The 144,179-nt window shown below is 36.3% G+C and overlaps 13 protein-coding genes across 13 annotated transcripts in view; 5 read left to right on the forward strand and 8 right to left on the reverse strand.

Annotated features, from left to right (window-relative positions):
• Positions 1-999: 999 nt before the first annotated feature.
• LOC128120067 (olfactory receptor 6C1) lies at positions 1,000-1,938 on the reverse strand. The gene has a single exon (XM_052753819.1). The coding sequence runs from the start codon at positions 1,936-1,938 to the stop codon at positions 1,000-1,002; it is 939 nt and encodes a 312-aa protein (XP_052609779.1).
• A 10,686-nt stretch (positions 1,939-12,624) lies between these two features.
• Positions 12,625-13,581, reverse strand: LOC128120068 (olfactory receptor 6C3-like). Its single transcript, XM_052753820.1, has one exon. It carries the CDS (start codon positions 13,561-13,563, stop codon positions 12,625-12,627), a length of 939 nt encoding a protein of 312 aa, XP_052609780.1. The 5' UTR covers positions 13,564-13,581.
• An 8,991-nt stretch (positions 13,582-22,572) lies between these two features.
• Positions 22,573-29,819, forward strand: LOC128119972 (olfactory receptor 6C6). The gene is made up of 2 exons (XM_052753743.1): positions 22,573-23,475; positions 29,784-29,819. The coding sequence occupies exons 1-2, from the start codon at positions 22,573-22,575 to the stop codon at positions 29,817-29,819; spliced, it is 939 nt and encodes a 312-aa protein (XP_052609703.1).
• Positions 29,820-37,454: 7,635 nt separating this feature from the next.
• Positions 37,455-38,420, reverse strand: LOC128120069 (olfactory receptor 6C6-like). Its single transcript, XM_052753821.1, has one exon. The coding sequence runs from the start codon at positions 38,412-38,414 to the stop codon at positions 37,455-37,457; it is 960 nt and encodes a 319-aa protein (XP_052609781.1). The 5' UTR covers positions 38,415-38,420.
• Positions 38,421-56,053: 17,633 nt separating this feature from the next.
• Positions 56,054-57,016, reverse strand: LOC128120070 (olfactory receptor 6C6-like). Its single transcript, XM_052753823.1, has one exon. The coding sequence runs from the start codon at positions 57,011-57,013 to the stop codon at positions 56,054-56,056; it is 960 nt and encodes a 319-aa protein (XP_052609783.1). The 5' UTR covers positions 57,014-57,016.
• Positions 57,017-68,869: 11,853 nt separating this feature from the next.
• On the reverse strand, positions 68,870-69,832 carry LOC128120071 (olfactory receptor 6C6-like). The gene has a single exon (XM_052753824.1). It carries the CDS (start codon positions 69,827-69,829, stop codon positions 68,870-68,872), a length of 960 nt encoding a protein of 319 aa, XP_052609784.1. The 5' UTR covers positions 69,830-69,832.
• Positions 69,833-84,870: 15,038 nt separating this feature from the next.
• Positions 84,871-85,809, reverse strand: LOC128119973 (olfactory receptor 6C74-like). The gene has a single exon (XM_052753744.1). It carries the CDS (start codon positions 85,807-85,809, stop codon positions 84,871-84,873), a length of 939 nt encoding a protein of 312 aa, XP_052609704.1.
• Positions 85,810-87,270: 1,461 nt separating this feature from the next.
• Positions 87,271-89,862, reverse strand: LOC128120072 (serine/threonine-protein kinase PLK2-like). The gene is given in 1 exon segment (XM_052753825.1): positions 87,271-89,862. A coding segment is annotated over 1 exon segment (2,049 nt). The 5' UTR covers positions 89,824-89,862; the 3' UTR covers positions 87,271-87,774.
• Positions 89,863-96,002: 6,140 nt separating this feature from the next.
• On the reverse strand, positions 96,003-96,941 carry LOC128119975 (olfactory receptor 6C74-like). The gene has a single exon (XM_052753745.1). It carries the CDS (start codon positions 96,939-96,941, stop codon positions 96,003-96,005), a length of 939 nt encoding a protein of 312 aa, XP_052609705.1.
• A 9,770-nt stretch (positions 96,942-106,711) lies between these two features.
• On the forward strand, positions 106,712-107,650 carry LOC128119976 (olfactory receptor 6C65). Its single transcript, XM_052753746.1, has one exon. It carries the CDS (start codon positions 106,712-106,714, stop codon positions 107,648-107,650), a length of 939 nt encoding a protein of 312 aa, XP_052609706.1.
• A 9,311-nt stretch (positions 107,651-116,961) lies between these two features.
• Positions 116,962-117,927, forward strand: LOC128120073 (olfactory receptor 6C76). The gene has a single exon (XM_052753826.1). The coding sequence runs from the start codon at positions 116,986-116,988 to the stop codon at positions 117,925-117,927; it is 942 nt and encodes a 313-aa protein (XP_052609786.1). The 5' UTR covers positions 116,962-116,985.
• Positions 117,928-132,299: 14,372 nt separating this feature from the next.
• On the forward strand, positions 132,300-133,235 carry LOC128120074 (olfactory receptor 6C3-like). Its single transcript, XM_052753827.1, has one exon. The coding sequence runs from the start codon at positions 132,300-132,302 to the stop codon at positions 133,233-133,235; it is 936 nt and encodes a 311-aa protein (XP_052609787.1).
• An 8,691-nt stretch (positions 133,236-141,926) lies between these two features.
• The window catches only part of LOC128119977 (olfactory receptor 6C76-like), a 6,798-nt gene continuing 4,545 nt past the window's right edge, over positions 141,927-144,179 (forward strand). The window contains 2 exon segments of the mRNA XM_052753747.1: positions 141,927-141,932; positions 142,764-142,812. Coding sequence (XP_052609707.1) covers positions 141,927-141,932; positions 142,764-142,812 — 55 coding nt within the window.

Below are 144,179 nucleotides of genomic sequence, written 5' to 3' on the forward strand. Positions count from 1 at the left end.
TTTAAAATGTATTTTTTTCATATTTATAAAACTACTATTGAAATCCTCTAATACATATCATGGACTTCCACACAGTTTTTAGCAACAGCATAGACCAGACATCTACATGGCCTCTCGCATCAGCATGTGCTGTGGACCTCAGCATGGTCTTGGTGGTAGTACAGACCATAGACATCATCATGGCCCTTGGTGGCAGCACAGGTCTGGGACATCAACATAGCCTCCAGGCAAGGAAGCTACTTTTGCAGTTCATTGGTGACTGCAGACTCACAGTTTAGAAAGAAAGTCATAGAAGGCTTCTGTGACAAGGTCCCCCCCCCATCCCCCAAAAGAGAGGACATAAATTCAAAAGAGAGCAAAGACTGGTATATGGTGGTGTTTGGCGGGAGGAAATGAAAGGAAGAAATTATGTAATTACCTTAAAATCTCAAAATAAAATGTTTTAGGAACCACAAAGTGTCATTTTTAATGTTCAGTAAATAATGTATATTAACGTTTATAAATATCTCTCTCATTTCTAGAACAATATTTTTATGAAAATAACTGATACCACATTAATACCTGTAAAATTAATAAAACTAATAAAACTAGAAAAATAAATGTAATCCAGTATTAGAAAAGAAAAATGTTAGAAATTCTTAGGAAAGCAATTTTATTTTATTTTATTTTTTTATTTTTTGGTTTTTTCGAGACAGGGTTTCTCTGTATAGCTTTGCGCCTTTCCTGGAACTTGATTGGTAGCCCAGGCTGGCCTCGAACTCACAGAGATCCGCCTGGCTCTGCCTCCCGAGTGCTGGGATTAAAGGCGTGCGCCACCACCGCCCGGCAGGAAAGCAATTTTAATTGGTTGAGTAAAAATTACATAAATAGCTTATTAAACTCTTAGAGAAAAATGAACAAGGACTGGGGGCCATGTTGATATAAGCAGGCCATTAACATCTTTTGTTTCATTATTTGAATTGGCCTTTACTGTGCCTCTCACTCACAGGTCACATCATTTCATGTACTTGTGAAAAATACCATTTTCCTTGCCATGTTCATAAAGGCTTGCTTGACTTGCTGATTCCTCAGGCTATAAATGAAGGGGTTTAGCATGGGAGCTACTGAAGTATTTAGTATGGCAACCCCCTTGGTCAAAGATGCTCTTTCTGATGCTGAGGGCTTAATGTACATAAAAATGCAGCTTCCATAAGAGATGGAGATGACAATCATGTGGGAAGAACATGTGGAAAAGGCCTTTGTCCTCTGACTAGCAGAAGGAATCTTGACAATTGTTCTGATGATATATGCGTAGGATAGAAATATTAATGCCAAAGTGAACATTAGGGTAAAGACAGCACAGGAAAACCCCATCTTCTCCAGGAATTTTGTATCTGAACAGGAAAGTTGCAGCAGGGGGAAATAATCACAGGTATAGTGATCAATGATGTTGGACCCACAGTAATCAAGATCTAAGAGCATCATGAGAGCAGGGAAGATGATTAGGAAAGAGACCAGCCAGCAGGCAAAGACAAGCATTGTGCAGACTTTCTGACTCATGATGGTCAGGTAATGAAGGGGCTTGCAGATGGCAACATAACGATCATAGGACATGGCAGCCAGAAGGTAAAATTCAGTGACTCCCAAAAGAATGAAAAAAAATAACTGAGCTATGCAGTTGTTGAAGGAGATGGTTTTATCCCCTGAGATAATGGTGCCCAAGAACTTGGGTATAGTGACAGTTGTGAAGGACACTTCTAATACAGAGAAATTCCTGAGGAAGAAATACATGGGGGTCTGGAGCTGGGAATCCAGCAGGGTGAGAGTGATGATGGTCAAATTCCCTGTGATGCTGAGAGTGTAGGTGATGAAGAGAAAGATGAAGATCACCACCTGGAGCTTAGGGTCATCCGATAACCCCAGAAGAATAAAATCTGTGGTTTCTGTATGGTTTCCCATTCTGCAGTTACTTTTTTTTCTTCTGCCAAATCTAAAGGCAAAACCAGAAAGAATCAAGTAGATTGAGGATTAGTAAAAATCAAAACAAGGAGCTGTCATATTGTTGAAGTAGTATGCTGTTTCCACCTTTAAGGGACATTTAAAGCCATTCAATACTAATGATTCTTTAATTACCTTTCTTTAAATAGAGAACAACTCCACTTCAAGGCAGTTTGAAAAACAGTTAAGTATAAAACTATGATGCAATAACTAGTCATCTCAGTGAGAATGGAAATTATGAAAAATATTCTGGTGAAGACATGAAGAGAAAAGTACTCTAAAATATTTCAGTAGTGATGTTGGCTTAATACAACTAGTATGATAACAGAATGGAGGTTCCCCCAAATAAGAACTATGGATTTAGTATATAATCCAGTGACCTTGTTCCAAGGTCTGTATCCAATTGATGATATCAGAAAGAAGTGGGATGATCCTGCAGTTGATATATATCCAGGAAAGGTTAAGGATACCTAGTATTGATTTAGTCTGAACCACTTACTAGCCTGAAAATCAGTTAACCCTCTTTGCTACATTTCCTCTTCTTGTGAATATACAGTTTCTTCTTCAGACAAGTCCATATCAAAGGACAATTTTAAGTTATAAGTGTTAATATATGTGAAACTTTATAAAATTATAAATACATGTGCATGATTGTGATTATGTGTAACCTGGTGCAATGTCAACCAAATTATTTTTCTCACTCCTTTATTTCTGTGGCTTTAGAAGTGATACTTGCTATTCACATACATAAGATTTTATACTCATTGATGCCAATCTACTGTACTTAGACAATGCTGTCACTTCCCATCAACTCTCATATTACTTGGCACATTTACAAAAGGACAGATTTTATTATCAAAGCTATTTTAATATGTCTTATGCTTAGTTTAATTTTAGCTTAAAGGGAGGATTTACCCAGTTAATATTGACTTGTTTAATCACTTGCTGGTATCATTCTCTTCTTTATGCTGCCACATGTGAGTCTATTAGAGTTGTTATGATACTGGAAGAGTCAACTTTTGCATAATGATTTTTATTGTTTGGTTTCCTGTATTCTGGAGTTCTTTGTGAGTCCTATTAAATAGTGTATTATATTCTTTAAACATAAATTTTAATTATTCAAATCACAGAGTGTGAAAAGTATTTGAAGTATGTTTAAAATAATCATAATACTGAAACTTCTGATTTATTTACTGATTTATTGCTCCTAAAACTGTAAGAGTCATATGCTGACATTTGAAAACACTGAGACACTTTTTCCGCACTGTATGTAATAATCGTAAAAAGTATCATTGCTGATGAATAAATGTACTTTTAGAATTAAAAATAAGTAAATGCACATCATTAGATTTGTACTATTTTGGAAGTGAAAATCCATCAATGCATTGTATTTTATCCTCTTTTAATGTTGTATCTACTTTTATTATTCTATGTACTTTGATTTTAACATTTTACAGGTAACAATGTAATTATTCACTTTCCTCTTATGGGCTAGAGCTATGAAGGAATGCAGGAAGAGTTGTAAAAAATGTCCTAGTAGCTGTTGGTAAATATCCCTTCCTTCCAGTAACATTTTTGTACCAGTCCTCAAAGACCAGAAAAACAGGCTTAAGGAAACCTCAACATGGCTTGTTTTAAGTAGGTGATCAAATATCCAGCTCTAGGGCTGTTTTGATACATTTTTACGTATAAACATTTGTGAAAACTCAATGGGTGTTAGTCATTTGTCAACTAAATGGGTTTGGTACAAATTTTAAAAATTCTTAGATTTCTAGAACATTAAAATGTTCCAAGGATGTATTTTATCGGAGAATAAAGATTATGTCCAAACATTTAATTCATCTCTTTAAGTTCAAAATGTTAAATGGGTTATGTTACTTTTTATTTTTTTTTAAAGATGAATATATGTATCTATGTAAACAGTGTTCTGTCTGCATGTAAACCTACCTGATGCCAGAGAGGGCATCGGATCTCATTATAGATCATTGTGAGTTGCCATGTGACTGCTGGGAATTGAACTTAGGAGCTCTGGAAGAACAGCCAGCTCTCTTAATTGCTGAGTCATCTCTCCAGCCCAGGGTTAGGTTATTAACATCTCATTTCCTTCCACTCATTTCATTAAATTTACTTCATACTTGCCTTTTAAAGAATCTGAGATGAACTCCTTGAACAATTCAAAATAACAATTAACAATGATAATATTTGTTTAGCATCATGATTACAATTAATCTTCAGGGTTTCATTATGAAAATATACTCAAATTGTGCCCTTCCCAAGTCTCTACAATGAAATAAATAACAACAATGACCCTTGAAATAAACTAGGTAAAGTATGGGCAATTCATATAATATTCATAGGGAGAAAACTGTATTAAAGGGTATATTAGAGTTGAAAGGTTAAAGGATGCTCTTTTGAGAGACACATTAGGGAGTTTGACTAGTTGCATTTCAGTTTTGATATGTGTGTTTGAATATTGTTAGTAATATTTCATGATGCCCTGGATGATCATTTTCCTCCATGAAACATTGACTTTGAAAGGCCAGTTTTTTTTCAAGTTTTCCTACATTTATCCATTTTTTTCTTCAGTCAAACCTCATTAAATGTAAGTCATTAGAAAAATTACACAGAGGTCATCTCCAAACATATCTTGTTGATCACATTGTCTTCATTCTTTATGCATTCAAATTTTAAGGAATTGTTCATAATGTTGGTGAATGATGGATAGGAAAGAATAACTATTTAACTCAAGGCATGGGTAATATCTAGCTCAGCTTCAAATCTCAAATTGTATAAAAGTAGTCTGTATAATGAAGTTGAATGGATAGGGAGGTAGAGAGGATCTAGGATGAGTTGGTAGAGGAGAAAGAATATGATCATAATATATATTATGTGCAAAAGATTTAAATACCCAAGTAAGTAAACAATAAACAATAAAAATATTCTTATGTCAGTATTCACACAGCAGGGTCTAGGTCATGCCATAAGAATTATTTAGAGAATTTTTGTTCATTTGGATTTAGCAGATTCCTCAGGAGAATTCACTGAGTGACTATACTTATTTTTATTAAATTCTCTTTTTACTATTTTCATAGTTACTTATGCAAATCTTTCCAGGAAAATATGAACAGAGTACATTAATAACTTTCAATAATGATGTACAGGATCAATTTTCAATATTAATATTCATGTATATAGAAGAAAACTAAGAGAAAGAGAGTTTATCAGGCCACATTAAATAGCTTCATAAATACTAGCACTAATGTCTATAAACATTTTTGAAAATGAAAAAAGAAACTCTGATCCATTAATAATAATGGTAGTAGAGAAGCAAAAAGCAAACTGAAAGGTTGAATTTCACAGAACTGCTAGAGAAGTAAAAATAATACTTCATGAAGGTTTAGTTAGTTATACACCAATAGATTATGTATTTCCTTATGTATACTTCATTTAAAAATTTTTCCAAATAGAGAATTTGGAATAAGTATCTAACCTCACACTTTTAGTTCATTACCTAGTCATCTACAAAGAAAACACAGAAGAAAAATGAAATAATAATATTATCATCTTAAAACATTATTGATTTCTGATTTAAGATATTAGAAAATCAGTTAATATCATAGGAAGCATGTGGCTTTGTCTTTTTGTTTGTTTGTTTGTTTGTTTTTATTTTTGCTTTTTTTTTCAAGACAGGGTTTCTCTGTGTAGTTTTGGTGCCTGTCCAGGATCTCGCTCTTTAGACCAGGTTGGCCTCGAACTCACAGAGATCTGCCTGGCTCTGCCTCCTGAGTGCTGGGATTAAAGGCATGCACCACCACCGCCCGGAGTGGCTTTGTTTTGAAAGAGGTTATTATAATTTTTAACTCAAGTGGACCACCTAATGCATTATAACTTTTAATGAGGTAATTTCTTTTTTTTTTTTTTTGGTTTTTCGAGACAGGGTTTCTCTGTGTAGCTTTGCGCCTTTCCTGGAACTCACTTGGTAGTCCAGGCTGGCCTCGAACTCACAGAGATCCGCCTGCCTCTGCCTCCCGAGTGCTGGGATTAAAGGCGTGCGCCACCACCGCCCGGCTGTAATTTCTTTAAAAACAAAATTTCTCTGTTCAAAATAGAGTTGAAATTTCAAGAATGTTTTCAAAAATTGAGATTTTATAAATAATTGTGTTCCAAAAATTCTGTAGCAACTAGGCTCTCTGGGAATGGCTGTGCTATTATTTTCCTTTCAGTTGAAATGATTTCTCAATTTTGACAGTATATTCATAGTAGTAACGATTCATTAAAGGCATTATTTCAGTGAACAGAAACTTGTGTAGTTTATCTGATTTAATTATTCTCACATATTTCTAAAACTTTTATTCTTATTCTCAAATGAAGCATTGGGGTTCAGATTTGATAATTGTCATTAATTTATACAACTAGCAAATGTCAAATATCAATAGATTCCCTACAATTAAAGGATATTTCTTCAAAATAACACTAGTCTATAAAATATGGAATGAGAACTGTGGACATAAAGAAATTTTACTTTTAATCAACAGAAAATACATAAATTGACATAAGTAATCATGCCACATTTCAAAATATAATTACAGTAAATCTTAAGTTTGATAAAGTTCAGCTCTGAAATGATGTTTGATTTTGAGAGGCTTGCACTGCCCTTTTTATGTCCAACTTACCTGTGATTTTCATACAGCTTCTCAGAACTTCTGGAATAGTGGAAGTGTCGTCCATTGCTATTTCATTAAATAGTCCCTACTCCAGGTAACTAGTTGGGGTTTCATTGTAAAGGGTTTCATCTATGTTTTCTTATTTTATCCAAAATGGATTTGTTCTTTTGATTGCTGAGAGATGAGAAGGAGTGAAGGTGGAAATTGAAACAGTTTCAGGAGATGTTTTAAGTAAAATAACCACAGCTTGCTAACATACTTTATGTCACATGGAGTACTAAGTTTTATCCATTCACTCTGCAATTGGCTCAAGGGACCAATTCAGTGAATCAAAATTGCCAGCAGAGGAATGTACACAAAGCACAAGGGACTATCAAGCATAATAGCATTAGTATCAAAATTGGAAAAAGAAGCTTGGGGTACAGTGTCCAGTGAGAGTAAGGTTACTAATAAAGAAGGAAGTCATGCTGATTTTCACGTAGTTTGAAATCTGCCTACCTTTAAGAATTTTGACTACATTAAAACATCTTATACTTTGTGCCTTTTTTTTCTGCTCATTCAATCAATAATAATGAATTAGTGTTATAATTTACAATTTACGTGTCAAACATAATATTAGGACCATTTTCCTTGAGGAGGCTATAAATATACTGTTTTACCAATGTTAGATTATTTTTAAGGTCCAATATTACTGTGTAAGAATTTAGCATATGCTATCTAAAGCATTAAAATAGAACATGAATAGAGGTTTTTGATTGTTTTGCTTGCTTTTTATTTTTAAAAATTATTTATTTTTATTTTTGAGATTATAATGTAATTATATCATTTCCCCCCTTCCCTTTCCTCCCTCCAAACCCAGCCATATATCCCTGCTTGCTCTCTTCCAAATTTGTGGCCTCTTTCTTCATTAATTATTGTTACAAACATGTAAGTATGGGGATATACATTTATATATTACTAAATATATAAATACAACCTCTTCAGTCTGTAAGCCTGTTACTTGTCTGTATATTTTTAGAGATGACCATTTGGGATTGAATAAATGATTGATGTGCTCTTCCTTGGGTAAGATTATTTCTCACACTCTTTTATTTGTTTTATTTTTTCATTTTTTTAATTGAAAATATATTTTTATACAATATAATCTGTCCATGATTTCCACTCCCTGGACTCTTCTCAGATCCGCATACCCCCAACTCCAAGCAATCTTTTTCTCTCTTGCTTTCTTGCTTTTAAAATTATGTTATCACATCATCTACCCCTGGTCAATGACTATAATCAAGTTTCTCAACTTTACCAAACATTGGTTACTCATAAAGCATAGATAGTAATGCTGATTTTTAATGTAGTTATGAACATAAATATTCCAAAATAGTATTTTATAAGTGCTTTATAGAATAGTTAGGATTATTTAGTATATTTTATTTATGTTAAATTTTTTAAAGATTATTTTATATGTGTGAATGTTCTACCTGCATGTATATATGGGTACCACCACATGCCCATGGAAGTCAGAAGAAGATGTTGGCTCCCCTGGAACTGGAGTTACAGATGGTTGTGAGCCACCATGTGGGTGTTGGAAATTGAACTCAGGTCCTCTGCAAGAGCAACAGTGCTCTTAACCACTAAGCCATCTTGGCACATGCACTTCAACAGTGTCGCATACTTCATAATTTTAATTGATTTCTAAAATATTTAGTATATTTTAAGCAGATTTCCAGGCTAAATAATAGTAATAATGGGTACCTAAATACTGATCTTTGAGGATAATGGGAATCGAAAAGGTTTAACAGAAAAGGGAGTGAAGCAATGGGAGAGGGGAGCGACATCAATGGAGTTAATCAAAATGAAGAGAGTACAAAAAAGACATACGGAAATCTGCTACCTTATAACCATTTAAAAAGTACAACTTGCCGGGCGGTGGTGGCGCACGCCTTTAATCCCAGCACTCGGGAGGCAGAGCCAGGTGGATCTCTGTGAGTTCGAGGCCAGCCTGGGCTACCAAGTGAGTCCCAGGAAAGGCACAAAGCTACACAGAGAAACCCTGTCTCGAAAAACCAAAAAAAAAAAAAAAAAAAAAAAAAGTACAACTTATATAAAAACAAAAATTGAAGGGAGATACTCCATATGGCTGAAAAAAAAACAAAACCTGACCCCAGAAGCTATATGAATACACCAGTGCCAGGGTGAGCCATGGGGCAGCCAGTACTGAGGCAGGGAGTGTCCAAGCAACCTGGAGCTCCCAATAGGACCTGTCCTAGACCAGCCAGTAGGCGCCCAGCATGGAGCCACTGCTGCTGCACCCATGCTGCTTGCCCTGCTGGGAGGGAAGAGTATGGAGCAGCAGTACTGCCCACAGGCTACAAGCACAAAGGTTGAGCCCCGCAAGGTTCAGGGTGCAGACATCGAGGGCTGGGTTGTGTGTGAGTGGCAGCCAGGAGCTTTCACAGAACCTGCCCCCAGACGCCCTGCCTAGCTACATCACCCTGATTCTGGGCAACAGCAGGATATATGAGTCTCATCACTGGTGCAGTGTTTATGGTGCTTCAGAAACCAGAGGCCCTAAACTACCCTAATTGTCATCATAGCACCTACATTCAGTAACTGATGGAAGCAGATGCAGTGATCCACAACCAAACACTGGGCTGAGCTCCTAGACTACAGCTGAAGAGAGGGAGGAGGGATCACAGGAGCAAGTGAGGTCAAGATCATGACAGGGAAAACCACGGAGACAGTTGACCTAAGCTGGTGGGAGCTCATGGACTCTGGCCTGTCAGCTGGGGAACATGCATGGGACCGAATTAGATTCTTTGAAAGTGGGTGACAGTTATATGGTTAGATCTGTTTGGGGAGCCCCTGGCAGTGGGACCAGGACTTATCTCGGGTACATGAATTGGCTTTATGGATCACACTCTCTAGGGTGGGATACCTTGTCAACCTTGACACAGTAGGGAGGGGCTTGGTCCTGCCTCAACTTAGTATGCCAGACTTTGTTGACTCCCCAAGAGTGGCCTTACCCTCTCTGAGGAGTGGATGGGGGGTGGGATGGGGGAAGGTGGGGGACAGGAGAAGGGGAGGGAGGGGAAACCGGATTGGTATGTAAAATGAAAAAAAAAACCTTTTTTTTTTAAATTACAAAAAAAATAAAAGAAACCAGAGGCCTTGAACCAGACCAACAACTCATTGCAATGAATATTTGCATGTAAAGTCATTTGAGCTATATCTCTATCTATCTATCTATCTATCTATCTATCTATCTATCTATCTATCTATCTATATGACACACTGCCATTTCCAATGCCACTATGACAAATTCAATGGAGAGGTGAGAAAGATGGAGGAATGGAGCAGTGAGTACGCAGTGGAGAGAGGCAGAACTAGAGACACAACAGTAATGACAGGTGTGAGAGAAGGCTCCAGTGGGTGGGCCAGCATGTCCTTGCTGAGCTGGGCTAATTGGGTGGTGTGCAACAGTCTGGGGCTTGTGCAGACTCAGCCCCAAACATGCTGATCGCCCTGGTTCTGAACAATGACAGAATGTCCAAGATGAAGAATTGTTCATTTTCTGAATTGGAGTTCCTCCAAGGTCCTCTATGGTCTATGTGGCCCCTGGAGGCTTCTTTGGCATCCATGGTCCACTGTTTCAAGCAGTGTTGAAGGGCAAGGTTCATGTGGATGTCTGTGGTACTACAGAAGTCAGAAGCTGTGTTGATGTTAGTGGCTCGTGTTACCTCCAAAGGCCGTGCTGTCCTGGGTCTGTCATGCTGTCTGAAGCCACGCTGATATCCATGGGCCCTGCTGCCACTGAGGGTCATGTCTGGATCTGTGGTCCTGTTGCAGCTGGGCCTTTGTTGATGTCTCTGGCCTGTGTTACCACCAAAGGCCATGTGGATATCTGTGGTCTGTGCTGACGCCTAAAGCCGTATTGCTGTGAGTGGTCTTCACTGCCATCTGAGGCCAAGTTGATGTCCTTGGCCTATGCTGCCACTGTGGGCTGTGATGGTATCCGTGTCCCTTACTGTGGCAGAGGGCCATGTTAAGTCCATGGTCTGTACTGCCACTATGACCATACTGAGGACTGTTGTGCATGCTGATGCCAGAGACCATGTGGAAGTCCATAATCTGTGCTCCTGCTGACTGCAAAAGGCAAGGAAGCTACTTTTGTCATGGTATTGTTGACTATAGACTCACAATTGAGAAAGAGGGCCACAGAAGGCTTCTGTGACAACCCATACCCCTCCCCAACTTCCTCCACAACAGCCTAGACAGAAAGCCATCAAAGAGAACTCTTAAAAATTGTGATAAGGATGCTGAAGTGTAGCTGTCTACAACATCTACAAAGATGACGTCTTTTGGGGTTTTGAGTGGGAAGGACTCAGTTTTCTGTAAGGGGCTGGCCACCAGGAGTTTGACCATGTGAGTATATGTTCAACACAAGTTAAACTTTGGTTTTCTTTTTTTTTTTTAATTCTTTTTCTTTTTCTTTTTTTTGTGGGGTGAGGTCACATCACAAGGGTGGGGGGAAGACTTGGGAGGATTGGGAAATGATGTGAAATTCCTGAATAATAAATAAAAATTATGTAAAAATTAAAAGAAAATACCAGTGCCAGAAATGTGATGAGCTTTTTGGTAATGATTGCCCCAGAGACCCCCATATAAACAGACTTTTGCCATTCCTTTTGGTTGTACACTAGAATTAGATGATACCATATCAGTTAGCTTTCAGGGTCTTGCATGATGCTTTGTAAGCCACAAGGAGAGAAAAGGTATTAACAGTCTTTCCCAGATGTGAATCTAATGACCTATACGACCAATTTTTCAGGCAAGATATGACTACTTCGCTACTTTTAGGGATAACCAACTGTTTTCATGCTGTAAACCTTGTCAAAATCCTATGGCAGGAAAATCCTGGACTCTTGTGGGGGAACTGAATGTTGTTGCTTAGCTAAATTGACACAGGGTTAAGTTGGTTTTTATCTATTTGCCTTAACACCCATAGAAAATGCTTCTAGCAGCCTTAATCAGAAAAATGTTCTCTTTCCAGTGTACCAAGGTGAATGCAGAGAATCATGGCTCTATAAAGTGCTGAGAATAAGTGATGAATGAGTGCTGAGCCCCTAAAAGAGATTTATACCATGCCCACTAAGGCTAAGGACTCCATGTTGCGTACCACGGCATACACTGGACAATAACAACAACAACACATGCACACACACATAAAATGGGAGATACATAAAACTAGATCTAACACATTTGATATATCTAATTATTTGATATATTTTATGTAGCTACTGTTTCATTAGTGATATGGAAGAGAAAATTTAAGCATATGCTTATTAAAACAGTGATACCTCTAAAAAACAAAATATGAAATATTTTTTATTAAGACTATCCAGCAAGGTAATTTATATTCTATAGTAACTAGTTTTTTATTCATAATTTTATTCATACTTTAAATTTTTTAACTTTTAAAAAAATTGTAAGATTATAATATAATCACAACATTTCTCTCTTTCCTTTCCTCCCTCCAAAACCTCCCATACACCCTCTCCACTCTCCTTTAAATTCATGGCCCCTTTTTTTTACTGTTAGTCCATGCATGCTCATGTGTGTGTGTGTGTGTGTGTGTGTGTGTGTGTGTGTGTGTGTGTGTGTGTGTATTCATAAATATAACCTGTTAAGTCCATATGATGTTTACTTGTATGTGTATTTTCAGGGCCAACCCTTTGGCACAGAATTTTAACCAGACTTATAGGTGTGGTCAAGCCTGTGATCCCAGCTACTTTAGAGAATAAGGTACAAGAAATGATGAGAGGCTCAGGCAAGCCTGGGCTACAGAGGGCAAGCACAAGAGCAAGAGAGTGAGAGAGAACGCATTATTGAGACAGACATTGTGAAATCAGCAGAGAATAACAGATTTAAACTTTTCTTAATTTTTATAAAAATATTTGCAACAACAACACTTCACATTAGCACATTGTTTTCATTTGTTTCTGTCAAAAGCTACTTTATGAACTAAGTCTTTGAAGGCTTGTTTTACTTGCTGGTTCCTCAAGGAATAAATAAAAGGGTTCAACATGGGAGCAATTGAAGTGCTGAGAACAGCTACTGTTTTGGTCAGTGATGCCCTTTCTTTTGCAGATGGTTTCACATAGATAAATATGCAGCTTCCGTAAGACATGGAGATGACAATCATGTGAGAGGAACAGGTGGAGAAAGCCTTTTTCTTCTGACTGATAGATGGAAATCTTAAAATAGTCCTGATAATATACATGTAAGATAAAATCACCAACGCCAACGTGAACAGCAAAGTAAACAGAGCAAAGTAGAAACCAATCACTTCTAGGAGCCAAGTATCTGAGCAAGACAGTTGTAAGAGGGGAAAATAGTCACAGCAGAAGTGATCGATGACATTAGAAGCACAAAAATCTAACTTGAGGACCAGCATGAGTGGTGGGAAGATGGTTAGAAATCCTGCCAGCCATGAGGCAAGGACAAGAAGGGTGCAAACTTTCTGGTTCATGATGGTGGTGTAATGCAGTGGTTTGCAGATGGCAACATAGCGATCATAAGACATAGCAGTTAGAAGAAAAAATTCTGTCACACCAATGAAGATGAAGAAAAATAACTGAGCCAAACAATTGTTATAGGAAATGGTCTTGACTTTAGTAATTATTGATGCCAAAAATCTGGGGATGGAAACACTGGTGAATGTAATTTCTAAGAAGGAGAAATTCCGGAGGAAGAAATACATAGGAGTCTTTAAGTGAGAGTTTAGCAAGGTGAGGATGATGATGATTAAGTTTCCAGTGATACTTAATATGTAAGTTATTAATAAAAAGATGAAAATTATTACCTGAAGCTCTCTGTTTTCTGATATTCCCAAGAGCACAAACTCTGTAACTACAGTGTAGTTTTTCATACTGATTTTCTCTTGTAATAAAATGTATCGATGAAAAAGACATCAAAGAGTTTATTTTATGAAGTGGAATTGAAATGTTTGTATATTGACATTATCATCTCCAACAAAATGATGCATTGACTCTCTTTTTCTGTAAGAATTACTACACGGGCATTTTCTGTCCTTCATTTAACATTTTGATAATCAGTATTGTCTTCCTTTATAAAGACATATATAGATGTCATTAATTTATCATCATAGCATGCAGGTCAAAGCCAATACTTGTTCATTACCATCGAAAATAGAGACTGTATACACATACTATATTGAATAGGGAAATATACTTATGGATCCATGTTTAAAATTTCCTTGTTAATATTTTTGTATGAAAACTTTGCTCATACTCAAAATTTCTGTATGTGTAATACAGCTTTAAGAGACAGACTACCTCCATAGTAATTATTAACTTCACCTGTAATTTGAATGCTGTTCTGAAATATCTGCTTGGAAAGCACATATATTGCTTTCCATTTTTAAGATTGCATGCTTTTAGAACTGAAATATCTAATGTTTAAAGTCAATTTTGATGCCATTTGAAACTTACAGAATTTAATTAATATAATTCAAAGAACAAATTTACAATTATAATGCATAGCATTGTAAAAATTTTCACTCTTAGAAAAATCTTTTTTTATATATAATCACAAATACCTGTGCTTGCAACCACAGTCATGTAGGACTATCGTTACATTGGTTATAAGAAGAGGAAAATTAGGGGTTGGGGATTTAGCTCAGTGGTAGAGATCTTGCCTAGCAAGCGCAAGGTCCTGGATTCGATCCTCAGCTCTGAAAAAAAAAAAAGAAAAAAAAAGAAGAGGAAAATTAATCACAGAGCTAGAAAAGAGAAACATAATACTATAATAAATTATGCATTTATATGATTATCATAAGTAATAGTTTAATGAACTTTTTAATATTTACTTTGTGTCTTTATCCTTACTTTTTGAGAATAAAAGGAAATTTATAAGGAAGTTTTTTCTTTTTTGCAAAAATATTGCTTCTCTCTTTGAAGACTGACTATCCAGAATAAATAAAAAATCATTAGCTTTGCTTTATTGAAATTATAAGATGTAAGATACATCACTTCTATCTGTCCTGTTCAATACTAATACATAACAAACAATATGCTGTTTGTGGCATAAGTTCTCAATTATGTGATATTGCTGTCTTTGTATAGCAGGAACTGGACTTTTGGCAAGAGGTGATTATTAAAAATGGTAATGGGCATTTCCCCTTTTCCATATAGTATTTTTGATAGTCCAGTATTGTCTTCGTTTATAATATACATAGTTGTCACTAGTTATCATCAAACATGCATGTCAAAAGCCAAGTTGTTATTAACATTTGAGAAATGGTTGAACTATATTAAATGTGCAACTAAGAATAAATGCTAAAATGATTGAGTTCTCCAATTCTTTTGAGTTAATAAAGTTTTAAATAACATACAAAACAAATTTATTTAAAACACAGAACATTCTTTTCTTATGTTGTATAACTAACACCCATTAGAAAGGTGATCTTAAATTTTCCTTTATTTTCTTAAAGTATAAAATATATTTTATAATTTTTGGCATTCAGCTAAAAGTTGCTTCTATTATTATATAAACCCTCTATCATAGATTAAGCACATGCTTAACCGAAAGAAAGATTTCTAGTAGTCTCACTTTGAAGTAAAATAAATTGCTCTCTCTCTCTCTCTCTCTCTCTCTCTCTGCATTGTGTGTGTGTGTGTGTGTGTGTGTGTGTGTGTGTGTGTGTGTGTGTGTGTGTGTGTGTGTGTAGGGAGGGTCTTACTATATAGCTCTGGCTGGCCTGGAACTCACTGTGTAGACCAGACTGGCTTTGAACTCATGGAGGTCTGACAGCCTCTATATATAATGTTCTTAATTCTTCCATATGAACAGAAATATGCTGGAACTCGACTATAAATATGTTTTAAATCATTGCAATTCATTAATCCAGGGAATAGTGGGTGGCACATTTTAAAGTTCTCTGCAGAAGGTAAAGAATGAATATTACATAAGAATTAGACAATTTTACCTTCTGTGGTCACTATAAATCCCTGAGAGACTAGCTTGGAGGAAGAAAGGAAGCAAGCAGAGGTTAATTCAGGAGATGTAATGTGGTCATGAACTACCTGTCTGGAAATCACAGCAATACAGGGAGATGAAAGTATTGTAGACCAGTGAGATGAGGCAATCAACCTGCTTTCCCTTCAGCCAAACTTAATTTTCCTAATAAACACATGGACTCTTCACTCGGGAGATAATTTATTCTCAATTATCTTGGGGTTGGTTAAATCTGAGTGAACTAATCTACAATGGGCCATTTGTTGAGGGTAGTGTCTTTATTTTATTCATCTGTGTATCTCAGGGGCCCAGAGAATGTGAGCAATTAATGAAAACGTTTAATATCCTTACATATAAGCAAACTTTGTTTGCTGCTGGTGATAATACAACATGTTGTATCCACTATGGAAATCAATATGGAATTTTCTCACGAAACTTGTACATTACCCAACCATATAATTCCTTGGCATATATCCAAATAATTCTAAATCCTACCACAAAGATACTTGAACTTTCTTGTTATTTTTTTCTCAATTCGTAATACCAAGGAAATGGAACCAACTTAGTTGTTCATCAACAGATAAATGTATGGTACACTCACACAATGGAATTTTATTTAACCATAAATAAATATTAAATAGTGAAGTTTGTAGAAAAAATTGATCTGAAAATTATTATATTGAGTAAAGTAACTCAGGCTCAGGGGAAAAACCAAAATTGAATGCTCTCAGGCATATCCTATTTTAATTTTTATATATGTGAATACATATAATGCATTCATTCATTCATATATGGCTGTGGTTGTGTGTCTAGGCTATGTAACTAGAAAGGGTACCACAAGAGGTGAGAAAGGAGGTTTTAAGACACAGAAGATGGAAATAGAATATATGTGACATAAAGGGAAAGAGGCCTAGCAGGGAAAGAAGGGTACCAAGTTGGGGGTTGGCTGGGAAAGAAGCAGGGAGGAAGATAAAAAAGGAAAATTATGTGTGAAAATACCATAATGAAACCAATTACTGATGTTCAAATTTAAAAAATAAAACTTTAAAAAACAATATTTTAATTAAAAAAATAAAATTCAAACTAACACATAAATATGAGATGCAAGTGTATATACAATAGTGAACAGTAGTATAAAGGGACATACAGAGTGGTCATTGTATTTTCCACCTGACTCCTGTTTTCTTTACATTTTAAATTACCCAGTTTAATGCTCTATAATATAGCCTATGTGACACTTTGTATCTTTACTCATAAATTCTCTCTCTCTATATATATATGTATATATGTATATATGTATATATGTAGTATATAATTTTGATAGGGGAGATAGAGGACCAAGTATATAAATACATATAGTATATAATGTTCATAAGGTAGTTAGGACCATGTAAGAGTTTAGTGTATTACATGTTTTAAAATTTTTATATTTTCCAAAATAGATATTGAGTATATTTTATTATTTTTTGTTAATCAATTGCTTTTGTCTTGTTTAACCATAAGATATATTTCTGTGCATTAATATCTAACTTTTAAAATTAATTTTGTATGCTATCACACAAATAGTGCTTCATCGTGGAGGTTTCATATGTTTGTCGTTATTCTTGGTCCTCCTTCATTCCTCTCCCATTCTTGTTCCATTCCCCTATTATCCCCAAGTCCCATTCTGCCCTACCTTTTCCCCAGAGAGTCTTCCTTCAGCTTGCATGTCACGTGTTCCATGATCCTCCCATTTCTGTTCTAGCTTACTGTTCTTCTAAGTCATTAACAACCTAAGGAAAAGTAGAGATGTGGGTGGCTTTTAAGGCAAGAAACCCTCTCAATTTCAGTTACAGCAGAGGAACTGCAGACTACCCACAGCTGGTGAATCACTCTTTTTTAAATCAATCCAGATCTGAAAAACTGCATTTTAACCAGAATATTCCAGCAGGCGTAGAAACAGGTATTTTTACATGAGTAAAAGGCCATCAGCATTTACAATATGTGTAGTCCTAGCCTGGAAATTCTGTGTGTTACATCTGTAGGATGTTTTGTGTAATTATATCCACTTGTGCAAAACCATAAGTGTACACAAAACATTGACTTTTTCCAACAAAGATGGGACACCATTTAAATATCCATCACCAGAATACTGGATGCATGTACTATGTTTAGTATAATCCTAAATGCAATTGCATATACATGTTTTTGAATTATGACATATAGAACTACTGATGAGGGGTGGAGTCCCCAGGGTCCATCATCTATTCTAACTTGGAGTCTTTTATGTTTCAAAATGGAGTTTGGGATTTTTTTCTAGTTCTGTGAAGAATGTCATTTGGATTTTAAGGGGGATTGTGTTGCTCAGTAGATTGCTTTTGGCAATGTAGCTATTTCCACAACATCAGTTCTGCTCATCTATGATCATGGGAAGTCCTTCCATCTTTTTCAAGTTATCTTCTTCAATTTATTTCTTTTGCAACTTGAGCCCATTTACATGATATATCTTATATCTTTGTCTTCCTCTTCACTGTATTTTTACTAACAATCTCTAACAGCTAATTCTCTCACCCCTATAAACTGTTGATCTTTTACCTCTCTCCCATGAAAGGGACCTCAAAAGGCCAGAAGGGACTTATCTCTAAAATCCTGACAAGATGAGACAGCAGGCAGGCTAGTCCTGGGTGCACCTCTAAAATAAAGCTTGTTTTAATTGGAAAAAAATATTTTTTCAATGTCTTTAGAGATATATAATATTACTTATAAGTATTTTTCAAGGCTGATCATTTAGTATTGGCAGTAGATTCAGATGGGAAGGGAGATGGGGAGGATTTAGGAGGAGTTGGAGAAGGGGAAAGCATAATCAGAACATATTGTATGAAAAAACTATTTTCAATAAAAGAAAAATAGAAAATAAATTGATTTTTATTATTTCACATACAGATACTGTGTTTATATAATTTTCACCTTTACAACTGTCTTGGGGAAATCAATTTTGCAACTGCTTTTAGTACCAGAGACTTTAGATGGACATTGTAGTCAAAGCCAGGTCCTTTTGCTCCATTGTCATATCCTGATTTGAAACTGGCCTGTGTTGCTTTATATCCTTTATATAGTTCCTTCTAGCACCAGATGGAGGAAGTTCTTTCATCAGACCGGAAGAATGGAAAGAAGAAAAGACAGATAAAAGTATTAAGCATAGCTGCAAGGAGAACAACCCAAGACTGAGAAGCACATTCAAGCTTCTTTCAATATTCAACCACTGAAATCGCAGTTGGCATGCAGCTCCTGCACTGCTAGTGTGGGGTGATTCACTATTTGGAAAGTGATGAGGGTTTCCACCAGAAACAGTACCTCTAAGTCAAGCTTGTACTTTCACTCTTCCTCCTATTCTGCACTTCTCAACCACTATGTTTCAAATGTGCAGGTACCATGTCATCAAACAATCTTAGGTGCTATGGAAACACCTGGCCGCTATAGAGTAATATAATTGATTTTCTTAGTTGAATTTTTCTCATTCTTATTAGTTCTTTGGGGATTTCATGCAATGTACTTTCATTATATTCATCCCCTTTCCTGACTCATCTCAGATCCATTACACACACACACACACACACACACACACACACACACACACACACACACACACACAATTTTGTGTCCTCTTTTTTAATTTTTGAACACATCAAATACAGTTTGTATTGTACTTGGTTGTATGGCCTTCACTCTAGAGTGACCAGTATACCAGGAGTCATACCCTTAAAGAAAAGTAATGCTCACAAGAGATAACAATTACAAATAGCTCCTTAGCTAGGGGTTGGACTTCATGGCCACCTTACCTCTCTATGCTGGAGTTTTTGTCTGTCCTGAGCCTGCACAGGTCTCGAGTATACTATCTTACCTGCGGTGAACTCACGTGTGTATCTTCATGTGGTGTACAGAAATAGTTTCCCTCTAGTCATCCAATGCTTCTGGCTCTTACACTCTTTCCTCCCTGTCTTCCATAATGATCTCTGAGCCTTAGAACGATGGAATGTGATACAGATTTTCTGTTCAATGATAAACACTCAACAGTCTACTATTATTTGCACCTCGACAAGTTATAGGTCTTTGTGTTTATCACTATCTGTTGCAGAAAGAAGTTTCTCTGTTGAGAATTGATCAGTTCACTAATCTATGGTTATTATGATGTAACTGGCAGTAAATTTAATACTATGTTCATTGAACAGAACCATAGTAGTAGGTTCTTCCTCTATAAGTAGTCCCAGTAAACTCAGTTCCCTAAGTCAGACCCTGGTTTGTCATTGGTGCTCTGTAAGGAGGGGTTATATATTTGTTACCTCTAAATAGAGAAAGAGTTCTTTTAACACCAAGTTATAAAAAGTAACTGTAAATTTATTCTGCTGCACTAGGATAAAATTAGGTATGCAAACCAACATAATGGAGCATGGAGCCTAGAATTACACAGATATTGTCAACAAATATTCAACATGCATGCCAAGAATATATAATGCGCAAAAGATAGATTTTTCAACAAATGGTGTTGGAAAAGGTGAATATCCACAAAGAAATACATTAATATATACTTGGTTTATACCACTAACAAAAAACAACTCTAAGTGGATTATATAAATATAATACCTAGCATTTTAAAAGTCTTATAAGAAAACATGGAGGTCAACTTCACATTGATCTTCTATATTTAATTTTTTTCTTTGATTTTTACTTCCTATGTCAGCATGTGTGTCTGTATACTATGTGTGCAGTGCCCATGGAGACAAGAAGGCGTTGGACCACTTGGGACTGGAGTTGCATACTGTTGTGAGGTCATATGGGTGCTAGGATTCAAATCCAAGTCCTTTAGAAGAACAACCAGTATTCTTAACCGAGGGCCATCTTTCTAGCCCCAATGACACTGTTTTTAATGATGATTTGAAAGACATGACACCAAAATGCAAGAACAAAAACCAAAATAGATAAGTAAGATTAACCCAAAGTAAAAATAAAGAAAGAAAGAAAACACCAACAGGATTAAAAGACAGTCTATAGAAGTATAGAATGTTTATAAATCATAGCCCCAACAGGGGCTAATTTTGAAAATCCATAGCAACTACAGTGAACTGTTGCTGCTCCTGATAAATTTTCTTGATTTTTCTAAGTCATTTATGACTCCTATGGGATGCTTTTTCTAATCCTTGACTAAGACTAGACTACTGTGGTATCTTTTATTATCAATAATGAGTATTTTGTAACAGTAATCCCTAGAGAGGATTTGTAATTTCAGTAGATTCCCTTGAGGTGGTAAGAAGTGGGAAACGGTAGAACCAGAGCATTATAAGTGCACAGTTGGCTATGAGGCATCTTTGTTGTAAGAGTTGTGTATATTTCAGCAATGATTTCATATTCTTCTTATGACTCCCGATTTTTACTTCATCTTGAAGAATGACATCTAATTGGAGGATTGGGATGATAGTGATCTCAACACTAAGAATGAGATTTCACAAAATTCAGCCTATCAGATGGCACATGTTAAAATTACCATCATAATCTCAAATTTCCACAGTAAATGTGAAATTGAAGGAATGTGAAAATTCTTTATGGAAGTATAACATGTATTGTGCCTTTTCTGACAAAAATAGTAAGAGTATTTCTACTGGATAGTAAAATAACAATCACATAAACAATTGAAATTATCTTTAACTGACAAAGCAGGACGATTGATAGACATGAAAAGGTGAGTCCATGCTGATTTTAAATTAACTTTGTAATACGAAACGAAGGCTAATGCACAGTAAGTCCAATTAAGGGAATTGCATTTGGAGTACTGAATTCTTATATTTTATGGAATGTTTTAAGGGGTAGATATTTTGAGGTTATGTGTTAACAGATTAATGTATTTTATTTTTAACTTACTTCTATATTTGTTTTTCTTTGACTGTTTTATAAAGTGGTGTGAAGATTCTGTAATAAGTCATTCTTATTATCATAATCATAAATCTAAGTTTGCTAAACTTACATCATTCAAAAATGATTAATATCTAGCATCTGTTCACATATGAATGTTAAGGATAACAGGAAAATAAAAAGTAAACATTTGCTTGATGAAAACTAAAGCCTGAGCATCTTCAGAAGCCAATTTTAAAATTATTCACTAATACTGATTTTTGGAAAATTCATTGCTTGTTAAAGCATTGTTTTTCTCAAAAATTGGTTCATAAAAGTAGTATAGGCAAAGGAAAACAATATTAATAAGACAAATGAAAAAGGAATAAAAATAGCAAAGAAGAAGCTTTAGTGAACTCATTCAAAGGTAAGAGAGCACCAACTGCTTACTCAACACCGAACTGTCCACCCTGAAATCAGATGCACAAGTAACATTATACAGACTGAGCAAGTTGTACTTATGTATTTAGGAATATACATGTATTTTAAAAAAAAGTCTACGAATTTGAAAGAGAGCAAGGGGGTGGGATACATGGGAAGGTTTAGAGAGAGGAAAGGGAAAGGGAAAATATTGTAATTATACTATAATTTCAAAAATATGTTTAAAAAAGTCCACAAATAAGCTAGAGCCAGTGGCACGGCCCGTAATCCAGACTCAGAGGACCAGAAGCTTATGGCCTGCTTGATAACAGAGGACATTTGGAAGTGAATGTGTTAATTTACACTTATGCAAACTAATGAGAAAAATACTATTACATTTTAGGGGTGGAGGTGTTTTATGTGAAGAATGTTGAACACAAAAAGACTAGGACAAGTCTGTAATTAACCTATGGCATATAATTATGTGTAACCTGAAATTTCAGGCTAGAAAACATTTGCAAATGATGTATCTCCTCTTCTGCTTTAGTGTAGGCATATAAATTCTAATGCACATAAAATATTTTATTTGTTTTTAGTTCTCTAAGGCTTACAAAAGGGGATGAAGAATCAATCAGTGGAACTTGACTTCATTCTTTTAGGACTGACAGATGACCCACAATTGCAGATTGTAGTTTTTCTGTTTCTCTTTCTCAATTATATGATGAGTCTGATGGGGAACTTAATCATTGTGCTCCTCACCCTGCTGGACCCTCGCCTCAAGACTCCAATGTACTTCTTTCTCCGTAATTTCTCCTTTTTGGAAATCATGTTCACAACAGTGTGTATTCCCAGATTCTTGACAACCATTGTGACTGGAGACAAAACTATTTCTTATAATAATTGTGCAGCTCAGTTGTTTTTTATTCTTTTGTTGGGAGTCACAGAGTTTTACCTCCTGGCTGCCATGTCCTATGACCGCTATGTTGCCATCTGCAGACCACTGCACTACCCCATCATCATGAACAGCCGAGTGTGCCACCAACTTGTCATCAGCTCCTGGGTGACTGGGTTCTTAATCATCTTTCCCCCATTGGCCATGGGTCTGAAGCTGGATTTCTGTGATTCCAGAATAATTGATCATTTTATGTGTGAAACTTCTCCTATCCTACAGATCTCTTGCACAGACACTCATGTCCTAGAAATGATGTCCTTTGTCTTGGCCGTGGTGACACTTGTAGTCACACTGGTACTAGTGAGTCTCTCTTACACTTTCATCATTAAGACTATTATGAATTTCCCTTCCGCACAGCAAAGAACCAAAGCCTTTTCCACCTGCACTTCTCACATGATTGTTGTCTCCATAACGTATGGCAGTTGCATCTTTATGTATATTAAGCCATCTGCAAGGGAGAGAGTAACCGTGTCCAAAGGTGTAGCTTTGCTGTATACTTCAATCGCTCCTCTTCTGAATCCCTTCATTTATACACTAAGAAACCAGCAGGTGAAAGAAGTATTCTGGGATGTATTACAAAGACTGCATTTTTCAAAACACAGTTTAAAATTGTGATATACACAGCAACCACACATTTAAAATGGAAATTCTATTTCATATATTTTTTATGATTTTTGTGTTTTCCTATGACAGCAGTTACTTCATATGTGGGATTTTTCCCCCTGAAGAACTCTGTCACTCAGTTCTACTTTTCTACTTTTCCTTGAAAGATTGTACTCCACAATAACTAACTTCCTCCAATTCCTTTCTGAAAGTATTTTTATGAGTATGTATTATTATTACATACCTATTTCCAGAAACCATTGTATTAAATAAAATAAACTTTGTATAGTAGCAATTTTCTATGTGTGATTTATTATTTGATTGAACATCAATGCAATGTATATCTATAATATCTAATCATTGGGAGACACTCATTACTTTCCTGTAAGTGGTCTTCAATATCTGTATAGGCCACAAACACTTAAACCAAATATTATTATGTGGTGCTAAATTATCATTATATGAAATGTCTCAAAAATATTGTGGGACAGATGGTGTGACTTTTGTGGAATTTCAAGGAAAAATCTTTCAAGAGAATATAATCATGCCAAGGTGAAAAAATTGCATATATAACAACAATTAATGTAAAAACTAGGATGTGAATTTGAAAGAGAGCAAGGAGGATTGGAAAGAGGGAAGTGAGGAGAGAAATGTAATCTCAAAATATAAGGAAATCATTTTTAAGATTGAAAAATAAAGGAAAGAATAGTAAGGTACAAGAACATGCAAATTCTACAAGGGTACTAAACAAATCTATGCATTGCAAAGTGAGCATAACTAATGGTTAAAGGGCCTCTAAGAACTTATCTGGAGAGGAGTCAAGACGATTTGGTGGTTAAAAACCCTTCCCATGCCAGTGTGAGCACTTGAGTTTGATTCCCAGAATCCATGGTGAGAATTTATCCCTAAGAATTTTCCTCTAGCATCCATACATGAGCACTCATGTACTTCACACCTCCACATCACAGACACAACCCCCTTACCGGACAGTCTCACCTTACCAGACACTTTCTCTGTACAGATTAGGCAAGATTTTCTGTCCTAATTTCTCCAAGTATTACATAGGACATATGCAACCTACACAGTTGTTCAGTGAATCCACTCTATTGATACTATGTACCACTCAGTAAAAGATAACACCTGAACTTCTAAAGACACAAAGATGCCTGTCTCACAATTCCCTTAATGTAATCATGAAGGTGAAAGCAGCAATAAGGTGGCAGAGGTGAATGGATCAAAACATGACAGGATCTGTTATTTAGTAAAGTGTGTGGATTTAAATCTATCATGTCAATAATTTCCAAATATTTAAAATATTTTTGTTTTGCTTGAATTATATTGCATATGATTTGTGGTACAAATATTATATTAAATATATAACCATGTTGCCAAATAATTAGATCATATATTTATGACCTCACACATTTTGCATTTCTTTGTGATATTCCAAGTTATTATTTCAAGTGTTTCTTAGCTGAGATATCTGGCATATATCATTATATATTTAATATGCACCTTCTATCTTGAAGCATAGTCTGTACATAGGTCTTACAATTACAGAAGTCATTGAAAGTGTGTGCAAGATGGACACTTGAGTGTTTAACTTTTAATTTTAGAGAGATTATCCTTGTAAATAATATCAGACATAGTCTGTATTAGAGACAGAGGGCTGATGAGGGTCATTGGTTTAAAATATTGTAAATTTTGAGGCAATATGTAAACATGACAGTGGGTCTAGCATACAGATAGTCAGATCAATTGAAGAGAGGAATAGAAGCTTAATTAAAATTTAAGATTGTGAAGCTAAATCAAATGATTGTCACTGAATTAATTATTTAAAAGTTGTTTGTAACCATCTTATAGACCATTTAAGGCACACTCAGAAATAACCTAAATGTGTAATTGTTTCCCAAATGGGATTAAATTGTTCAAGCAGGGACTCCATGGGAACCAAGATGTAGTAAATACTGATATTTTGCAATGTTTTTAGAGTGATATAATTATTTTTGTTTCTATTCTGGCTTGATAAATACTGAGACATACCCTATCTTCCACCTATCATTTCTTTTGTTTTTTAAGCCTTTAAGTCATCCACTTAGCCCATAGGTGAATGAAACATGGCATTTCCCCCTCCCATTTCCAACCTCCTATCTTCCAGACTGAGTCCATTGATCTCAGAGTCATGGTTTCCAGGTTACTGTAGTGACTGTTCCTATGAGTGTAAGGCTTTAGGGTTATTTCACTGATACTTATCTGTATACTTCCTTTTATAAAGCAGAACAAAGAAAAACTCTGTTTTACTTTGTTGGAGTGATTTTCTTAACTATGAACTACTTAGTTTATTGATTTGGAATATTTTATTAACTAATGTGATAATATAATCAGAAGTTTCTGCCTTGTCTCACAATTCCTAAATAACTGGAACTTTACACCATAAGACAGAACCTGCAGCCGGGCGGTGGTGGCGCACGCCTTTAATCCCAGCACTCGGGAGGCAGAGCCAGGCGGATCTCTGTGAGTTCGAGGCCAGCCTGGGCTACCAAGTGAGTCCCAGGAAAGGCGCAAAGCTACACAGAGAAACCCTGTCTCGAAAAACCAAAAAAAAAAAAAAAAAAAAGACAGAACCTGCACTCTCTTTATAGTATGACATAAATGGCTATTCTCATGTCCCAGGCTTTAGAATTGAGCTGCTCACTCCCCCAGCAACTCTAAAGGGATTATTACTCAATAAAACAGAAAAGTTATCCATTTGCGTTCTCAGAGAACTTATTGCCTATTGTACTTTTTCAACTGAACTCCCCCAAAGCACATCCACAGTCTTAAAAGAATGCATGAAAATTACATCAATAATTATTTTTGCCTTAGTAATTTTATTCTGTCTCATAGAGCAACAGCTGCTGTATTGCTTTGAATTAACACAATTTGCTGTGGGATGTCTTTCTGTATGTATGTGTTGCTTTGATTGGCTGATAAATAAAGCTGTTTGGCCTATGGCAGGGCAGGATGGAGCCAGGCAGGAAAATCCAAGGGAGAGAGTGAAAGGAGAAAGGAGAGGAAGGAGACACTGGCTGCCACCAGGAAAAGCAAGATGTAAAAATACTGGTAAGCCATGGCCACATGGCAACTTATAGATTAATAAAAATGGGTTAAGTTATAAGAGCTAGCTAGCAAGAAGCCTGCCTTAGGCCATGCAAATGGTAATTAATATTAAGCTTCTGAATGATTATTTTATAAGTGGCCACAGGACCATGGGGGTGGGTGGGATCAGAGGAATATGGACCGTGGGGCCTGGGCAGGACCAGAGAAACCTTCTGACTACATTTGGTTGCCCAACATGTTGGCTCAAGTTTCCACCTAAAACCCAAGAAAGCTTTAAAAACAGATTCTAAACAGAGCTAAAGACAGCTTCCTACTTGTGTCTCAGGCAAGCCATGAGCTACAGTATGGTGGGTTTGTGGTGTGTGAGCTTGAACACAGCATGGCAGATTCTTGCTGCAGTACACAGTAGTGTGTCTAAGTCACACAGCATGCTGTGTGGCAGATTTACTAGCTTTTGATTGTTTAAAAAAATGTTTCTGGGCTATACTCTGCTAGGTGGAGGCATAGATCCACTGCTTCCCAGATGGGTGGTGAGCTGGCAGTAAAGTACCACTGCCACGGTGGGAGCTGAGATGGGTGGAGTCAGCAGCCAAAGCTGCTGTTTCAGTCCTAGCCACGCTACAGTTTAAAGCAACATATACACAAAAAACAGGTTCAGATGGAATAAAACTCTAAATGGTTTACAGTGTGTGTAAAAATGTACATAGGCTTGGAAGAGAGAGGAAAAGTAACATATGCAGTTATATAAAGAAATAGATAATTTTTAAAAATAAAGTCTTTAAAGAGACAGTAAAAGTAATATAAAAATAAGCCATGTAAAGATGGAAATCACACAGAGAGTCTGGATTATATTGTCTTTCAGATTTTTAACTGCAGAAAAATATTTGATTATAAAGGCTGCAAAGTCAAACCAATATATGTATTTTAAAGTTATCTTGACTTCAAAATTTGGATCTAAGGATATGTTGCTTTGGAAAGGAGGCTCTGCTTTTGTTTCCACAGGAAGCTGGAGGCTATGGATTTGTTCCAGGTTAAGATGAATCAGATTTGATCAAGCCAGACCTCCTGAACCATAACAGATGGTACCTATCAAACAAAGGTTATAGCCAGTCCTCCCAAGACTTGACAATTATCTCAAATTTTCTCAGGATCCTCATAAGACTACCAGTGCCCACAATCAGCAGGAAGTAGCCTAGAAAACGACACCCACATTCCCAATAACTGGATTATAGATATTGTCTTTGTTTAGAGATTTGCTACAAATTGTTATTGGTCATAGTCAATATCTTTCTAAAGAAACAAGGGGGATAGCTATGATAGGATGAAAGGGTAGATTATTGAATCTACTTTTAAAGAGCAACAATGTGTGTAACATGTTTTAAATTGCTATAGATTTTAGTTTATTACAAATTTAAAGTTAATTTTGTTATATTGTATGTATATTTCTACTCTTGTTTAAGGTATTATGTTTGTACAGCTCATTTGATATTGTAATGTATAATTAAGAAATACAGATTAGTAGTCATCTATGATAAGCACACTTACAGTCATGTTAGTTAAGTTTTCTAGATAGACATAGATATATTTCAATTAGATAGGTGATCTTCAAACACTTCAAAGACCTCCAGAATATGGCATTTAAAATGTTTTAAAAACTTAGACTTTTCTGGAGAGTGAGACATGTCTGTTCCTGGCAACACCCATTTACTTCAAAGAGAAAGATGGACATCAAAGACACTCTATATACTCTATGTGGAATTTATCTCTTCTTGGCAAAAATAATCATTTGGGCAAGAAACTGCTGTTGCCTGGACTGTTGATAATATGTTATATAAACTGGACAAGCAGGACCCATAGGAAGGTGACCACTGAAATTTGCAAGACAAAATGGTTCTTCAGGTTCCTGCTTTGCAGAGGAGACTGCCAAATATCCTACAGGACACACAGGGAGAAGCGACTAAAAAACTCTAGACCTATTGGCTGAAGATGGATGCCCCAACATTACAGAGGAACTTTGGATGACTGTTCAGGCAGGCAGGTGTCTCTGTCATTTCCAGAATTTTGGAAGTTGCTTACAATGCATTTCTTGTTTACTTAGGTAATATTATATCCTTCTGCGGTCTTTGATGTAGTTGAAGACTAGATAGTTATAATTATAGTTTTTCTTAGTCATGATAGATAAATTAGATATAAAACTTTAGACTCACAAATATAGGACAGATAGAATATTTTCTTTAATTTTGCCAAATACAAATAGACTAAATATTATAACAGTAACTCCTGCTTGATAACTGTTCTATTATATGTAATTTTACCATGTTAAAGTTAAAACCCTCCTTTTTTATTAGACATAAAATGGGAAGTGCTGTGGAATGTCTTCTGTTCACTGTGAATATGTGTTGCTCTGATTGGTTGATAAATAAAACCGTTTGGCCTATGCCAGGGGAGGATAGAGTGAGGTGGGAAAATCTAAGGGAGAGAGTGAAGAGAGGAAGGAGACACCAGCTGTCGCCAGGAGAAGCAAGATGTGAAAGTACTGGTAAGCCATGACCATGTGGCAACTTATAGATTAATAAAAATAGGTTAAGTTATAAGAGCTAGCTAGCAAGAAGCCTGCCTTAGGCCATGAAATTGGTAATTAATATTAAGCTTCTGAATGATTATTTTATAAGTGGCTGCAAGACCTCAGGGGCCAGGTGGGACCGGAGGAATGTGGGATTATGGGGTCTGGGCAGGACTGGAGAAACCTTCCGACTACAACAATTCTTTCATGTCTTGTACAGAAATAATTGACTACAATTTTCATTTTCATATAATTTAATACCTATCTGGATAAAATAATTATGGAAAGAAACAGGAGAGAAAGAAAAAAATGAACCGAACATGAGATTTTCTTTAGTATCTAACTAAAAATGTCTGGTTAAATTCTTGCATTAATTCTTCATTCTTTGAATTCATCTTTCCTCTGCAGTAACTCATGAACTGTAGTACCAATAACATTTCTGAGGCATTTAAGTGTAAAACTAAATGGACTATCAGGACGATTAACATATATTCACTTTTCTCATTATTTTCATTTTCCTAAACAGTGTCATCATATTTTGAAAGCATCTGAATGTGTCAATAAAGATGACTCAAATATTTATTGAAATAGAGATGTTATCATCTTTCACTAGCTTATCAAAAGGAAAACAAATGATAAATTGAAATAAATAAAATTAAGAACCTCTGCTTTTCAAAAGACATTTTATGATTGAGAAGGAATACATAAGTTCAGAAAAACATAGTTGGAAATTATATATCTGCAAAAGGACTTGTTCCTAGAATTTATAAAAATGCCAAATGTAATAATAAACAGAAGGGCCTAAGGAAATAGCTCACTGGGCAAAATGCTTGCTATGCAAGCGTGATGACCTCCTTTTGGAATCCAGCACCCCCATGTAATCATAGAAGAGGTCAAATGTTTCCCCAGTTCTTGGGTGGGGCACAGTTAGTGACACCCTGGAGCTAGCTGGCCAAAGGCCTAGCCAAAGAGTGTGCCCCAGATTCAGTGACAGACTCTGGTTCAAGCAAATAATTCCAGGAGTGATAGAGACACCTAACGTCCTCCTCTGGCATCTGTATGTTTGTATGTATGTCAGTCCTGTTGTGTCTAGAAGGCCTGTTTCCTTGGTGTCTTCCATCCTCATTGGCTCTTAAAATCTTCCTGCCTCTTCCTTCACAGTTCCCTGATCTCCGAGGGGAGGGAGTTGATAGATACATCTTTTTTTTTTTTTTTTTTTTTTTTGGACTGAGTGTTGCAAGCTCTCCTACTCTCTGTACTTTGTTCAGTTGTGACTGTCTATATTTGTTCTCATATACTGCAGGATGAAACTTCTCTGATGGTGGTGGCTGAACAAGATATTTATCTGTGAGCATAGCAGAATGTTGTTAGGAGTCATTTAATTGCTGCATTCCTTTAGCAAAACAATAGTATTTGGTTTTCTCTAGGTCCACAGCCTATCTAGTTTTAGGTTGTTAGCCACTTAGGCAACGTTGAGCATGGGTTTCATCTCATGATATGAGCCTTAGTACTAGGACGTATCTTAAAAGCTGATACTACACTACTAGAATTTTTTTAAACAGATTAATTTTTAAAAAGCATTTGGCCTACCAAAATTAAACAGAAGAAAATAAACATTTTACACATACCTATAGCTATCAATAGGATTAAAACACTGACAAAAGACTTTCTTAACTAATAAAGGAAATGATTCCAAACTTTTAAAATAAAGCCACTACTATTACATTGATACCAAAATTGTAGTAAGACATAGCTTTAAAAAAAGAGAGAAAGAAAAAAATTATAAACCTATTTTCATGACTCATTCAGATGTAAAACACTCAACAAAATACTTGCAAACAGAATTCAAGATCACATCAAAAAGATCAGCCATCATGATTAAGTTGGCTTCATTCAAACCATGCAAAGATGGTATTGTAAAAAAATACAGGCAAAAATCCTTGGCTGATGAGGTTTTACAATTAGTGGGGCATACTTGCTGTGGAAATCGCTCTGTATGCTGTGAATGTGTTGCTCTGATTGGTTAGTAAATAAAGTATTGATTGGCCAGTAGCCAGGCAGGAAGTATAGGTGGGACAAAGAGAGAGGAGAATTCTGGGAAGAGGAAGGTTGAGTCAGGAGACGCCAGCAAGACACAGAGGAAGCAAGATGTGAAGGCAGAACTGGGAAAAGGTACCAAGTCACGTGGCTAAACATAAATAAGAATTATGGGTTAGTTTAAATGTCAGAGCTAGTCAGTGGTAGGCCAGAGCTAGTGGCCAAGCAATTTTAATTAATATAAGCTTCTGAGTGATTATTTTATAAGTGGGCTGCAGGACTGTGGGGGCTTGGCAGGACCCAGAGAGAAGATTTACAGCTACACATACTTTATACCATTGTTCAGCTAAATTGTCATATCACCACACTGCCTTCTAAATGTTACATTTATATAAATAGACAGATGCTACTCTTAGCATTACACATAGAAGCTCCTCTTTGTAGTAAATGATTGTGAATGCAGGGTCACCTGTCTGCTTAAGGTACCGATAATGACTGAGTGATCAGTCCTAAGCTGGACATTTACCTCACCTACTGAAGGCACAGGGGTATTACAGAGAGGGGTTGGAAAAATCTCAGGGTCCAAAGATGGGAAGAAAGGTTGGTAAATGCTGTCTTTTGGGCATAACACAGCCAGTGATGTCATGACCTTATAGAAATTAGGGCTGTCTGAAAGGGGCATAGAAAATATTGGGCCTCTGTACTGTAATCAGGGACTGGGCAGAGGCTCAGAGAGCACTATCCTTCCCAATTGAACTACCAGATACTAATGAATTCTGGAGAAGGGATTGCCATTGTTTTTAGTTGTGTATTCACTGAGGAGACCCACAGACCATAATGTGTAGCTGAATTTTTCTCTGGTCCTGCCCAGCCCCACAGACCCTGCAGCTGCTTATAAAATAATCACTCAGAAGTTTATATTAATTAAAATTGCTTGGCCATTAGCTCAGGCTTATTACTGACTAGCTCTTACACTTCAATTAACCAATAATTCTTATTTATGTTTAGCCACGTGGCTTGATACCTTCTCTCAATTCTGCCTTCACATCTTGCTTCTTCTGTGTCTGGTTGGCGACTCCCAACTCAGCTTTCCTCTTCCCAGAATTCATTTTGTTTATCCCGCCTATACTTCCTGCCTGGCTACTGGCCAATCAGCATTTTACTTATCAACCAATGGGAACAACACATTCACAGCATGCAGAGCACCATCACCCATCAACAATGGATAGTTAGGAAACAGATGCCACACAGAAACCATTTTTTTTTAAAAAAACAAGAATGTGGGAATGGGATATTTAGGGAGGTAGAGTGGGTATTAGGAGTGGGAAGGAACTTAGAGATGAAGGGATTGTACTAATTAGAATGTACTTTATACATGTATAATTCTGTAAAAGTTAATAAAATAAATAAAAATATTGCTGGAGAAAAAGGAGAGAAAAATCCCTGGTCCTTTAAATATGCAAAATCTTATAATATACATTTTGTGTGTTGTGTGTGTTGTGTGTGTGTGTGTGTGTGTGTGTGTGTGTGTGTGTGTGTGTGTGTGTATTTGTGTGTAAGTCTGTGTGCCTCATGTGTTTGTGTTTACTTTTGTGTATGGTTGTACTTACTTGTGTGTGTACACAGAGAGGCCAGAGGTCAGGTGTCTTCTACTCCTCTCTACCTTATTTTTATAAATTGTCTCTTCACTGAATATGCAGCTCATAATATGTGGCAGGATGATGGGCTAGTAAGCTACTGGGATTCGCTTGTCCCCAGCTCACCGGTACCAACACAGCATTTGTGTGGGTATTTGTAATTTAAACTCAGTTCCTTGTGCTTGCATATAGCAAGTCTTGTGTCCACTAAGCCACCCCTCTAGGCCATAATTGTGCATTTAGTATTCAAATGTATGCCTGCAAGTACTATATAATAGAACACATTTTGTAATCGATGAAATTATAAACATCTACATTCTCAGAGCATGTTTCATGTTAGCATCTGTTAATATTGTTAATATTACCTTTTTTATTAACCCCATATTTATATCTATAACAATAAATTTCTTCACAGGGTATGAAAATTACTGACTGGAAAGAATCTGTTGCAGAACTTGGGAATGCCTCTTTTTCTCCTTGGGAATACATAGGGTTTAGAATATAGATGAAGTTTATCTCCAGAAAAGTAAAAGATCCATGATATAATGTAATATATTTTACAAAGTTTGTTACCCTTTCTTAATTATTCTTTCCATTGAACTATAGATTGTGCCCCACAGAACCTGGCATTTCAGCTAGGGCTTCGGAGGGGTTTGGGGTGTTATGACTGTATTTTATGGATCTGCATATTCATAGTGGTCTGAATTTCAAATGTTCCTACATAATAGAAGCAAACTGTGGACAAATTAAAATTAAGTCAACTTCTTTTGACCCGTTCCCAATACACTCTCTAGAGTATAATCAATGATAGAAGTACGAGTAGTAACTTCTGACAGTATGATTTTAGGTATTTTCACAAAATCTGCATTTAACTGTATGCCAACATATCAGCATCACTCACAACCTTCTTAAAAGATGAGAAGAAGCTGGGAAGCTGTTTTTTTTTAGCATCTATTGCTCTTAGTGTTTCTACTGTAGAATTTTCAGAAGGGTGATTTTTGTGTGTGATTTAGTATTGGGATGCAGAAAGGAGACTTGTTCTTTATATCTAGCGTGATGAGCTAATTATGACATCCATAGTGGGTTTTCATGGTTTGAAAACCATCTACATTTGTGCTAAGACATTACTGAAAATCATTGTCATTTTCCACTAATATCACTTGCATTTCCAAGCAGAGTTCTAACACAAATGCTAAACATTATCAGCAATTTTCATACTTCAGCCCCATCAGCTCTTTCCAAGGAGGCTGAGCATTGTCTGCTGAAGTAATAAACAAGTAAACACTTTTCAGTATCAGCTGGAATGGGTTCTTAAAGACAGCAAGAGAATTGAAATGAGCCCTTCCATGATGGGAGCACAGCATGAAGGAAAGTTAAGCAATGCAGGATTGTCTTTCCAATGGGAAAAATGTAAAACCTGTCTGTCCACCCAGAAATCTGGGAGTTGGAAGTGATTAATAGACAGTTGCTCTGTGTTATCTGTTGGGCTAGGTCGTATCAAGGTCCCTCAGCTAGTACCAGAGATGCCTAATTGTCCAAATGACCCTTATATTATCTACATAGCCGGAGGCTCCCCCAAATTGCACAACCAGGACTAGAGGTACCTAATAGCCCAAATGACCTCTATGCTATCTGTAGGAATGAGACCAGGCCTGACCCTTCCTTAGGCCTTAAAATTAGTATGGGTACCCTATTTCTAGATCCCAATCTTCTTGGAAGAAATGACATGTACCCCGAGTTGAGTTTTGATGTAATTACCCTTCCTTGTGCATTGAGGATTGTGTCACACCAGGAAACTCCTCCTCCACCCCAAATTATACTGTGTTTAAATTTCTGGTTTCAGACTCCCTGAAGTCTTGATGCAGGTTGACGAAGTAAATCTGAATTCAGTTTTCATTCTCACCTCTTCACAGTTGGTTTCTCTGCCTGCTGTGACCATCCACAAGGTCCCCCTTACTTCCATGAGTTCTGTTACCTTCTAAGGATTTTTCTTAAACCCCCACACCTGGAGGAGAATTGGGTGGAACTCTGTTTGGCAGACAGTCAAGCCATGCTCCTACAAAGGTGTATTCTGGAAAGATAAAAACTTCAGAAGTTGACACTACCTTATATCTATTTTCCACACTAATTGAAGTAATAACTCATTATTGTGATTTTCTGAAAGAAGAAAAAATACCAACACAGTGTCAAAAGGGAAGGAAATTTGTCAAAGAAGAAAGTGCTACAGAGAGGCTGCCACATCAAATCAGCACCGGGAATCAAGTACAGCCTGGGAGACCTCAAATTTTTATGTTAAGTCAGAAACTCCAGATGTAATGGACAAATTGAGGATTTTCTTTGATTTAAGTTTTCAAAAGGGACAAGACTATACAGAGTGACTGAAATACCAGCTGTGGATACTTTGATTTAATTACAAAAGGACATGGGAGGTATCAGGAGAGTGACTGGAGAGAGGAGGTGGAGACCTTAAGGCAGGTGGGAAGAAACGATAATGGAGTACATGAAGATGAAGAGGGCTACGGGAAGGCATGGGTGAGCAGTGGGGAGATTAATTAGGAAAAACTGTAATTACACATATGTATAAAAATTCTGTAATGAAAACCATTACTTTTGTGTATTTAATTTAATTATAATGAGAAAGAAAAAAAAGGAAAAAGTCACTCTTGTGTTTTTTGTAATTCCATTTGCATGAATAGTTGTCCAGTGTATTTAGATTAAAATAATTGTATGCCCTTTTACATGAGAGATACATCATTAATTTGGTGAAAACTGACTGAAGCCAAATTCCTTAGAAAATTTCAATTTACAAATAGAAAATTTCTTCAATCCAAGGTATAAAAGCATGATGTGTTTACTTTTTTCATAAATTAGTATAATTTCAGGGACTCATAACTATGAAGAAACATTCTTATTTCTTAATTAGCATCAAAGCCTGAAGCCAAATTATTTTTACTGTCAATGAGAATTCCTGGAAAGAAGCTGTGTGCCTAAAGGATGATAGACTGATTAGCGATTCAGTGACGTGGGAGGTGGGAATACTACAGATACAGATGCTGACAACCTCACCTATCTAGGTTAGCCTATGAACAGCAATTCCTTGCCAACTTCTTTGTCAGAAATAAATCCTGTGACTAACAGACAAAAAACTTTTGACACTGTGTGTGTGTGTGTGTGTGTGTGTGTGTGTGTGTGTGTGTGTGTGTCTGTGTCTGTGTGTGTGTGTGTGTGTGTATGTGTGTGTATGGGTTTCAGTTTAATATGACTTTCAGTTTAGTGTTTTTCTGGGATTCCTGAGAGTTTGAACAACTGGGTCTCTGCCATCTATATCTGTTTCTTGTATCTTAGGCTATTTTTCTTCTGTTTGGTTGTTTTGTAGGACAACCAAAATGTGTTGGTTTTTATTTTATCTTATTATATTTTATTATTATCCCTTAAAAGCCTGTTTGTTTCCTAATGAGAGCCAGAAAGGGGGGGTGGATCAGAATGGGAGGGGAGATGGGTTGGAACTGGGGCGGTAGAGGGAGGGGAAATTGTAATCAGGATGTATTATGTGAGAAAAAATATCTATTTTAAATAAACGGATAAAAATAGTTACAAATTCAAAAACAGCAGAAAAAAACCTTTTTTGTAACCTATTAACTTAATAGATCAGTAGTTTCTACAACCGAAAAGCTAAGGATGCCATCAGTAAACATCTGAAGCCTACAGGAAAGATTCCCCCACCTTTCAGTAATCCACCACCTTCCTGATGTTTCCACCAATGTAGTTAAGAAATATCTTGATTTTTGGCTTTCTTTGTTCTGTTATCCAAAGTAAAAAACAAACAACAACAACAATAGCAAAACAAAAACAACAAACAAAAACCTTCATAAGACTGTTTCCAATAGGAATGTGAAACTAATGGTAACACAAATCTGTTTCTAGGCCATGTCACTCAAATTTGGCTCTGAACAAACGTCTTTAATTCCTTTTGATGACAAAGCTGTGCTCTTTTGCTTTGATACTATTCACAAAATGATCTAATTATTCTGACAACTGATTCTTAGTGATTGTAAATCTAGATGAGAAACATCTCATTCCTTTAGATGCTTCATACTTTTCAACACAATGCCCTTCACCCTTCATTTTCTTTCCTCTTACAAGGTACATCATTTGGATGCTTCCTTCTACAAGACTAATCTTTAGATCAACTCAGATTTTCTAGTTATTTTCCACAGCAACCTCCATTGCATTACAGAATAATTTCCTGCTCTGAATTTGCCTTTATTTTTAGCAACATGAAATACTAAACTGCAAATAAAATGCTTAGCAATTAATACACACATAGAAGTAATTCAGTATGTCTAGCAACATTTACTTGGACAATACATTTAGTAAATAAACCTTTCATTTGTGAGAAGAGGGATTTTTTTAGTTAAGATACAATTACATGTTGTGGACAGAAGAAGCAGTTTCTTCCCAGTGTTTCAGAAGAGCTATTCTGAAAGATGAGCATAGAGCAATAAGAATACTTAATATGATTTAAGTAGTAAAGGAGAGAAATGGCATAGGCCACAGTGGATATATTTGACAATCATTTTCATTTTTTTCAGTCATATTGCAACAACATGCTATTTATGCCTAAATCTTAATTCACTGTTTTGAGCAGAACAAAATCTGTGAAGTACCTGTTTGAAAGCTTCCTTCACCTGCTGGTTCCTGAGGGTGTAAATGAATGGGTTTAGCAAAGGGGCCACAGAAGTGTTGAGCACAGCTACACCTTTATTTAAAGTGACCCTTTCCTTGGCTGATGTTTTCATGTACATGAAGATACAACTCCCATAAGTAATGGAGACAACAACCATGTGTGAGGAGCAGGTGGAAAAGGCCTTTCTCCGTTGTTGAGCTGAAGGGAACTTGAGGATGGTTTTGATGATGAGTGTGTAGGAGAGGATCACTAAGATCAAGGTGATGACGAGTGTCATCACAGCTATGACAAAAGCCATCCATTCTATGAATCGTGTGTCTGTGCAAGACAGCTGGAGGACAGGAGAAGTGTCACATAGGAAGTGGTCTATCAGTTTGGAAGCACAAAAATCCAGTTTGAGTCCCAACATCAAAGGAGGGAAGATGGATAAGAACCCAGTCACCCAGGAGCTGATGACCAGCAGGTGGCACACTTTGCTGTTCATGATGATGGGATAGTGCAGTGGTTTGCAGATAGCTACATAGCGATCATAGGACATGGCAGCCAGGAGGTAGAATTCTGTGATTAGTAGTAGAAAGAAGAAGAATAATTGAGTTAGACAAGCTCCATAGGAAATTGTTTTGTCTCCAGTGATAATGCTCATCAAGAACCGTGGAATGCAGGAAGATGTGAATGCAATTTCTAGGAAGGAGAAATTTCGGAGGAAGAAATACATTGGAGTCTTGAGGCGGGGATCCAGCAGGGTGAGGAGGATGATCACTAAGTTCCCCATCAGGCTCAAGATGTAATTGAAAAACAGAAACAGGAAAATCAGAATTTGTAGATGAGGGTCATTGGTCAGCCCCAGCAAAAGGAACACAATCTCTACTGATTGGTTCTTCATTCCTCTTTTATTCCAATCTGTCTACAAAAGAACTTTAGAAAAAGTACAAACTTAAAATTGTTTCAACATAGAAAATTTCTTACTCAGAAGTTTAACCAATGTCCACATATTTTTAAAAATTATCTTAGAGTTTATCTATGAACCTGTCCTCCACTTTATTAGTATGTTTAAAACAACGATTATTTACCTTCTTGTAAAGGGTTGAGTATGCTATGATTGTGCATTTACAGAAGGAATGTTGGCCACTGGAAATATAGGTCTTCGTTTCATTAATATTCTTTGCTCATCTTTCCTGTATGTATTTCATTAGACATTTTAGCTGTATAATATTTAAAATTTTATGGTTATATTAGATACCTATGTATATTTCCAGTAGTCATAAAAGTTCTAATTTAGGAATACACATATCCAAAATTTCTAAGAAAGAAAAACAATGAAGAATTTAAATAAATGGCAACATTACATGAGATTCTTGCAGGGTCAGGATGGTGATGATCTGAGTTAAGTGCTTAGAAAATAACTGGGAAGCATGAAGAACATACAAGTTCAAAACTGAATCAACAGTTCAACGTGCTACCATAAGCTTTGTTTTTTTTTTAAAGTATGATTGCCCACTCATGTTTTCTGACTTATGACAAGTGAGAGAAGGGGAAAGATCTGTATGATAAAAATAATAACTGGTGTTTCACATATAAGTGTAAATCCAAAGTTTCAAATAGATATTCAAGGCTCATTCATTTTTTTAGAAAAACTGTTGTAACAAAATACTTTACATTTCTAGAGTATCTTAATTCAGTATTAAGCCTTCATTTATTCTACCAATTTAATAGTTTTATAAATGTCACAATTTTCAAGTGAATAATTATAATAATATTACTTAAAGCTTAGAAGAAAAGTCACATTTTGTCCAATGCATTGGAACTAAGATAGCTTGTAATTTCCTCCTAGTTAATTTGTGAAGTAGAATCAAAATGACAAATAATAACAAGTATTTGGCAGTTAGTATAAACAGCCATAGAAACAGTCTTTGTCCACGTCAGTAACTAGAATTTGTTTGTTGAGTCTATTTTAATCAACCCAACAAAGCTTAAACTAATTGATTCTTAATGACTTTTAAGCGACTAATTATACTGTTTTCCCAATATTTTCTTGTAAGAAATGTGGGTGAATTCAATTGTCTTTCTTATAAGAATTCCAAATGGTGCATCTTTGGTGACATTCCAGAGAATACTTCCTTCCCAATACAATTTCATTAGAACAGTTGGGTGCTGCTTCTATTGACAGTTACATAACAGTTTTTGTATTTCCATAGTTTCAAAAATAGATAGAATGTACTAATATTAGATGCACAGTAAATTATTGCAGAAATGGAGAAATATATGTGTTTTTTTTACAACATATAAAATACACAAAGTGAAGAGAAACATAAGTGATCATGGAGGCATAAAATGCTTATTTTTCCTTTTCATGTGAAGGAATTAAAGAACAAAGGTTAAATATATGAAAGATAATTTATGGAACATAAGTATATGATATAGGCAGCACTTTAAAAACAGATCTATGGCCAGGTGGTGGTGGTGCACGCCTTTAGTCCCAGTACTCAGGAGGCAGAGCCAGGCAGATCTCTGTGAGTTCCAGGTTAGCCTGGGCTACAGAGTGAGTTCCATGAAAGGCACAAAACTACACAGAGAAACCCTGTGTCAAAACAACAACAACAACAACAACAACAACAACAACAACAACAACAACCCAGCAGCAGCAACAACAACAAACAGACCTCTGATTATTTCCTAGTGTACGTACAGAGGTGTGGATGTGTTTCAAGTGAGTGTGATCAGAGGGGAAAAGGCCACAAAGAATCTAGCAAATTTAAGTGAAAACAAATTTTGGATAGTGTACATGGTGCTATTGGAATGCTCACATAGCAATCATCTTTTGTTTATTAAGAAAAACATTCAGCATTTCACACTTTATTTATTTATTTATTCATATTTTATTATGTTACAAAGTAAGAGCAAGTAAAAAGCATTCTGGTTTGCATTTGTAGCAGTGGGCTCACTAGAAAATTCTGCTTTGAGAAGTCTTAGTTTTAAAATTATTCTTTTTTTTAAATTATTGTGTTAAAATACTCTATTTTTTGAAAACTTTTATGTAAGATTTTTATCCAAATTCTAATTAGAATTCACTTATGAAACATTTATAAGGTTTTAGTGATATCTCTAGGGAAAAATTACTTTTTTATTATCATAATGAAAGAATGTAAGCCATTTAAAGTATAAAATGCATAAGGTCATATGTTCTGAACTGATGATAAACTAAAATTACTTGCAACCTGTGAAGTATAAGTTATTCTTTAGAAAACAGTACAAATACAAAAATAAAATATAAAAAAATAATAATTATCTGGAAAAATGTCCTCCCTTTGTCTTTTATAGTAATTTATATTTGAACATTTGGACCTGTAATGGTTTCTACAGTAACTGATGACTTGAGACAGGGCACTCCAGGCAGATAAAGCAGCCTGAGATATAGATACCTAATATACCAAACTAATTTTGGTTTGAAAGATATTCAGCATCCTAGTTTTTATTCAACTCTGACGTAACCTTAGAACATTTGTAAATGACAGTGTCATAGACTCAAAGGTTCTTCAGGACATACAGATAAAAATAAAGTAGCTTATCATATAATAGTCTCATTTATGAAATTTGTGCCCCTTGCAACATTGATATCAATGTCTAATTATATAATACTTACTCTAGAATTTTCTCATTTGAACCTACTACTTTGTTTTGCTTCAACAATTACATATGCCACACATTCTCACAGTATAATGTAAGGGAAAACAACACAAATCACATTATGAGATTATGTAACTCACAGGCCAAGACATACAATTGTATTTAGTTTTCTTGGATATTAAGAATATCACATAAGAATTAAAATATTTTCTGTTAAAGTATTTTTGCATCTTATAGTCACTTGACATTATATGTCTATAGGTAAATATAACAATGTACTAAAACACTTACCATTTATTAGTTTAAAAGCTTTCCTTGGTTGTTTATCTTGATTCTGGTGAACATGCACTTCCATATTTCAGCCATTATCCTGGTAGACAAAGAGTATGGATGGACCATCTCTACTTACCTCTTTCTAATCTGAAATATATGATCGACTTTCATGTTGTCTTAGAGATATTATATTTACTAATTTATTGTTTGGTACAAAGGTGTATGGAATTACCATTTTTATTTCTTACTACAATTCACCTATCTGAAGTATTATAAACCTTGCAAAGGGTAGCATGCAGCACAATATGAAAATTCACTGTCTCTGACGTAATGGAAGAGCTGTACCTCTGTGTCCTATTGGAAAGTGTTGAAGAAAGTGAATTCTCAGGGTAACTGCAAACCAAGACCATCATTTATTTCCTAAGGGATTGCCAAAAATAGATACAAAAGTACATTCTATAGAAATAAAAAATAATTTATGCATAACCTTTTCTTTTGAAACCACACTTGCAGAGAATCTGTTATTGATTGATTTTTTTTTTTGTTTTTTGTTTTTTTGTTTTTTCAAGACAGGGTTTCTCTGTGTAGCCCTGGCTGTCTTGGAACTTACTCTGTAGACCAGGCTGGCCTTGAACTCAGAGAACTCTGCCTCCAGAGTGCTGGGATTAAAGGTGTGTGTCACCTTTAATTGATGTTTGATTATCTGTCACACATCCATCTTTTGAAATTATGGTTATACAGTTCCAGGTTTAGAGCAGAGAAAATGAAGAATTTTCCCAGTGACTATGAAAAGTGATACTATGAGATGGAAAAAGATAACCTGATCAAATTTAAGCTAAATCCTATCAAAACCCTGTTTCCTCTAAGCTTGTGGACTCACTTCTTTTTATTTTCATACAATCTTTTCCCCCTTTTCCACTTGTGACAAAAAAATATTTGACATGTGTCTTTAGAGTCTGACTTAATATGTTTTATATGCTCAACTCTCATTTTTTCTATTTTCCTGAACCAAAATGAGTTTGTTTTCTTTGTTTTTTTTAATTTAAAGTATTTCTTTATATATAACATAAACATACACATTCATAAATAATGTTTCTCAATATACTGTTGACGGTCACTTAGATGGTGTCCATGATATAGATATTGTGAATAGTATTCAAATGTTCTGTCATCTCTTGTATAGTTCCTTTGGATGCCCTTGGATATATACTTTGGAGTGGTTTACCTAGTAAACATGATTATTTTATTTCCAGTTATTTTGAGATGCTTCTATACTGATTTCTGATTTCTGTCATGAATGTACTAATTTACATTCACACCAGCAATGTATCAGGGCTCCTTCCCCCTACATCCTTACTGGCATACGTTATTTTTATATGTAAGATTTTATTTTACACTGCTAAAGATATTTCCTGATAGACCAAGGATAAAAAAAAGGATAAAAAGTCACCTCAGTGAATAAATGGTATAACATCTGAGCCTCTAAAACAACAAGAGAAAAAAAATTATAAAAAAAAATTTTAAGACACAGGCACAGGTTAGGAATTTCTGAATAGGACCCTGGTTACTTAAGAAATAAGACCCCAAATTGACAGATGGAACATTATGAAATTAAAAAGCTTGTATACAGTAAAGTAAACCGCTAAGTGATTAAGAGACATTCTACAGAATGAGATATAGTCTTTGCCAGTGACATATTGACTGAGTTCTAATATCTAAAATATATAAAAGAGCTAAAAATGTAAATGTTAATAAAGTAACAACACAATAAAAATGACCCATGCATCTAGAGAGAATTCAGAAAAGCAGAGACATAAATCTATTAACATTTTAAAAGATAATAATAAATCTATTAACATTCTTGGTCAACAGAGAAATGCAAAATGAGAACACTTCGCTATTCTAACTTACCTCAGTAAGAGTGGCTATTATCAAGACAACAAATGACAATGGATGATGCCAAGGCTATGGGGAGCGCTGGTGAGTGTGTAACTGCAGAACCATTGATAAATTATATTAAATATAAAACCCCACAACATCTCAGTGTGTAACTGCAGAACCATTGATAAATTATATTAAATATAAAACCCCACAACATCTCAGTGTGTGACTGCAGAACCATTAATAAATCATATCAAATAAAAAACCCACAACAACTCAGTATTGTGTTTCTCAAACAGCTAAATATAGAACTATGGCATGAACTATATATAGCATTTCTTGTTGTATTCCATAGATGACAATGTGAATTATACACAAAATGGAATTTTATCTATGCACAAAGAAAATCAAAATTATAAAATTTGCATGAAAATAGATGAAACTGGAATATTTTATGAAGGTGAGGTAACACAGACTCAGAATGCCTATGAACTACAGTAATCCCTGGCAGTAGAAATCTAGCCAGCTATCCGTGGCTAGTAAGATCATGATTCTTGGAGTAGAACCTACAAGTGCTACTTTACTAAACCAGCATAATCCCTAACTACATTCTAAATATTTCTCCCATCCCCACAGATAAGGAAGTTACAGCTGTTTTTGTGGTTTCTCAGGGTGAGTTGCTTGTATTACCTGAGTTTCTGTAGGTGAAGTGAAATGGTCAGCCAGGGGCTGATTCTTTGTGGCTTTGGCTTATTTCCCAGGGCAACCTGATGCAATTCCTAATGCCCTGAGGCTATGACTGAACACATGCAAGTGATTTTATACACTGATATATCTAATTATATATGTAGTATATTCTAATATATTATACATATTATATATAATCATACATATGCATATGTATCTACTATATATGTGTAAGAACTATAGGGATTGCTTATTTTCAAATGGCCCTTACTTTTAACCGTCTCTCTGAATATTCCCTCTCTCATCCCCCCTTTCTCCCTCTTCCTTCTTGATCCTCCTATTCCATGCCTCTGGCCCCTGTTCTTCCGTAACTGCCTATTCTATTTCCTAACCTCTGTGATTCTATGGACTGTAGATTGGTTATCATAGACTTAACAGCTAATATCCACATATAAGCTAATTCATGTCATATTTATCTTTCTGGATCTAGTATACCTTACTCAGGATTATTTTTTTTCTAGTTCTATCCATTCACCCAGAGATTTCATTTTTTTTTTAAAAAACAGCTGAGTAATGCTTCATTGTATAAATGTACCACGTTTTTATTTATCCATTTTTCTTTTGAGGGACATGTAGGCTGGTTTCAGTTTCTGGCTATTATGAATAGAGCAGCCATGAACATGACTAAGTGTCTTTGTGGTAGGATGAAGTGTCCTCTGGGTATATACTCAAGAGTGGTATAGTTGGTCTTGAGGTAGATCTATTCTCAGCTTCCTGAGGCATCACCGCACTGATTTCCATAGAGGTTATATAAGTTTGCACTTCCACGAGCAATGAGTGAGTGTTCCCCTTACTCTACATCCTTGCCAGGATAGTTGTCATTTGTTTTATTGATTTTGTCCATTCTGATGGGTGTAAGATGAAATCTCAAAGTAGTTGTGATTTGCATTTCCCTGATAACTAAGAATTTTGACCATGTCTTTAAGTGTTTCTCAGCCATTTGAGTTTCCTCTTTTGAGAATTATCTATTTAGATCTGTATAATGATTGTTTTGCTTTGCTTATTTATTTATTGACAATAGATTCTTCTCTCATACAATACATTCTGAACACAGTTTCTCCTCTCTCCACTCCTCCCGACTGCCCTCCACCTCTCCTTTCCCCCAGATCCATTCTTTCTCCATTTCCCTTCAGAAAAGAGCAGGTTTCTAAGAGACAACAACCAAACACAACAAAACAAGAGACAATAAGACAAGGCAAAAGCCCTCATATTGAGGCTGAACAGGCAACCCAAAAGGAGGAAAAGTGTCCCAAGAGCAAGCAAAAGAATCAGAAACACAGCCACTCCCACTGTTAGGAGTCCCACAAAAACACCAAGCTAACATCTATTACACATATGCAGAAGACCTGGTGCAGACCCATGCAGGTCTCTTGGAGACTAGATAGCCCAGAAACCTAGGATAGAACCTAACACACTGGCAAAAAAAGCAATTAAATGATTCCTAATCATTTTCTGCTGTACTATTAGATCAGAGCCTAGTCCAGTTGTTATCAGAGAGGCTTCCTCCAGCAGATTGAGAGAGGATGCAAAGACCCACAGCCAGACATTATGTGGAGAGATAATCTAAATTGGAGAATTCCATTGGGTTGGGTCCCTGTCCTCGTAGCTCAGGTGGAAGAGAGGAAGGCAAATTTGTAGGAGTCAGGTGGATGGAGGACATCAGGAGAACATGGCCGACTGAATCAACTAAACAGGGCTCATATGGGCTCACAGAGTCTGCACCACCATTTTTTAAATTGGGTTATTTGTTTTCTTGATAGATAATTTTTGAGTTCTTTATATATTTTTTAATATTAGCCTTCTACTGGGTGTGTAGTTTTAAAAATATTTTCCATTTTGTTAGGTTACTGCTTCCTCCTGCAGTAAATGGGAACAAATACAGAGATTCACAGCCAGAAATTATGCAGAGTGAGAGATCTCAGAATACTCAGCCCCCCAAAAGTTGTCTCTATCAAATCAGTTTCCTCATGGCTCAGTGAACCTCCTGGAAGAAGAGGCATAAAGAGTGTAAGAGCTATAGGGATGGAGGACACCAAGGAAACAAGGCCTTGTAAACACAGCAGGGGCAGCACACACACCTCAGAGTGAGGCAGCATGCACAGGGCCTGTAGGGGTCTACACCAGATGGGGCTCTAAAGCTGAAAGAAGTGTGTACATGCGCCTATCCTAAGCCAGAAGCTGCCTCCAGGTGATATTCATTTGCAAATAAAATTTAGTTTTCCCCAAGAAAGCCTCACTGGGGAAACTAACTACTCTTAAGGGTTTGGGCCCCATGCCAAGAAGTAGATGACCAAAAGAAAATGAACTCAAAGACATTTTTGGAGGTTCTTTGTCTCATGTTGTGTTAGAGCTTTTTATTTGTTTGTTTTTCTTTTCCCCCTTTTTAAAAAATTTAATGCATACATAATTTTTTTTTACCCTACAGCTCATATATATATATATATTTGGGCATTACAACATATATCTATGATAATTATTGTTATAGCTTCCAGTTTGGTGTTTTTATGGGATTCCTGAATGTGTGAATGACTGGATCTCTGCATCTATATCTGTTTCATGTGCCTTTTATTCAGCTTTTTTTCCTTCTGTTTGTTTGTTTTATCTCATTTCCATATGTTTGTTTTTTACTATTTCATTTTATTTTTATCATTTAGATGTCTGTTTATTTTCTAAGGAAAGACAGAAAGGGGTTGGGTCCAGGTGGGAGGGGAGGTTGGGAGGAGCTAGGAGGGGTCGAGAGAAGGGAAATCATAAACAGAATCTATATTGTATGTAAAACATCTATTTTCAGAATAGCCATCATTAATAAAGCAAATGGCAGAAAGTGCTGTCACGGATGTGGGGAGGAGAAACCCTTATACACTGCTGGGAGGAATGGGAACTGGTACAGTCACTTGGAAAATTGAATTCGTTGTCAAAAAAATGGAAATAGAATTACCTTATCACCCAACTATGCCAATGTTGGACATGTACCCGAGGAACACTAAAGTCTTTCCCCAGAAGTACCTCCACATCTATGTTCATTGCTGCCCTATTCACTATAGCAGGGAAATGAACCAGCCTAGATATCCATAACAGACCAACGGATAATTAAGATGTGGTACACATACTCATGGGACAACCAGCCTTCACTACTGAAATCATGCAATTTATAGAAAAATGGATCACACTAAAAATCATATTATGTGAAATATGCCAGTCTCATAAAGCCCAATACTGTGTTTTATTTCCTGTGTGGAACACACACACACACACACACACACACACACACACACACGCACACGCACATGCGTGGAAACACACACATATGTATGAAGGTGTGAAGGTGTGAGTGTTGATCTTAAAACTAGGAGGAGGAGCCGGATGGTGATGGCGTAGGCCTTTAATCCCAGCCCTAGGGAGGCAGAGACAGGCAGATCTCCATGAGTTCACCAGCCTGGGCTATTGAGTGAGTTCCAGGAAAGGCTCCAAAGCGATACAGAGAAACCCTGTCTCAAAAAAAACCAAAAACCAAACCAAACCAAACCAACCAAACAACCAAACAAAAACCTAGGAGGAGGGCTATGAAAGGAGAAGCAAATCCATTATTACCAGGGTGTCCCCCAACAAGACTGCCATGCCTGTGGGTCTCCGTAAAGAGTGTGGAGACGAACCACTCCAGAGATGGTTTCAGGGAACAGCGTCTCCTTTATTGCATGTGAACAACACTTATATACGGAAGCCTATTGACTGTGATTGGCTAGCACCTCACCGCAGACTGGACAGTGAGCGCTCATACCACCAGTGTCTCTGTTCTGAAGAAGCACATTAACAGGAAACTTGGAGGTGCAGACTCATCAGCAGGCCAGTCACTGACTCACCTACTTCAGAATTCAGTCTTGTGACTTCTGAGAACACTAGGAGCTCGGTGTGCCATGCTTCTCATTTAGAAGTGCAGAGTGCCGGGTAGGCTGACCTTCGGTCATGCCTGCGTTTTCTCCTCCTTTATTGCTATATTGAAGAGAAATCCATCAGCAAGATCTCAAAGTGACAGGGAAGCCAGTGGGGAGGCAAGACATGTAAGAGCAAAGTATGTGTAAATGTCTCATAATGGAGCCCACTGCTTTGAATGCTAGCTTGAAAATCTAAACAAAAATCAGCATGGTAAAGACATTATGTATATATGTGTGAAATTAAACTTTAAATTTGCTATTAACAAGACCCAGTGCTATGCCATATACACATCATGTTGGTTGAAATCAATATATTATATGGTATTTCTCAAGCACAACATTTTTTATTTCCATTTTCTTTTGTACCTGCTTAGCTTATCTTGACTAACACTTCTCTTGGAGTGGAAAAATGAAGATTCTTTTCTGGAAGCACGGTTATCAGTTTGGGCATTCCAAAATTCGAACAGCTTCCAGCCAGGGGAATCTCTTTTTGTGTGTGGGTGTTTCTTCCACTAATTTGGATTCAGGAATGGGATAGAATAGAATTTTTCTGTGACCCTCCTCAATGTTTCCTCTCCTTGGTTGATTTTCTTAGACTCTCATTGTGTTATAACTGTATTTTGGACCTTGATAGCAATTAATAAGCAGCTTGAAATTATCATTTTTAATACAAAATTATAATGTATTTTATATTTACTACTAAAAGAATTATTATCATTGAATTATTCTACATGTCTTCACAGACTTAAAAAATAAACCTACTGATTAATATGCCTATATCACACCAGAGTGTATACTTGTAGGTCTCTGAATCTAAATACCACAAAGACCACGTCATGCCTAGGTTTATTCCAGTGCTATTCACACTAAATCATGGGGTCAGCAAAGGTTTCTGTCAACACACTCATACACCCACACCCTGCCCACACTCCACCCCCCCCACATACATCTGCAGTGAAGTACAGAATGATGTCATTTTCAAGAAAATGGATATAACTGGAGACCATATTATTAAGTAAAATGATTCAGATTCAGAAAAACAAATATGGAATGTTGTTGGTGGCCATGTCAGAGGAGCTGCAGTCAGCAATGGAGCTTATGGAGTTCAATTCACCAAATAGCAAAGCTAAGCCCTGGAGAGGCAAAGCCCTGGGTGTTGGGTATTGTCTCCAGAATGCCCCTTGCTCCTGCCGTGCTTCCTCCTTGCTTGCTGCTGCCATAGTTGGTTCTGTCGTATTTGGCATGATGTGATTACTATAGAAAGGATCCCACTGTATCCAGTATAGTGTGATTGTTTCTTTTCTTGGGAAAATCCCACTGCTCACTGGGAAGTTTACTTGCAGATAATAATGAAGAATTCAAATAATTCTTATAGGAGCAATGATGACTAGTTAGATCTATGATTTAATTGGACTTTCTGATTTAGCCTAAAAGATACAGGGGTAGGGGAGTTAAGGCAGTTAGTAAAGATGACTAGTGAAATGGTTTAGGTTATTCTGCTAATTGCTCCATTAAGAGATACAAAAAAAGCAAAAATAGACTAGAAGTCACCTTCCATTTTGTAAGTTATGAGATTTATAGAGAATAAAAAATAAGAACCAGGATGTTTCAAGCATTACAGACCCATGAATTCTGCCTGGGGTAAAACAGGTCAATGATTAAAGAAAGCAATTATATCTCTACATCCATGGTTAGGCCTGAATTCCTTGGTCATGTAGCATACAGAATTAATCATAGGCCCCAGAACGTGCCTTTAAAACAGCAAAGTTGTGAAAGTAAATTAAATGACCCTGTTGTGTATAAAGAAAAATAGATGGTCAGCTGGCCACGTGAATGGAGTTTTATAGGAATCTGCTACACTGAATCTGCAAACAGCTACCTGCTTACAAAAGTAACTGGCTGAAATATACTTTTGACTTGCTTAAAACTTTGTTATCAATTATAAAAGAATCATTGCTTTGGGATGAAGGTGGAAAAATTAATACAAAAAATGTTTAACTATTTGTGAGCTTCTAAGGAAATTGTGTAACTTGTGATCTTCATGTAATTTCTTACGTAAAGATTTTAATTTGTTTTTGGAAGATATGTCACTTGTGGTTGAGAGGTAATCTTTTCTTGCATAGAAATCTTTGTATTGGGGGTATAAACAGGATAAGAGAAAAATAGATAATGCAGAAAGGAAGATGTGGAAGGAAAAACATCAGAGAAAAGGTAGAAGGGAAAGAAGTGAAAACAGGAAAGATAAGAAGGGGAACAACTGGGAAGAAAACGTAAAAGAAAAACAACAGCATCAAAGGTCAGCACCGAGATCAGAGTAAGAGCATGCAGCAGAGAGAAAAAGAAAATGAGGAGTTAATCTTTGGCCCTTGGACAAAGTTCCCAAGTGTGTCTGTGGGTCTGTCCAGTAGTTTGCCTACTCTCCATCTCCTCTCCAGTTTCTCTGATCTGCTGGGGGCTGGGCCCCTCTGCAGCAGGATGTTTGGTCTCAGATGTGGATCTTAGATTGCAGATAGAGATATACATTACATCACGTACACTTATAGAGCATGAGAGTTGGGGTATGAATGGGAATAATGGGACAGGGATGGAGAAGAAAGAGAAAGGAGGCGTGAATATGGTCAAAATACATGTTATAATTGTATTAAAAGTCTTTATGAAATTTGTTACCATGTATAATGAATATTTGCAAACAAAAATTTACATGTGATATTTTGTTTGCATGTGTGGTGTGCTTATGTGCACTTGTATGATTGGCCATGCTTATCTATGCATGTGCATGCAAGCCAGATGTCTCTTAATCTTTACCTTACTTTTTGAAACAGTTTCTTCACTGAACCTACGGCTCACTATTTGTGCCAGACTGACTGGCTATCAAGCTTTCAGAATCCACTTGTCTCCATCTCACCAGCGCTGGGACTGCAGGCACTGTCGCTACAACTCTTTTTAAAAAATGGATTTTGGCAATTTGAACTGTTCCTTGTGCTCGCATAGCAAGTCTTTTTATCCACTGAACCATCTTTATGGACCACTATTACGCATTTTAATACCAAAAATACATTTGTAAGTTGCTGCACCCAGCATGGCTTGGTCCTGGAAATCTGACTGGAGTGATATGGAAATGAAAATGACACTTTAAATATGACAGACACACATACAGAAAATCTGGGATCAGTATCTAGTGCTTGCCTGGAGGGAGCTTACCTATTATGTGATATAGAAACTCAGCACATTTGTTATGCACACTGCGAAGTCAAGGGGTTAGTTAGCCTTGCTAAGAGGTCTCTGTAGGGGATCAGTTTTGCTGTAGACATCAGTTGAAGAAGCTGCAGTTAATTTCTGTACACTGTGTTAACATTTGCACACTCACCAGATGAGGGCTTTGCCATTCCTCTTAGCCTGACCAGGGGAAGACTGCCATTCTTATGGGCCTGAAGCATCAGGGTCCTTGAGATGGCTGCACCCATGTCAAACAATACACATTTATCAGGGCAGTGGTGGCGCACACCTTTAATCCCAGCACTTGGGAGGCAGAGACAGGTGGATCTTGGTGAGTTAGAGGCCAGCCTGGTCTACAGAGCGAGATCCAGGAAAGGCAAAAAGCTACACAGAGAAACCCTGTCTCGAAAAACCAAAAAAAAAACCATACACATTTATTCAAAATTTTATCTGCTTCCTACAGTAAACAATTTTGTAAAGAACACATTTCATAATAAATGAAACTATCAACATTTACTTTCTCAGAGCACATCTTTTGTGGCAACTTCTGTAACTATTACTAATCCTTAGAGCTTCTTGATTAAACTCACTTGTAAACCCATAACAATAAATTTCTTCGCAGGACATAAAAATTACTGACTGGAAAGAATCTGTTGTAGAACTTGGAAATGTATCTTTTCTCTTTGGGAATGCATAGAGAATATAGATGTAGTTTATCTCTGGAAAAGTAAAAGATGTACAGTAAAATGTTTTTTTAAAAAGTTTGATATACATACATAAATATCCTTTCTATTGAACTGTGTCCTGTAGAACTTGGCCTTTCAACCAGGGCATTCAAGGAGTTTGAAATATGATGATTGCATTTTATGGATCTGAGTATTCATAATGGTCTAGATCTAGAATTTAAAATGATCCTACAGGTGAAAACAAACTCTAGAAAAAATGAAAATTCAGTCAATTTATTTTGACTTATTCCCAACATAGACTTGGGTATGATCAACGATAGAAGTTCGAGTGGTAACTTCTGACAGTATGGCTTTAGGTATTTTCATTTACACAGAATTTGCATTTAACTGTATGCCAACATATCAGCATCACTCACAACCTTCTTAAAAGATGAGGAGAAGCAGGGAAGCTGTTTCACAGCATCTGTTTCCCCAAGTGTTTCTATTGTAGACTTTCAGAAGGGTGATTTTTGTGTATAACTCGATATTGGGAGGTAGAGAAGAGACTTGTTCTTTGCATCCAGGGTGATGAACTAGTATGACATCCATGATGGGTTTTCATGGTTTGAGAACCATCTACATTTGTGCTAAGATCACTAGGAAACATTCAGAAATCACTAAAACCATTGCCATTTCCCACTAATATCACTTGCACTTTCCAGCAGGACTCTGACCCAAATCCTAAACATTGTCCAGCAAATCACTTTTGAATTAATTTTCAACTAAAGTGCTGAGAACAGGACAATAGCCTTTCCCAGGGAAGAGCACACCAATTGGTTATCCAACAGCAAGAGATCAGCCCTGACAACATACATACAAGTAACATTATACAGGCTGAATGGGTTATATTTATATATTTATACACACTTGCACACACACACATATGCACATACACATGAAACAACAATTAAAGAAAAAGAGACTATGAAATGTAAGAACAAGGAGGTAGGGTAAATGGGACAGTTTGGAGGGAGGAAAGGGAAGGGGAAAATGATATCATTATAATATAAAAAAGAATGAGTTCATAAAGTTATAAACAGGATTGCAATGTGTCTCCCACAGTTTTGTTTTCTTCTAAGGATTATTTCATAAACCCCTCTGCAAAGAGAATGAGACTTGAGGAATGGGATGTCCCACTCCCATGAAGAGGCACTATGAAAAGATGACAGTTTTTTAGGACCTGGCATTTCAACATACCTTCTTTTTACACTTATCTAAGTAATGATTTATTCTTTTGAACTTTAAGCAAATCCAAAAACTATTGACAAAAAGGAATGAAAGCTGCCAAAGAATAAGTGCAATGGACAGCAGCTTCACCAAATCAGGGCAGGGAGCACAGCCGGGGAGACCTCTAAATTCTTTTTAGGCTGGAAATCCACATATAAAGTGAAAATCAAACATTATTTATTTGAAATTTCACTTTTTAATTAAAATACTTTTCTTATGTAGTGATTTTACTGTGTTCTTTTGCCTTCTCAGTACTTCCCAGCTCCTCCCACTTCCCTAAATACCCAACTTTATGTTCTCACTCAAAAAAAGAAGGAAAGAAAACCACTAAGACAAAAATAACAAAACAAAAGGAAAACACACAAAGCATGAAGTCCCTTTCCTGTGGATAGGGGAACAGCATTCTCTAAGTTGCCTGAAAAATCACTTGTGGACACCAGATTTTTTTTTTAAATTTAATCTTTTTAAATTAACATTTTTCATTTATTTCACATGCCCACCACAATTTCCCCTCCTTCCTCTCCTCCTGTCCCCTCCCCACTCCCATCTACCCCCTCTCCATCTGCTACTCCTCCTCTCTATTCAGAATGGTGCAGGCCTCCCATGGGCTTGAACAAAGCATGGAACATTCAGTTGCGGTGGTAGCACCAAACTCCTTCCTCTGCATCAAGGCTAGGCTAGGTAATCCAGCATGGAGAACAGGTTCCCAAAAGCCAGCTAAGTTCCAGGGACAGGGACAGGTCCTGATCTCACTGCTAGGAGCCTTACAAACAGACCAAGTTACACAAATGTCACACACATGCATAGGGCCTAGGTCAGTCCCATACAGGCTTTGTATCTATTGGTCCAGAGTCCATGTGTTCCCAGGAGCTCAGGTCAGCTGTCTCTGTGGGTTCTTTTGTCATAATCTTGGTTTCCCTGGCTTGTAAATCCCTCCTCCCTTTCTTTAGGAAGACTCCTGGAGCTTGGCCCAGTGCTTGCCTGTGGATCTCTGCATCTGCTTCCATCAGTTACTGGATAAAGACTCTCTGATGAGAATTAGGGTAGTTACAAATCTAATTACAGTAGATGGCCACTTCAGGCACCCTCTCCACTATTGCTATGAGTTTTAACTGGGTCATCCTTGTGGATTCCTGGGAGTTTCTCTGGCACCAGGTTTCCCCCAAACCCTGAAAAGCCTCATCCTGCCCCCATCGAGCCTCTGCCCTTACTCCCCACTCCATCCAACCCCAACCTGCTTCCCATGCCCTGCCTCTCCAAACTGCTTCCTCAAGTTTCTATCACCCACTGTGCCAGGAGATATCTTCTATTTCCCCTTCTCAAGGAAATCCATGACGTGGACACTAGATTTAATGGCAAACAGATGTGGGAGGTTTCAGGGGAGTGACTCATAGGTAGAGACATTGAAGGAGTGGGGAAAGAAAGCATAGTAGAGAACTTGAGCCTTGAAAGCAGAGAGGATATTGTAGGAAGGAAGGGAACTTGGAGAGGTTATAGGGGAGCAGTGGGGAGAAATTTAGAGAAAAGAATAGTGATGTATGTATGAGAATGTCATAATGAAGGCCATGGCTTTGTATGGTGATTTTAAAAATTAAAATAATGTGTCTCAGAGGTTGTGTTGTTTTCATTTTTATTTATATCCAGGAAAAATAAGAGAAAAGGTGAAGAAAAAACATCAATATCACATTTTACGTAGTTCTGTAAATGGAGGCTTTTCTCTGTCCTGCCCCGCAGAACCTTATAATAATTGCAAATGCTTAGCCAATGGCTCAGGCTTATTACTGTCTAGCTCTTACATTTAAATTAATCCATTTCTGTTAATCTATGTATTGCTATGCGATCTGTGGTTTCCCAGTTCTTTCACATCTTGCTTCTTGGGTGGGTTGTAGCGTCTACCCCGAGTCCACCCTTCTTCACCTCCATCTTCAGTGTTATTCTACTACCTAACTTTATCCTACCTCACCATTGGCCAAACAGCTTTGTTTATCAATCAATGAGAGCAACACATATTCACAGGGTATGGAAAGATATGCCACAGCATAGTTCCATGGCTGTGAAATTTTCCAATGCATTTAGATTAAAATAAGTTATACTGTAGTATATAAGAGATACATCATTAATTTTGTAAAAAATGACTGAAGAACATTCATTAGAAAATTTTAATTTACAAATAGAAATTTCTTCAAACCAACATGTAAACAAATTACATGTTGACTTTTTCACAACTAGTATCATTTCTAGGATTCAGGACCATGAAGAAATATGAAAAATAGCACCAAAGCATGAAGTCAAATTATTTCTTCCTATGAAGCCATCAAAATACATCAACTAATTGTCAATTATAACTCTACAGGAGAAACAATTCATTCTTTTAATGTATTATACTTCTCATTACAGTCCCCTTGAAGCTTTATTTCCTTCATTTATCTCATAAGGTTCATTATGTGGATGCTTCCTTCTAGAAGACTAATTTTATTTTTAAATTGACTCAGACTTTCTAGTTATTTTCCATAACAATCTCCTTCACACTAAAGAGTAATTTCATACTCTATACTTGCCTCTATGCTTAGCAATGCTAATAAAATATTAAAGTGCTAATGAAATGATTAGCAATTAATATATATATATAGAATTATTCCATTATATCTAACACCATTCAATTACACAATTCATTTAGTAAATAAACCTATCATTTATGAGAAGAGAGATTTTTTGAGTAAAGTTAGAATTACACATTGTGGATTGAAGAAGTGATTCAGATGATCTATTCTGAAAGATGAGCATAGAGCAGTAAGAATACTTACTATGATCTAAGTAGTAAAGGAGAGAAATGGCATAAGACACATGGATATATTTGACAATCATTTTCATTTTTTCAGTCATGCTACAACAACATGCTATTTAAGCCTAAATCTTAATTCACTGTTTTGAGCAGAACAAAATCTGTGAAGTACCTGTTTGAAAGCTTCCTTCACCTGCTGGTTCCTGAGGGTGTAAATGAAAGGGTTTAGCAAAGGGGCCACAGAAGTGTTGAGCACAGCTACACCTTTATTTAGAGTCACCCTTTCCTTGGCTGATGTTTTCATGTACATGAAGATACAACTCCCATAAGTAATGGAGACAACAACCATGTGTGAGGAGCAGGTGGAAAAGGCCTTTCTCCGTTGTTGAGCTGAAGGGAACTTGAGGATGGTTTTGATGATGAGTGTGTAGGAGAGGATCACTAAGATCAAGGTGATGACGAGTGTCATCACAGCTACGACAAAAGCCATCCATTCTATGAATCGTGTGTCTGTGCAAGACAGCTGGAGGAGAGGAGAAGTGTCACATAGGAAGTGATCTATGGTTTTGGAAGCACAGAATTCCAGTTTGAGTCCCAACATCAAAGGAGGGAAGATGGATAAGAACCCAGTCACCCAGGAGCTGATGACCAGCAGGTGGCACACTTTGCTGTTCATGATAATGGGGTAGTGCAGTGGTTTGCAGATAGCTACATAGCGATCATAGGACATGGCAGCCAGGAGGTAAAACTCTGTGACTAGTAATAGAAAGAAGAAGAAAAACTGAGCTACACAAGCATTGTAGGAAATTGTTTTGTCTCCAGTGAGAATGCTCATCAAGAACCGTGGGATGCAGGCAGATGTGAATGCAATTTCTAGGAAGGAGAAATTCCGGAGGAAGAAATACATTGGAGTCTTGAGGCGGAGATCCAGCAGGGTGAGGAGGATGATCACTAAGTTCCCCATCAGGCTCAAGATGTAATTGAAAAACAGAAACAGGAAAATCAGAATTTGTAGATGAGGGTCATCTGTCAGCCCCAGCAAAATGAACACTATCTCGACAGATTGGTTCTTCATTTTTCTTTTTTTTCTACTAAGTCTACAGGGGAAAAAAAAAAAAAAAAACAACTAAATTTAAAAGTTGTTCCTTTTACATCCTAGAACATTCTAGTTTGAGAAGTTTAAACAGTGATATTTTTAAGTATCAACTTAGAGTTCATCCCATGTGCAGGTCCTTTGCCTTTTCAGCATGTTTATTAGAACTCTTATTTTCTGTCTGTACAAACTTACAGGAGGCATGTCAGTCATTCGACAGAGAGCTCCTCAGCTTCGTTAATGTCCATCAGTGCCTGTCCTTTTAATATACTTTATCCCAGTGGATTGTTCAAGGGTGTGATATTTTGAAATTTAATTTCAAAATGAAATGCCTTAAGAGTAATATAATGTTTATAGGAGATTCTTTCTTTCCCAGGAGCCATAAACCTAATGATTTAAGGATACATATGTAACACAAATGTTGAAAAGTCTTATAACAAAAAACCCAGAGCCAGATATTGGGATAAATGATGAAAGATCAGAGAGAAAAGGAACAAGCTGCTGCCAAGTCTTACTTCAAGGACTCTTTAGCCTGAAAAGCCAATGTGGTGATATATTGTGTACCGTAATAAAATTTGCTTGAGAATCAGAGAACAGAACAAGCCACTAGATTAAACATAGATGTCAGGCAGTTGGCACATACCTTTAATCCCAATAATTGGGAGTCACATTCCTTTAATCCCAGCACTTCAGATCTCGCACCTTTAATCCCAGTATTTGGGAAGCACACAGGCCATTAATCCCAGCACTAGGAAGGAAGTGATGGCTGGGCAGAGAAAGGTATGTAAGGCATGGGAAGACAGGAACTAAAGGCTATTTCAGCTGGACCCCTTTTGATGGAAGACTCAGAGATATTCAATCAGAGGATTCGTGGAGTTGGTGAGGTGAGACATGGCAGTGGCTTGTTCCTTTGTCTCTCTGATCTTTCAGCATTTACCCCAATATCAGTCTCCCAGGGTTTTATTACAAGACCTTTTAGAATTCGTGCTACATACACATATAGGAAATTTCTAAGAAGGAAAAACTTCAAAGAGTAAAATAATGTGATTGTAAAATGTATTCTAATATGTTAAAAGTTTTAAATAGATTTGTCATTTAAACCAGCTAACATAAAATCCTTTTTAGTATTCTTTCCCATTACTGTCCTCTGTCTCATGATGGGTGTCAGAGGGAAAAAAAAGATCTTTATGAAAAAAATAACAACCTATACATTGCAAACTGGTGTTTCATGTATATATGCAAGGTTTATTCATCTATTAGAGTTACATAAGACAAATACTTTGTATTTCTAGAGTATCTGATTCAATAATGATCCTTCTTATATTCCATCATGTTTATAGTCCTTTAAGTGTCAAAAGTAATAGTTGTATGTTAATAATTACAATATTCTTAATGTTTCTAAAGTGCATGTGCTCTGTATACTACACAGGAATTAAGATGGCATATAAATTTCCAGTTAAACATTTAAATTGTTAATAGATTAAAATGACACATGAACAACAATCTGTATCTGGCTTTCGTGAACACATCTACTGTTTAGTAGCTAGAATTGGTGTGTTGAGTTTACTTCATTCAATCCAACAAAACTTAAACTAATTTATTCTTAGTGATTTTGTTTTATGGCTAGTGATACCATTTTTTTTTAGATATTTTCATATATCAAACATAGGTGAGGTCAGTTGTTTTTCTTATGAGGATCCAAATTATGCATCTCTAGTGTTATCCCAGATTCAACTTCCTTTCCAATGTAATATCATTTGGAATAGTTTGATGATGCTCCTAGGGAGAGCAACATATCATGTTTTTCGTATTTCTGAGGTTTTAAAATAGATAGGATCTACTGGTGTGAGATACACAGGAAATTACTGTACACATAGAGAAATATATACCTATCTTCACATGTTAAGAAAATCATGGAGTGAAGAGAATGATAAAGAATTATGAAAGCTTAAAAAGTTCTTATTTTTTGCTCATGTGAACTAACTCAAAGAAAATAAATGTAATATTGTGGAAGATAATTTCTTAATATAAGTGTACAATGGATAGGTCTTTTAAACAGGGAATGATTATGTTACTAATGTGCATCCTGCTTATTTCCTAGTGTACAAACAAAGGCAGGAGCATGTTTCAAGTGAGCATGATTAGAAGGAAAAAAATGCATAGAAAGTCCATAGTAAGTTTAAAGCACAGTACATAGTAAGAATGAAATGGACACACATTTTAGATAGTATTCATAGGACCATTAGATTATTGAAACGTATCAACAATCTTTTGTGTACTGAGAAATATATATGTATGTATGTATGTATGTATATATATATATATATATATATATATATACACACACACACACACACACTATATGTGTATCACTGTTTCCCCAATGTTATATACTTGAAATTAAATGGGTTAGATCAACCATTAAAAAAAACTACTGTGATTTGAATTTACTGCAGGGGACAACTAAGAGAGACTGTTTTCAGAAAGTCAAAGTTTTAAAATTACTCTGTTTTATAAAAGATTTTATGCAACACTTTACTCAAATTCTAATTATAAGTCAGTTTGTAGAGCCAGGCTACTATGAAGAATTAGTGACATCTCTAGGGAAAAAATTCCTACTAGGTGCTTCTTAAATTATCACAATAAAATGATTTAAGACATTTCAAGTAGAAAATGTATTTTAGGTACACCATGTGTTTTGCATTGATGATGATAATAGAATCATTGGCACCCTGTAAAGCATAAATTGTTCATTTGAAAACAGTACAAATATGAAATAAACATATGGGGCAGTAAATGATAATTGAAAATAAATGTACTTTCCTTTGTCAGTTACAGGAATTTACAGAAGGAGATTTCTGAGCTTTGGACCTGTAAATGGTTTCTGCAGGATTGAAGGCTTGAGACAGAGTTCTCTAGGCAGGTGAAGCAGCCTTAGATAAAGGAACTATATACCAAGCCAGACTCGGCTTGAAAAAATAGTCAGCATCCTCAAATTTATTCATCTATAATATAATCACATGATTAATACTGTAACACTTACCATGGAATTTCCTCATTTGAAACTATTGATTTGTTCTGCCTCAACAATTACATAACCACACATCCTCACATGATATACTAAAAGGGATAACAACACCAATTACACTATAAGATGATGTGATCACAATCTAGTAAATATAATTGAATGCATTGAATTTTGTTGGGTATTATAAATATCAAATAAAAATTAAAATATTACCTGCTGTTACATCATTGCTACATCTCACTTGTAATAATTTACAATCATTTCTCTATAAAAAGATATTAAAATACTAGCCTTTTATTGATTCAATGGCTCTCCTCAGTTGTATATGTAGATTCCTGGTGTATGTGCCCTTGCATATTTCAGCCATTATCCTGGTAAACATAGAGTATGGTTGGACCATTCTGGCTCACTTCATCCTAACTTAAAATACGTGACCGATTTTCACATTGTCTTAGAGATAATAGTTTTGACTAATTTATTGCTTAGTGGGAAGGTGCATGAAATCACCATTTCTATTGCTTACTACAACTCACTTATCAGGAGTATTATAAACCTGGTTAAGTGTGACATACAGAACAATATGAAAATTCACTGTGTCTGATGTAATGGAAGAGCTGTGCCTCTGTGTCCTATTGGAAATCATCTAAGAACAATGAATTCTCAGGGTGACTGCAAACCAAGACCATCATTTCCTAAGGGACTGACAGATTTAGGTACAGAAGTACTTTTTATGGAAATAAAAATATATGCACAAACTGTTACTTTTTAAAGCTATGACTCTAGAAAATTAGTTCCAGAATTGTGTTTGATTTATATCACATGTCCATCTTTTGAAATTATAGTTACACAGTTCTGGGTTTAGAATCAGAGAAAATAAAGAATATTTCAAGTGGCTATAAAAATTAATAATTTTAGATGTGAAAAGATAACCTGTCATAGACCAATTAACTCTAATCTGAGTGTGTTATTCTACAAATACCCAATTACATCTGGCTTATTTCTTTTTGTTCTTTTTTTAAAGATTTATTTACTTATTATGTATACAGTATTCTGTCTGCATGTAAGACTCCAGGCTAGAAGATGGCACCAGATCTCATTGCAGATGGTTGTGAGCCATCATGTAGTTGCTGGGAATTGAACTCAGGACCTGTGGAGGACAGTCAGTGCTCTTAACCTCTAAGCCATCTCACCAGCCCATCTGGCTTATTTCTTTAACAATTCATCACATAAGTGCTTGGAGGGATTTCAATCTTGCGTACAGCTGCATAGATATTTTTGTAAGGAAATACCATTCCTCTCTTAGAGGTCAGTTTCTAGGAGAAAAATTTCTTCAATTTCAACAATTAGAACGGTACACTAATGTCTAAAATAGTGCACATGCACATTATAAAGTATAATTTAAAAACTTAAGTCCATGTTCATATGTGCAGCACTAATTAGACTCAGGGGATTATAAAAAATGCAAAAGAAAGTGACATGAGCTTGGGCGATACTTGGTTAGAGGGATATTCAGGAGGAGCTGGACAGTGAATATGCTCAAAATGCATTTTATACATGTGTGAAATTCTCAAAGAATAGACAGAATATTTCAAAATTCTGTAATATTTAACAACAGTCTTTAGCATTTTGATGAAGTCCTCAAATAGGAATTTTTGAATAAGAAGTAAACCATAAGTGAATCTAAACTATATTTCTCTGTGAGATTTAAGCAATTCCCAACAGCAATGTATCAGGACCCTTGTTTCTTACATCCTCAACCACAGAGTAGGGTTTTCGTTTTAAATTTCTATTCAAGGTGTATTTATAGGTGCTGTAGGGAGGGCTTAATAGTTAAGAATATTTAAGATGAGGTACAAGCTGGTTCTTCCCTTGCAGAGGACTTGAACTCCTCTCCTAGGCCCCACATTGCCTGGTTCACAACCACCTGTAACTACAGCTCTTCAGGTCTGACACCTTCTTATGGCCTCCAGAGACAGTACACTTACATGTGCAACCCTACACAGAGACATACACATATATGTACTCAAAGTGCATTTTATAGGTTGTACATACTTTTCAGAATAATTGTGTGACTCCTTCTCTCTACTTTCATAAAAACATTTTTCTTTTCCACATATGACAAAAAGCACGTGACCTTTGTCTTGGGGAATCTGACTTATTGTTTTATATGTTGAGCTCTAGTTCTATCCCTTTTCCTGAAACTAACATGATTTTGTTGTTTGGGGGGGCTGAAAATTACTAATTATGTTTATCTACTTCATTTTCTTAATATATCTCCCTATTGACAGTCACTTAGGCTGACTCCATGATATAGATATTGTGAAAAGTATTGCAATAAACATGGCTATTCACTCATATCTTGTATAGTGACTGACACCTGTGAGTGTATACTTTGGAGTGGTTGATCTGTTAAACATTGCGATTATATTTATAGTTATTCACTCATATCTTGTATAGTGACTGACACCTGTGAGTGTATACTTTGGAGTGGTTGATCTGTTAAACATTGCGATTATATTTATAGTTATTTTGTGATGTCTTTGTACTATATAGTGAGTGTAGCAATCTGCATTCACACTGGCAGTATATCAGGATTCCTTTGCCTACATCCTTACCAGCTTTCATTATTTTTAGAAAGAAGATTCTATTTCATGTTGCTATAATAATTTTATGATAGACTGAGGAGAAAAAGAAAAGAAGGACAAAATCATCACATTGAACAACTGAAACAGCAAGAGGAAAAATGAGGGAAAAATTACAAAATACTGGCATAGGTAAGGACTTTCTGAATATGTTACTTAGGAAATAAGGCGTATAGATGGAATCCTCTGAAATTTAAAAGACAGTGTATAGCAATACAAACTGCTATTTGAATGAATGGGAAGTCCACAAAATCAGACAATATTTGTCAAGTACGTATTTAACAGAGGATTCATGTAGAACATAAAATAACCCCTCAAAACAGCAAACATCAAGAAAAACAACTATTCAATAAAAATGGGACCGGGAACACATTCAATAAAAAAGAAGGCCCTGAAAATAAGTATATAAATCTATTAACATTTTAAAAGCTGTTAAATATTCTTAGTCAATAAAGACATGAAAATCAAATTGCTTTGAACATTCTATGTAGCATAACCCAGCCAGAGTGGCTATTATCAAAGAAACAAATGAAAGGGTGTGGTGAATTCTGTGGAGATTGTAACAGCTATAACCATAATATAAGTCATAATAAATATTAAAACACTTTAGTGTTTTAGTTTCTTAAACAGCTAAAACAGAACTATGTGACTCATCTACCCCATTCCTTGAGCTACCATAGAAATCCTTGCACATCAATATTCATAGTTTCTCTACTTATAATAGCTAGGAATTAGAATAATCCTAGTTGATCATCAACTGATTGATGAATAATGGAATTGTGAAATATACACACAATAGAATTTTGTTTAGGAGTAAAAAGAAGAAAGAAAAGATCAAAATTATGAAATTTGTGTGGAAATATTTGAAATGAAGAGGTAAAAGTAAATGAAGAGTTTACCTAAAAGCGGTAACACAGAAAGTCAAATGTCACTTCTTTTCTCTCATATGTGGATTCCACCTTCAAAATTTTAGATTTCTTTGCTCAAGTTGAAGTAATGTTTGTACATGTGAGAGAATTAGAAAAGAACCATAGGAGAAGGAGAAAGAGGGCAGGATATGGAGGGTATGAGAACAGGTGTGATATGAAAGTTGGGGGATACTGAGAGTGAAAAGGCTTAAGAGAGGGTGGGAGGTAAGAAGTATAGAGGAGAGAAAACAGTAGGAGGTGTTAATCAAAACTAAAGACAGTTAAAAAAGCCACATGGAAACCACATTACTATGTAAGCTAATTTAATAGTATATCTAACTTTTGTCAATGAATTGAATTAAGGTATAGTGCCAGCATGAATAATACTCGTCCCAGAACCATGTGTTACCAAAGGAAAACATTAGTGCCCAAAGTATAATACCTCTCTAGAATTTGGTGAAAGAGCCTCCTAGTGCCTCTCAAACAAAACAGGCTATTGGCATTTCTTATGGTTTCACACTGTAGATAGGTGATGACTATATTATTGAAGATATCTCATCGTTTAGCTGCAATACACACAGAAATAAAGATGGAACTAAGGTAGAAGCTTAAGCCCTGATGGCATGATTTCATATTGGAGGAATTTGCCATGCAGGTTGTTGAGAGAGAAAAATCCGTGTTTTACTCAGCTGTGGACTCTGAAGACCAAATAGTTAAATGGTCTGGCAAATTGTTGCATTCCTGGTGCAATAGTGGCATGATTCTTATGGCGGTCACTAATCACTTTTTGATTTAACTTAATGCTGCTTCAAAGAAGGAAGTTCCTGCTTATTGTAAACCTCATCAAAAGCTCATGACTAGTGAGGCCCTAGGTCTTGGGGAATAAGCTATTATTGGGACATGTTATGGCTATCATTATGTCTTCAAAGTATTTGTTTATGGCCATAGATTAGCACTTATCACCATTAATATTGGTAAGAGTATTTATTGTTGATTAGAGTAGATGTTTGTTATTGTGAAGACTTGTAACTGGCCAACAGGTTAAAAAAAAGTGACTATTGATATGTATGCTAATATATATTTGTATGTATGTATATATGTATGTATGTGTATATGTCTTCCCCTCTTGGGCTCAGGAAACAGCACAATGCCTAAGAGTTGAGTAAAAGAATTTAAGAGTCAGGAGAAGAGGAGGTAGGCCATGAACCCCTATCTTCTGTGTATGACATAGTTGTTGCACTTATGGTCTAACAACACCAATAGTCACTTGCACATGGGTAAGTCCCTCAACATTCCAGCCTGAGTCATCTCTCCTCTCCCATGAGAACAGTGAATGGCTGCTGATGGATAGGAAGATATTTTCTTCAGTGTCATAGCCAGTGGTATGCTTCCCATGCTCTGGTAAATGACTCCCCACTCAAGTTTAAGGGATTCCACTAGAAGGACTGGGAGGACAAGAGAAGGTAATAGAGGTGAAAATGACCAATGTATATTATATAATTGTGTGAAACTGTCCAATAAACTAATTTTTGAAAACATGATAAGGAACTGATTTATAAAGGAGAAAGAAAATACATTATAAAGAGATCATGATTCTATCTGAAGCTGATATTACACAGGAGTAATGAATCTAGTTTTTAATCATTTAATTAGATGTACCATTATCACTTGTTAAGGAGTCTGTCTCTTCTCTACCATTTGTTTTTGACACTTGTCAAGAGTCATGGCTGTAGCTGTATATATTTATATTCTATTAGTCATCTGCTTGTTTTCATTCCAATACCATTCACTATGTTTTTTCACTATGGGTTTGAAGCATAAATTTAAATTGTCTATTGAGAAATCTCAGCACTATTCTATTTTTATCAAGATTTTTTTTTTTGCCTATGTTGAATCTATGGTGATTTTGTATGTATTTTAGTATTGTTCTCTGCTCTTATGAAGATCGGCATGGGTGTTGCGACTGTGACTACTAAATCTTGGGTTGCTTCAGATAATATGGCCACTGATACAATATAACTTGTTCAAGATAATGAACATGGGATATTTTGCATGTTTTAGTATCTTGTATTACCTATCTCCAGTATATATTTTTATTATACATATTTCATCTTAATGGATAGGTTTTTTTTTTTGTTTTTTTGTTTGTTTGGAGACAGGGTTTCTCTGTGTAGTTTTGGTGCCTGTCCTGGAACTCACTCTGTAGACCAGGCTGGCCTCAAACTCACAGAGATTCGCATGGCTCTGCCTCCTGAGTGCTGGGATTAAAGGCGTGTGCAACCACCACCTGGCTTAAAATCCAGCTAATTTTTAAAATAATTACATTCCCCACTCTTTAATCAGAATACAGGATGTTCCATCCTTCAATCCACTGTTCTGTTTTCCCTACAAATGAAATAACCAGGGTTTTCCCAAACAGTAGTGTGCTCTTGTTTTCTGTAACACCTCCCTAAATACCAAACTTTATGTTCTCACTCAAAAAAAAAAAAAAAAAAAAAGAAAGAAAGAAGGAAGGAAAGAAAACCAATAAGACAAAAATAACAAAACAAAAGGAAAACACACAAAGCATGAAGTCCCTTTCGTGTGGATAGGAGAACAGCATTCTCTAAGTTGCCTGAAAGATCACTAGATTTTTTTTTTTTTTTTTGGTTTTTCGAGACAGGGTTTCTCTGTGTAGCTTTGCACCTTTCCTGGAACTCACTTGGTAGTCCAGGCTGGCCTCGAACTCACAGAGATCCGCCTGGCTCTGCCTCCCGAGTCCTGGGATTAAAGGCGTGCGCCACCACCGCCCGGCTAGATTTTTTTTTTTTATATTTAAGCTTTTTAATTAATATTTTTCATTTTTCACATGCCCACCACAATTTCCCCTCCTTCCTCTCCTCCTGTCCCCTCCCCACTCCCATCTACCCCCTCTCCATCTGCTACTCCTCTCTCTCCATTCAGAATGGTGCAGGCCTCCCATGGGCTTGAACAAAGCATGGAACATTCAGTTGCGGTGGTAGCACCAAACTCCTTCCTCTGCATCAAGGCTAGGCTAGGTAATCCAGCATGGAGAACAGGTTCCCAAAAGTCAGCTAAGTTCCAGGGACAGGGACAGGTCCTTATCTCACTGCTAAGAGCCTTACAAACAGACCAAGCTACACAATTGTCACACAAATGCATAGGGCCTAGGTCAGTCCCATACAGGCTTTGTATCTATTGGTCCAGAGTTCATGTGTTCCCAGGAGCTCAGATCAGCTGTCTCTGTGGGTTCTTTTGTCATAATCTTGGTTTCCCTGGCTTGTAAATCCCTCCTGCCTTTCTTTAGGAAGACTCCTGGAGCTTGGCCCAGTGCTTGCCTGTGGATCTCTGCATCTCCTTCCATCAATTGCTGCATAAAGACTCTCTGATGACAATTAGGATAGTTACAAATCTGATTACAGTAGATGGCCACTTCAGTCACCCTCTCCACTACTGCTATGAGTTTTAACTGGGTCATCCTTGTGGATTCCTGGGAGTTTCTCTGGTACCAGTTTTCCTCAAAACTCTGAAATGCCCCGCACCCCATCAGCCTCTGCCCTTACTCCCCACTTCATCCCACCCCAACCTGCTCCCCATGCTCTGCCTTCCCAATCTGCTTCCTCAAGTTTCTATCACCTACCTGCCAGGAGATCTCTTCTATTTCCCCTTCTCAAGGAAATCCATGACGTGGACACTAGATTTAATGGCAAACAGATGTGGGTGTGTTCAGGGGGGTGACTGATAGGTAGAGACATTGAAGGAGTGGGGAAAGAAAGCATAGTAGAGAACTTGAGCCTTGAAAGCAGAGAGGAGATTGTAGGAAGGAAGGGAACTTGGAGAGGTTATAGGAGAGCAGTGGGGAGAAATTTAGAGAAAAGAATCGTGATGTGTATATGAGAATGTCATAATGAAGGCCATGGCTTTGTATGGTGATTTTTAAAAATTAATAAAAATAATGTGTCTCAGAGGTTGTGTTGTTTTCATTTTTATTTATATCCAGGAAAAAATAAGAGAAAAGGTGAAGAAAAAACATCAATATCACATTTTATGTAGTTCTGTAAATGAAGGCTTTTCTCTGTCCTGCCTCGTCCCATAGCCATTTCCAAATAATCAGAGCCATATAATAATTGCAAATGCTTAGCCAATGGCTCAGGCTTATTACTGCCTAGCTCTTACATTTAAATTTACCCATTTCTATTAATCTATGTATTGCAACATGGCCCATGGTTTACCAGTTCTTTCACATCTTGCTTCTCATGTGGGTTGCAGCATCTACCCTTCTTCAAGTCCATCTTCAGTTTGATTCTACTGCTAACTTTATTCTACCTCACCACTGGACAAAGAGCTGTATTTATCAATCAATGAGAGCAACACATATTCACAGGGTACAGAGAGACATCCTACAGCATAGTTTCATGGCTGTGAAATTTTCCAATGCATTTAGATTAAAATAAGTTATACTGTAGTATATAAGAGATACATCATTAATTTTGTAAAAAATGACTGAAGAACATTCATTAGAAAATTTTAATTTACAAATAGAAATTTCTTCAAACCAACATGTAAACAAGTTACATATTGACTTTTTCACAACTAGTATCATTTCTAGGATTCAGGACCATGAAGAAATATGAAAAACAGCATCAAAGCATGAAGTCAAGTTATTTCTTCCTATGAAGCCATCAAAATACATCAACTAATTATTAATTATAACTCTACAGGAGAAACAATTCATTCTTTTACATGCTTTATACTTCTCATTACAGTCCCCTTGAAGCTTTATTTCCTTCATTTATCTCATAAGGTTCATCATATGGATCCTTCCTTCTAGAAGACTAATTTTATCTTTAAATTAACTCAGATTTTCTGGTTATTTTCCATAGCAACCTCATTCACACATACTCTGTACTTGCCTCTATGCTTAGCAATGCAAAATATTAAACTGCTAATGAAATGATTAGCAATTAATATACATAAAAATTATTCCATTATATCTAACAGCGTTCAATTACACAATACATTTAGGAAATAAACCTATCATTAATGAGAAGAGAGATTTTTGAGTAAAGATAGAATTATACATTGTGGATTGAAGAGGCAGTTTCTTCCCAATGATTCAGAAGACCTATTCTGAAAAATGAGCATAGAGCAATAAGAATGCTTACTATGATCTAAGTAGTAAAGGAGAAAACTAGCATAGGCCACAGTGGATATATTTGACAATCATTTTCATTTTTTTCAGTCATGTTACAACAGCATGCTATTTATGCCTAAATCTTAATTCACTGTTTTGAGCAGAACAAAATCTGTGAAATACCTGTTTGAAAGCTTCCTTTACCTGCTGGTTCCTTAAGGTGTAAATGAAAGGGTTTAGCAAAGGGGCCACAGAAGTGTTGAGCACAGCTACACCTTTATTTAAAGTCACCCTTTCCTTGGCTGATGTTTTCATGTACATGAAGATACAACTCCCATAAGTAATGGAGACAACAACCATGTGTGAGGAACAGGTGGAAAAGGCCTTTCTCCGTTGTTGAGCTGAAGGGAACTTGAGGATGGTTTTGATGATGACTGTGTAGGAGAGGATCACTAAGATCAAGGTGATGACGAGTGTCATCACAGCTATGACAAAAGCCATCCATTCTATGAATCGTGTGTCTGTGCAAGACAGCTGGAGGACAGGAGAAGTGTCACATAGGAAGTGATCTATGGTTTTGGAAGCACAGAATTCCAGTTTGAGTCCCAACATCAAAGGAGGGAAGATGGATAAAAACCCAGTCACCCAGGAGCTGATGACCAGCAAGTGGCACACTTTGCTGTTCATGATAATGGGGTAGTGCAGTGGTCTGCAGATGGCAACATAGCGATCATAGGACATGGCAGCCAGGAGGTAAAACTCTGTGATTAGTAACAGAAAGAAGAAGAATAATTGAGCTACACAAGCATTGTAGGAAATTGTTTTGTCTCCAGTGAGAATGCTCATCAAGAACCGTGGGATGCAGGCAGATGTGAATGCAATTTCTAGGAAGGAGAAATTCCGGAGGAAGAAATACATTGGAGTCTTGAGGCGGAGGTCCAGCAGGGTGAGGAGAATAATCACTAAGTTCCCCATCAGGCTCAAGATGTAATTGAAAAACAGAAACAGGAAAATCAGAATTTGTAGATGAGGGTCACCTGTCAGTCCAAGCAAAATGAACACTATCTCCACAGATTGGTTCTTCATTTCTTTCTTTTTCTACTAAGTCTAGAGGGAAAAAAATAAAAAAAAAAACAACTAAATTTAAAAGTTGTTCCTTTTACATCCTAGAACATTCTAGTTTGAGAAGTTTAAACAGTGATATTTTTAAATATCATCTTAGAGTTCATCCCATGTGCAGGTCCTTTGCCTTTTCAGCATGTTTATTAGAACTCTGATTTTCTGTCTGTACAAACTTACAGGAGGCATGTCAGTCATTCGACATAGAGCTCCTCAGTTTCGTTAATGTCCATCGGTGCCTGTCCTTTTGATATACTTTATCCCAATGGATTGTTCAAGGGTGTGATATTTTGAAATTTTGAGATGAAATCTCAAAATTTTAAAATGAAATGCCTTAAGAGTAAAAATATAATGTTTATAGGAGATTCTTTCTTTCCCAGGAGCCATAAACCTAATGATTTAAGGATACATATGTAACACAAATGTTGAAAGGTCTTATAACAAAAAACCTAGAGCCAGATGTTGGGGTAAATGATGAAAGATCAGAGAGAAAAGGAACAAGTCGCTGCCAAGTCTTACCTCAAGGACTCCTCAGCCTGAAAAGCCAATGTGGTGATATATTGTGTACCACAATAAAATTTGCTTGAGGATCAGAGAACAGAACATGTCACTAGATTAAACATAGATGTCAGGCTGTTTTGGCACACGCCTTTAATCCCAATAATTGGGAGTCACATGCCTTTAATCCCAGCACTTGAGATCTCGCACCTTTAATCCCATATTTGGGAAGCACACAGGCCATTAATCCCAGCACTAGGAAGGAAGTGATGGCTGGGCAGAGAAAGGTATATAAGGCATGGGAAGACAGGAACTAAAGGCTATTTCAGCTGGACCCCTTTTGATGGAAGACTCAGAGATATTCAATCAGAGGATTCGTGAAGTTAGTGAGGTGAGACATGGCAGTGGCTTGTTCCTTTGTCTCTCTGATCTTTCAGCATTTACCCCAACATCAGTCTCCCAGGTTTTTATTACAAGACCTTTTAGAATTCGTGCTACATACACATATGGGAAATTTCTAAGAAGGAAAAACTTCAATGAATAATTTTTACAATGTGATTGTAAAATGTATTCTAATATGTTACAAGTTTTAAATTGAGTTGTCATTTAAACCTGCTACCATAAAATCCTTTTTTGTTTGCTTTCCCATTACTGTCCTCTGTCTCATGATGGGTGTCAGAGAGGAAAAAAGATCTTTATGAAAAAAATAACAACCTATATATTGCAAACTGGTGTTTCATGTACATATGCAAAGTTCATTCATCTATTAGAGTTATATGAGACAAATATTTTGTATTTCTAGAGTATCTGATTCAATAATGATCCTTCATATATTACATCATGTTTATAGTTCTATAAGTGTCTAAAGTAAAATTTGTATGTTAATAATTACAATATCCTTAAGGTTTCTAAGATGCATATGCTCTGTATACTACACAGGAATTAAGATGGCATATAAATTCCCAGTTAAACTTTTAAATTGTTAGTAGATTAAAATGACACATGAACAACAGTCTGTATCTGGCTTTCATGAACACATCTACTGTTTAGTAGCTAGAATTGGTGTGTTGAGTTTACTTCATTCAATCCAACAAAACTTAAACTAATTCATTCTTAGTGATTTTGTTTTATGGCTAGTGATACCATTTTTTTTAGATATATTCGTATAACAAACACAGGTGAGGTCAGTTGTTTTTCTTATGAGGATCCAAATTATGCATCTCTAGTGTTATCCCAGATTCAACTTCCTTTCCAATGTAATATCATTTGGAATAGTTTGATGATGTTCCTAGGGAGAGCGACATATCATGTTTTTTGTATTTCTGAGGTTTTAAAATAGATAGGATCTACTGGTGTGAGATACACAGGAAATTACTGTACACATAGAGAAATATATACCTATCTTCACACATTAAGAAAATCATGGAGTGAAGAGAATGATAAACAATTATGAAAGCCTAAAGAGTTCTTATTTTTTACTCATGTGAACTAACTCAAGGAAAATAAATGTAATATTGTGGAAGATAATTTCTTAATATAAGTGTACAATGAATAGGTCTTTTAAACAGGGAATGGTTATGTTATTAATGTGCATCTTGCTTATTTCCTAGTGTACAAACAAAGGCAGGAGCATGTGAGCATGATCAGAAGGAAAAAAAAACACATAGAAAGTCCATAATAAGTTTAAAACACATTACATAGTAAGAATGAAATGGACACATATTTTAGACTCTATTCATAGTACCATTAGATTATTGAAACATATCAACAATCATTTGTGTACTGAAAAATATATATGTACACACACATATATGTATATATATATATATATGTATCACTATTTCACCAATTTTATATACTTGAAATTAAATGAGTTAGATCAAACATGAAAAATACCTACTGTTATTTGAATTTACTGTAGGGGACAACTAAGAGAGGCTGTTTTCAGAAGTCATAGTTTTAAAATTACTCTTTTTATAAAAGATTTTATGCAACACTTTACTCAAATTCTAGTTATAAGTCAGTCTGTAGAGCCTGGCTACTATGAAGAATTAGTGATATCTCTAGGGAAAAAATTCCTACTAGGTGCTTCTTAAATTATCACAATAAAATATTTAAGACATTTCAAGTAGAAAATGTATTTTAGGTACACCATGTGTTTTGCATTGATGATGATAATAGAATCATTGGCACCCTGTAAAGCATAAATTGTTCATTTGAAAACAGTACAAATATGAAATAAACATATGGGGCAGTAAATGATAATTGAAAATAAATGTACTTTCCTTTGTCAGTTACAGGAATTTACAGAAGGAGATTTCTGAGCATTTGGACCTGTAAATGGTTTCTGCAGGATTGAAGGCTTGAGACAGAGTTCTCTAGGCAGGTGAAGCAGCCTTAGATAAAGGAACTATATACCAAGCCAGCCTCGGCTTGAAAAAATAGTCAGCATCCTCAAATTTATTCATCTATAATATAATCACATGATTAATACTGTAACACTTACCATGGAATTTCCTCATTTGAAACTATTGGTTTGTTCTGCTTCAACAATTACAGAACCACACATCCAGGATGTGTGGTTCTGTAATTGTTCTATATACTGAAAGGGATAACAACACCAATTACACTATGAGATGATGTGATCACAATCTAGTAAATATAATTGCATTGAATTTTGTTGGGTATTATAAATATCAAATAAAAATTAAAATATTACCTGCTGTTACATCATTGCTACATCTCACTTGTAATAATTTACAATTATTTCTCTATAAAAAGATATTAAAATACTAGCCTTTTATTGATTCAATGGCTCTCCTCAGTTGTATATGTAGATTCCTGGTGTATGTGCCCTTGCATATTTCAGCCATTATCCTGGTAAACATAGAGTATGGTTGGACCATTCTGGCTCAGTTCATCCTAACTTAAAATACGTGACCGATTTTCACATTGTCTTAGAGATAATAGTTTTGACTAATTTATTGCTTAGTGGGAAGGTGCATGAAATCACCATTTCTATTGCTTACTACAACTCACTTATCAGGAGTATTATAAACCTGGTTAAGTGTGACATACAGAACAATATGAAAATTCACTGTGTCTGATGTAATGGAAGAGCTGTGCCTCTGTGTCCTATTGGAAATCATCTAAGAACAATGAATTCTCAGGGTGACTGCAAACCAAGACCATCATTTCCTAAGGGACTGACAGATTTAGGTACAGAAGTACTTTTTATGGAAATAAAAATATATGCACAAACTGTTACTTTTTAAAGCTATGACTCTAGAAAATTAGTTCCAGAATTGTGTTTGATTTATATCACATGTCCATCTTTTGAAATTATAGTTACACAGTTCTGGGTTTAGAATCAGAGAAAATAAAGAATATTTCAAGTGGCTATAAAAATTGATAAATTTAGATGTGAAAAGACAACCTGTCATAGACCAATTAACTCTAATCTGAGTGTGTTATTCTACAAATACCCCATTTCATCTGGCTTATTTCTTTAACAATTCATCACATAAGTGCTTAGAGGGATTTCAATCTTGCCTACAGGTGCATAGTTTATTTTGTAAGGAAATATCATTCCTTTCTTAGAGGTCAGTTTCTAGGAGAAAAATTTCTTCAATTTTAGCAATTAGAACAGTACACTAATGTCTAAGATAGTGCACATGCACATTAAAAAGTATAATTTAAAAACTTAAGTCCATGTTCATATGTGCAGCACTAATTAGACTCAGAGGACTATAAAAAGAGAAAAAGAAAGGGACGTGAGCTTCGGATATACTTGGTTAGAGGGATATTCAGGAGGAGCTGGACAGTGAATATGCTCAAAATGCATTTTATACATGTATGAAATTCTCAAAGAATAGACAGAATATTTCAAAATCCTGTAATATTTAACAACAGTGTTTAGCATTTGGATGAAGTCCTCAAATTAGAATTTTTGAATAAGAAGTAAACCATAAGTGAATCTAAACTAAATTCTCAACAACAGTGTATCAGGACCCTTGTTTCTTACATCCTCAACCACAGAGTGGGGTTTTTATTTTAAATTTCTATTCAAGGTGCATTTATAGGTGCTGTAGGGAGGGCTCAATAGTTAAGAATACTTAAGATGAGGTACAAGCTGGTTCTTCCCTTGCAGAGGACTTGAACTCTTCTCCTAGGCCCCACATTGCCTGGTTCACAACCACCTGTAACTACAGCTCTTCAGGTCTGACACCTTCTTATGGCCTCCAGAGACACTACACTTACATGCACAACCCCACACAGAGACATACACATATATGTACTCAAAGTGCATTTTATAGGTTGTACATACTTTTCAGAATAATTGTGTGATTCCTTTTCTCTACTTTCATAAAAACATTTTTCTTTTCCACATATGACAAAAAGCACGTGACCTTTGTCTTGGGGAATCTGACTTATTGTTTTATATGTTGAGCTCTAGTTCTATCCCTTTTCCTGAAACTAACATGATTTTGTTGTTTTGGGGGGCTGAAAATTACTAATTATGTTTATCTACTTTATTTTCTTAATATATCTCCCTATTGACAGTCACTTAGGCTGACTCCATGATATAGATATTGTGAAAAGTGTTGCAATAAACATGGCTATTCACTCATATCTTGTATAGTGACTGACACCTGTGAGTGTATACTTTGGAGTGGTTGATCTGTTAAACATTGCGATTATATTTATAGTTATTTTGTGATGTCTTTGTACTATATAGTGAGTGTAGTAATCTGCATTCACACTGGCAGTACATCAGGGTTCCTTTTGCCTACATCCTTACCAGCATTCATTATTTTTAGAAAGAAGATTCTATTTCATGTTGCTATAATAATTTTATGATAGACTGAGGAGAAAAAGAAAAGAACAAAATCATCACATTGAACAACTGAACAGCAAGAGGAAAAAGCAGGAAAAAATTACAAAATACTGGCATAGGTAAGGACTTTCTGAATATGTTACTTAGGAAATAAGGCATACAAATGGAATCCTCTGAAATTTAAAAGACAGTGTATAGCAATACAAACTGCTATTTGCTTTTTTTTTTTTTTTTTTTTTTTTGGTTTTTCGAGACAGGGTTTCTCTGTGTAGCTTTGCGCCTTTTCCTGGAACTCACTTGGTAGACCAGGCTGGCCTCGAACTCACAGAGATCTGCCTGGCTCTGCCTCCTGAGTGCTGGGATTAAAGGCATGCGCCACCACCGCCCGGCACAAACTGCTATTTGAATGAATGGGAAGTCCACAAAATCAGACAATATTTGTCAAGTACGTATTTAACAGAGGATTCATGTAGAACATAAAACAATCCCTCAAAACAGCAAACATCAAGAAAAACAACTATTCAATAAAAATGGACCCTGGAACACATTCAATAAGAAAGAAGGTCCTGACAATAAGAATATAAATCTATTAACATTTTAAAAAGTGTTAAATATTCTTAGCCGACAAAGACATGAAAATCAAATTACTTTGAATATTCTATGTAGCATACCCTAGCCAGAGTGGCTATTATCAAAGAAACAAATGGAAAAGTGTGGTGAATTCTGGGGAGATTGTAACAGATCTATGACCATGATATAAGTCATATTAAATACTAAAAACACTTCAGTGTTTTATTTCCTTAAATAGCTAAAACAGAACTATGGTGTGACTCATCTACCCCACTTCCTAAGCTACCATACAATACCATAGAAACCCTTGTACATCAATATTCATAGTTTCTCTACCTATAATAGCTAGGAATTAGAATCATCCTAGTTGGTCATCAACTAATAGAATGAAAATGGAACTGTGAAATATACACACAATGGAATTTTATTCAGGAGTATAAAGAAGAAAGAACAGACCAAAATTATGAAATTTGTGTGGAAATATTTGAAATGAAGAGGTAAATCTAAATGAAGAGTTTACCTAAAAGTGGTAACCCAGAAAGTCAACTGTCACTTCTTTTCTCTCATGTGTGGATTCTACCTTCAAAATTTTAGATTTCTTTGCTCAAGTTGAATTTAATGTTTGTACATGTGAGAGAATTAGAAAAGAACCATAGGAGAAGGAGAAAGAGGGCAGGATATGGAGGGTATGAGAACAGGTGTGATATGAAAGTTGGGGGATACTGAGAGTGAAAAGGCTTAAGAGAGGGTGGGAGGTAAGAAGTATAGAGGAGAGAAAACAGTAGGAGGTGTTAATCAAAACTAAAGACAGTTAAAAAAGCCACATGGAAACCACATTACTATGTAAGCTAATTTAATAGTATATCTAACTTTTGTCAATGAATTGAATTAAGGTATAGTGCCAGCATGAATAATACTCGTCCCAGAACCATGTGTTACCAAAGGAAAACATCAGTGCCAAAACTATGATACCTCTCTAGAATTTAGTGAAGGAGCCTCCTAGGGCCTCGCAAACCAAACAGGCTATTGGCATTTCTTATGGATTCACACCGTAGATAAGTGATGACTATATTGTTGAAGATATCTCATCGTTTAGCTGTAATACACACAGAAATAAAGATGGAACTAAGGTAGAAGCTTAAGCCCTGATGGCATGATTTCATATTGGAGGAATTTGCCATGCAGGTTGTTGAGAGAGAAAAGTCCGTGTTTTACTCAGCTGTGGACTCTGAAGACCAAATAGTTAAATGGTCTGGCAAATTGTTGCATTCCTGTTGCAATAGTGGCATGATTCTTATGGCAGTCACTAATCACTTTTTGATTTAACTTAATGCTGCTTCAAAGAAGGAAGTTCCTGCTTATTGTAAACCTCATCAAAAGCTCATGACTAGTGAGGCCCTAGGTCTTGGGGAATAAGCTATTATTGGGACATGTTATGGCTATCATTATGTCTTCAAAGTATTTGTTTATGGCCATAGATTAGCTGTTATCAACATTAGTATTGGTAAGAGTAGATTAGTGTTGATTAGAGTAGATGTTTGTTATTGTGAAGACTTGTAACTGGCCAACAGGTTAAAAAAAAGTGACTATTGATATGTATGCTAATGCATATTTGTATGTATGTATATATGTATGTATGTGTATATGTCTTCCCCTCTTGGGCTCAGGGAACAGCACAATGCCTAAGAGTTGAGTAAAAGAATTTAAGAGTCAGGGGAAGAGGAGGTAGGCCATGAACCCCTATCTTCTGTGTATGACATAGTTGTTGCACTTATGGTCTAACAACACCAATAGTCACTTGCACATGGGTAAGTCCCTCAACATTCCAGCCTGAGTCATCTCTCCTCTCCCATGAGAACAGTGAATGGCTGCTGATGGATAGGAAGATATTTTCTTCAGTGTCATAGCCAGTGGTATGCTTCCCATGCTCTGGTAAATGACTCCCCACTCAAGTTTAAGGGATTCCACTAGAAGGACTGGGAGGACAAGAGAAGGTAATAGAGGTGAAAATGACCAATGTATATTATATAATTGTGTGAAACTGTCCAATAAACTAATTTTTGAAAACATGATAAGGAACTGATTTATGAAGGAGAAAGAAAATACATTATAAAGAGATCATGATTCTATCTGAAGCTGATATTATACAGGAGTAGAGAGATTAATCTAGTTTTTATCATTTAAATTAGATGTACCACTATCACTTGTTAAGGAGTCTGTCTCTTCTCTACCATTTGTTTTTACATTTGTCAAGAGTCATATGGCTGTAGCTGAATGTATTTATATTCTATTAAGTCATCTGCTTGTTTTCATTCCAATACCATTCACTATGGTTTGTCACTATGGGTTTGAAGCATAAATTTAAATTGTCTATTGAGAAACCTCAGTCCTATTCTATTTTTGTCAAGATTCATTTGGGAATGTTGAATCTATCGTGATTTTGTTTGAATTTTGGTATTGTTTTCTGCTCTTATGAAGAATGGCATGGGTGTTGTCATTGTTACTGCACTGAATCTGTTGTTTGATTCAGAGAATATGGCCACTGACACAATATAACTTGTTCAAGATAATGAACATGGGATATTTTGCATGTTTTAGTATCCTGTATTACCTATCTCCAGTGTATATTTTTATTATATATATTTCATCTTCATGGTTAGTGTTTTGTTGTTTGTTTGTTTGTTTTGAGACAGGGTTTCTCTGTGTAGTTTAGCTGCCTGTCCTGGATCTCACTCTGTAGACCAGGCTAGCCTCAAACTCACAGAAATTTGCCTAGCTCTGCCTCCCGAGTGCTGGGATTAAAGGCTTGTGCCACCACCGCCTGGCTTAGTATTTTTGTAAGTACTGAAAAGCTGCATATTTTTATAGATCAATTTCTTCTGCTGTTTTTACTAGATTTGTTCATCAGATCTAAAAATATCCTGATGGAGTAATTAATGTTGTCTAGGTATAAAATATAGTTATGTGGAACTAGGAGGAATTTTAGTGCTTTTTCTGTTTGTACCCTTTAGTTCAGTTCTCTTGACTTAGTGCTCTAAGAATTCAATCATATGTTGAACATGATGAGGATGGTGAATAAAAGTGCCTTGTTCCTGATTTTAGGGGAACATTTTCAATATTCCATTAGTCCATTTATTATAATATTGGCTGTGGGTCTGTCATATATATTTTGTAGACTTCTATTCTTAGAATTTTTCTGATATTATCATAATTATCATAAAGTATGTAAAATTTTGTTAAAGGTTTTTCTTGATCTATTGAGATCAACCATGTGATTTTTATTCTTGATTTAACTCCTGTGATATTTTGTGTATGTAAAACTCCTTTTTCATCTGTAGAATGAAACAAATACAACATAGCATTTGATCTCTTAAATGTTTTATTATATGCAATTTTTCTAGAATTTTGTTAAGGATTTTGCATTTATCTTCATCAGAAGAATTGATCTATGGCTCATTGTTTTTCTATTTAATTTTGGTATTAGAGTATTTGTGGCTCTGTTGATCAGTTCAGATCCTTAAAATAGGAATTAGTGGGCAGGGAAGAACATGAAGGAAGAGGATAAGGATACCTACATGTTTGTGGAATACTTGATATTAAATGGGGAACTCAAGGCCAGTCTGGATTACATTGCAAGACCCTTTCTCAAACGCCTATTGAAGAGATTGGAGAAGATGTTATTTTGAACATGTAAAAATTAGACTTTGTTTTGGTTTTCCTGATTATCTGCCTAGGTCATATAATGCTAATAACTCTTGTCTTTATTTCTCCTTCACATATCTTTTTGGCCACTAGTTAAAGAATTGCTCTTCTCTCTATATTGTGGAGTTTTATAAATAAAATTACTGATGCAGATTTTGGATGGGCCGACTGGAGGAATATCCTTAACTATACACCTATAGCCCCACAGAGATGCAAGAAGGCAGACTAGTCACTGCACAAATTCCATTATGGCAGTTAGTGGTACTTCTTTAGAGTGGGTGGTGATGATGATGAGAAAAGGAGGTGAACACTGGCTCCAGAATTTAGGACAAAGACTCACAAAAAAAGTAACCAGTTCCTTTCATGGATAAAGACATAAACATACTTGGGCCTCTTGTCCTTCCCAGAAGCCAGATATGCCAGAAGCGTTTGGGGATTTTGATCCCTGATCTGGTTCCTAAATAATTTTTGAGTTACATTTTCATATGGGGGATGTTAGAGTAGCAAAAATTGTTCATTAATAGAAAATTCCTAGGCAATAGAATAGAATTTTTGGCCTTGAAAGAGATCCATTATTTCAGCTGGGAAAGTCAATCACCTAGCAATAGACCATTTCTCAGGAAGAAAGGACCACCCCTAAGACATTGGGTTCAAGTTAAGTCATGCTAAAGAGATAGGAGAATAATTATTCTTTCCTGCTTAACATCATGAAATTTTTTTCCTTGAAATTGTGGTACTTGACAAAAGACAGTGATCCAGGAGTTAAAAACCCATCACAACATATGCATGTATACAAACTGTCTTTGTTCCTTTCACCATTGGTGTGATAAAATACCATGACACAAACAAATTAAGGGAGAAAGAGATTGTCTGGCTCACAATTCTAAGTTACATCCCCTCATTGTAGGGAAAGATACATCAGTAAGAAACTGAAACAACTAGTCACACTACATCTACAGTCAAGAATTGTTATGAATTGGTACATGCTTAGTAGTGCTCAGCTTACCCTATTCATTTATATAGTCCATGATCCAGTGCTCATGGAATGTTCCCACCCACAAATAAGATGGGTTTTTCCAGGATCAATTAACCTTATCTCCAAAATCCCTCACAAGTGTACCTGTAAGCTTTTCTCTTAGGTGTTGAGTTGACAATTATTATTAACCATAAAACAATCATGAGATACTTAAGGACATAGAATGCCTACTTCTCTCCTACTTCCCCATCCTATTTCTCTGCTCTATGAAGTGCAGTTACTTAGGAGGGTTTATGAAGACTACTTAAGGTAACCAACATAAAAGCACATTCTACTCAGAGGTGTAAGCGTTCATTCTCCTATCTTGTCCTACACCATACTTTCTGCTCTTATTCCTGTCCATTTTATGCCAGAATAAATGTGGGATTACTTGGGACATTGAAGATACAGTTTGGTCAAGTAGAAAGAAAACATCCAAAATGTGATGAATGCCTGTCAGTAGAAACAGAAGTATAGATTTGGAGATGATTTGGAGATAACAAATACCCACAGTATTCTACTGACTCCATCCCTTCTCTTGTTCAGGAGAATCAACTAGTGACATTTAGTACATTCTCATTTTTGTTAGATCAGGATGTATGTTGTACTTTTTTGTCCATGGGATGGTATAGACCGATGCCTAGCCCAATCATCTTCATAAAGGCTTCCTCTATCAGCTGATGTGAGCAGGTGCAGAGACCCACAACCATTAGGCAGAGGTCAAGGAATACCACGAAGATAGGGAGGATGAATTGTAGGAGCCTGAGGGGGTTGATGACACTAGGAGAACACAGCCCACAGAATCAAGTAGGCAGGGCACATAGGCAATCACGGAGCCTGTATGGGTTTGTACTAAGTCCTCTGCACACATGCTGTGGTTGTTTAGCTTGGGTTTTTTGTTGGACTCCTAATAGTGGGAGTGGCAGGTGTCTTTGACTCTTTTGCCTGATCACAGGACCCCTTTCCTCCTACTGGTTTACCTTGTCCAGCCTTTATTTGAGTGTTACGCCTCATCTTACTGCATCTTGTTATACCATGTTAAGTTGATATGACTGGGAGTCCTGCTCTTTTCTGAATGGATATGGAGGAGCAGTGGATCCGGGGGAAAAAGGGAGGAGGAGAAGAAGGAGAGGCTGAATTCAGGGTGTATTGTATGAGAAAATGGTAAGGAAAAATAAAAAGAAAAATAATTTAAAAAATTGTATATAACTCAAAATTAATTATTCCCTGGAAGACATAAAGAAATGCAAATATTTTCTTTATATGATGTGAACAGTGTTAATCATGCTACAAATTTATTAAGTTTTGATCATACTAATAATGCCAGTATTTTTCTTTGTTATTCCTACATCTATTAGGTTGCTTAGTAAAGGAATAAAAAGATAAATGTAATTCCACAGTATTAGAAGGCATGTGTACCAATGTATCCTCAATATTTATATTATCTAATCAAATGAAAAGTCACTGCCTACAGTTTTAAAATCTACCAATGTACCCACTTTCTTTCTTTCTTTTTTTTCAACACAGGGTTTCTCTATGTAGTTTTAGTGCCTGTCCTGGATCTCACTCTGTCGACCAGGCTGGTCTCAAACTCACAGTGATCTGTATGGCTCTGCCTCCAGAATGCTGATATTATGCCCACCACCACCCAGCCTACATTTTTTTTGGTAACTGAAAATACAGTGGAAATTCTTGTTTTGAGAAAGCAGAATTCTATATTTTGTTTAAAGGTTCCGTACTGTAGGACTGCTCACTTCTTTTACAGATCTTACTATCCCAATTATTAATATACGTCTTACTACCACAGCTGTAGTTTTATGAGCCCTGTATCCAAATTGGCAGGATAGTCAGTAAATCTGTACTTACCTACAGCCCAAACCCCATGCTTTTAAAGATGCTGGGGGACCAGTGCCAACCCAGACAAACCCTGGAAATTTTCCCTTTAATGTAGCCTGTATAGCAATGAACTAGTAAGGTTAATGGGCCCTGAAGGGGAGAATTTCGTTTTCTACTCTGGAATAATTATTTCATGTGCTACTGTATTTTTTCTTTTCAGAATTTTCAACTTACAGCTCAGTCCCTACAAGCAGAGAGGCATGAGTTTTAGATGGGTCAGCCCACTTTTCAGAGATCTGACCCAAGAGGCTTCTATCTATCTATCATCTATCTATCTATCTATCTATCTATCTATCTATCTATCTATCTATCTATCTCTCTCTCTCTCTCTCTCTCTCTATCTATCTATCTATCTATCTATCTATCTATCTATCTATCTATCTATCTATCTATCAATCATCTTTCGTATCTCTTCTCTCTCCTTCTGATACTGGCAAGAACCAAAGTATGCTTTACCTGATACTTTGGGCTTCCTTACTTTTTCTCTAAAACCCCCCCACCCCCAACTCTATGGCTACCTTCCATCATCTGGCAGATCCCCAGACTGGTAACTCAAATGCCATGTTTTTTTGTTTTCTCTTTTTTCCTCCATTCCCTTCTGGGCAGATGATATGATTTAGTTTGTCTGCCCTAGAGGTTTTACTTTTACATTCGAAACAAATTGTTCTTGGGCTTTAAAATGCAAACACACTAAGCAAACAAGTAATATCGAAACCGATTCAGTAAATAATTAATATACTTAGAACATACATGTAAATTATTTTAACTTGCAAAATTATTCTATGTAAATAAAATTCTTTGGATCTCATGCATGCATATACATTTAGATTCTTCCTGCTATTAAAAGGCTGTTCAAGAACTATGTCTCATGCTTTCAAAACACAAATTGCTATTAGACTCCAGTATAAATAGAATTGTCTGTAAGGATATTATTTGAGGAAATTTTAGTTAAGGAGCACAGAGTATTGTGACAGGGCAGACAGTGCGGAGGTCCCTCCATTTTTATTCCTGCTGAGGCCATTTTAGGTTTAACTAGAATTAGATCTCTGTTATGGAGAATCCCAAGGGATTATTGGAAAATTATCCAGCTCTATTCTAGGAACCCAAGGTCAAGATAACCTAGCTAATTTATATTCATTTCTTTAAAACTACTGGTTTGTGCAAGCATCTCTTCTAGCTAACTGCTTATCTTTACCTCCTATGAAGAACCTATTCCATCTAGCCACTTAGCTTCTGTCAAATTGGTTGCTTATGCCACCCACTTCAGCTGCAGAGCAAGATACCAGGATATGATTTCTGCCTTCAAAACCCCCATGTGCTTGGACAATTGGTGCTACACTTAGGATCCAAATACCTGAGTGTGATTCCAGAAACTGGAATAAAGCTTTCAACAGGCTATAGACTATATTTGAGTGGTCATCACTGGTGGATTTTCCATAACAGTATCAAATTCAAATTCTTTTCTCTGTCTTTGAAAATCCATACTGAATTATTATAAGTAGTGAAAAGTAAACCAACTGGAATAAAGAGCATTAAGAGGCTGATATAAATATATATTACTCAAATTTAGAGAACATGTATTTTGTTCTTAATAAGAAAAATGTGTGGCTAGTTTTCTTCTCATGTAGATTCTAGTATGCTAAACATATGCTCCAGTTTGTATCATGTGCATGTTATGATGAATAGCAGTGGTGGGTGATTGGAATCTGACAGAGAGAGCAGACACATACATAGGATTGAGAATAGATATTGAAGATGTAGCATGTCGATGCTTTTATGTTTTATTGGTTTCTTTATTTTGAAAATCAAATGTCTTCAAAATGAGAAGTTTGAAATATGTCACAAGGATATGTATTGCTGATGACTGTAAATAATATTCTTGTTTGCAAATATAGATTTTTAAGTATTTTATTGAGACAAAGAGAGAATAAAAAAGAAAAATTGAAAGTGTTGTATATGACCTATAAAAAAGAAAGAATATGTATGGAAAATTACTATCAGTCACTATTAAGAAAAACAGAGATAGAGAATAAGAAAGAAAAAATTAAGGGGGATGGAAGAAGAGTTTGTTTCCAAAAATACAAGATACTTTGGTAACGCAAAGCCAAAGAAAGTATTCCTAGAGATTTATAGACTAAAATAAGTTATTATTAAAACAGCTCCTAAATAATATTTTCTTTAAGCACATATTTGCTAGGAAATCATAGACATATGCTGTTTCCATAGGGAATTCATAGTGGAATATTTTGGAAGCCAAACAATTCATAGCATTAAATTAAAAGAATGAAGTGGTTCCAGCAACTCATATGGGAAAGAATGAAGAGAGATAATCTCACTAAAAATATAAAAATCCAGAAGAAGAGTTAGAGTGAAATACGGACACCTTCTGTAACTTCCACAATAGAAAAGCAAAACAGAGATTTGTCAAACAGTAGCTGACACGGCCTATAGCTTTCAGTGATCTTACTAGCACACTTTATCAGGACAAAGTCACTGTTTTGAAGTAGCTGAGGTGCATTTTTTAATGACATCCCTGAGGGCTTCTTTGACTTGCTTATTTCTTAAGGTATATATGAAAGGGTTTAGTACTGGTGCAACCGAAATGGTGAGTATGGCAACCCCCTTGTTTAAAGCTATCCTCTCTTCTGCAGAAGGTTTGATATACATAAAAATGCAGCTGCCATAAGAGATGGAGACAACAATCATGTGGGAGGAACAGGTAGAGAAGGCCTTCTTCTTCTGCTGGGCAGAAGGGAACCTCAGAATTGTACTTATGATTTTCCCATAAGAGAACATTACTAGTGCCAAGGTAATCAGGAGAATAATGATGGCAAAAATGAAGTTGACCAGTTGCATAGACCTTGTATCACTGCAGGAAAGCTTCAAGATGGGAGAGTAGTCACAGAAAAAGTGTTCAATATTAGCATCGCAGAATTCCAAACTCAGACTTACAATGACTCCAGGGCAGATCGCCAACAAAGCAATTAAACAGCAAGTGCCAAATAGCCAAGTACAGACTCTGGTGTTCATGATGGTGGTGTAATGCAGGGGTTTACAAATGGCCACGTAGTGGTCATAGGACATGACAGCCAGCAAGAAAAACTGTGCTATCCCGAAGATAAAAGCAGTAAATAATTGTGTGTAGCAAGCCTTGATGGAAATAGTTTTATCCTTGGTCACTATGCTGACCAGAAATCTAGGGATGCAGGTAGATGTCAGTGAGATTTCTAAGAAGGAAAATTTCTGAAGGAAGAAATACATGGGTGTTTTGAGGTGGGTATCCAGCAGAGTCAGAAGGATAATGATAAGGTTTCCAGTGATGCTCAGCAGATAAGTTATAAATAGGAAAAGGAAGATTACAATTTGCCATGTTGGGTCTTCTGTCAATCCAAGAAGAATGAATGTTGTTACCAGTGTGTGGTTCCTCATGTCTAAATGTCTTCTAAATTCTTCCAGCCTGGAGATAAATAATAGATTGAATTGATGTGTTCTCTTCTGTAAAGATTTGAAAGTGATATTAAGAATCCAGCAGGGTAATGGAAATGTACCTCCCCCACTTCTATATTTTCACATTTATTCATTGGTTAGAACTACAAGCATAACAAAACGTATCTAATACCATTTCCTGGATACTCATTATTGTAAGCTATTTTTATAATTGGAAAATATTGTGTATTTTTTATAAGTATTTGCACATTTTCCATTTTTTCCTGATATTCTGAAAATACAATTCCCACTCCTACTGAGTCCCAAGTAATATTTTAGGCTAATTTGAGTAATATGCATTTATTTAAATGTCCTTCTTTGTTTCCACAAAACATTTTCTGTATTTTATTATTATTATTTTTAAATATTTTGATAAGATTTACCCTCTTCCAACTTCCCCAGATGCTCCCCATTTTCTTATCCACACCACTTTGTCCTCTTTTTACCTGTCTCTCTTTTTCTCTAAAAAACCCCAAAACTCCACATGAAAAAAAACAACAACACAAAAAACAAGATTAAAAACATAACAAGTCAAAAGAAAATGAAATAAAAAAAATACTCAAAAAAGACATGAAGTTTGTTTCCTATTGGCCAACTACTCTTGGGCATGAGGCCTGCTTTGGAGGGTGGTTGATATATCCGCTGAGACTCCATTACAGAAAATTGGTTTTTCCTTTATCAGTAGGTATCAATTGCAGATGGTTTCCTGGTCAGGAATGGAACCCATGTTCACTTTTTGTCTCAAAGCTGGGCTTCCACCTTGCCTGAACCAATCAATGCAGGTCTTGTGATTCTACCACAGTCTCTTTAAGTTCATAGGTGTATCAGTCCTGTATGACACTGTTATTGGAAACATCCATCCCCTCTGGCTCTTATGTTCTTTCAATCTCCCTTTCTGCATGAGCCTTGAGGGGACCAGTTTGACATTTTGAGACAGGGTTTTACTTATTATCCCTAGAAGTAGACCAAGTAAAATAGTAATTATCATAAAAAACTTAAAAGTCTAGTTATAAAAGTATTTAAGAAACATTGAAAGTGATATAAATGTTTAGTTACTTTGGGGACTTGTTAGTGGAATTGAACATCAGTATCATCCAGAATTTCTGAAGTCCACATAATGGATGTGCTTTTCGATAAATTTGGCATATGTTTGATATAAGAATGTTCATTACCTCAAGTTTTGTTTCAGGAGTTATTTAAAGTTACCCAGTTATAGTCCAGGGTGATCTTAAATTCACAGAGATGCTTCTGCCTCCTAAATGCTGGGATTTAAGGCATGTAACACTACATCTAGTATAAATATATATATATATTTTTTTTATTTTTATACTCTTTATTGCCAAGAGTTCAAAATGGTCAACATAAAAAAAAGAACATCTTGATAATAAATACTGCTCTTGGGGCTGTAATAAATAAAACGTTTATTAACAAGGAATGCATTTTTTCCAGCCACAAGTGTATTCAAAAATAACCAAAAAAAAAAATTATATATGGCCATAGTTCACAGTTAAGCAGCCAAAAGCTGCTCTGATTGTAGCCTTTAAACAACAAGGGAGCATCCTCCCTTTCTCCCTCCCCTTCAGGAAGTATATTCACAGTTCCAAGTCCTCTGGCTGAAACACTCTCCACAGAGAGAACGTAAGAGTCAATGCATCTTTCTGCAAAATTGTCCGATAGACCTTTTAAAGACAGGTACTTCAAGGAAAACTGCAGCCGGCGCCACTCGTGGATTGTCCAAAGTCAACTGTACACCTTAGGCTGGTCTGGTTCCAGCAGTCCAGCGGGCCACTGAGGAACTGGAGTCGTACCACCACTTGTCCATCTCCAACATGCTCTGTATCCCTCCGCTGGCTTCCCTGTTGATCTCACAGTGGAAAAGAGTCCCATAGGGTCCACTCAAAAGGGTCTTCAGTTGCATCTCTGTAAGAGCATGTTCAGGGCATATTCCATTCGGTTTTTCAGTTCTAACGAACAGCCAGACATCAACAGAGTTGTCAGTCTGAAGGTTGTAGATATTCTGTCCTCATTGATGTACGTGAGAAGGTACTCTTCGTTTTGGTTACAGATGATTATTTTTGTATGATCATGGTAGAAGTTCACCTGAAATGTGCCATCGTTGAAGAGCATCATTAAGGCTTTATCAGATTTTAACCACTGAAGGAGGTAGAGCCGAGGTCTTCGAATATCAGTAACACTAGGGAGATCGCCACCATCCATGAGGTTCTCCTCCATGTAATGAGAAAAGTATTTCAGCACCGTCACTTGACTAATAAATTGTTCAGGGGCATCTGTTGCTGGGAAAACAGAACATTGGCCAAGCTCTGCATAATAGTGAACTGTTTTTTTGTCTGGAAGGAGGCTCATGTGGGCGCCATTGTTGAAAAGGACTCCAACAGTGTGGTCTGAGAGCTGGTACCCAAAGCCGTATTTGTTGGAGTAATCGACCCATTTGGTGACCCACTGAAAGGACGTGCTCAGCTGCTCTTTGGGAATACAGTCGGCTTCCGGCATGTTTTCTAGACATCCTCAAAGGACTCTTGCCACTGTGTCTGCAACACTTCCCATGGTACTATCTTCAAGGCATTCACTGCTGCTGCTGCAGCTGCCAAGCGTCCCTCTGACTATCATCCGGATCGCATCCCCAATCTGCTGTTTGTTTTCCACTGTGGCTGTTCCAGATCTGGCAACTGTAGCGGGAGGTGGCTGGAGCTCCTCATCTGTTCTGTGTTTGCTGGGTTGCTGGGTTATTGAAGTCTTTTTCAAATCATGCCTAAGCTTGTAAATGTCTTCATCCTCTTTGGACACTTTATTGTGTGTGTCGTTATATCTTGCTTTGTCTTTTTTGCCACCAAAGAGAGCAGCGGCGGCTTTCTTGAAGAAATTCTTAGCTGGGCTTGATAAGTGGAAGTCTGGAACTGTATGGCAACAGCTGGAAGACAGCCTGTCTGGGGTGAAGCCCTGTAAAAAGAAATCATGCCGAATGATGTCATCCAAACTGGGGCGGTCCTCTGGGTTTTTGGACAGCATGCTAGCTATCAAGTGCTTAGCCGGGGCCAGTAATGAAGACGGCATCGTATACCTTGCTTCCCTTATGCACCTGTACGTTTCTTTCAGGTTTGTGGTTTCGAATGGAGGCCTTCCTAGCAGCATTGTATACATTACACAGCCTAGGGCCCAGATGTCAGATTCACAGCCATGTCCTTGTTTGTTGAGGACTTCGGGGGAGAGATAATTTGGGGTACCACATATTGTTCTCCTCCTGTGTTCCAACGGTTCCAGTCTGGCTGCCAAACCAAAGTCTCCAACCTTCAGTTCCATGGCTTCGTTAATAAAAAAGTTCCCTAGCTTCAGATCTCTGTGCAAGATCTCCTGTTCGTGAAGGTACTTGAGTCCTGACACGATCTGCCTGAGGTAGTATCGGACTTCTGGCTCCGTCAACACCTTTCTTGCTTTCAAGATATGAGCCATGGATCGTCGGCTGCAGTATTCCAAGAGAATGTAAATGTTTTCTTTGTCTTCAAAGTAGTGGTAAAACTGCACCACATGCTTATGATGCAGGATTCTGTGGAGCTCTATTTCTTTGTCGATCTTTTCCCTTTGATGAGGTTTAGCTACTCGGCTGTGAGGAATAATTTTTGCAGCGTAGACTTTGTTGTTTGTCAGATCTGTCATTTCGTAACACTTTGCAAAGCCACCCTTGCCCAGCACTTTGCCCCGGCAGTAGCGCTTCCCCGTCGTGGGGTCGACAATAATCCGCGAGATCTCGGGTCCCGAGTGAGAGTGGTGGTGATGGTGGTGCGGGGCCGCCGGGGTCACCTGGGCCTGGGGCTGCCCGTCTTCCGAGGGCTGCTGCGGTCGCTTCTTCTTCGAGTCCCCGCCGCAAGCTTTGCCCAGCGCCTGCTCGCACATCTTGGTGCCAGCAGCGGGCTGGTAGGTGATAGTCCGCAGGAGTTCCATCGTGGCCCCGCCACCCGACACGGACTGCCTGCTGCCACCTCCCCCCCAGGCACGGGACAGCGTCCGGGCTAGCCCTGGTTCTCTAGCCCCAGTCCCTTAGCCGACCGACTCGTCCGGCGTCCTGCTTCGCTTGTCATAAATATATATTTTAAGGGGCTAAACTAATGACAATGAGATTTGAAATAAATTGTTTAAAGTGAGTGTTTGTTAGAGGGATTTGTTAATTTTAGAGTTCTTTGGTACTATTAAATAGAACTAGTTCAGCTTGAAAAACAACTTTATGAGTTTTACATTTAAACTTACTTCAATTAGAAAATAAACCTTTGACATTAAATTTAAAACCTTTCTTCATGATCATTTACCTGTTCAACTTGAGTAGCTTTGCTTGTGTAAGAAATAATTTACACATTCAGTACTGCCTCCAACATTAAGTATTATATTTTCTAATTTTTAAATGTAAAGAAATGTATTCCAATAAAGTTTGAATAAAAGGCACTGTGAGTTCTATGTGTAAAGCTTTTCTAATAAACAAGAATAACCAGCTTTCAGATACATACAGAGGAAGCTCAGTCACGAGTTACAAGGATGCTGTCTGAATGTCTCTAATGCCGGGTTTAGATGGCAGGATCTACGTTTAAGACAGAACTTTTCATAATACAACCTCTTTGTATGCAACATGAAAAACACTGAAAATACTTACTTTCCTTGAGTTCAACAGAGATATTGTTTGCAGATACATTGTGGAATTTTATTTTGTTTAAAAATTCAATGTGAATAATTCTTCCAAAATGAGTATTTTTCCTAACCCATACTTTTAACTTTGCCTTTTCAGTTTAAGTGGAGAACTTACTTAGAATTTTTTTTTTTTTGTTTGTTTTCGAGACAGGCTTTCTCTGTGTGGTTTTGGTGCCTGTCCTGGATCTCACTCTGTAGACCAGGCTGACCTTGAACTCACAGAGATCGGCCTGCCTCTGCCTCCCAAGTGCTGGAATTAAAGGCGTGTGCCACCACCTCCTGGCTTAAAATTCACCTAATTTTAAAAATAATTACATTCCCCACTCTTTAATCAGAATACAAGATGTTCCATCCTTCAATCCACTATTCTATTCTCCCTACAAATGAAATAACCAGTGTCTTCCCTAACAGTATAGTGCTCCTGTTTTCTTATAACTGAAGAATTGTAGTCACTGCCTTATTCCATCTTCAATAAATATGACTTTGTCTCCATACCACTCAAGATTGTCATGTTCCTTAATAATAAATGATGTTTTCACTCAGACCTAGTACAAAACCTTGGGGATCTTTGTGGAAAGTACACTAATTGACTATTTTTATCATTAATTATGAAAGCAAAATAACCAAGTTAATACAGAGTCCTGGTATCTACAGGGAATCTAGTAATTCTGATGTCAACAGAATAGAATTTCTGGCCTTGGAACAGACTTATTATTTCAGCTGGGGAAGTCAATCACCTAGTAATTGACCACTTCTCAGGAAGAAAGGACCACCTCTAAGACATTGGATTCAACTTAAGTCATACTAAAGTGATAGGTAGAATAATTATTTATTTTTTTCCTGCTTAACATCATGAAATTTTTTCCTTGAAATTGTGGTACTTAACACAGAAGACAGTGATCCAAGAGATATACACCCACCACAACATATGCATGTATACCAACTGTCTTTGTTCCTTTCACCATTGGTGTGATAAAATACCATGACACAAACAAATTAAGGGAGAAAGAGATTGTCTGGCTCACAATTCTAAGTTACATCCCCTCATTGTAGGGAAAGATATGTCAGCAAGAAACTGAAACAACTAGTCACACTACATCTACAGTCAAGAATTGTTATGAATTGGTGCATGCTTAGTAGTGCTCAGCTTACCCTATTCATTTATATAGTCCATGATCCAGTGCTCAGGGAATGTTCCCACCCACAAATAAGATGGTTTTTTTCCAGCATCAATTAACCTTATCTCCAAAATCCCTCACAAGTGTACCTGTAAGCTTTTCTCTTAGGTGTTGAGTTGACAATTATTATTAACCATAAAACAATCATGGCATACTTAAGGACATAGAATGCCTACTTCTCTCCTACTTCCCCATCTTAATTCTATGCTCTATGAAGTGCAGTTACTTAGGAGGGTTTAAAAAGACTACTTAAGGTAACCAACATAAAAGCACATTCTACTCAAAGGTGTAAGCGTTCATTCTCCTATCTTGTCCTACACCATACTTTCTGCTCTTATTCCTGTCCATTTTATGCCAGAATAAATGTGGGATTACTTGGGACATTGAAGATACAGTTTGGCCAAGTAGAAAGAAAACATCCAAAATGTGATGAATGCCTGTCAGTAGAAACAGAAGTATAGATTTGGAGATAACAAATACCCCCAGTATTCTATTGACTCAATCTCTTCTTTTGTTCAGGAGAATCAGCTAATGACATTTAGCACATTCTCATTTAAAACTGTAGGCAGGATGTATGTTGTACTTTTTGCCCATGTGATGGTATAGATCAGTGCCTAGCCCAATCATCTTCATAAAGGCTTCCTCTATCAGCTGATGTGAGCAGGTGCAGAGACCCACAACCATTAGGCAGAGGTCAGGGAATACCTCGAAGATAGGGAGGATGGATTGTAGGAGCCTGAGGGGTTGATGACACCAGGAGAACAAGGCCCACAGAATCAAGTAGGCAGGGCACATAGGCAATCACGGAGCCTGTATGGGTTTGTACTAAGTCCTCTGCACACATGCTGTGGTTGTTTAGCTTGGGTTTTTTGTTGGACTCCTAATAGTGGGAGTGGCAGGTGTCTTTGACTCTTTTGCCTGATCACAGGACCCCTTTCCTTCTACTTGTTTTCATTGTCCAGCCTTTATTTGAGTGTTACGCCTCATCTTACTGCATATTGTTATGCCGGGTTAAGTTGATATGACTGGGAGTCCTGCTCTTTTCTGAATGGATATGGAGGAGCAGTGGATCCGGGGAAAAAGGGAGGAGGAGAGGCTGAGTTCGGGGTGTATTGTATGAGAAAAGAGTTAGGAAAATTAAAAACAAGAAGTAAATTAAATAATTATTTATAACTCAAAATTAATTATTCCCTGGAAGACATAAAGAAATGCAAATATTTTCTTTATATGATGTGAACAGTGTTAATCATGCTATAAATTTATTAAGTTTTGATCATACTAATAATGCCAGTATTTTTCTTTGTTATTCCTACATCTATTAGGTTGCTTAGTAAAGGAATAAAAAGATAAATGTAATTCCACAGTATTAGAAGGCATGTGTACCAATGTATCCTCAGTATTTATATTATCTAATCAAATGAAAAGTCACTGCCTACAGTTTTAAAATCTACCAATATACCCACATTTTTTTTTTGAGACAGGGTTTCTCTGTATAGTTTTCGTGCCTGTCCTGCATTTCGCTCTGTAGACCAGGCTGGTTTCGAACTCACAGATATCCGCATGGCTCTGCCTCCAGAATGCTGATATTACATGCCACCACCACCAGGCCTACATTTATATTGCTAACTGAAAATACAGTGGAAATTCTTGTTTTGAGAAAGCATAATTATATACTTTGTTTAAAGGTCCAGTACTGTAGGACTGCTCACTTCTTTCACAGCTCTTAGTGTCCCAATTATTAATATAGGTCTTGCTACCACAGCTGTAGTTTTATAAGCCCTGTATCCAAATTGGCAGTGTAGTCAGTAAATCTGTACTTAACTACAGCCCAAACTCCATGTTACTAAAGATGCAGTGGGGGGGGGGGGTACAGTGCCCACCCAGACAAACCCTGGCATTTTTCCCTTTAATGCAGCCTGTATAGCAATGACCTAGTAAGGTTAGGGAGCTCTGAAGGGGAGAATTTCATTTTCTACTCTGGAATAATTATTTCATGTGCTACTGTATTTTTTTTCTTTTCAGAATTTTCAACTGCCAGCTCAGTCCCTACAGGCAGAGAGGCATGAGTTTTAGATGGGTCAGCCCACTTTTCAGAGATCTGACCTAAGTGGCTTCTATATCCATCTATCTATCTGTCTACCTATCTATCTATCTATCTATCTATCTATCTATCTATCTGTCTGTCTGTCTGTCTGTCTGTCTGTCTGTCTGTCTATCTTTCATATCTCTTCTCTCTCCTTCTGATACTGGCAAGAACCAAGGTATGCTTTCCCTGATACTTTGGGCTTCCTTACTTTTTCTCTAAAACCCCTCACCTCCAACTCTATGGCTACCTTCCATCATCTGGCAGATCCCCAAACTGGTAACTCAAATGCCATGTTTTTTGTCTTTTCTTTTTTCCTCCATTCCCTTCTGGGCAGGTGATAAGATTTAGTTTGTCTGCCCTAGAGGTTTTACTTTTACATTCTAAACAAATTATCCTTGGGCTAAAAATGCAACCCACCAAGCAAACAAGTAATATTGAAACAGATTCAGTACATAATTAATATTCTTGGAACACCCTTGTAAATTACTTCTACCTGCAAAATTATTCTATGTAAATAAAGTTCTTTGTATCTAATGCATACATATACATTTAGATTCTTCCTACTATTAAAAGTTGTTCAAGAACTATGTCTCATGTTTCAAAACACAAATTGCTATTAGACTCCAGTATAAACAGAATTGTCTGTGGATACTGTTTGAGGAAGTTTTAGTTAAGGAGCACAGAGTATTGTGACAGGGCAGACAGTGCAGAGGTCCCTCCATTTTTATTCTTGCTGATGCCCTTTTAGGTTTAACTATAATTAGATCTTTCTTATGGAGAATCCCAAGGGATTATTGGAAAATTATCCAACTCTATTCTAGGAACCCAATGTCAAGATACGTTAGCTAATTTATATTCATTTCTTAAAAAAAAAAATCTCTTCTAGCTAACTGCTTATCTTTACTTCCTATGCAGAATCCATTCCGTCTAGCCACTTTGCTTCTGTCAAATTGGTTGTTTATGCCACCCACTCCAGCTGCAGAGCCGATGCCAGGATATGATTTCTGCCTTCAAAATGCCCATGTGCTGGACAATTGGTGCTACACTTAGGATCCAAATACCAGCTGAAATAGAGCTTTCAATAGGCTATAGACTATATTTGAGTGGACATCACTGGTGGGCTTTCCATAACAGTATCAAATTCAAATTCTTTTCTCTGTCTTTGAAAATCCATAGTGAATTATTATAAGTAGTGAGAAGTAAACCAACTGGAATAAAGAGCATTAAGAGGCTGATATAAATATATATTACTCAAATTTAGAGAACATGTATTTTGTTCTTAATAAGAAAAATGTGTGGCTAGTTTTCTTCTCATGTCGATTCTTGCATGCTAAACATATGCTCCAGTTTGTATCATGTGCATGTTATGATGAATAGCAGTGGTGGTTGATTGGAATCTGACAGAGAGAGCAGACACATACATGGGATTGAGAATAGATATTTAAGATGGAGCATGTCAATGCTTTTATGTTTTATTGGTTTCTTTACTTTGAAAATCAAATGTCTTAAAAATGAGAAGTTTGGATATATCACAAAGATATGTATTGCTGATGACTGTAAATAATATTCTTGTTTGCAAATATAGATTTTTAAGTATTTTATTGAGACAAAGAGAGAATAAAAAAGAAAAATTGAAAGTGTTGTATATGACCTATAAAAAAGAAAGAATATGTATGGAAAATTACTATCAGTCACTATTAAGAAAAACAGAGATAGAGAATAAGAAAGAAAAAATTAAGGGGGATGGAAGAAGAGTTTGTTTCCAAAAATATAAGATGTTTTGGTAAAGTAACGCAGAAGAAAGTGTTCCTAGAGATTTATAGACTAAAATAAGTTATTATTAAAACAGCTCCTAAATAATATTTTCTTTAAGCACATATTTGCTAGGAAATCATAGACATATGCTGTTTCCATAGGGAATTCATAGTGGAATATTTTGGAAGCCAAACAATTCATAGCATTAAATTAAAAGAATGAAGTGGTTCCAGCAACTCATATGGGAAAGAATGAAGAGAGATAATCTCACTAAAAATATAAAAATCCAGAAGAAGAGTTAGAGTGAAATACGGACACCTTCTGTAACTTCCACAATAGAAAAGCAAAACAGAGATTTGTCAAACAGTAGCTGACACGGCCTATAGCTTTCAGTGATCTTACTAGCACACTTTATCAGGACAAAGTCACTGTTTTGAAGTAGCTGAGGTGCATTTTTTAATGACATCCCTGAGGGCTTCTTTGACTTGCTTATTTCTTAAGGTATATATGAAAGGGTTTAGTACTGGTGCAACCGAAATGGTGAGTATGGCAACCCCCTTGTTTAAAGCTATCCTCTCTTCTGCAGAAGGTTTGATATACATAAAAATGCAGCTGCCATAAGAGATGGAGACAACAATCATGTGGGAGGAACAGGTAGAGAAGGCCTTCTTCTTCTGCTGGGCAGAAGGGAACCTCAGAATTGTACTTATGATTTTCCCATAAGAGAACATTACTAGTGCCAAGGTAATCAGGAGAATAATGATGGCAAAAATGAAGTTGACCAGTTGCATAGACCTTGTATCACTGCAGGAAAGCTTCAAGATGGGAGAGTAGTCACAGAAAAAGTGTTCAATAATAGCATCACAGAATTCCAAACTCAGACTTACAATGACTCCAGGGCAGATTGCCAACAAGGCAATTAAACAGCAAGTGCCAAATAGCCAAGTACAGACTCTGGTGTTCATGATGGTGGTGTAATGCAGGGGTTTACAAATGGCCACGTAGCGGTCATAGGACATGACAGCCAGCAAGAAAAACTGTGCTATCCCGAAAATAAGGCTAGCAAATAATTGTGTGAAGCAAGCCTCAATGGAAATAGTTTTATCCTTGGTCACTATGCTGACCAGGAATCTAGGGATGCAGGTAGATGTCAGTGAGATTTCTAAGAAGGAAAATTTCTGAAGGAAAAAATACATGGGTGTTTTGAGGTGGGAATCCAGCAGAGTCAGAAGGATAATGATAAGGTTTCCAGTGATGCTCAGCAGATATGTTATAAATAGGAAAAGGAAGGTTACAATTTGCCACGTTGGGTCTTCTGTCAAGCCAAGAAGAATGAATGTTGTCACCAGTGTGTGGTTCCTCATGTCTAAATGTCTTCTAAATCCTCTCATCCTGGAGAAAAATAATACGTGTGAGTTGATGTGTTCTCTTCTGTAAAGATTTGAAGGTGATATTAAGAATCCAGCAAGGTAACAGAAATGCAGCTTTTACCCCTTTCAATGTTTTCACATTTATTTATTGGTTAGAACTACAAGCATAACAACATGTATCTAATCCCATTTCCCACATACTCATTTCTCATTATTTTCGGCTATTTGTTCATACTTGCAAAAAATCCCATATTATTTTTTGTGATAATTATTTGTACATTTCCATTTTCCCCACTTTTTGAAAATACCACTTTTACTACTGATTCCCAATAGTTTAATCTAGTTTGAATAATATATGTTTTATTTAAATAATCTTCTTTTTTTCCACAAGCAAAACATTTCTGTATGTTATTATTACTGTTATTATTTTTTTTTTATATATTTGGTCATGTTTCCTCTCCCCCAGATCCTTCCCATTTCTCTACCCACCCAACTTAATGCTCTTTTTCTCTGTCTCTCTATCTCTCAAAAACAAAAAGAAAAACAAAAAACTGCACACAAAAATAAAAATCAAAACAAACAACATAAAAACATAACAAATCAAACAAAATGAAACAAAAAGTCTCAAGAAAGTCATGAAGTTTGTTTTCTGTTGGCCAACTACTCTTGGGCATGAGGCCTGCTCTGGAGGGTGGTTGCTATATCCACTGAGACTCCACTATAGAAAACTGGTTTTCAGGGTTGGGGATTTAGCTCAGTGGTAGAGAGCTTGCCTAGCAAGTGCAAGGCCCTGGGTTTGGTCCTCAGCTCCGGGGGAGGGAGGGGAAAGAGAGAGAGAAAACTGGTTTTTCCCTTTGTCAGTGGGTAGAGAGAGAAAACTGGTTTTTCCCTTTGTCAGTGGGTATCAATTGCAAATGGTTTCTTGGTTAGGAAAGGGACCCCGTGTTCACTTTTAATCTCAGAACTGGGCTTCCACCTTGCCTGAACCAACCAATGCAGGTCTTGTGCTTGCTCCCACAGTCTCTTTGAGTTCATATATGCGTCAGTCCTTATGTCTGGAAGGCACTGTTTTCTTGGAAACATCCACCCCCTCTGGCTCTCACACTCTTGTAATCTTCTTTTATGCATGAACCTTGCAGAGGGAGGAGTTTGATTTTTTGTAGACAGGGTTTCACTAAATATCCCAGGCTAGCCAGGAGCTTACTATGCAAAACAAGGTGGCCTTATAAAAAAAAAAAAGAAAAAGAAAAAACACAATATCTTTAATTGAAACTACATAAAAACAAGATTAATATTATTTTATCCCTTAGAAATAGACCAAGTAAAATAGTAATTATCATAAAAAAAAACTTAAAATCTAGTTATAAAAGTATTTAAAAAATGCAGAAAGTGAGATAAATGCTTAATTACTTTGGGGACTTGTCAGTGGAATAGAACATCAGTATCATCCAGAATTTCTGAAGTCCACATGGACGTGCTTTTCGATAAATTTGGCATATGTTTGATATGAGAAAGTTTATTACCTCAAGTTTTGGTTCAGGAGTTAAAGTTACCTGGTATAGTCCAAGGTGATCTTAATCTTACAGAGGTGCTTCTGCCTCCTGAGTGCTGGGATTTAAGGCATGTAACATAACATCTAGAATAAATGTATATTTTAAGGGGCTAAATTAATGACAATGAGATTTGAAATAAATTGTTTAAAGTGAGTGTTTGTTAGAGGGATTTGTTAATTTTAGAGTTCTTTGGTACTATTAAATAGAACTAGTTCAGCTTGAAAAACAACTTTATGAGTTTTACATTTAAACTTACTTCAATTAGAAAATAAACCTTTGACATTAAATTTAAAACCTTTCTTCATGATCATTTACCTGTTCAACTTGAGTAGCTTTGCTTGTGTAAGAAATAATTTACACATTCAGTACTGCCTCCAACATTAAGTATTATATTTTCTAATTTTTAAATGTAAAGAAATGTATTCCAATAAAGTTTGAATAAAAGGCACTGTGAGTTCTATGTGTAAAGCTTTTCTAATAAACAAGAATAACCAGCTTTCAGATACATACAGAGGAAGCTCAGTCACGAGTTACAAGGATGCTGTCTGAATGTCTCTAATGCCGGGTTTAGATGGCAGGATCTACGTTTAAGACAGAACTTTTCATAATACAACCTCTTTGTATGCAACATGAAAAACACTGAAAATACTTACTTTCCTTGAGTTCAACAGAGATATTGTTTGCAGATACATTGTGGAATTTTATTTTGTTTAAAAATTCAATATGAATAATTCTTCCAAAATGAGTATTTTTTTTCCTAACCCATGTTATCTTCTTTGCCTTATCAGTTTCAATGGAGAATTTGTTCAGATTAAAATCCAGCTCATTTAAAAAAATTATGTTTCTCACTCTTTAATCAGAATTCAGGATGTTCCATCCTTCATCCACTGTTCTGTTTTCCCTACAAATGAAATAACCAGGGTCTTCCCAAACAGTAGTGTGCTCCTGTTTTCTTGTAACTGGAGAATTATAGTTGCTGCCTTATTCCATCTTCAATAAACATGACTTTGTCTCCACACCACTGGAGGTGTCGTTTTCTTTAATAATAAATGGTGTTTGCACTCAGACCTGGTACAAAACCTTGGGGATTTTTGTGGAAAGTTTGCTAATTGACTATTTTCATCATTAACTCTGAAAACAAAATAACAAAGTTCAAAAAGAACCCTAGTATCTATAGGGAATCTTGTAATGTTGATGTTGAAGGAGTCTAAGACTTACAGTAAAATTTCAACTTTCTTAAAAATACTTTAGGATTCTTAAAACTTCTGAGCATGCATGGGCTCCTTAATTATCTACTTAAAATATGTGAGAAGTTAATAATTATTACTTGTACCTATGACAATATTATCATAACTTGACAAGATATATGTCTTTTGTGAAAGTCCAGCCTATTTTGTTCTTACAGTCTCCAAATAAATTCAGCACATTGATGTCTATATAATAACAGCCTGGCTAGAAAACATGACCTAATTAAAATTTCGGAAAGTAACTTACAGAATGTAAGTAAATAAAATCTTTCAACAAACGATCTGAAATTCTATAGTCCTATAATCAAAATTACAAGAAAGATTTACTCTGAAGTTATACGTAAGAACAAATTGCTGAAAATCAAAACAAAATATTTTTGTTAAGAAATCTATTATATAAATGAGTTCAAATTAGTGTAAGATTAAGTTTGCTACAGATGATGCCAGAGGTTTTCACAGATATTGACATCACTAACTGATTGAGAAACATATAGCATGGTAAGATATTATCTTTATCAAGAAGAATGCATGTTGGGAAATTTCTAAAATTTAATTCTACCCTGATAAGAAAAAAATTCACTTTTTAAAAGTATATACTTTATTTTTGGGGTTTGAAGCAGTGTGGAAGAATGAAATAGTTGAAAGAGTTGATAAGATAACAAATCTATAATGATTGATGTGGCATTAAATAATTTTAGGTAAATAATACTGAACTGAAGAAATTATATATGAAATATTGTTTGTCTTGTGCTGTGTGGAACTAAGGGAAGTTCACACACACACACACACACACACACACACACACACACACACACACATATATATTTAACTGTCCCAGAAGAGGCGGAAGTAGACCGTAGAGTAAAAACAATATTCAATTCAGCATCTACAGAAGATTTTAGAATGTGCTGCAAGCTGTCAGCTCAGTGGCTGAGGAAGCCTAGTGACTGACAACTGAATACTACATTCCCTGGTCTGTTGAGTGAAGACAGGAAGTGCATGTGTGCTAAATACTGTGACTTAAGTAAAAACACAGTGGATGGCTTTTGGTTTGTTTGCTGTGACCATTTTTTTCTTCTTTATTGAAAATTCATATAACATATTTTTAAATTTTTTACTAATTTTTATTTTATTATTTTACTAATTTAATTTTATCATGCAATATATTTTGATCATATTTCTCCCAATATTTCCCAGAACCTCCCAACCTCCAATTTTATGTTCTTTATCTTTCTGTCTTAACAAAACAAATAAATCTAGAAACACAATACATACATACCCCATAACTACAAAAATAGAAACCAAAATATGCAAGCAAAGACCAATAAGACAAAAATTACACAAACAAAGCAAAATGAGACGAAACATCTAAAAAATACCATTGAGTTTTCCAACTACCAACCACTCCTGTGCATGGGACCTGCCCTGAGGTGTGCTTAATACACCCAGTGAGACTCCATTGGAGAAAACCAATTTTTCTTTTGCAAGTGAATGTGAATTGCAGATAGGTTCTTGGTTGGGGGAAGGAACCCATGTCTGTTCTCCCCTCTTATTGCTAGGACCCCATCTGGCCAAAGTCTCTGTTAGTCCTGACGTGTCTAGAAAACACCATTTCCTTGGAGTCACCCATAACTTCTGGTTCTTGCCATCTTTCCATCTTCTCTCTCTCCTAGATCCTTGAACCTTGAGGGGAGGGAATTGATGCATGAACATGATAATGAGCATTCTACTTTTTAAAGTAGTTTAAGTATTAGATTTTATTATAGTATTTCACAGTCCACTCCTTTTAATATATATTATTAATTCTTTGAATTTTATACATGATTATAATGTATTTTGATCATATTCACTCTCATGCCTCCTCCTAACTTCTCCCATATCCATCCCATCATCATCCCTAACGTTGTTTCTCCTTTTTAAAAATAATTCAAGGAGTCCAGTTTGTGATGCCCACATATTCATGAGTGTGGAGCCATCCACTGAAGTGTGGTCAGCTACTAAGGGCCACAACTTCAAGAAAAATTGACTGCCCTTTTATTATAAGCTATCAACGGTCAACAATCAATAGTTCCTCAGCTCAAGGCAGTCTTCTGAGCCCTTTCCCTGTCTATCTGTAATGTTGATTGTCTTGAGTTTGCGCAGGTCTTGTGCAGATACCCACAGCTGCTGTGAATTCATGAATGCAGAAGCACTGTCATGTCCTAAATGCATCATTTTCTTTAGTCCTTCCTGTTCTCTGGCCCTTACAGTCTTTCTGCCCTTCTTCTATCATGGTCCCTGAGCTTTGGGAGAATGGGGAGTTATATTGATGTCCTCTTTGTAGTGAGCACGCCAATAAAACTTGTTTGCTGAACTCTGGTTGTTTTTGAGTTTCTGCATTAACAACCATGCATTACATGAAAAAATTTCTCTGATAAGATCTAAGAGTAACACTGGATTATGAGGATAGAGATACAGATGTAGAGAGAAGTTTTGTACTTTTATATTTAACAAAATAATACTATTAAAATGACTCCTGGGACCTGTAAGATCTCTCTTCTAGTTACTTTTCTGATTCTTAATAAAATACCATGACCAAAACCAGGAAAATAGGGTTTAATGTCAGCTCATGATTCCAGAGGGGGAGCATTCACTGTGTTAGGGAAGAAATGGAATGATGGATGTAGCATGAAGCTGCCTGATCACATTTAAAACACAATCAGGAAGCAAAAGAAAGTAGGAAGTGGTGTGAGGTCATAAACCTTCAAAGCTTGCATTCAGTGAGGTATTTTTCCAATGAGTTTGCTCCTTCTGTAGGCGCCATAACCTCCTCCAAACAGCACCACTAACTTGAAACAAGTGTTTAAATACAGGAGCCTACAGGGGACATTTCTCATTCAAATGACACAAAACCAGAGTTTTTGATCAGATTTACACACACACACACACACACACACACACACACACACACACACACACATGCACACGTACCACCCCCTACCCCCAAACATGAAACTTATAAAATAGGTTTCCATATGGCTTGTTCAGAAGTTCTATTCTGATTGGTATTTTTGTTGTTGTTGTTTGTTTTATCTTGTTATATTTTATTTTATTTTATCCCTTAGATGTCTGTTTGTTTTCTAACATGAGGCAGAAAGTGGTGGATCTAGATGGAAAGGGAGCTGGGGAGGAACTGGGAGGAGTTTGGGGTAACCATAATTATAATATACTGTAAGAAAAAACCCCTGCTTGGCCAGAAGACACTTATTCCTGTAATCATCTGACAATCTTTGTCTTTTATGTTCATCAAGGTTTTTGTTTTTCTTGATGTTTAGGGTTTTTTTTTTTTTTTTTTTTTTTTTAGTTCTTTGTAAATTCCAGACAACAGTCCACTGTCGGATGTGTAACTGACAGGTATTTTCCATTCTCTATGCTGTCTCTGCATTTGACTAACAGTTTTCATGGCACTCACCCTTGATTGCTGGTTTTATTTTCTGTGTGAGTGGTGTCCTACTCAGAGTGTCCCTACCTGAGCAAGTATCCTGAAGTGTACGTCCTACTCTTTCTTCTAGAATGTTCAGAGTTTCTGGTCTAATACTGAGCTCTTTGATCTTTTTGAAAATGATTTGTGTGTAGGGCAAGAGGGGAAGAGCACGTTCCATTCTTTTACATGTTGATATCCAGTTTGCCCAGCATTGTATGTTACAGATACCATTTACGTACTAAACCTTCAGTGTTTAAAAAAGTGTTCTAAAGCTTATATTGTCTAGGCTTTTATTGCAAATTCTTTATTGATTAGATTTATTCCAAGGTACTTAGTTTTAAGAAGTATTTTTTATGAATGTGATTGCTCTCCTGATTTCTTCATTTTTTTTTGTTTCTTGTATAAAGGAGAGTTACTGATTTTGTCGGGGAAAATACGATCAAAACATATGATATGAAACATTTAAAAGTAATAAAAAGTGACAAAACTAATCTTATGAAAAAAAAAGAACACAGCTAAAAGTTCATTGGCCAAGATCAAATCAGCTTCAATCCAGAGATACAAGTATCATTCAACATACATAAACCAATAAATTTAAACCACCACATAAATAGACTCAAGAATGTAAACTACATGGTCATCTCCTTAGATGCAGAAAAAGCCTTTGACGAAATCCAAATTCCTTCAGGATGAAAGTTCTAGAAAATTTGGGATACAAGAAACAAAATCTCCTAATGCTGATAAACATGTTTAGCAAAGTATCAAGACATAAAAGTGACACACAAAAACAGTAGCCTTCCTATATGCCAATAACAAATATAGAAAGAAATCAGGGGAAAAAAATCCCACTCATAACAGTGTCAAAAATATCTTGGAATAAATCTCACAAAGGAAATGAAAAACTCATTTAATGAGAACTGTAAGACACTGAAGAAAAAAGCCGAAGAAATATCAGAACATGGAAAGAATTCTTATGCTCCAGGGTTGGAAGGATTAATATTGTAAAAATGGCTATTTTACCAAAAAAAAAAAAATCCTACAGAGATTCAGCGCAATTCCCATCAAATTTCCAGTACAATTCTTACCATAAATTGAAAAAAATCTCAAAATTCATATGGAAGCAAATGATATTCAAAATAGGGAAAAAATCCCAAAAAACAAAACAAACAAACAAGCAAACCATAAACAGTAATTGGAAGGATAGTTTGAAGCAATTAAGCAATTTTGTTTCCTCAGTCTTTCCCTTTGGTTCATATGAGTCCTGACATTATACACAGGTTTCTATATCTTCCTGTGTCTAATGGCTCTCAAAGGATTTTGATTAAGATGTTACCCAAATTAATTAATTGTAGATGCACTAGTTTTTCTGTCTCCGGGGATGTGCCTATTACGTTTCCCTCCAAGACAAACTCTTCTAACGTTCTATTCACAAACTCACATAATGTATCTGTTCCTTTTGCAAAAAGGTTTTTTTTTTCATTTTTTGTCTTTTTAATCTGCATTGCTGAACAATATTAGAAAAGTTATGCAGTCAATGGCATATACTGTTAAATATTTCTCATTTTTAAAGATCAGACTTATGATTGAGAAGTGGGTAGTCTTTCACAAGTGGGGTCTAGACAAAATGTTTACATTTTAATGAGGGAATGGCTATATAGAAGTATTGAATTTGACCAAAATTATTTTTAAAATGAAATGTTTACCTACTTAAATGACTGTTTTTTAATTAAATTTCGGATAATCAGAAAACTAGGTTTAAACTATGCTCAGACTAACTTAAAAGTGAGTATATTTTTCCTTTGTCAACAGTGTACTCATATTTCCTAAGTGAGAACTCTTTACAATGTCTTTTTTATATACATTGTGATATTAAAAAAATTTTCCAACTTTTTTTTCTGCCAATGTCTTCCCTAAATCTGACAACTGTGTTCAGAAATGTAGAACACCAGCCATGGAAAGGAATCAAACACATTTTCTCAGGTAAAGCTCAGTGATGTTACTATTATAGCCCTAAAGGGCAGAGATACAGCAAAACATGTCACTGCCTCCTTGCATTTCGTTAACTCAGGTTCATGGTTTACCTAAGAATCACTAGGCTGGAAGTTTTGCTTCTTAGAGCTGGTGCCAGTGTAGCATACTCATGTGATCCCAGAAAGCATCTTTCAGAGGTTGGGTACCTGAGTCATGGGAGTTCTAGGGTTCTCAATACTGAAAACTCATTTTATTGGCACATGTTACTAATGGTGTAAAAATCTGTTAAATTGTTTAGTTTGGAAGACTTGGTGCATGGAGGCAGATCTGAGCTCAGAGAGCTAAAACAAACAACAGAATATTGGTGCCAGTATTAATAGGTTGCAGAGCTATTATTCAGTTATGAATTTTATTCTTTCATGTATCAAATATAATTTATGTCTCTTTTGAGCATTGGAACACTGAATATGATGAAGGGGAATACAAATGGGAATGCTACCTCTATTTGCAGACACCAGTATGTGACCTTGGGCTTGTGCATAGAACCTAGTAGGATGACTATTGTGCACAGAGTGAAGAATATATTGATATTTTCCACAATAATTACAATTATATTTTATGCAACCTTACTATGTTATTCTTATCTTTGTGATCTTCCTTATAGTATATTTCCTTTTCTTGTCACACTTTTTAAAAATAAGAAATTTATCATCATATTCTTTTCAATGCAGAGCTTGAGAAAGCTGTCATGTAATAGCTTACTGGCATAATATATTTAGCCTGAACACTTTGGCCTTGCTCATTAACACATGCTGATGTGTTTGTGTTAGTTTTAAAGAGTAGCCAATAGGGTGATTGTATATGATGATAAAAAATGAAGGATTTCAATCAGTTTCCCTCCACAGACAGTTTTCTGTTTAAGGTTTCCTATGAACTTGGGAACTTAATCATTTAGGGTGCTGGATATAGTCCTGCACTCCTATAAGCCCAGCATAAGGGAGTCTGAGAGAGGATCATCACAAGTTTGAGGTTAACCTGGGCTGCACAGTAAGTTCTGACTACAGAACCAACTCAGCCAGACTCTGTCAAAGAACCAAAACAAAACCCACCAAGTGTTGTTTTGAGTATAATGCCACATGCCTAGACTCTTAGATGGGACTGAGGCAAGAGACTAAAGAACAGGTTAGCATGGGCTATTGAATGAATGAAAAAAGATTGGAATTGACTCAAAATAAGCTTTCTAGTGATAATTATAAATTGTAAATTATGGTCATATGGTTTTGATATTGCAATGTATTCATTTTGATAATTTAATCTTTCTTAAAAACAATGAAACCAATTAACTCTTTCCTTCCCAAGACACAAAATGAACTTTCAACTCTGATGGATAGCTATTTTGCCATTTCTCAAAGCATTATAGTACAGGCTTTGTTAATGTAGAGTAAGGACATTAGATACATATTTAAAATCATATCAGGAGTTGACATTATTCCTTTTATCCACAGATCTACCCAAATTCAGAGCTTAGCCATGCCAAATAAGACATCTATCACAGAATTTATTCTTCTGGGACTTACAGATGACCCAGAGTTACAAATTGTGATATTTTCTTTTTTGCTGGTCACATACCTACTGAGTGTAAGTGGAAACATGACCATCATTACATTGACTCTGTCAAATGTTCACTTGAAAACTCCCATGTATTTCTTTCTCAGGAATTTCTCTTTCTTAGAAATCTCTTTTACAACAGTCTGCATTCCGAGATTTCTGATCAGCATTGCTACAGGGAACACAGCTATTTCCTACAATGCTTGCATGGCCCAAGTGTTTTTTTTGATCCTTCTGGGAGCAACAGAATTTTTTCTACTGGCCGCAATGTCCTATGATCGTTATATGGCCATCTGCAAACCTCTGCACTACACAACTATCATTAGCAGCAAAGTCTGCAATCAACTTGTAATTGCCTCCTGGTCAGCTGGTTTCCTCATCGTTTTTCCCCCAGTGATCATGGGCCTTCAGCTGGAATTCTGTGACTCTAACATCATCGATCACTTCACCTGTGACTCTTCTCCCATGCTGCAGATTGCTTGCACAGATACAAAGGTTTTAGAGCTGATGGCATTTTTCTTAGCAGTATTCACTCTCATAGTAACTTTGGCCTTGGTGGTTCTCTCCTACACGCTCATCCTTAGAACAATTCTGAAGATACCCTCTGCACAGCAAAGGAAAAAGGCCTTTTCCACTTGTTCCTCCCATATGATTGTGGTTTCTATTTCATATGGAAGCTGCATTTTTATGTATGTAAAAACATCTGCTAAAGAAGGTGTGGCACTAAGTAAAGGGGTGGCTGTGCTCAACACCTCTGTAGCTCCCATGCTGAATCCCTTCATTTACACCCTAAGGAACCAGCAGGTCAGGCAGGCATTCAAGGACTTCACCAAAAAATTACTACTATCAAAGGAAGGCTGATTTTTCTGAAATCTGTAACTGAGAAAGCTTCTTTCTGGGTAATAGGCATATACAAAGGAATGAAGCACACAGATCCTTCTCTTACAGAGCTTGCTTCTAGTAACTAGGAAAGTGCCAACATAATTGGGAAGCAAATTAACTAAAACTTCAGTGAGCGACAAATGCCACAAAAAAATGGGAAACATAGCATAGGAAGGGTGGTGAATGGAAGTCAAACTAAACAGCCTTCCTAAATAATTCACAGTCATTTAAAAGCTCTCTCACAAAAGACCTTCTGCATTCAAATGTATTTATCTAATATTCTCTTTGTTTTCCTTTAATTTTTTCATCTAGTAACTTGAGCTGTGAGTATATTGCCTGATGCTTTGCTTAGAAGCTGGGAAATAATAATTAGTGAAAGGAAATGGGTTTGTTTGCAGTTTGGGCTTGAACTGGGAAGAAAAATATTCTCAGTTTATCTCTATTCTACCTGTAGAAATGTTACAATTTCTTGTGAAAAGGAAACAAAATCCAGGGGGAAAAACAGTTTTTGTGCTAGGTTACCAGAATACTGGTGGAAAGCCTTTCTTTGGAGAGAGTTACTTTTTTGAGAGAGGAGATTGTACTATTTTTTTTTTTTTTTTTTTGAGACAGGGTTTCTCTGTGTAGCTTTGCGCCTTTTCCTGGAACTCACTTGGTAGCCCAGGCTGGCCTTGAACTCACAGAGATCCGCCTGGCTCTGCCTCCTGAGTGCTGGGATTAAAGGCAAGCGCCACCACCGCGCGGCCTATTTTTTAAATTCTCCATTATAGGATTTCCCAAAACTTTTCCTCGTTTGGGATCTAAATTAGCTTTTACTTAGGAAACAAAAGTTAGGATATAGAAATCTAAAGTTTTAGGCATGGTACAAATTTAGAAGACAGTATTAACAACCATAGATAGACTAATTTTTCTGATATAAATGTGTGTTTCATGTATGTGATAGTTCTATTTAACCAGAGATATAAAGTACTCATTTTACTAAAATAGATATTTAGATGAGTCTTGACAGTAGGGTTTAGGTTTCTAAGTAGTCAAAAGTCTGATAGCACTAAGAGAAAACACAAATAATAACTCTAACAAAATACCAAATCTTTATCCCATAAAACCTAGCACTTTTAATTTTTTTCTGAGTAGATCTATATTGTAAAAGAGTATAGTTGCTTTATACAAAATAGGAAATTCTTTGAATAAATTGTTGGTTATACACAACCCAATTAAAATTTTCTGTTTCTCACACCTTGTAAGCCTTCTGCAACTGTGCAAATTACTACAACTTGTTTAGATTTTTAGGTACAAAACAATTCCACAAATTACTACAAGACGCTGTTATCTTTAAAATCAGAAAACATACATATGATAACAGTAACTTTTATAGTTTATCTTTTACTTCTTTTCAAAATATTGGGATAATTAAAATAAAATTAGTTTTCTTGAGTTTAATAAATTCAATAATGAAATCTTAAACTGTACTTAATTATAAAACATTTAGAATTTGTGTTTAAACTTAATGTGTAGTCATATAAGCCTCATTTTAAATTTTAAAATATTCATTTACTGTATATATGTGTACCCACCCACCACCTCCACATATACACTGTACATATTTTACAGGATACTACACTGAGGTGTGAAAAGTCTGTTTCTGCTTTTTAAGTCAACTTAACCAATGTCATTTTTTTGTCATTCAAAAAACAGTGTGTAAAACAGATCTGAAAATCATAAAATAGTGCAAAGAATTTTCTAATGACAATTTCATCATGTCACATATTTCAGTCTCATTGACATATCTGTATCATACTTATATTTAGGTAAATATGTATTATTATACTGTATATATTATATATTTTCCATTTTATATATAAAAGCATAAGTACTGAGTTCAAGTGAGGCTGGCAAGCACAGGGAACGACTTATGAACCTGACATTTTGCAAATATCAGGCTTGGGCTAGTTATACACCTCTATTCTCATAACTCACTTGGTTGCCTGAAACCTTGAGGTGCACATTCTAAGCACATACACACCCCTCTCTGAACAGTGTACCTAGAAACCTACCTGTTGGCAGCTGAGGAACCCCACTTTCATAACTCTGCTTGTATACCTGCTTTACACAACTAAAATTCCCTAAAACCCAGAAAGATGTGATGATTTGGCCAGAATAAGCTTTGGAAGCTTGAGCAATAAGGCAAACCATGTCCTCTCAAATTCTTTTAAGTGAATTTTAGGGAGTATCACCTATATCATATTATACCTATCTATAATTAGGTGTGCATATTATTAAAGTCAGATGAATTGTGGAAAAGGACTTTCACAGTGTGCAAAGAGCTTATGTAATACAATCATAATAGAGAATCACCCCTAAGCAGCAGACTTCTTCTCTTGAACCTCAAAAGGGAGCCTCAAACAATAATCAGGGTGCTTAGGTCAATCTTGACAATGTATTCCTTTAAAGTCTAACTATCACTCTGCTATGATAAATGTTCCCTTGATTCTTTATCATATGTGAGCCTTTCTTTCAATCCCTTCAATAAGAGCCCAAGAACCTAAAATAACAGGCCACAGTCCCAACCACCAGTAACACAATGATTCAATGAACACAGAGAATTTAAATTTAATATTTAATTTTGTAAACAGGACTTCACCTATATGAACAATTGTGTAGGCATTCATAATCAGGTTGGATATACATAGAAAACCAGACATTAAGATATGTAGCTTTATACAACTGAAATGTATAGATGCCACACTCAAAGAACCAGTGCCAAGAGGCACTTGGTGAATTAATGTTGATTGCTTCTGTGGTTTATACTGCTCTTCAACTTAATAGAATCTAGAATCACCTTGGACACAAATCCCTGAGCATTTTTGAGGGATTTTCCAGATTAGTTTAACTAAAGTGTGGTGATAAATTTTAAATATGGGTGGTACTGTAAGGTTTCCGTAGCCCTGATATTAAGTCTCTCTGCAGATGCAGTAAGTAGAATTAAGAGTAAAAGACCAAGTTTATTGGGCAGAATGTTCCAAGGTGACTTTCCCGACCCCCAGAGATGAGACCAGGAGAGGAGACCAGAACAAACCATGTGACCATTGTCTAGGATGCAGTTTAAATACCTTCTGAGTCTGGGTTACATCAGGTAACCCTGACTCAGAAAGACAAACATGGTAAGTACTCACTCATAAGTGGATACTAGATGTAAAGCAAAGGATAACCAGACTGCAACTCACAGCTCCAGGGAGGCTAGCTAGTAAGGAGGACCCTAGGGAAGACACAGCGATTGCCCTGCAACGGAGAAATGGATGAAATCTACATGAGAAAACTGGGGGTGAGGAGGGGTAATGGAGGGCAAGGGTCAGGGTAAAGAGAGCTTAGGGGAGTGAAAGGTTCTACCTAGATCAGAAACAGAGTAGGAGAACAAGGAAAGAGATATCATGATAAATGAAGAAACCATGGGAATAGGGAGAAGCAGAGTGCTAGAGAGGTCCCCAGGAATCCACAAAGATGATTCCACTATAGACTATTGGCAATAGTCCAGAGGGTGCCTGAGCTATTCTGGTGATCGGATGGCCTAAGACCCTAACTGTCATCATAGAACCCTCATCCAGTGACTGATGGAAGCAGATGCAGAGATCCACTGCCGGGTCCCAGGCGGAGCTCCAGGAGTCCCATCGACAAGAGAAATGAGGGATTCTATGAGCAAGAGATATTGAGACCATGATTGGAAAATGTACAGAGTCAACCAGCCAAACTAGTGGAAACACATGAACTGTGAACCAATAGCTGAGGAGCCCCCATGGTACTGGACTAGACCCTCTGGATAAGTGAGACAGTTGTTTAGCTTGAACTGTTTAGGGGGCCCCCAGGCAGTGGGATCAGGACCTGTACCTAGTGCATGAGCTGGCTTTTTGGAACCTAGTGCCTATGGTGAGACACTTTGCTCAGCCTTGGTGCAGGGAGGAAGGGCTTGGACCTGCCTCAGCTGAATATATCAGGCTCTGCTGACTCCCCAGGGGAGACCTTGCCTTGGAGGAGATGGGAATGGGGGGTGGGTTGGAGGGGGGAGCCTAGGGGTGGGAGGAGAGAGGACAGTGGAATCCATGGTTGATATATAAAATGAATAGAAAATCTCTTAATAAAAAAAATCACGAAGACAACAAAATAATATACAGTATTCAGGCACTCTGTGTTTTCCATCTTTCTGTGGCTTTTTTTTTCAATTACACTATTTCTTTTTTTAAGGACTTCTCTAGCCTTCTTCTTTTCTCTCACAAGCCTGTGTATATTTTTATACATACTGTGACCTGTTTAGAGGTTTTTTTCCATCTGAATCTGTTTTATTGTGTATCTGTAATCCTTTTCTGACAAGGAGAGTTTTAAACTGTTAAGCTGTGTGGCTAGGACAAAAGCGGCAGCAGCCCTGGCTGCTGGTTCCAATTTTCAACATGGCACAGGTACCAAGGGTCACACTTACCTCCCCAATTCTGGGTTGCAGTATTAGGTAGTATACTTATGTTTTTAAGTCCAAGGCTGTGCTCACAACCCCACAGGCAGCAGCCGTGACCAGGTGATATGTCTCTATACATCGGCCAGTAATAAGAGACAAGAACTAGGAGCCTATTATTAGCTCCATTTTAGGATCCCTTTTTTTTTTTTTTTTTTTTTGGTTTTTCGAGACAGGGTTTCTCTGTGTAGCTTTGCGCCTTTCCTGGAACTCGCTTTGGAGACCAGGCTGGCCTCGAACTCACAGAGATCCGCCTGGCTCTGCCTCCCGAGTGCTGGGATTAAAGGCGTGCGCCACCACCGCCCGGCCTAGGATCCCTTTTTAAATTCTCTAATGTTTTTGGTGGAAACTTGCCCCTTGTTGGAACACCAGACGAAAGATGCAACAGTAATATCTATAAGGCTCATTCAAATGATACTTGGAAGTGAATGATCCCAAAAACATACTCTGCAATGTAGTTACAAAGCTTAGAAAACTATGTTTCTTTATAGTTTTTATGAAGAGTTCTCAAGAAAAGAGCGTTTTCCAGACACAACAGGCAGATGCCAATATAAATCCACAGAGGCTATGGCAGCATGTACACTACCCATCTCCATAAGATCAAGCCAGGAAATGTCTTAGCGTTGAGTAGGGTAAGTAGCACAAAGTCTCATATGTAGAAAAAAATTATGCACAATTAGTAGCTGCTGGGATAGGGTCTTTGTTAGGTTTTCTCTGTTAAGAGACACATGACCACGAAAACTCTTATAAAGAAAAACACTTAGTTGGCTAATGGTTTCAGAGGTTTAGTCCATTTTTATCTTGGTGGGACATGTAGTGTGCAGGCAGACATGGTGATGGAGAAGGACCTAAGAATTTTATGTCTTGATCCACAGGCAACAGGAAGTGAAACTTCTACCACACTGAATGTACCTTGAGCAAAGCCCACCCTCGAGTGACACACTTCTTCCAGCAGGACCACTCAGTACCTATTCCAACAAAGCCACATCTCCTAATAGTCCTAATAGTGCCACTTCCTTTGGGGGCCATTTTCTTTCAAACCACCACATTCCACACCCTGGCCACCAAAGGCTTGTAGCCATATCATAATGCAAAAATGCATTCAGACCTTAAAGCCCACAACACAGTGACATACTTCCTTGTACAAGCCCACATCCTAATAGTACTACTCCCTTTGGGAACCATTTTCTTTCAAACCACCACATAGAGAGAAAGTCAGTTTTCTTCAGTAGAGTGACACTGGGTATGTCACTTACTCTTCAGGGCAGGCCTATTTATTGTCAACAGAAATTGGACTCTTTTTCTGTTTCCTGTGTGTGGTTTTGTTTTGTGCTTAAGAGAGGAAAAGAAGATGGAACTGGGATGGTCTGGGAAGAGTTGGGGAAAGGTAAGGAATATGATCAATAGATACAATATGATATTCTCAAAGTAGAAAAAACATTAAAGAGCTCAGTTTCTACTTATTTTTATTCTCTTTTCCATAGAATGAGATCATCAGCATGTACATGAGGAAAATAGCTTTTAAACAATGATCTTCTATGTGTATAGGCCACTTTTTAAAGATTTGTTTTATTTTTTATTATGTGTTTGTGTGTGGGTATATGTATGTGTGTGCAGGTGCCTAGGGTGTTCATCGGCATCAAAGCTGGAGTCACAGGCATTTGTGAGCTGCCTGACATGGGTGCTGGTAACAAAACTCTGGTCTTTGCTACATATCCATGATAAATGAAGAGATTGTAAGAGGCTGATATGTCTGGTCTGGAGAAGATTACCTCTTGAAATAAAGCACACAATCACAGTTGCCAAGAATAATGCAGTGCCTTTATTTTTACATACAATTTCAGCATCATATAAATGAAGTGAGATCAGGAGTAAGTAGTTCAGGAAGTCATAGGGTACTAACCCAAGGTTTATAGAAATCCATTTAACATGGGAATAAATATCTAAGTGTACACCTGCTGGTGCTAAAACAAACAGTTCAAACATGCATTGTTCATCTTTCAACTTTTCAAATAACAAATGCAAGTAGTACACACTGTTTGGTGGACATGAAAATATAAAAAAAATATGAAATCCTTGAGAAATCCAGAGATTAACAATTAACATTCATATCGTGTGTAAACCAAAGAGCATAGGTAAAGATAATATAATTAAAAATAGAGAGCTGTTGTTACTGCTTAGTTGGATAAAGGGTTTCCCCTGTAAGCATGAGGACATGAGTCCAATCCCCAGAACCTATGGAAAATGCCTTGATGATGATGTGTGCTTGCAATCTGGTTATCTAGGATGAAGAGACAGGTGAATCCCTGGGACTCAATGACCATTAATCATATCTGAGTCAAGTCAGTGAGCTCTGGGTTCAGAGAAGAATACTGAGGCCAAAAAACTGGTTTCATTAAGGATAAAAGGGCAGTGATGGCTCTGCATATAAAGCTTTTCATTAAACCTGATGATGTGAGTTCAATTCCTAGAACCCTCATGTTGGAGGAGTGAGCTGAGTCATAAAGATTGTGCTCCATCATCGTCCATATTCTGAGAGTGTGCACATAGCAGCACATTCACACAAATACACACTAAAAGGAAATGCAAAAAATGCATAATAAAATTTTGTGTTTATGGGATAGGATCATATCAATGATAGTATATGAAAATATGAAAAACAGTTTTTAGGCTAGACCAATTAACACATAACCATAACATAACTGATAACTTGAATATGTATTTTAACCAAGAAATGAAACATTCCAATAGACTTCTCAGTGCTGTGTAGGCAGGTTATTCACTAGGTTTTAATGTCTGATTTTACACATTAGATATATAATCCATTCACTTATAGTGTAAATGGTTGCAAAAATGATTCACTTAGCAATAGTCTACAGTCTCCATAAAATATACAGGGGTCCGTGTTTTAAACACAATCCCTAACATGACTTAATAGTATGAAAAGCTAAGTCGGTCAAGATAAGAAACACAAAGCCATCTGATTTGGGGGGAAATGGTGATCGAATGTATCATGTTCCCTTTGAAAAATGTCAGATCAGAAAAAAAAAAACTTGAAGGATCTCAAAATACATTATTTACCACAAATTCTCAATTAAAAATAGAACAAACTCATCTTTAGTTAATGTGTATATAAATGTAACTATGACAAACTGGAAAATATATTGAACAAATCATGGTGGTCCTGCCTATGATCCCAGCACTTGGGTGATGAGGGAAGGGAGATAAGCAGTTCAATCTTTGGCTACAGAGCAGGTTCAAGGCCCGCTGTATTTTCTCAGTAAAACTCTACTGGGGTTTTACTTTCATGTTTTAAACTGATTTCTCCTTGTGTAAAGGATAACACATGTTTTGTGTCACTATGCCATAATTATCCTGCACCCTCAAAATGGAGTCAAAGGCAGCTTATGAAATGGAGTCTCAGGGCAAGGCCCAGCCTAAAAATTTCCAATACTGTCTTACAGAATATGGAGTAACACAGAGTAGGATGCAGCCTAATTTCAGCACTGTCCTATGAAAATCAGCGCAGGAAGGTAACTTTTTGTTGTTAGATCTTATTCTTTCACAAACGCTTTGCTAACTCCTTGAAGATAATTTCTGTAATCACCTGGGATGTAGGTCACGTAATCAACCAATTAAATGTGATTGCTAGAAGTAATCTTTTACTTGTATACATTAGTGTCCTATTATTATTTATCCCAGAAGTCATTATGCATTTTCACACTTTGTAGAATATTTTTGAAGTTATGTGTTGCAAAAATAGTATAAATGCTGTTAATTTTTTTCCCTGGGGAAACATATTAGCAACATCCCTTTGGGAAATATTGGGATAATCTGAATATTTTTGTAGCAATAAAACTCTTATCTAGAGATGTGTTATTAAAATATTGTAAGGAATATGTCAGGATCCTTGATGTTGGATGATATTAGAAAACATATGAAAAAGATGTTTCACTGCACGTTTCCATATTAAGTATCAGGGGTGCTGTGAGGAGCCGAGCTTTGTGGGAGGAGAGACATAAACAGTGATTTCTCTTTGTGCTACAGGACTATGGTATAGATTTTGGTATAAGGGAGCGAAGCATATTACTCTTTGTTTGACATTTCACTTTAACTACCAATACTTTAAACTGGTATTTCAATTATTTCTGTACAATGTTTTATCTTTTTTTACTGTCTTCTAATGCAGTTCTTTTTATAACTGTTTCATATGTGTAACTGATACGTATTTCAATTTAATTAATATATATATTAGTTAACTTGAAAAACTTACAACTTAAATATGTATTAAATAAATAATTAAGGTGGATTTTTTTAAAGAGGGATATTATTTAACTTTTTAAAATACAAGAACCATAATGACATTTGTTGATTTTATTGTTTTGTTGAGAAAATATTAATTACATTATTTACTTTTTCTAGTTTGATGTTTATACTATCCTTGTAGATAATAGTATAAGTTGACAACTGGTTTCCACAATTTGTTTAATAGAAAAGATAACACAGGAAAAGCATAATGATGCCAATAATGAAATTAGTACATTTTACAAAATAGTAAAAGTGATAGATAGTGGCAGAATAAAAATATAGAATAGACTGACTTTAAACATAAAAAATGTATCTTCAAAGATGTACTTGAAATGTTGACATCACACACACAAAACATACACACACACACAGTGAGAGAGAGAGAGAGAGAGAGAGAGAGAGAGAGAGAGAGAGAGAGAGAGATTTATGCTTGTCCTGTGGCGCATGTTCTTGTTTCCTGGTTTTCTATGTTGATTTTATCAGATTTGTTGTAGACTGACCACCAGGGATGAGAAACAGAACATCAGTGACATACTTCATCCTTCTGGGTCTGACAGATGATCCTGAGCTTCAGGTTGTGATTTTCTTTTTTCTGTTTCTCACATATGTGCTGAGCATTACTGGAAATTTAACCATCATCATACTCACTCTGCTGGATTCCCACCTGAAGACCCCCATGTATTTCTTCCTCAGGAATTTCTCCTTCTTGGAAATTTCCTTTACTTCTGTCTGTAACCCTAGGTTTTTGGTCAGCATCCTAACTGGAGACAAATCAATCTCCTATAATGCTTGTGTTTCTCAACTATTTTTCTTCATTTTTCTTGGCTCAACAGAATTTTTCCTTCTGGCATCCATGTCCTATGATCGCTATGTGGCTATCTGCAAGCCCCTCCACTATACAACCATCATCAGTAAAAAGATCTGCCATCAGCTCATCATCAGCTCCTGGCTGGCTGGTTTCTTGGTAATTTTTCCACCATTGGCCATGGGCTTAGAGCTAGATTTCTGTGACTCCAACATTATTGACCACTTTACATGTGACTCTGCTCCTTTGCTCCAAATCTCCTGCACAGACACAAGCACTCTGGAGCTCATGAGCTTTATATTGGCTTTGATCACGCTTATGACTACGCTGATGCTGATCATTGTCTCTTACATTTACATCCTCAGAACTATTCTGAAATTTCCTTCAAGCAAACAAAGGAAAAAGGCCTTCTCAACCTGCTCCTCACACATGATTGTTATCTCCATATCCTATGGAAGCTGCATCTTCATGTATGTAAAAACATCTGCCAAGGCTGGGGTTGCCTTGACAAAGGGGGTGGCCATACTCAACACCTCTGTTGCTCCCATGCTGAATCCTTTTATCTACACTTTAAGGAACCAGCAGGTGAAACAAGCCTTTAAGGATCTTGTGAGAAAGGTATTTGCCTCAAAAACACTGATGTGATATAGATTACAAATGAAACATGGGACAATTTCAGCCATAAAACTCATGAACATGAGTCCTTGTTTTAGTTCATCTCAGAAACAAAAGTGTATGCTATTCTTAATGCATTTACTGTACTCATGTTAAAATTCACTTAATGAATTTATGAGAATGATCATTATGCAATGGTTTCTAACTTTATATGATTAAATTAGAAATGAAGTCATTTTTAATTGTAGGTTATATATTTCAAGTAATACATATATCCATTACATCATGCATATTTTTGGAAAGATTAAGACATTGAACCTCCTTGTTAATTCAAATACAATCTGAATGATTGAAAAATGTAATAAAGACATGGAAGATCTACGGATTCCTGCTTAGCTGAGGAGGTGAGGACAGTGGCTTCTATGCACCAGGACTTGTTGTGCATTGCACTTGCAGCTTCTCTTGTTTCCTGTTTTTTATTGTTTTAATTTTGCCTTTAGGTTACAATAAATTACATTTTTCTCTTCTCTTTCCTATCTCCTAAACCTTCCATATACCCCTCTCCATTCTTATTCAAGTTTGTTGCCTCTTTTCTTACTGTTATTTTTATTACATGCATTGATATGTAAATACATATATATATATATATATATATATATATATATATATATATATTCCTACAAATAACCTGCTCAATCCATACAATGTTACTTGCATGTTTGTTTTCAAGGATGACCAATTGCCACTAGACAGCTAATTGTTGTGCTTTTCCCTGGGGATTACCATATCTCCTGTGTCCAGCTTTCCTCAATTGCTTATAGTTCTTTGTGTCAGGCTGAAGCCTCCTTGTTTTTCCCCATCCTTTTGACATGCTTTTTGGTATCATCTTTGTTGAGTTCATTTGGGCAATCATGTTGGTAGACTTCATGCGGTAAGCTTCTGGATCTCACAGCAAACTACCTGATCCTCTTCAGTCTTCCTACCAACTCTTTCAAAATGCATCCTGAGACTTAGGTATGGGAGATTCTTGTACATGGCTCCATTTGGGCTGGTTTCCTTTCTGTTTTTATTGCATAATAATTTCATATCTGCTACTCTTCTTCCATCATGCATAAAAGAAGTAATCTGTTATAAATAGATAATTCCATACAGACTGCAGTGTTCGTAATTTTAAATTGTTCACAATTTTTAATAGCTGTATGAGGCATAATTGATATATAAGATAGTCCGCATAGTTAAAATGTAATTTCATATAGTTTGCTGCATGTACATATTCATGCAAACATTAGCACAGTCAAGGTAATAAACAGTTACTGCCACAAAGTTTCTTCTTCCATTTAGTTTTATTAGTTATTTTTAAAAAAAAGTTGGTTTATATGCTTAGCAATAAATCTACTCTCCTCAAAAAAAATTAAATGTACAACATAATGGTGTCAACTATAAGTGCAGTGTTATACAGTATATCTCTGTAGAAGATATTCATCTGTCATAATTAAAAATTTAAATAGCAGATGCATATTCTACCAACTCTCCATCCATGCACAGCCACATTTATTGTATGTTTGTGGAGATATGCAGTGTTAATATCGAGCTAGCCTACTTGATTTTGTATAGTGTCTTCCAAGTTCATCTTTGTCATATCATATGGCAATATTTTCTTATTGTTTTATGCTGAATAATATCCAAAAATAAAAAATAATATCCAGTATATATGTGACACATTTTATTTATCCACTAACCTCTCAACGGATATTAAAGTTGTTTGTGCATCTTGATTCTTGTGAAGGATGATGTAATGTGCACCCAGTTATGACTTGAGGATCCTGACGTGAATTCTGGATACATATCCACAGATGTTCTATCTGCATCATTGATAGCTCTATTTTTAAAATGACTTTTGCACTCATTTATTTATTATTCATTAATTTATTCATTCATTCATGTGTATGTTTGAGTGTGTGTGTGTGTGTGTGTGTGTGTGTGTGTGTGTGTGTGTGTGTATTTATGTTGACACAACACAGGTTTAGGAGTCTGAGGACAACTTGAAAGAATCAGTTCTCTCCTTCCACCACTTGGGATAAGAGTGTCAGGTTTCAAAAATTATTGCTTCCTCTATAACATAACACTAAATATTGGAGACCTCTGTCATGTCTCTTTAAGCTTTCAAGACAAAAAAAACCTACTTCCTGCAAAAGTATCTTATATAAAGGTAGTTTCTTAGCTTGTTTCTGGATGGTCTCCAAGATGTCTTCTGAAATACTATGTTTAGAAGGGGATGTGATTCTCCATATGTGTTCAGGTAACCATACATCACTTCCCTTGAGATTGATGCTAAATACATTTGGTTGAATGTTTTTTAACATTGCAGAAATAAACATAGTATAACAAACAAATCCTTATGTCACAAATGCTATTTATTTTGTCTTTCTTAAATAATTCTACAAAGTACTAATTGTTTACTTCATTATATTTCTGTGCTCACTGCTTAGGGCATTATCCCTTGCTCCAGTTCCTAAGTTCAAAGAGGTAGCAGTGGATGGAAAATGGATATCTGTAAATTGTTCTATCTGAGGTACTTCTATACTGCCTTACATGGAAGTTAAAGCAATATCAATTTTCTGTCCCAGATATAAAGATTATGTGCAATCAAAAAAAAAAAAAAAAGAGTGTCAGGCTTGGTGTCAAATACTTGCTTTGTTCACCTTCTCAACCTTAATTAGCACTGACTTTAGGTTTTCTGAGGAACACTCAGAATATTCTTTGTAAAATAGGCACCATTTTAATATTCCCAATGGCACATACACACTTTTCAGTTTCTCCTCTGATACTTGACACCTTTAACGCTTTTGGGTGGGAAATGACACGGTCACCTATATCTCAATGCCTTTTGCTTTTTCTTGATAAAAATCTTTTCTAGCTATGTGTCTGAAGTATATGCCACTTGCCTCAGACTCCTAATGCTAAAGTTACAGGTGCACTCCACTGCCCTCAGTTCCACATTATTTGGGAAAAATACTCATTCAACACCTTTGCTTAGGTTTTACAAATGTATCCTTTTATCCTGTTGAGTTGATGGGAGCTCCTCATGTATTTTTCATACTCACATCTCACCAAGGTTATGGTTTATGAAAATGTGCTTACATGCCACAGGCTGCCTTTGTTTCTACTGCCCACTTCTCTGTGCAGAAGCTTTTCTGATGTCCTCCTATTTCTCTACTTTGCTTCTGTCATCTGAGTTCTGTGTCATAGAAAAGGAAACACTGCTAAGGGTATCTTGCCATGAAGCTGACCCCAAGGATTTTTGGTTTTTCTGGAGAGTTCCCTGCTTCAGGTCATATATACCTGTAAGCTTTCTGCATTTATTTTTGTGCATTGGGCACATTGATTCTGCAGTTTCATTAATTTGAATGTAAATGTAGATATACAGGTTTCACAGCTCTTATTGTTGAAGCCATCACTTCTTATTAATCCTTGGCGATCACTTGTCTGTTGGACTGTGGATGTGAGTCAGTGCTTAAGAAAACTTACTGCTCTTGCAGAAGTCTGCTGTGGAATGTCATTCTCTATGCTGTGAATATGTGTTGCTCTGATTGGTTGATAAATAAAATGCTGATTGTCCAGTAGCCAGGCAGGAAGTATAAGTGGCATGAGGAGAAGAGGAGAATTCTGGGAGGAGGAAGGGCTGAATCAGGAGTTGCCAGGTGGACACAGAGGAGGCAAGGTAACAAGGCAGAACTGAAAAAAGGTACCAAGCCACGTGGCTAAACATAGATAAGAATTATGGGTTAATTTATGTGTAAAAGCTAGTCAGTAATAAGCCTGAGCTAATAGCTGAATAGTTATAACTAATATAAACTTCTGAATTATTATTTTATAAGCAGGCTGTGGGACTACAGGGGTCTGGCGGAACCAAAGAAAACTTCCAACTACAGAAGTCCCTAGCTTGGTTCCTTGCACCATGTCATAGGATTCACAACTACTAAAACTCCAATTCCAGGGTATCTGATGCCCTCTTCTGGCCTCTGTGAGCACCTGCACTCACGTGTACAAACTCCACAGAGAGACACATAAATATGCATTGTTGAAAATAAAAGTAAATCTTAAATAAAATCACTTGTCTATTTATAAATGGGTTCACTTATGGTTTTCAATTTTTTTAAGCACCAGAATGTTTTAATCACTGTATCTTTCTAATGTTCTTTGAAATTAGGATGTGTGATGTCTCGTGATGTGTACTCTTTTGGCAATCCATACTAATTGAAATTTTTTTCTATTTTTGTGAAAACTGCTATAAGATTTTCATAGGATTTTGTATTAAATGTGCATATCATTTTTTTGAAAAGTGGCCATTTAATAATACTTTCCTCTAATAATGAACATGGAATTCTGTTTACTTACATCTTTTTATTCTTCAATGTTTACAATTTTCAGTGTGGATATCTTCATCATCTCAAGTAATTTTATTTTTAAGTATTTTATCTTTCTCATGGTATTATAAATATAATTATTTTCTTAGTTTTGATGATTCTTTTTGTTTGTTTGTTTGTTTTTTTGAGATAGGGCCTCTCTACATATCACTGGCAGTTCTAAAACTCACTATGTAGACCAGACTGGTCTCAATATTTCAGAGATCTGTCTGTTTCTCCCTCCAGACTGGTAGGATTAAAGGTGTATACCACTGTACCTAGCTTTGTTTAGATGATATTTTTGTTTATGTGTAGCACTGAAATTTAACCTAGGTCCTAACATATGCTTAGCATATACTCAGCTATCCTCTGTACTATACATCCAGGCTCTGTCAGTATTTAAGTAGCTGAGATTCTAGGCCTATGCCAGGAGGTTTAGATTGCTACTGATTTTTGTATTTTGAATTTTTAATTTTGTAACTTTACTAGGTTTATCAGTTTTTTATTATTTTCTCTCTCCCTCCCCACTTTCTGTATGTTGTTTCTGGTTTTCCAGATATCCCATGGTATACCTGAGAAGGTAAAAGGCTAACTTTCAGGTGTCTGTTCTACGTTGGTAAGGCAGGGTCTTCCTTGTTTATTCATTTGCATCCTGTACTCCAGGACCTAGAGCATTTGGATAATTTTCTTGTCTCTATCTTTCATCTCTTTATAGTAGTGCTTGTATCACAGATCCATGCCCCAGCATCTGGCATTTACACAGATTCTGGGGATCAACTTGGGTCATCATGTTTGAACAGCATGAAATTTGTTCAAAATTCATTGAGGCAATTTTCTGGTCCTGGGTTTACATTTGTGTGTGATGTGTGCATGTGTGTGTTCTTTAGGGTTTTCTATATGTAATGCTTCAGACAGTGCTAATTATACTTCTCCTGCCTTTTATTAAAAATATATTCTTTTCTCAGCCGGGCGGTGGTGGCGCACGCCTTTAATCCCAGCACTCGGGAGGCAGAGCCAGGCGGATCTCTGTGAGTTCAAGGCCAGCCTGGACTACCAAGTGAGTTCCAGGAAAGGCGCAAAGCTACACAGAGAAACCCTGTCTCGAAAAACCAAAAAAAAACAAAAAACAAAAAAAAATATATTCTTTTCTCATACAAATATCCTTATTAGAGTTTCTCCTCCCTCTACTCCCCTCAGTTCCCCTCACTTACTCTCCCATCCAGATCCACTCCCTTTCTTTCTCTTATTAGAAAACAACAGATTTCCAAGTGATAACAATCAAATTATATATAATTATGTTACAATATAATTATAACAAAGTTAATAAGATAAAACACAAACTATCATGCTGAAGTTGGATAATGCAAAGGAACAGAAGGAAAAGATTCCCAACAGCAGGCACAAGAATCAGAGACCCACTTGTTCACACACTCAGAAGTCCCACAAAAAATACTGCATTTATAAGCTATAATATTTGTGAAGAGAATGTAGTTTTCTTCTATTGAATATGATGTCACTTTGGAATTTTTATACAATGATTTAGTACATTGATATTTCTTCTAAACCCAGTTTGTTTATAGTTTTTAAACCTATCTTTAAAAAGTATGATTTTTAAGGTAAAACTTTTTTTTCAGAATGCACAAATAATTAGGCATTACATACTAAGAGAATGAAAGAAATATTACATTGCAGCTGGAAATTTTCTTGGGTCCTGCCTGACCCCCCATGGACCCAAAACCACTTATAAAATAGTCACTCACAAGCTTATATTATTTATAACTGCTTGGCCATTTTCTCAGGCTTAATACTGACTAGCTCTTACACTTAAATTAACCCATAATTCTTATCTATATTTAGCCATGTGGCTTGGTACCTTTTCTCAGTTCTGCCTTGTCATTTTGCTTCCTCTGTGTCTGGTTGGTGACTCCTGACTCTGTCCTTCCTCTTCCCAGAATTCTCCTCATCTACTCGCCCCACCTATACTTCCTGCCTGGCTACTGGCCAATCAGTATTTTATTAAACCAGTGTACAAAAGCATTATCCCACAGCTTTTTCCCTTTTCTGTCTAATCAAAAAGGAGGGTTTTAACTTTAATGTAGTAAAATTACATATAATAGAACAGTTATCAAGCAAGAATTACAGTTGTAGTATCTAGTCTATTTGTAATTGGCAAAATTAAAGAAAATATTCTCTCTGTTCTATATTTGTGACTCTAAAGTTTCATATATAATTTATCTTTATCATTACCAAGGAAAATTATAGCTATTTAGTCTTCAGTTACATCAAAGACACCAGAAGGATACAATATTACCTAAGTAAACAGGAAAAGCATTGTAAGCAACTTCCAAAAATCTACAATGACAGAGACAGCTGGCTACCTGGATAGTTACCCAAAGTTCCTCTATAATATTGGGCATCCTTCTTCAGCCTATAGGCCTAGAGTCTCTCAGTCACTTCTCTTTGTGCCCTGTAGAATGTCCTGCAGTTTCTTCTGCGAAGCAGGAATCTGAAGTATCATCTCATCTTGCAAAGCTCTGTGATCACCTTCCTATGGGTCCTGCATGTCCAGTCAATACAATATTTTGTCAAGCAGTCCAGGCAAGAACAGTTTCTTGTTCAAATGGCTAGTTTTGCCAAGAAGATAAACTCCATATGGAGTGTCTTCGACACCCATCCCCCTCTCTGAAGTAATTGGTGCTGCCAGGAGCAGACGTGCCTCATTTTCCAGAAAAGTCTAAGTTCTTAAAACATTTTAAATGACATATCCTGTAGGTCTTTGAAGTGTTTGAAGTTTACTTAACTAATTGAAATATATCTATATATACCTAAAAACTTAACATGACTAAAAGTTTGATTATCATAGATGACTAAATATTAATCTGTATTTCTCAACTATACACTACAATTTTAATGAGTTGCACAAAAAAATACTTTAAACAGGAGTAGAAATATACATACAGTATAACAAAATTAACTTCAAATTTGTATCAATATACTAAAATCTATAGCAATTTAAAACAAGTTGCTCTTTAAAAGTAGATTCAATAATCTACCCTTTCATCCTATCACATCTATATCACACATTTCTGTATTATATCCCCCTTTCTTCTTTTAGAAAGAGATTGACTTTATAATTAACCCCCTTTAAATAAAAATAAACATTTATAAATAATATTTTGGGAATTTTGGCGTAGCTTCTCATACTACTTCCTGCTGGTTGTGGGCACTGGTGATCTTATGGGGATCCTGAGAAAATTAAGAATTATGGTCAAGTCCTTACTGGCATAGTCTGTGATGCTGCATTGTCTAAGCCAGTTTCCTTGAAGCTGATTTTGATGTTGGATCATCTGGAGACCTCTCAGGGGGTCTTCCTTGATCAAGCCATATTAACCTGGAAGGAATCCACAGTTTCTCATCTTCTGTGGAAACAAAAACAGAACCTCTTTTCCAAAGCAACATACCCTTAAACATAAAATTTGAAGTCAAGATACCTTTAACAAATATATATATATATATGTTTAATGCTGCAACTTTTACAATAAAATGTCTTTCTGTACCTAAAAATTCCAAAGACATTATAATCAGACTCTCTCTATGATTTTCATCTTTACATAGCTTATTTTTATATTACTTTTACTGTCACTTTAAAGACTCTATTCTTAAAAACTATTTATTTCTTTATGTAGCTGTCTATATTCATTTTCCTCTCTCTTCCAAGCCTATGTACATTTTTACACACATTGTAAACTGTTTAGAGGTTATTTCATCTGAATCTGTCTTATGAATCTATTGCTGTAAACTGAAGCGTGGCTAGTACTGAAGCAGCAGCCTTGGCTGCTGACTCCGCCCAACTCAGCTTTCCAACATGGCAGGGGTAATTCACTGCCAGCTCTGGGAGCCATGCTCTCTGCTGACTCTGGGAGGCAGTGAATCCATGCCTCCATCCAGCAGCGTGTAGCTCAGAACCACCACCACCACCACCTTCTTCTTCTTCTTCTTCTTCTTCTTCTTCTTCTTCTTCTTCTTCTTCTTCTTCTTCTTCTTCTTCTTCTTCTTCTTCTCTGTACTAGCAATAGCTAAATCCACCACACAGCATACTGCACAGCTTGCATATGCCTCTGTGTACTGCAGCAGGAATCTGTCATGCTGCAGGTCAAGCCCACATGCTGCTATGAACCTGCCATACTGGAACTCACAGCTTGTCTGAGAGACACAACTAGGAAGCTGTTTTTAGCTCTGTTTTAGAATCTTTTTGTTTAAAGCTTTCTCAGGTTTTAGGTGGAAACTCTTGCTCCACTTTTGGCAGCCAAATGTGGAGCTGGAAGTTTTCTTGGGTCCTGCCTGCTCCCCGCTCCCCCCCCCCCCCCCGTGGACCCCCAGCCACTTATAAAATAATCACTCACAAGCTTATATTACTTATAACTGCTTGGCCATTAGCTCAGGCTTAATACTGACTAGCTCTTACACTTAAATTAACCCATAATTCTTATTTATGTTTAGCCTCGTGGCTTGGTACCTTTTCTCAGTTCTGCCTTGTCATCTTGTTCCCTCAGTGTCTGGCTGCCAACTCCTGACTCTGTCTTTCCTCTTCCCAGAATTCTCCTCATCTGCTCACCCCACCTATACTTCCTGCCTGGCTACTGGCCAATCAGTGTTTTATTAAACCAGTGTACAAAAGCATTATCCCATAACATCACATGATTGCCTCAGTAGATATTTAATAAGTGTATGAATGCTGAAGTTAGGCCACTTGGGTTATGCTCTGTAGTTATCATTTACAAGTCTGAAATACTTATGACACCATTTACCATTCTTTGGAATTCAGATTTTTTTCAGGTATAAATAAGAGATGATGTTATACTTAAATCAAAAATTTTTGTTATGATAATGCCTAAAATATTTCAATTAAACTCAACAATGTTAAAATAATTATCATTTTCATAATAGTTAACTGCACTTGTATATTTTGTTTCATATTTTCAACCAAGAAGTTGAACTGAGATAGAGATATTTCTGGATGTCAATGAAAAATATTTCTTAGATATAGGCAATACTTGCAGACAAATTTCTAAACAGTCTTATTAAATAAAAGACTTGGAGCCAGAAATTGGGATTAAAGCCTGAGAGAAATCAGAGAAATAGGAACTGCCACAGCTAACCTTACCTCACCAACTCTGAAGCTTCCAAAATCGAGTTACTTCCATTCTACACACACCCATATGCTTTGCTGTTCTGCCATCTGATTTGCTCTTTCTGTCAGCTACATCACTTCCTCTTCCTGGCCAGCTCTGTCACTTCCTGTCTGTCTGTAGAGACCTCCAGGCCTCCATCATTAACTACTGTTGGAATTTAATGCCACCACACCTGGCTCTGTTCCCAGTGTGGCCTTGAACTCACAGAGATCCAAACAGATCCTTGCCTCCCAAGTGATAGGATTAAAGGTGTGTACTACTGTTGCCTGACTTCCGTGTTTACTTATAATGGCTGGCTTTTCCCTCTGATCTCCAGGCAAGCTTTATTTATTAAAGCACCAATAAAATATCACCAGATTACAGCACAAATAAAATATCACCACAAATACTTTCAAGCTTATTGCTGACAATTCCTCCTAGCTAACTTGAATGGACAGAAAGCACACATACCTACAGAAAGAAAAACATTGAATGAAGGTAAATCTACTTCTAATGCATATCTATACCAAAACCCTTTAAAAGTCAGCAAAGATATATCAAATGTACGCAAATTTTTCTAGAGGTTTATTTAATTATTATCGTTGGTAGAGAATGTTGGTGTGCACACCACAGTGTAGGTGTAGAGGCTGCAGACAGCTTCGTGGAGTACACTTCCTCCAGGGTTAGTGAGGCTCCTGATATCAAACTCAGGTCATCAGGCTTCACAGCAAGAACTTTGATCCAGTGAGTCATCTAGCTAGCCCGAGATCTAACAACTTATGATGGTGAAGATCTGCCCTTTGTTTTATAAAGACCCATGTTTAATAATATTTTATCCCTATCAATCATACTCTACCCCCCCAAAATAAAACATATGCTAATAAGTTAATACATGCATGCATGTATTATCTACCATATATTTAATATACATAGAGTGATCTAGGTTGGGTTAAATTATGATCAAAAACATAATACATGGGAAAATTTATATAAAACAAATCTAAATGTAGAAAGATAAAATCTTTAGAAATGGGTTTTTACATGTTTTAGATGGCCAAAAGATAGTGTAATCCATTTCTCATGCCATATATATCATCTGTCAGTGTACAACCAACATGAAATTGTGATATAAAAATGTCACAAGTCATCCTAAAGTAGAGATGTTCATATAAAATATGTCTGAACTATTTCTTTTTTTTTGGTTTTTCGAGACAGGGTTTCTCTGTGTAGCTTTGCGCCTTTCCTGGAACTCACTTGGTAGTCCAGGCTGGCCTCGAACTCACAGAGATCTGCCTGGCTCTGCCTCCTGAGTGCTGGGATTAAAGGCGTGCGCCACCACCGCCCGGCTAATGTCTGAACTATTTCTATCAAAGACATGTGTTGGCAATCAGGTAAAAAATATTGGATATCCATCTTGGAATTTGAGCAGAGGGCTGGAACTGTGGCAACAAAGAAGCCAATGACAAACTGTACATTTACATTACCACCATTTTGTATCATGATGAATTAATGGGTTAAACTAGAGATTTTATATTTTAATAACCATTAATATGTCATATATTATATAATCATTATTATATATAGCTATTATATAATGACATAATATAAACATACTTATGTTAGAACTTTAAATTTCACTTTCTGAACTACTCTTTTTTATATGAAAATAAGATTTATTAGATTGGCTTACCCAATATAGTCTTGGTAACCAAACAATGGCAGTCTTCACATGGGATACTGAAACTGGTAGCTGTTCAGACTCCACATTGCTGGATGCTTCAGCAGTCCTAATCTGGCATGGAAGGCCTGAAAGATTCCCAGAGAGTCATTGTCTTCATTCTTGTTGGAAGGCCAAAGAAGCTGAATTTTGATGTCAGCAAAGGATGATGGGGGGCAGCAGCAGCAACAGCAGCAGAAATAGGTAGATTAAACTGACAGCAATACATGAAGGCAAAAAGTCAGGGAGCAAAATATTTTCAGCTAGGCCTGCCATGTTTAGTTATGTGTACACGGATCATCACATAAATGCATACATTGAATTTATATTATGAGGAACACAAATGAAATGAAAGAATGCAAAAGATTTATTATCTAAACTATTCTTGAAAATTAAAATAAGCAAAACCTGAAATAAGCATCTAAATCTAAATCTAACCTACAGAAAAAGACAAGAATACAGTTTGAGACACTAATACAAACTGTCCTCCAATGATTAGTGATGAAATATTTTTTATTAATTAGTATTTTGTGGTTAAAGAAAAGGTAACAATATTTTTACTATTTTAAGTTGGTAAAGAATTAAGAATTAAGTTGGTAAAGATATCACTCCTTATGATGTAGAGATGTAGAGCCACATCTGCCAAGCTGCTTCTTTACCTCATACTCTATAACACTAAAAAATCTACAAGTTTGAATCTCACCCATTATATAGTTCTCTGTGAATGACTATTATTATTGGATGCACAGGTATATGTATATCAAAGCTTCATGTTACATACCTTAAATGTATACAGATATCACTTGTACTTCAGTAAGCTGAAAAATATAAAATAAAACTTTACCATATATACTACCTCAGTTTTACATAAATTAATGGTTAGCTACTTTATCAAAATGTATAACATTTATTTTATTAAATTATACAATATGAATTTTAGCTATTAAATAATAATTACATTATGTCATTATTGTCTGGTTATATATATTTATTGAAAAATATTTAAGAAACAAAATTTGTGGAAAAAATTATTAATATAACTCACTAACCAGAATTTCACATAAATAAAATATTAGTGCTCTATGATATTTCTTATTAGAATTTTGAATAGATTGTTTAAAACACTATAAAGGCTAACAAGTAAAGTAAATATGAATAGTGAAAAAGTTTATAGTAAGGATTAAATTATACTGTAAAATGACATTTTATTTCATTGTGTGCACAATGTATATGTTTTAGTTGTTATTATTTAACACAGCATTATAATCTTTTATTTCATTATACCTTGACACCTAACAAAACTAAAAATAAGCCACTAAATATGTAGAAAATTTATATTTGAATGATATAATTAAATATCAAATGTTAAAGTGTTCTAGGCTTTCAAGAAAGCACATTTCATAATTATTTTATTGCTCATGAATTATTAGATAAGAATAAAATGTGAAGTAATTATAGTTAATGTAAGTAAGTATTTAGTAGATGAGAACATTGTGGGCTCTCTGGGATACAACGATGAACACACTCTCAAGGGAAATCCACTTGTGAGCAGAGTTAGAAGTTTGTGAGATATTGAAGGATGGCTTCTGGAAATCCCCCATGGTCTACAGGAGAGCAGAGCTATGGCCTGGACTTTTAGTTCCCAAGGGCTCAAGTCTTTTGAAGTCAAAACAAATACACCTGGATCATCTGTTACATAAGTACAAGCTGTCAGAGGCAGGGTTCTATTTTAAGCATCTTGTAATCATAATAGCAGTATTGCCACATCCTACTCTGTTCTCTGTAAATAGTACTTTCTGAACTGCTACTTGAGATTATAGAAGGCTGGAGTGTGTTTCTATATCTATGAGAGTTTTTAATACTCTATTTAATGATGACTGAATAGAATAAAGAAAAAAATAAAATAAAGAAAAATTAAATGAAGCCTGATGAATATGAGTGCTGCAAGTGTCCAGCAGAACAGCCATACCTTTACACTCTGTTCCTCAGAGAAAAAAATCTGCCTTCATAAAATACAGAGGCAACAACTTTCAGGATTTAACAGATCAAATCTAAAGAAAACCATATCCTCCACTGTTGTGCTTAAATAACTGAGAATTAACTTAATAGGTGAAGATGGATGGGAACAGTTCTCCACATATCTCTATGTGTCCTTGTGGTTGAATAGATCCGTACAACAAGTGATTTTATATGGATCAAGCAAGTTTGGAAATAAAATATCTGTCCTTAAAGCTTTGTAAATAAGTAGAAGTATGATCAAATAAAAAACATAAATGTAGGACAATTCAAGAGACGGAACTGCTAAGACCCAAGGCAAGTAATGACTTTTGCAATTTGTGTTCTAGAGAAAAATGAAAAGCAAATAATACATGTCTCTTCAATCTCAAAAGACAGTTTTCTTTGTAGACAGAATCAAGTGTTGTATATGTTAATTGAATTGAAAGATAAATCAATACCTAAAGTATATTTCCTATTTGTTAAATAAGATAATTACAAGTTCCATCTTAATCATGTAACATATATATAAAGTTCTTTTGTTCTTAACAGTTATTCCACAATATTGCTATTAAAATAAATTTAATTACTTAAACATAAATAATAATCTTTAAATTTTTATTTGCTAAGGAGAATCATTGGCTGATTTCTTATATATAAAAGAGTAAAGAGCTGTCATTACATTTCAACAGCACTAGAATCACCCTTTTATGCTTTTAGGAGGAAGTCCTTTCTAATATGCATATTAATTTAAAAAGGAAAATTCTTGTTTCATATTACTTACACAAATTTTAATAATTTTTCATCCTAATTAGACATGAAGCAAAAATTACTGACTTTATTTTCCATTTTCTAATGATATGTCTTACAATGTGAAAATTTCCTAAGATCTCCTGTTATACTTGAGATTAATAAATAATCTGTACTCATAAATATCTACTAAAACAATGCAAAGACGATAGTCCTTATCTAATTGTCATGAACTACAGCAGATACTTTAGAACTGTATTAGTTAGAATGCTATTAATCATGAGTTATATCTTTCTCCTTTACATTTGTTTTACCCTATATTTCTTTAAAAGAGGAAACAGGAGGAGTAGGAGAGGAGAGGATATGAATCACACAGAGATTACAGAATTCGTTCTCTTAGGCCTTTCTGATGATCCTGACCTCCAGATTGTGATTTTCCTCTTTTTATTAATCACATATATATTAAGTGTCACTGGAAACCTGACTATCATCGTTTTGACCTTTGTAGATTCCCATCTGCAAACACCAATGTATTTCTTCCTCCGGAATTTTGCTTTCTTGGAAGTCTCATTTACAAGTGTATGCATCCCTAGATTTCTGGGGTCTATTGTCACCCGGAACAAGACAATTTCCTATAACAACTGTGCTGCTCAAATCTTTTTCATTATCTTCATGGGGTTGTGTGAATTTTACATTCTCACTGCCATGTCCTACGACCGCTATGTTGCCATCTGCAAGCCCCTTCACTACACGACCATCATGAGCAGGAGACTCTGCACCCTGTTTGTGCTGTTCACCTGGCTGGGTGGGTTTCTGACTGTTTTCCCACCTGTTATGCTCTTGCTCCAGCAGGATTACTGTGCTTCCAACGTCATTGATCACTTCGCATGTGACTTTTTTCCCCTTTTACAACTGTCTTGCTCAGATACTTGGCTCCTAGAAGTGATTGGTTTCTACTTTGCTCTGGTCAGTCTGCTGTTCACCTTGGCGTTGGTGATTTTATCTTACATGTACATTATCAAGACTATTTTAAGATTTCCATCTACCAGCCAGAGGAAAAAGGCCTTCTCCACCTGTTCCTCTCACATGATTGTCATCTCCCTTTCTTATGGAAGCTGCATTTTCATGTACGCCAATCCCTCCGCAAAAGAAAAGGCGTCATTGGCCAAAGGAGTGGCAATTCTCAATACCTCTGTTGTCCCCATGTTAAACCCCTTCATTTATACCCTAAGGAACCAGCAAGTAAAGCAAGCATTCAAAGGTGCAGTACACAAATTAGTGTTTTCTGTAAGCAAATGAAATTAAAGTATGTTAAAAATAAAGAACTCTATTAAGATATAATTAATTATATTCTCAAAGTTATTAAATTTCTGTATTAGGTATCCTTGTTCTCTTATAGTTTCTTTGTGTGCTATAACATAGTAAATTTTATAGTTTCACAGTCTATCCCTTCTATTTCTACAATCAAGTATATATAATACATTGGTTTTTGAAATCTTTCAGAAATGTTGACAGCATGGGAAAACCCAAGCCAGAGCAAATCCCAGTACCAAGAGGAAAATCAGACACAAAGTCCCACCCCTAGCCCAGGAACTCTTGGTAATTCTTAGATGCCAGGAAAGTTAGGGTTAGTTTTTTTTCTAAGAGTGTAGATCTGGATAAGTTGATCACACTCCAGTGGAAGGCCACACACGTAAGAATACTTGGGAGGCACAAACTGGCTTTGATGGTCAAAAAAGGACAAGGACATAAAGCAGAGTGAGGAGGAGAGATCTGGGAAGAGTTGTGCAAACTTAATCTTACATCAATTTGAACTCATTTTAATAATAGATTTCTTAATAAAAATATTTCCTGTCCTGATTTTCAGCAATTTGTTCTTACATAAAACCTCAGAGTAAATCTTCCCTGTAATTTAGATTATATGTCTATAAAATTTCAGATTGTTTTCTTTAAAGATTTTATTTACTTATTTACATTCTTTAAGTTACTTTCTGAAAATTTAGTCAGGCCATGTTTTCCAGCCAGGCTGCTAGTATATAAATATCAATGTGCTGAGTTTATTTGGAGACTGTAAGAATAAAATAGGCTGGACTCCCACAAAAAACATATATCTTGTCAAGTTATGATAATATTGTCATAGGTACATGTAATAATTATCAACTTCTCATATATTTTTAAGTAGATAATTAAGGAGCCCATCCAAGCTCAGAAGTCTTAAGAATCCTAAAGTATTTTGAAGAAAGTTGAAATTTTACTGTAGGTCTTAGACTCCTTCAACATCAACATTACAAGATTCCCTATAGATACTGGTACTCTTTATTAACTTGGTTATTTTGCTTTCAGAGTTAATGATGAAAATAGTCAATTAGTGTAATTTCCACAAAAATCCCCAAGGTTTTATACCAGGTCTGAGTGAAAACATCATGTATTATTAAAGAACATGACAACCTCCTGTGGTATGGAGACAAAGTCATGTTTACTGAAGATGGAATGAGGCAGCAACTACAATTCTTCAGTTACAACAAAACAGAAACACACTACTGTTTGGGAAGACACTGATTATTTCATTTGTAGGGAAAACAGAACAGTGGATTGAAGAATGAACATCCTGTATTCTGATTAAAGAGTGGGAAATATGATTAATAGCTGCTGGGAGAGGAAGAGTAAGTTTTCTTTAAGGGTGTGACCTCTGGTAGGTTGACTACATTCCTGGATATATCCTTCCATCCAGTATTTGGGGAGCATATTTGGATATGATGGATTTTAAATGAAAAATAGTACATGAAATTTGGTTGGTATGGAGATGGCGGTGGAACTGGGAGGAGTTGGGAAAGGGAGTCAAAATGATCAAACTACAATGTATGAAATCTAAGAGAATTAATAAAATATTTATTTCTGGGACAGAAATAAAATGTCTTCAGAGTCATCTTAAAACTCTAAATATTGGAATGGGCTTTTGAATTACATATTTTCAAATGCCTTTTACATATTCTTTTCAACTATTCATTATTAAAAGATGTTCCTTTCAAATACATTAAAATTGATATAAAACACTTTATTCATTTTCCACATTTCAGTTTGTATGTTGTGGTGCTCTACATATTTAGAAATAAGGTAGATGAGACATAAAATTTCCTAGTATGCATTAGTTGGAAGAACATGAAAGAATAAAACGAACATTTGAAGGTGAAACTTTCTCACAGTATAACTACTAATCAAAACAGAGCCCTCAAGGCAGAAGATAAATTATTGAAATGAAGCCCATATGGTTGAAATTATTAGAGTGCATTCTCAAATTAGCTTTTGTGTTGTAAAGGAGTAGCTCATTTAATTTACAGATAAAACAAGTGTGGCACATTTTAAAATTTACAGAGTATAATCTTGCATTTAAGATGCTTTATAATAGAGTATATTGTTTGTAGGAAATGAGAATAGAGAACATATAGAATTTTAAAATGCTATCAAAATGTCTATCTTGAAAATATGGAAAATATAATTTGTAACTTTATTCCTAAAGTATTTGATGACAGAATATATAAACTTTATGGACATATAAGCATAATTAAAACTACTATATGATATCCTCCCTCAGAATATTTATTTAAAAATGAAACATTTCTAGAAAATTTTACAGGGGTAATAAACTTTATTATTTTAATTAGTTTTTTTTTGTGAACAATGTACCACACATTTTATCAAATTCATCCTCCTTTGCACAATTCTTCCCAGATTTATCCTCCTCCTCCTCCTCACTCTGCTTTGTGTCCTTGTCCTTTTTTGACCATCAAGGCCAATTTGTACCTCCCAAGTATTCTTATGTGTGTAGCCTTCCACTGGAGTGTGATCAACTTATCCAGATCTACACTCTTAGAAAAAAACTAACCCTAACTTTCCTGGCATCTAAGAATTACCAAGAGTTCCTGGGCTAGGGGTGGGACTTTGTGTCTGATTTTCCTCTTGGTACTGGGATTTGCTCTGGCTTGGGTTTTCCCATGCTGTCAACATTTCTGAAAGATTTCAAAAACCAATGTATTATATATACTTGATTGTAGAAATAGAAGGGATAGACTGTGAAACTACAAAATTTACTATGTTATAGCACACAAAGAAACTATAAGAGAACAAGGATACCTAATTTGTGTACTGCACCTTTGAATGCTTGCTTTACTTGCTGGTTCCTTAGGGTATAAATGAAGGTATGGCTGCTCTCTGGACACTTGCAGCACTCATATACATCAGGCTTCATTTAATTTTTCTTTATTTTATGATTCCTGAATAGAAATACTTGAAACAAAAATAGAGTATTAAAAACCCTCAGAGGTATAGAATCACACTCCAACTTTCTATAATCTCAAGTAGCAGTTCAGAAAGTACTATTTACAGAGAAACAAGTAGGCCATTATCTAGGAGGTAGTTTAAATACTTGAGTACCTGGGGGTGGGGTGGGAGAGAAACCACTACTTGGCAGCTTTCTGAGAGGGGGTGGGGTTTGAAATGGGGGAGAGTGAGGCTGGAGCAGAGTTTCCAGCTTAAACAGGTACCCTTTAATGAGCTGGAGTCTCAGACTGTATAAAGGGATAAACTGTTAAACATTAGCATTCATTGCTCTTTGTTTCCTGATTGAAAACGCAAAGTGGCCAGTGGCCTCATCTTTCCCACTTTCTGCTGTCCCAGTCACTATGAACTAAATCTTTTCAGTTGAAACCAGTTTTCCCTTGAGTTGCTTTTTGCCAAGTGCTTTGTAACAACAAGGAAAGTAACTAACATAACCATTACTTTATCATTCCAAAAGCAAAGGCAGCTCATCTCAGCTTTTATAAAATATATGCACATTGCACATTCTTATACCAAGCAAAACCCAGAAATTAAGCGTATAACATCTCCACATATGTGCCCAGTGATTTAAATTTTATTTGTCTGATACAAAGTTATTTAGAAATTTCACTGAGAAACCAATAAAAGCACACTTTTTAATTCATTCATCTCCTTAAGAGCAAAACATTCATCACTTTCCCAGGTAAGATTTACTAACTTAGTTAATTTGTCCACTAAGTATTATGAAATCGTATCCAATCATGAATATTATTGTTTATAAAGGTTGGCAAACTGTGTAGTTGTTTAATGAAAAGTCAATTTTATGCACCATAAATTTAACATAAAGATCTTTAACAAATACATTCCTATGGAATTTTATATAAATAGTAAATAGCCATAATAAAATTTCTTATTACTATAAGTATATGTGTTTAAACCTCCATATGCACACATACTGTGTAGGTTAGTCAACCTTATAAATAAAGACAGTAAATGTTTAAAACCATGGCAATGATTTTATAGCTTGAATGTTACATGGTATATCCTTATACCTCTAACATATGGAAGGGCCTTAAGAACCTTAAAGCTCTTTTTAAGTTTAATTTTTGCACATTATTGGCCCTTGGTAGGTGAAATTGAACTTCAGGTAGAGTTACATCTTCCAGATGCTTGCTACTTGTATTTTAAAATAAGCTTTCTTCTACACTCTTTAATTTTCTAAGTCCCAAGGGGCTTTATATCTGCATTTCATGAAGATTAAAGCAATGGTTCCAGGGAAAAGAAAAACCACCCAAAATTAAAAAGCAAATTAAACAGCAAGAAAATCTAGTTCAAGAAAAAGGAGGGAAATTGGAAAAAAACACTCACTACCCAACACATGATCTCAGCAATTCCAGAGGCCGGTTAAACGTTAGCCTACTGTGGTTTTATTTCCCTGTGTGGCACACAAATTGATTTAGCACTTCTAGTTAATGACAGCATCTTGCAGAGTGCACACTTTCCTGAGAACTTGCACAAAGCCTCGTTAATTTCCATTTATCTGCTGGATTTGCTAAGTGGTGAAAAGGAGGCAACGCAAAAGGAGATGGGGAACCCCAGGCTGTAACTGTGGGGCTCCGGAGTCGAGTGTTACAAACAAGGTTCTGGTAAATTTAGCTCTCTGAATCTTTATCCCACAACAGCACTGCACAGAAGCAACACAGAATTTAAGAGCTTAAAGTGCCTCTGGAATGACAGAAAATCCAAATGCATCTGGCTTCTCTCAAACTTCTTAAGAAATTGGAATGAAAAAAATTAAAACACAAACAACAATAACAACCCTAAATTTGCAAGAGTTTTTCAGGACTTTTCCAAATAAATTTGAATCACCAAAAAAGTATTTCAAGTGGATCTTTCAAATGAGTCTCCAAATCCTTTCTTTAGCAGTGAGGTACACCCATAAGCAGGTAGGGCCACTCTTATAACGGCACAGTTAGTGCCCTGTCCTTCACAGGTGCCTGGGACTTTCAGTATTCCAACAACAAGGACAGTTCAGGCCCTTTCTCCTAAGTATCCTGACCCCATAACTAGAATCTCAGGCTCAATGCCTTCAATTTACCCAAACAGTGAATTTGACTAACACTGATTACAGAAAACAGAATTAGAGAGAGAAAATTCTTAGTTTCACTTCATTCTTTTTTTCTTCATTCTTTTCTTTTTTTTTTTCCTTTTTTTTTTTTTTTTTGGCTTTTCAAGATAGGGTTTCTCTGTGTGTAGATTTGTGCCTTTCCTGGAACTCACTCTGTAGACTAGGCTCATCTTGAACTCACAGAGATTCACCTGCCTCTGCCTCCCGAGTGCTGGGATTAAAGGCCTGCTCTACCACTGCCCGGCTGCATAGGTTACTTGTGAGATAAGTTATAAGGGCCCTGAGACCTTTTTCCTGGGAGTATCTGGTCTCATTTTAGAAATTCAGGCAGAAATAGTAATTCTTTAAGGCCCGTGTTGCACTGTTATAACACTATATTCATCTGTTTCACACATGTCAAGCACTTGGAGATTGTAAGGTATGCCTGCAAAACAGGTATTGGTATTAAATCTAAAAGAGGTTAGGGAAATGGCTCAGTCAGTGGTCTGGAGTACTTGCTGTCTTTCAGAGGACTCACATTTGATTGCTAGCACCCACAGGGGGACTAACAGCCTTCTGTAACTCCAGTTCCAGAGTATCCTGTGCCCTCTTCTGGCGCCCATGAGCACTGCATGCACATAAGTGCACAAACATCTGTGCAGACAAAACACCCACATCATAAAATAAAAATAAATAAACCTGTTGGCTGTGTTTCTCAGTCCTGCTTGGCCCCGTGATCTGGACAAATCTCTCCCACCTGAGGTCCTGCAGCCACTTTAAAATAATTACACAGAGACTTATATTAATTGCAAACTGTATGGCCTATGGCTCCAGCTTATATTGGCTAGCTCTTTAACCTTATTTCGACCTATCCCTATTAATCTATGTCTTGCCACATGGCTTTGTGGCTTACTGGTATTTTCACATCTTCCTTCTTTGGTGGCTGGATGGCGTCTAAACCGACTCTGCCCTTCTTCCTCTTGAAATTCCCGCCTGGCTGTAATCTTCCTTGCCATAGGCCAAAACAGCTTTACTTATTAGCCAATGGGAGGAATACATATTCAAAGCATACAGAAAGACATCCCACAGAACTTCCCCTTTTCTGTCTAATCCAAAAGGAAGGTTTTAACTTTAACATAGTAAAATTACTTATAACAACACAGTTATCAAGCAAGAATTACAGTTGCAATATCTAGTCTATTTATATTTGGCGAAATTAAAGAAAATACTCTATCCTCTATCTTATGATTGTGAGTCTAGAGTTTCATTTATAATTTACCAAGGAAAACTATAATTATAATTATCTAGTCTACAACTCCATCAAAGACCCCAGAATGATATACTATTACCTAAGAAGACAGGAAGTGCATTTGCAAGCAACTTCCAAAATTCTAGAAATGACAGAGACATCTAGCTGCCTGGACAGTCACTCAAATTTCTTCTCCAATGTTGGGGCATCACTTCAGCCTACAGGCCTAGAGTATCTGGCAGACTTTTTAGTGACGTAGGAAATTTGAAGGATTGTCTTGCCTCCTGACAATGTTTATCAGTCACCTCTCCTCATATCCTGTCTGGCAGTGTCTTCTTTGAAACAGGAACCTGAAGGACCATCATGCCTTGTTTTGGTAAAGTTCAGTGGTCACATTCCTATGGGTCCTGCATGTCCAGTTTGTACAGTATCCTGTCAAGTAGTTGAGGCAAGAACACCTTTTTGCTCAGTAGCTAACGTTTGTCACATAGAAAGCAAACTCCATAATGAGTTTTTCGATGCTAATCATCTTTGAAGTAATTAGTGCTTCTAGGAGCAGATATATCTCAATGTTCAGAAAAGTCTAAGTTCTTAAAACATTTTAAATGGCATATTCTGTAGGTCTTTGAAGTGTTTGAAGATTACCTACCTAATTGAAACATACCTTTCTATAAATAAAAAACTTAACTAATATGACTATAAGTTTGGTTATCATAGATGACAATCTGTATTTCTTAATTATATGTTACAAGTTTAAATGAGTTGCATGAACATAATACCTTAAACAAGAGTAGAAATATACATACAGTATAACAATTAAGTTTAATTTTTTATCAATAAACTAAAATCTATAGCAATGGCAAATATTTCAAATGAGTTGTTTTTTATAAGTAGATTCAATAATATACCCTTTCATCCTATCATATTTATATCCCCTTTTCTTCTTTAGAAAGAGATTGTATTTATAATCAACCCCATTTAAATAAAAACAAACATAAACAATTTTTGGGAATTTGGCTATAGCTTTTTATACTACTTCCTGTTGACTGGGGGCCATGGCAGTCTTTTGGGGATCCTGAGAAAATTTAGAATTATGGTTAAATCTTGGCTGTAGTAGACTGTGAGGCTGCATTGTCTCAGCCAGTTGCCTTGAAGCTGTTCTGGATATTGGATCATCTGGGCCACTGATCTCATTGGAGAACTCCAAAGGGGTCTTCCTTGATGGAATCATATTAATCTGGAAGGAGTCCACAGCTTCTCATCTTCTGTGGAAACAAAAGCAGAACCTCTTTTCCTAAGCAACATATCCTTAGACCCAAATTTTGAAGTCAAGATAATTTTAAGATATATACATTAGTTTAACTAAGCAGCCCCTACAATAAAATGTCTCTCTGTGGTTAAAAAAATCCCAAAGGCAACACAATAATGTAAAGTATCCAGACTATTTGTGTTTTCCATTTTCTGTGGCTTTTTTTTTTTTTAAAAAAAATTACACTATTTCTTTTTAAGGACTTTCTCTAACCTTCTTCTTTTCACTCAGAAGCCTATGTATATTTTTTTTTACATACCTGTTTAGAAGTTTTTTTTTTCCAACTGAATCTGTTTTATTGTGTATCTGTCATTCCTTTTCTGACCAGGAGAGTTTTAAACTGTTAAGCTGTGTGGCTAGGACAAAAGCGGCAGCAGCCCTGGCTGCTGGTTCCAATTTTCAACATGGCACAGGTACCAAGGGTCACACTTACCTCCCCAATTCTGGGTAGCAGTATTAGATAGTATTCTTGTGTTTTTAAGTCCAAGGCTGTGCTCACAACCCCACAGGCAGCAGCCGTGACCAGGTGATATGGCTCTATACAGCGGCCAGTAATAAGAGACATGAAGTAGGATCTCTTTTTAAATTCTCTCAGGTTTTAGGTGAAACTCTTGCTCCATGTTAGAACACCAGATGAAAGATGCAACAGTAAGATCTATAAGACTCATTCTAATGATTCTTGGAAGTGAATGATCCCAAAAACATACTCTGCAATGTAGTTACAAAGCTTAGAAAACTATGTTTCTTTATAGTTTTTATGAAGAGTTCTCAAGAAAAGAGCGTTTTCCAGACACAACAGGCAGATGCCAATAGAAATCCACAGAGGCTATGGCATGCTGTGGGATGTTCTGTATGGCAAATGTGTTGCTAATTAGTCAATAAATAAAACACTGATTGGCCATTGGCTAGGCAGGAAGTGTAGGCGGGACAAGGAGGAGAATAAAGCTGGGAAGTGGAAGGCTGAGTCAGAGAGACACTGCCAGCCGTCATGATGACAAGCCGCATGTGAAGATGGCGGTAAGGCATGAGCCATGTGGCAAGGTATAGATTAATAAAAATGGATTAATTTAAGCTGAAAGAACAGTTAGCAAGAAGCCTGCCACGGCCATACAGTTTGTAACCAATATAAGTCTCTGTGTTTACTTGGTTGGGTCTGAGTGGCTGTGGGACTGGCGGGTGAGAGAGATTTGCCCTGACCGTGGGCCAGGCAGGAAATCTCTAGCTACAATGGCAGCATGTACACTACCCATCTCCATAAGATCAAGCCAGGAAATGTCTTAGCGTTGAGTAGGGTAAGTAGCACAAAGTCTCATACGTAGAAAAAAATTTATGCACAATTAGTAGCTGCTGGGATAGGGTCTTTGTTAGGTTTTCTATGTTAAGAGACACATGACCACAAAAACTCTTATAAAGAAAAACACTTAGTTGGCTAATGGTTTCAGAGGTTTAGTCCATTTTTATCTTGGTGGGACATGTAGTGTGCAGGCAGACATGGTGATGGAGAAGGACCTAAGAATTTTATGTCTTGATCCACAGGCAACAGGAAGTAAAACTTCTACCACACTGAATGTACCTTGAGCAAAGGAGACCTCAACCCCACTCTCTAGTGACACACTTCTTCCAACAGGACCACTCAATACCTATTTCAACAAAGTCACATCTCCTAATACTCCTAGTAGTGCCACTTCCTGTGGGGGCCATATTCTTTCAAACCACCACAGAAAGAGGTAGTTTTCTTCAGTAGAGTGACACTGGTATGTCACTTACTCTTCTGGGCAGGCCAATTTTTGTCAACAGAATTTGGACTGTTTTTCTGTTTCCTGTGTGTGGTTTTGTTTTATGTTTAAGAGAGAAAAAAAAGATGGAATTGGGATGGTATGGGAAGAGTTGAGGAAAGGTAAGGAATATGATCAATATATATCATCTGATATTCTCAAAGTAGAAAAAACATTAAAAAGAAAGGTTCAGTTTCTACTTACTTTTATTCTCTTTTCTATAGAATGAAATCGTCAGAATGTACATAGGGAAAATAGCTTTGAAACAGTGATCTTCCATGGGTATGGGCCACTTTTTAAAGATTTGTTTTATTTTTATCATGTGTCTGTGTGTGGGTATATGTATGTGTGTACAAGTGCCTAGGGTGCTCATAGGCATCAAAGCTGACATGGGTGCTGGTAACAGAACTCTGGTCTTTGCTATATATCCATAACAAATAAAGAGATTGTAAGAGGCTGACAATTCTGCTCTGGAGAAGACCACCTCTTGAAATAAAGCACAGTAGCAAACTTTCCAGGAATAATCTTGTGCCTTTATATGTTTACATACAATTTCAGCATCGAATAAATGAAATGAGAGATCAGGGATAAGTAGTTCAGGAAGTGTAACCCAAGATTTATAGAAATCCATTTAACATGGGAATAAATATCTAAGTGTACAGCTGCTGATGCCTAAACAAATAGCTCAAACATGTATTGTTCATCTTTCAAGTTTTTAAATAACCACTGCCAGTAGTACACACTATTTGTTGGACATGAAAATATATAAAAAAAAATATGAAATCCTTGAGAAATCCAGAGATTAACAAATAACATTCATATTGTGTGTAAACTAAAGAGAATAGGTAAAGATAATATAATTAAAAATGTAGGGCTGTTGTCACTGCTTAGTTGGATAAAGGGTTTCCCGTGTAAGCATGAGGACATGAGATCAACCCTCAGATCTATGGAAAATGCCTTGCATGATGATGTGTGTGGTATTGTATTCCCCCAAATATTATGCATGCTGATAAACTTATCTGGGGTCAGAGACAGAGCAGCCACAATATTAAACATAAAGGATTGGCAGTGGTAGCATATGCCTTTAATTCTAGCATTCCAGAGGCAGAAATCCATGTGTTCAAGGATACAGACAGGCATGGTGACTCATCACGCCTTTAATCCCAGAAAGCAAGCCTTTAATCCCAGAGAGTGGTGATAGAAAGCAGAAAGGTATATAAGGCACGAGGACCAGAAACTAGAAGCATTTGGCCTGGTTAAGCATTTGGCCTGGTTAAGCATTTGGCTGGTTAAGCATTCAGGCTTTTGAGCAGCAATTCAGCTGAGACCCATTCTGGATGAGGACTCAGAGGCCTCCAGTCTGAGGAGACAAGACCCGCTGAGGATCCGGCGAGGTGAGGTAGCTGTGGCTTGTTCTGTCTCTCTGATCTACCAGCATTGACCCCAATAACTGGCCTCGGGTTTGATTTTATTAATAGGAACTTTTAAG

Source organism: Peromyscus californicus, unplaced genomic scaffold (assembly GCF_007827085.1).
Source record: "Peromyscus californicus insignis strain IS unplaced genomic scaffold, ASM782708v3 Scaffold_24__1_contigs__length_46423439, whole genome shotgun sequence".
NCBI classification, from domain to species: Eukaryota; Metazoa; Chordata; class Mammalia; order Rodentia; family Cricetidae; genus Peromyscus; species Peromyscus californicus.

Excerpts from the sequence above, each read along its gene's own strand:
- LOC128120071 (XM_052753824.1), bottom strand. The coding sequence starts at position 69,829 with ATGAAGAACCAATCTGTGGAGATAGTGTTCATTTTGCTTGGACTGACA.
- LOC128119972 (XM_052753743.1), top strand. The coding sequence starts at position 22,573 with ATGAAGAATCAATCAGTGGAACTTGACTTCATTCTTTTAGGACTGACA. Across the intron at positions 23,476-29,783 it reads TGAAAGAAGTATTCTGGGAT|CTTATCAAAAGGAAAACAAA; the intron begins GTATTACAAAGA and ends ATCTTTCACTAG.
- LOC128120070 (XM_052753823.1), bottom strand. The coding sequence starts at position 57,013 with ATGAAGAACCAATCTGTCGAGATAGTGTTCATTTTGCTGGGGCTGACA.
- LOC128120068 (XM_052753820.1), bottom strand. The coding sequence starts at position 13,563 with ATGAAAAACTACACTGTAGTTACAGAGTTTGTGCTCTTGGGAATATCA.
- LOC128119975 (XM_052753745.1), bottom strand. The coding sequence starts at position 96,941 with ATGAGGAACCACACACTGGTGACAACATTCATTCTTCTTGGCTTGACA.
- LOC128120067 (XM_052753819.1), bottom strand. The coding sequence starts at position 1,938 with ATGGGAAACCATACAGAAACCACAGATTTTATTCTTCTGGGGTTATCG.
- LOC128120074 (XM_052753827.1), top strand. The coding sequence starts at position 132,300 with ATGAATCACACAGAGATTACAGAATTCGTTCTCTTAGGCCTTTCTGAT.
- LOC128120073 (XM_052753826.1), top strand. The coding sequence starts at position 116,986 with ATGAGAAACAGAACATCAGTGACATACTTCATCCTTCTGGGTCTGACA.
- LOC128119976 (XM_052753746.1), top strand. The coding sequence starts at position 106,712 with ATGCCAAATAAGACATCTATCACAGAATTTATTCTTCTGGGACTTACA.
- LOC128119973 (XM_052753744.1), bottom strand. The coding sequence starts at position 85,809 with ATGAGGAACCACACACTGGTAACAACATTCATTCTTCTTGGATTGACA.
- LOC128120069 (XM_052753821.1), bottom strand. The coding sequence starts at position 38,414 with ATGAAGAACCAATCAGTAGAGATTGTGTTCCTTTTGCTGGGGCTGACC.